The 144,179-nt window shown below is 44.0% G+C and overlaps 2 protein-coding genes across 2 annotated transcripts; one reads left to right on the top strand and one right to left on the bottom strand.

Moving 5' to 3' along the window:
• Window positions 1-7,901: 7,901 nt before the first annotated feature.
• LOC122940853 (zinc finger protein 850-like) lies at window positions 7,902-31,513 on the top strand. The gene is made up of 5 exons (XM_044297679.1): window positions 7,902-7,985; window positions 15,367-15,528; window positions 17,866-17,992; window positions 27,058-27,171; window positions 27,933-31,513. Exons 2-5 carry the CDS (start codon window positions 15,448-15,450, stop codon window positions 31,373-31,375), a joined length of 3,765 nt encoding a protein of 1,254 aa, XP_044153614.1. The 5' UTR covers window positions 7,902-7,985; window positions 15,367-15,447; the 3' UTR covers window positions 31,376-31,513.
• Window positions 31,514-94,399: 62,886 nt separating this feature from the next.
• LOC122942278 lies at window positions 94,400-140,914 on the bottom strand. The gene is made up of 8 exons (XM_044299797.1): window positions 140,824-140,914; window positions 132,538-132,740; window positions 100,686-100,859; window positions 100,486-100,609; window positions 100,208-100,344; window positions 99,045-99,212; window positions 98,848-98,968; window positions 94,400-96,045 (listed from the first exon to the last, which is right to left on the bottom strand). Exons 2-7 carry the CDS (start codon window positions 132,583-132,585, stop codon window positions 98,963-98,965), a joined length of 657 nt encoding a protein of 218 aa, XP_044155732.1. The 5' UTR covers window positions 132,586-132,740; window positions 140,824-140,914; the 3' UTR covers window positions 94,400-96,045; window positions 98,848-98,962.
• Between the last annotated feature and the right edge of the window lie 3,265 nt (window positions 140,915-144,179).

Here is a 144,179-nt window from a genome sequence, read left to right as displayed (position 1 = left end):
TCCTCATCTCATTAGCCTCTCTCAGCTGTCTTGTAGTTGGACTGATTGCATCCCTTTAAATTCCTCCCCATAATGCATTAGTGTGTGGTTTATACAACTTCCTGGAGTGTGTGTGCATGCTGATCCTATTTCCCAGTCTTCTACAAGATAAGTGTTGTACATTAATTTGTGATTTTCTGTTTGCTGGATCCCAGGTGACCCTGACTCCCTCCGTGTCTAGTGTAGGGATCCGGTGGTCGTGTCCCCTAACTATTGTAGGGTGTTAAAGTGTCATATAGTCGAGGTACGAGGATATGCGATCATCCACCATTGGGGTGTTCGCATAGGCTGAGCAGTCAGGGAGAGTGCCAGGTCTTATGCAGGGGTCTCCCTTCTGTTCCTTAGTTTTGGATCCAGTGAGTCATATATTCATTTTGCATTGTCTTGTTTCCTGTACACCTTCCGTGACAAGTCGTCCATCTGACTGTGGGGGGCTGGCCAAAACAGGGGAGCCAAACGCTCCACTGTCTCAGACAGCCCCTTACATTTAGACGGAGAGAAAAGTTGTCCATCTGACTGTGGGGGGCTGGCCAAAACAGGGGAGCCAAACGCTCCACTGTGTCAGACAGCCCCTTACACTCAGACGGAGAGAAAAGCTGTCCATCTGACTGTGGGGGGCTGGCCAAAACAGGGGAGCCAAACGCTCCACTGTCTCAGACAGCCCCTTTACAATTTATTTTTTAAACAGTTGTTAAAAATATTTACCTTCTTGGTGCCATTGCCTTTCGTAGGAACCCCAGGGCCGCCGTATGGATGTAGGTGGCCCCTGAGGTTCCTCCGGAGCAACTCGGGGCCTGAACCTCCTTGTTATAATCCCTCCTGAAGAGGTCCCGGATAGATCGCCAACGCGTTGTAACCAGTTTGACTATCGAAAAAAACTATAAAAACTAAAATCAGCATGATGAAAGGAAAAGAACATTAAAATACATATTGTTTTACTTACCATATTTCTCCTGAGCCGCCGCATTTAGATCCCCCCCAGGTCTCGAAAATTTCAGCACAGATGTCCCTCCAGAGCTGCTGGGTACGACGATGATCGGCGTGGTGGCGGTCGGAGTGGTCCCATAATGCTGGACGCGCTGGAGGAGCAGGTTATCGATGGTCGGAACCCCCGAACTCCTCATCTTCCCTGGTGGAGCCTACGGAACCCTGAAAAAAAGGAAATACAAAATTTTATGTAAATCCTAATACAAAATGCTAATTAAAACTACTTCATTCAATACTTACACGTCTACGACCGCCACGCTCATTCCCGCGGACTCTGGATCCTCGCTGGCGGCTCTAGGTGCAGATTGCTAAAACAAATAAACATTTTTTAGAAGACTGTACTTAAATAAAAAATTTACGATATATATATATATATATATATATATACTTACTTCTTGACAGCCCCGGTCCGGGCTTGGTCCACCTCCCCTGGACGCTGGCGATTGCAGCACTGGATCTCCGGCAGGTGAGCTGGCCATAGCTGGAGAGCCCTCAGCTGATGATGATGACGAAATCTATAATAAGAGCACATACTGATTAATGCAACGAATCAAACAGTAAAAACTCCAAGTGTTGATTTTATACTTACCGGCCACTGGATACGACAGCGCCTTCTGGGTCGGTTTCTCCAGTCTATTGTCTTCTTTGAGGACATCTGTACGCAACAGAATACCAGACAAAATGCAGATAATGTTAAAGGAACTTGTAGAGCACTATTTCCTCATATATCAACAATTATAATTTTTTTTCAATACTTACTTTTTAAAATATAGATCTGGGCTTGCCCACCGCAGATATTTTTTTTTGGGGAACGACCCTAATAATAAAATTATTAAAAAAATTAATCCGACAGGAGCCATAATCCCCCCCCCCCAAGTGCCATAAACACCCCCAGAGACAGCAGCCCCCCATAGTGCCAGCAGCCCCTCACAATGAAATCAGGCCCCCAGTTCGAAACAACCTTCCCACAGTGCCCTCAGCCCCCCCAATGCCAGCAGCCCCCACAGTTCCAGCCACAAACACCCCCGCAGTGCCAGCAGCAACCACAGTTCTAGCCACAAACACCCCTGCAGTGCCAGCAGACCCCACAGTTCTAGCCACAAACACCCCTGCAGTGCCAGCAGACCCCACAGCTCCAGCCACAAAAAACCCTTCAGTGCCAGAAGCCCTGCACAGTTCCAGCCACAAAAACCCCTGCAGTGCCAGAAGCACCGCACAGTTCCAGCCACAAAAAAACCCTGCAGTGCCAGAAGCACTGCACAGTTCCAGCCACAAAAAACCCTGCAGTTCCAGAAGCACCGCACAGTTCCAGCCACAAAAACCCCTGCAGTGCCAGAAGCACCGCACGGTTCCAGCCACAAACACCCCTGCAGTGCCAGCAGACCCCACAGTTCCAGCCACAAAAACCCCTGCAGTGCCAGAAGCACCGCACAGTTCCAGCCACAAACACCCCCGCAGTGCCAGCAGACCCCACAGTTCCAGCCACAAAAACCCCTGCAGTGCCAGAAACACCGCACAGTTCCAGCCACAAACCCCCCTGCAGTGCCAGCAGCAACCACAGTTTCAGCCACACACATCATCGCAGTGCCAGCAGACCCCCCCCCCCCCCAGTTCCAGCCACACACGCCCCCCCCAGTGCCAGAAGCCCCCCATAAAGGCAGCCCACACGACCAGTGCCAGCAGCTCCCACTGTTCCAGACACACACCCCTTCCCAAGTGCCAGCAGCCCCCCCACCCTAGAAATAGAGAGATAGATAGATAGATAGTAAAAAAAGAAAGATAGACAAACAGACAAAACTTCATACTTACCAGTCTCACCGAGTCGATAATCCAAAATGGCCGAAGATGAGGGGGAGGGACATGAAGTTACTGGGCATGCGCAGAGACGTGAACAGTTTCTAACGGATCCGTGTCAAAGCGGAGCCAGGACAGACGGATCCGTCCCCATTGACTTCCATTGTAAGTCTGGACGGATCCGTTTGGCTCCGCACGGCCAGGCGGACACCAAAACGCTGCAAGCTGCATTCGGGTGTCCGCCTGCTGAGCGGAACGGAGGCCAACCGGTGCCAGACTGATGCATTCTGAGCGGATCCTTATCCACTCAGAATGCATTGGGGCATTACAGATCTGTTCGGGCCGCTTGTGAGAGCCTTTAAACGGAACTCACAAATGGAGCCCCGAACGCAAGTGTGAAAGTAGCCTATGCTCTCCTCCATTCACGCAGACACGACAATACAAATAGAACGAGCAACCAGTGTCATTGAAAAGCACCTCTCGATCCACGACTATAATTTGCTCATGGGAGGGGTGGACTTCAATTACCAGATGTTGTCTCCGTATTTAGTTTCCCGCTGCACCAGACGCTGTATTTAATTCAATTGGCTCTGTATAATAGTTTTGTTCTCTACAGTAAGGCTGGGAGAACAGGATCCTTCCTCAAATTTCAGGAAGAGATCATCGAGTACCTCCTGTTTCCGTGGCCCCATTCACCAGTGTAGTGAGCCATCTACACGAGCGACATTTCCCCAATGTCGTTGCTGGTACCTCAACCCAAGCGTCACCCCGAAAAAGATGTTGTGTCTGTAGCAGAAGTGGAATAAGATGTGACACTGGCTATTTCTGTCCTGACTGCCCTGACGACCCTGCCCTATGCTTAGGGGAGTGTTTACGGAAGTACCACACACAGGTACACTTAGCATAGGGATTACGTTACACAGGACAGGCACACAGGGCTCTTAGGGCCCTTTCACTCACAGCTGCTGCAAACCTCTCCTTTCACCTGGGACAAAGTGCATAATGTACTTCGCCACATCTCTGGGCGATTTGCGCTTTGCACATTGTCCCATGGGGAAGGAGAGGTTTCTCCTATAAAAAAAGGTAAAAAAAGCAAAACAAAAAAAAATCACCGGTAAGCAAAAAAGTTAATGTTCTGTTCCAAAAGTTCAATAAAGTTAATGTTCTGTTCAAATGTTATTATAAAGTTCATGTTAATAAATGTATTGCGTTGCGGCCTGTTTTTTTTTTTTTTTTTTTTTTACCTTCTAGGTGGACCAACCGATGAACCAGCTGCAGCACTGATGTGCATTCTGACAGAAGCATTGCGCTGCTGTCAGATTACACAAAAGTCGGTGTATGCGGCGCTGCAAGACGAGATTTCATCTCTGCAGTAGAAAAGATACGTTTGCCGAGGCTTATGAGCTGAGGGGTGGTGTTCAAAAAAAAAAAAAACGGCAATGATTTTTTCATCCACATCGATTGATGTGAATGGAGAAATCGGGTTTGCCAGGGCATACGAGCTAAGTGGGTATGGATGTTGGGCAGAGCTCCTATGTCCTGGCAGACGCCTTTCCCCTCCTCTTTTTTTTTTTCTGGCAGAGATTTTTTCATCCACATTGATCGATGCGAATGAAGAAATCTGTGCCGTTCATTTTTTCTTTCAGGCCAGAGGCTGAACGGAAAAAAAAAGCTCATTACCCGTATGCTCAATATAAGGAGAATAGCAGAAACGCCTAATGCTGGCCATACATGTAATGATTGCGGAGACTCTCAAATGCCAGGGCAGTACAAACACCCCATAAATGACCCCATTTTGGAAAGATGACACCCCAAGGTATTCTCTGAGGGGCATATTGAGTCCATGAAAGATTGAAATTTTTGTCCCAAGTTAGCGGAAAGGGAGACTGTGAGAAAAAAAAAAAAAAAAATCAATTTCCGCTAACTTGTGCCAAAAAACAACAACAACCTTCTATGAACTCGTCATGCCCCTCATGGAATACCTTGGGGTGTCTTTTTTCCAAAATGGGGTCACATGTGGGGTATTTATACTGCCCTGGAATTTTAGGGGCCCTAAAGCGTGAGAAAAAGTCTGGAATCCAAATGCCTAAAAATGCCCTCCTAAAAGGAATTTGGGCCCCTTTGCGCATCTAGGCTGCAAAAAAGTGTCACACATGTGGTATCACCGTACTCAGGAGAAGTAGGGCAATGTGTTTTGGGGTGTCTTTTTACATATACCCATGCTGGGTGAGATAAATATCTGTGTCAAATGACAACTTTGTAAAAAAATGGGAAAAGTTGTCTTTTAGAGAGATATTTCTCTCACCCAGCATGGGTATATGTAAAAAGGGGCCCACATTCCAAAGAGCACCTTTAGGATTTCACAGGGCATTTTTTACACATTTTGATTTCAAACTACTTCTCACGCATTAGGGCCCTTAAAATGCCAGGGCAGTATAAGTTCCCCACAAGTGACCCCATTTTGGAAAGAAGACACCCCAAGGTATTTCGTGATGGGCATGGTGAGTTCATGGAAGTTTTTATTTTTTGCCACAAGTTAGTGGAATATGAGACTTTGTAAGAAAAAAAAAAAGAAGAAAAAGAAAAATCATCATAATCCGCTAACCTTTGACAAAAAATAAAAAGTTCTATGAACTCACAATGCCCATCAGCGAATACCTTAGGGTGTCTACTTTCCGAAATGGGGTCATTTGTGGGGTTTTTCTACTGTCTGGGCATTGTAGAACCTCAGGAAACATGACAGGTGCTCAGAAAGTCAGAGCTGCTTCAAAATGCGGAAATTCACATTTTTGTACCATAGTTTGTAAACGCTATAACTTTTACCCAAACCAATAAATATACACTTATTGCATTTTTTTAAAATCAAAAACATGTAGAGCAATACATTTAGAGAAAAATGTATATAGAAATGTAGTTTTAATTGAAAATTTTTACAACAGAAAGTGAAAATCAATTTTGATTAATATCAAAAAAAGTAAAAATGTCAGCAGCAATGAAATACCATCAAATGAAAGCTCTATTAGTGAGAAGGAGGTAAAATTCATTTGGGTGGTAAGTTGCCTGACCGAGCAATAAACCGTGAAAGTAGTGTAGTGCAGAATTGTAAAAAGTGGTCTGGTTATTAAGGGGGTTTAAGCTAGGGGGGCTGAGGTGGTTAAAGGGACGGGGGGGGGGGGGGGGGGCTGTTCAAATATTTGCTGTGGGGCCCAGTCAGTTCTAGTTACGTCACGGCTTCTGAGCCCTGAGGTATGCCCATATAGCAGTTTATGACCACATATAGCATTACCATATTCGGGAGAAAATGGGTACAAATTGTGGAGTGCATTTTCTCCATTTAGCTCCATTTTCTTGTAATTTTTACAGCCAAGTGTTTCTAAATCAAATGAAATGCTAGTTTGGTTGAAGAACTCAGGACATCCCTTCAAAAAATTCTTTGGAGGTGTAGTTTCCAAGATGGAAATGTGTCTTCAAATGTGACATAGCGCCCAAAAATGATTTCAGCAGCATCTGCCCTCCAAAAACCATATGGTGCCCATTACCATTCTGAGCCCTGTGATGCGCCCATGCAGACAACATATCGGTGTAAACTGCAGGATCAGGATAATCAATATCGAAGTTTGTTTTTCTGTGTTACATGAAAAAAATAATTAAAATTGAAAATCTGTAAAATAATTTCACCTCAACTTTTCTTTAATTCCTGTGGAAGGGTTGACAAAAGTTGTACAATAATTTTTAAATAACTTGAGGACTGTAATTTCTAAAATGGTCATTTATGGGTGGTTTCTATTATGTAAGTCACTTCAAACTGAATTGGTCTTAAAAAAGCGAGTAAAAAAAAATTTGATCCATTGTAACAATGCCAAAAACGGACAAGAATAGGATTTTTTTTTGTGTGTGCTACATGTGTGATGTGCTATTTTTTTTGCGGGGCTACGGAACGGACATACTGATGCGGACAGCACACAGTCTGCTGTCCGCATTTTCTCGGACCCATTGAGATGAATGGGTCCGCATCCTATCCATAAAAAACAGAACGGACATAGAAACAAACAATGTTCGTGTGCATGTAGCCTTAGGGTACTTTCACATTAGCGGCAGGGGACTCTGGCAGGCTGTTCCGGCCGGTGAACAGTCTGTCGGATCCGTCCTGCCGCTAGTTTACGTGTGCCCCCGGACTGCCACTCCGACCCCATTGACTATAATGGGGGCGGGGGTGGAGTTCCGACGACGGCACGGCAGTGCACGGCGAGAGGCAGCCTGACTAAAAGTACTGCAGCGGCAGGACGGATTCGACAGGCTGTTCACCTGCCGGAGTCCCCTGCTGCTAGTGTGAAACTAGCCTTAAAAGCAGAAAAATTTAAAACATAGCTATTATTCAGCAGAGGTCTGATTGGGGTCTTATTAACATTGGCAGGTCTAATTTTTTTCCTCTAAAATCTAGATGCATCTTATAGGGCGAAAAATTTGGTAAAAGCATTCCACAGTTATTACCACGTAAAGTGACACGTCAGATTTGCAAAAATAGGCTTTGTGAGGAAGGTGGAAAATGACTGTTAGGAAGGGGTTAAAAGGTCTATAAGACACCCTAATAAAGCGAGGCATAAGCGTGCCTTCACACGTGGCAGATTTTGTGGCACAACATTCCGTGACTGAAAATCAGTTCCCTTTAAGCACATGGATTTCTGCCAGCACTATTAAGGTGAATGGAACCGATTTTCAATTGCAGAATCCTCTGCCACAAAATCTGCTGCGGCAGCACACACATTGATGGTACATTGCTAGGAGGTGGGTCTGACACTGTGACAAGCACATGTCATATCGTCTCCTCCTGTAAAACTATACATCTTCTGATTGTTGTCTTCTCCCGGAACAGTCAGTATTGTGTGTTGCAGCAAGCTCCCTCCATCCTACACTATACAGTTACTTCTTCTCCCTGATCAATCATGGCCGCCCCATACTTTTATATGACGTCATATAAAGCATCCCGGTTACCCAGGTAACCACCCGACCGGTGAGCAGTGCGCAGTGCGCTCCTTGTGTGGTCCCTCACGCATGCGTATTGTTATCCTCTGCGTCTTTCGGGATGTTCTTTTCTCCCCGGTGGCGGGGAGAGCAGGGGAGGTGTTAGTGGAGACCGGGAGCAGATCCTGGCTGCAGACAAGCAGGTATGTGCGGGTGTGCAGGCCGCCCGAATCTGCATACCTCTGAGCAGAGGCCCGCGGACCCGCCGTACAATAGGAGCAGTGATGTGCGGGGCCTACACCTCTCCTATACCTGTGTGTAGAGCCCGCAGCTCAGTGTGCGGGGCGCGCAGTGCATGCTGGGAAAAGCTCACGTTCACTTCATGTCCAAGGTCTTGTTTTTGTTTGCTTTCTCATTTTTCTTCATTTTTTTAAACTTATTTTTTAATATGTTTTTAATTGCATTGGTATTGTATATTTTATTAATTTTGTACCTCTGATAAAATGTGTTGGCATCTCTACATTATTGGCAGGAGAAGGCTGCCGCCCGGCCACTCACCGTACTTACACCTAATAATTCTGTACCACGGAGGACGCTCATTATCTACCTGGAAAGGAGGCCGGCCATTACCCAGGTCTTCACGGAAATATTACAACCACCATTTTTTTTTTTGTCTTTATACTGAGCATTTTTTCTTATAATTTTTTTTTTTTATATAGAAATAATTTGTAGGTATATGTAATATAAGGCCTCATGCACACGACCGTATGTGTTTTGCGGTCTGCAAAATACGGATACTGGATGCGTGCATCCTGTACTGTTCTCAACCCCCCCATTGTAGAAATGCCTCTTCGTGGCTGCAAAACAGAGCAGAGAAGGCTAGGACGTATTCAGTCATTTTGCGGATGACCTCCACGTGCTATTTGCATTTTTTGCGGCCCCACAGAAATGAATGTGTATCGGACTTGGGCGTGTGCATGAGGCCTAAAGGGAAGCTGTGATCTCTGGGCAGTGACTGGTCTGAATGGTTATGAGTGGTGATGAGCGAACCTGTGTTTTCAGGTTATCTCAGAATTCCGTTATGGATTCCGCTACCACTGACCATAATTTGTGGAATCCATGACGGAAGTCTAAGATAACCCAAACATTGTACGCCGAACTTGAAAACACAAGTTTGCTCATCAGTACATATGAGTTAATATTCTGTGGTTTCTGAGAACCTCCTGAATATTTCTCACAGGACGTGAGTCACATTTCTAGTATATGCACGGTATCTTGTGGATTTTTTTGGGGATTCTGTAGCATGTGCCCCAGAACTCACCATTTGTGTTGCAGAAGGTGAAATCTGCGCTGAAAATCCGCACAGTTGTCACTCCAAATTTCCGCACCATGTACATGAAATTTTGAAAATATCATCTATTTAGCTGGTAGTGTAATACGCTGTGGATTTTCCACATAAAATTCATGCAGAAAAGCATCATAGGGCTTGCTCGGTCCAGGAAACATGGTCCATGGTGCTTCTTCTGGACCGACCACCTGACCCAAACTGACTGCCTCATAGTGTTTTATGATAGTCAGCTCCTATCTGATCGGTCTTCAGAGAACTTACTGTATGATAAAACTCTATGATGCAGTCAGTTCGGGTCAGGGGAGCTGCGGTCGGTTTCGGAGATGCAGTATTCACATGGATCGTGTTTCCTGGACCGAGAGCAGTTGTGTGAATCAGCCCTTATTTATGAGCTCTTCCTTTCCTTGTCCTACTTTTGTTAATTGGCAGTCTAGGTGCCCCTGTGCGCGCGCTGCTCCAGCCCTAGAGTGCTCCCTGCTCCAGCCCGAGATCGCGGCCCCCGTGCACGCGCTGGTCCAGCCCGAGATCGCGGCCCCCGTGCACGCGCTGGTCCAGCCCGAGATCGCGGCCCCCGTGCACGCGCTGGTCCAGCCCGAGATCGCGGCCCCCGTGCACGCGCTGGTCCAGCCCGAGATCGCGGCCCCCGTGCACGCGCTGGTCCAGCCCGAGATCGCGGCCCCCGTGCACGCGCTGGTCCAGCCCGAGATCGCGGCCCCCGTGCACGCACTGGTCCAGCCCGAGATCGCGGCCCCTGTGCGTGCGCCGGTCCAGCCCGAGAGTGCCCCACGCGCGCGCCGCTCCAGCCCGAGGGCGCCCTGTGTGCGCGCTGCTCCAGCTAATGGAAACAGGAAGAGCAGTGCTGGACTTAGGAAAGAGTCATAGTCAGGAAGGCAGGACTGGGACCTGTGAAACCTAGAAGCAACCTTAGGAAGGAATGCAGGGTCAGGACGGATGATAACCCTATTGTCCAAAATGCTAGTATAGGGAGGATTAATAGAAATGCACTGAAGCTCACTAATCCTACGTGCTGACGTTAGAGCTACTAGGAGGCATAGCTTAAATGATAAATGCCTAATAGAAATTTCTTCAGTGAGTTCAAAGGGCGGTTTCGTTAAGGCCTTCAGAACCAAATTTAGATCCCCAGGAGTTACCCTGGGAGAAATATTCAGAGAAGATCTGGAAATGTATCTAATAAAATCTAGAAAACCATGGATTGGAAGACCACATTTTTGTTAAACAGGGCAGAGAGAGCTGAAACCTGTACCTTCAAACTGCTAGGAAACAAAACTATCTGCAATCCTCTTTGAAGAAATTCTAAAATCTGGCAAACTGGAGCTTGGGAAGGGATGCATCTAAAATCTGTACCAGCAAAACTTAAGAACTTCTTTTATACTCTGGCATAGATAGACCGTAACCTTTTTCCTACACTTTAAAAGAGTGTTGACTAAATCTGAAGAAAATTCCCTATTGATCAGCGGGATCTTTTCAAATTCCATGCTGTCAGATGGAGGTTCCTTATCTGTGGATGAAACACCAGACCCTGAGATAGAAGGTCGTGGACTTCTGTAAGAACCCAAGGGTCCGTCACAGACATCCTCCTTAACCACGTGAACCACGTCATTCTGGGCCAAAACTGAGCTATTAGGATTTCTCTTGCTTGATCTTCCCTTATCTTCTGCAGAACCCTGGGGATTAAGGGAAAAGGAGGGAAGGCATAAGCTAGAGGGAAGTCTCATATGTGGAGACAAGCATCCAGACCACAGGGGGATCCCTCTGGAGACAGGGAAAAGAACGTCTCCACTTTTTGTTCTGGCTTAAAGCAAAAAGATCTATTGAGGGGAGCCTCCAGCTGTTTGTAATCATCCTGAAAATCTTCTGGCTCAAATTCCACTCCCCCTGAGAAATAAAATGAGTTAATCTGCCTGGATATTTTCTGTCCCTTTGATGTGAACCGCAGAAATAGATTCGCAATTTTGTTCCGCTAAACAGAGAATTTAACCCGCCATTAACATCAGACTCCTGCTTCTGGTACCCCCCTGTCTTTTTAGATAAGAGACTACAGTCTTGTTGTACGACATAACTCTGAGATGCCTGTCTGACACTAACGGGAGAACTTCCAACATTTGTGAATTTCACCGCCATTAGCCCTTTCATATTCGAGGAGGCTGACTTTAGGCTCCCCATCCATAAACCCTGGACGGATTGATTCAGAATATGAGCACCCCAACCCCAGGGACTTGCGTCTGTTGTTAAGTATAGGAGATCTTCCTCCCTCCAAGGAGCCCCCTGAATCAGATTGTCCCCTATCAGCCACCATCTCAGATTTTCTAAAGTTCGAACTGAAATGACTATGCTTATGTCTAAGAGTTCTTTTACCCCTTTCCAAGCTGTCAGTAAGTCCCACTGCAGATCCCTGGAGTGAAACTAGGCTCCATACAACAGCGGGAATACAAGACGTTAGACTTCCCAGAATTGACATACCTTTTCTCAGGGATTTCTTTGGGTTCTTGGTTAAGTCCCGAATCCTTTCTTTTAACTTCCCAATCTTCTCCTCCGTCAGAAAGCACTTCTGAGCTCTTGAATCCAGGAGTAATCCCAAGAACTGCTGACTCTGGGAGGGTTCTGGTCTTAATTTCTCCCTGGTCAGGATCCATCCCATCTTGTCTAGGATCTGTGACACCACTTCTACTGCTTTCTTGCAGGATTCTCTGGTTTCTGCTAGTATAAAAAAAAATTGTCTAGATAGGGTATAAAGAGAATGCCCCTCTCTCTGATGTGAGCCCCCATTTCGGATATAACCTTCATGAACACCCTCTGTGCCATTGAAAGTCCAATTTACCGCTACTCTGAGAAACTTTTGAAAATCCCCACGAATAGGGAGATAAAAATAGGCATCTTTCAAGTCCAGCACTGCAATGAAGCAATTGGGAAATAGTAGATTAATGGCTGATCTTATAGTCTCCATTCTGAACTTTTTTAAGAGCAAGAACCTGTTTAGCTTTTTTAAATTTATTATTGTTCTGAATGAACCGTCAGTTTTTTTCACCAGAAAGAGAGGGGAGTAAAAACCTTCTCCCTCCTGTCCCTCTGGAACTGGTATCAGAACATTTTTGTTTAATAATTCCAGAACCTCTCGTTCCATAGTCACTTCTTCCTCTCTCTGGAGGAGGATAACAAAACTCTAGTTTTAACCCCTCACCTATTGTATCTAGAATCCAAGAACTGTTGGAAATCTGTTTTCCATGCAGGTAGAAAATTTGCCAATCTTCCTCCTACATGGCATCTGGCATCATTGTTGATCTGGCTTTTTCTTCTCTCCCAAGGACTGACTGAAGAAAAAACCTCTTCCGCCCCTCTTTTGAGATCTAAACTTAAACTCTTTGTCTTTTGTATCCCCCTCTCTACCTCGAAAGGGGCGAAAGGCACGTTCAGATCTCTGGCAGCAAAGGATTCAGCAGGGAATTTTCTCTTCTTATCTGCAGCCTTCTCTAAAGCATGTCTAACGCAGGACTGAAAAGATATTCTCCCTTGCATGGAAGAGCACATAATTGCTTTTTAGAAAGCAAGTCTCCGCTCCAGCCTTTTAGCCATAAAGCCCCACGCGCAGAGTTAGCCAGTACAAAAGATCGAGCTGCCAGCCTAATAGAGTCTGCTGAAGCATCCGCTAAGAAGTCCGCTGCTTTTTTAATAGTGGAAAGCCCTGCCAAAATCTCCTCCCTAGGGCATTTGTTTTTAATCTGATCCTCTAACTCAGAAAGCCAGATGATTAAAGAACGGGCCATACAGGTAGATGCAATTGAGGGTCTAAAGGAAGAAGTAGAAGCTTCCCAGGCACCTTTTCAAAAACCCATCTGCTTTTTTATCTAACGGATCCCTAAGAAAACCCATGTCTTCAAAGGGAAGACACTATCTCTTAGTTACCTTAGAAATGGCTACATCAATTTTCGATTCTGAAAAGGGCTATTTTCTTTTAATATTTTTAGAAATATACACTCTTTTGTTGGGCCTATTCCATTCCCCTTTAATCAAAGATGCTACATTCTTATGGAACGGAAAACATCTTTGATGCTTAATTTCAAGACCCCCAAACATCATATCCTGAATTGACTTAGGTTCCCTGGAATCTTCTATACCCATGGTCGATTTTACTGCTTTCAGTAGACGCTCAACATCCTCTACCGGAAAAAGTGGTCTTCCTATGTCCTTTTCATCTTCCCCCGAAGAATAAGATGAAGCTTCAGAATAGGGGTTCTGACTCCTGTTCTGAGTCAGAAGAGCATATAATATCTAACGGTTGAGCCCGTTTAAACTTCTGTTACCTTTGCGACTTCTTTGCGGCCAGTGAAGAACCAACTTCAGACCTAACCAAGGACTGTAGATTTTTATAAAGCGATGGTGACTCCTCGGCTACAGTTCTGTCAATACAGCCCTGACATAGTTTCTTTGAATACTCAGAAGGCAAAGAGGATCTGCATATAGCACACTCCTTATTTCTCCTCTTGGCCAATGCCTTTTTAGGCTTTCCCTGTAATATAAATATATATATATATATATATATATATATACACACATATATACCATTAGCATATATACCCCCCCCCCCCCCCTTAGTAGGTACCAGTGCTGGAGCGGCAGGAGGATCGTCAGGAGTATATTTCCTTTCTTCCTCTATTGTGGATTGCCTGGAGGTTCAACGCTCCTAATGCTGGGTTTTGTCAGGGAACCCACCAGGAGATGCTTACATGCGGTCTGTATTCCAGCTAGACCTGATGGCAGCTCACTTCCGGGTTGCACACACTATATGTGCCTCCCCTGACGTCATCAGTGATCGCGTTGTTCTTCTGGCACGCCATGCGTTCCAAGCCTCTGACGTACTCCACTTCCTGTTACGCTGCTCCAGCTTCTGAAAGTGTCTGTCCCTAAGCACTCCAGAGCCCTCAAACCGGCTACCGCGCCTCTGCTGACCCCCAGCACATCAACGAATGCTGCCCATAGTGGAATCACAGGTAAGGAAGGCTCCCAAAGGAGAAGCCCCACGATACTCCAGGCTTCCCTCCAGAGACAGGAAACCATACTGAAGTGGGAGGGGGAGCCTCTGCCTTTTTTGTACTTCAGGTTTCCTGTCTATGGGGGCGGAGCCTCTCTCGTGGTGCTGTCATTCCAAAATCAGAAAGAACTGAGCAGACCAGCAGCAAATACATAGATGAGAAGATATTGAAGCTGCCACAATCAATGCAGAGTACCCCTTCCCCTCCACACACACACACACACACACCCATTGGGAAAGAGGTTGTGGAAGATTTACTAAAGAAGTTACATAAGCTGAAAAAAGACTCCGGTCTAAGTTCAACCTTTATTGGTGAATTTACTTACAGCATTAAGTATTAGCTTTATAGGAACCACCAATGCAGTTTGCTGTTAGATAACTATCTGGCCCTTTTTCTGTAGTATTTTGGGGTAGGGTATTTTTATAGTTTGACTGCTCTAACTGTAAAGAATCCTTTCCTGTATTTATGTCTAAACATTGAGCTCTAAAGTAGGAAAGGCAGAGCATCCCCATAAATAGATTGTCCATTTACAAAAGGAAAACCTGAGCAGTGGGATCGGATCTTTGCAGTACTGACACAAAGGAAAAGGCCTTCTTCAATGAGCTCTGATTTGGTAAAAGAAGACATGTATAAAGAATGTAATGAAATGTATAATAAAGCATATAAATACCTGAGCTTGAATTCAAATCTGTGTAATAAAGTGACCATTGAATGTAGATATGTGTGATATTAAAAGCTAGTTTGGTTTTGTAAGTTTTGTACTTTGGATCGAATTTTCCTGTAGACCCAATGTACATCACTTCTGCAAAATCCACTTTTCGGAGCATCTTTTGTTACCAAAGTGAGTATCAGGTCTTGGGAACACGCTTCCTAAGGAAATGTTAGCGCTCCCATCTGCTGAGAGCTAACCCTTCTTTTGATCCCAGAGACCTTGTTTTACGGTGGACCTAATAAGTGCCCTATTTTGGAGGACATGAAAATGTAAACATACAATAACAAAAAGGTCCTCCGAGGTGACATCTCATTCAATGGAAGTTAGTGAATGTGCAGCCAATTGCATGGGTGTTTCCAGTCTTCTGACATTCTGTGCCGGGAACAGTTCTTAAATGCCGGTTTAATAGGCTTTTTGTTGTCTGTTTAGATATATTGCACACACAAAGATATAAAATAAAGCTTTTCCTTTCACAGCAAAATGGCCGAAGGTGAAGAGCAACCACATGGGACTTTCTGTGACAGTGAGAATATATCTTGGTAATTTAATAATCACACATGGTGAAGTTGAAAACCATGGATGATGCAGTGGAGAAGTTGGTAAACTACACCTGCAATGCATATCATCTGAATGGAGAGGTACGTGAGAATCATACAACTAAGGGTTGCTATTTGAAAATACAAAGCACAGCATTAACGTTTTAGAAAAATGGTATATACAAGTCAAAATTTCTAGCAAACAAAAAAGCATCATACACTACTGACTGATGGGCTGATGGAGCTACGCTAACTATATCTTTAGGAGAAACTTTTAATGGTGATACTGCAGATATTGCTAAATCCAGTGGTAATACCTTGGTTACATTTGGTTAAATTGCCATTTTGTGACCCAGTGGTACATCCAGGCCTATCCCACTTTTCAAATAGTAGTTTTAGGCTTGTTATGGAGTATATAAAGTATGGCTTAGAAAGAAAGAGGCTTGATACCCAAGTGTTCTGGATGCAAGTTTGGCACATTAAGCAAAAATGAATAGTATAAGTCTTCCTAATATACTTAAAGGGGTTGTCTGATGGATAACAAAAAATACCATGCTTTAGTCAAGTACTGACTCCAGCTTCCTTCATATCTATTTCTAGCTCAATTTTTAGCTATTTTACCTCCTGCTCTTCTTTCTCCCTCCACTGCCAGAATGCCATAAACTTCCACTTTCATGCAATTCCACGCACTTTTCTAAACGAGCTTACCCATAATCCGCTAACTGCCTTTGTAGCTCCTCCTCTCTGTCGGTTGGCGTGTTTACGTTTTCTTACCGCCGATATGCCCTCTTCCTGCCCATATCCCGTCCTTTGTAATGTAGCGAAGCTGCTCTTATCCAATTAGGTCCTTGTCACATGACCTAATTGCAAGTGAACAGTTAGGGCCAATCAGCTTTTACTTCGGGAATTTGCAGAAGCACTCTTCTGCTGATCACGTCAACTGATTTGTGTTAGTCATGTGATCAAAGGTATGCAGGCCCATACTGCACTGTGAGAAAAAGGGTGCTTTTTTTTTTTTTATTGAGTAAGGAAAGGAAGCAACACCCCCTGATGCCACATGGTTGATGATGCGTCGTCTCGGCAGGGAGGGGGAGTAAAGCAGAGGAGCGGTATGGAGGAGACGGCATGGTGAAGAGCGGGATAGAACTGCAAGACTTCCTGGGCCTGGTAAGTAGGAGATAAAGTGCAGAAAGCATTGGGGGAACATTAGACTTTTCTAGGATGGAATGCTATACAATGCCATTGTTGGATGTAAGTAACAGTTTTCTTTTCCCCCTGGAATACCACTTTAAATGAGGAACAAAACACCCTGTTTGAGTTGAGTTGGTTTGTAGATTATTTTCGGTGAATGTAGTCTCTCTGAAGCACTCCTACAAGAATCCTACTGAGTTATATGATGTAAGTCGTAGGTCAGGTATTCTGGCAGAGATAGGAGCTCTGTTTACTCCTCCACTGAACCACATGACCCACACTCTGACTTGCTGAATCTCACAGCATTTTAAATGTGGACTGGAAGTCATTACTACTACTGAGACTCAGATTGAATGCCTCACGCGAATGAGTAGAGAAAGTAACTTCTGGTCCATACATAGGCAGCTTTAATTTTTGGCAAGTCTTGAGTGCCATTTATGTGGTTCAGCTGTGAACTGGAATAGACCTCCTATCTGCAGAGGTATCAGCCAGGTCCCAGTTCCTACAGAGTCCCAAAGGCTCCCCTGCCATGTAAGAAGACAGCAGTGTTCTAAATGTCATATGGACCCTGTTACTGGTTACTCGTACTGCATTGAGGCTTAGCTTCTGTAGTCATACAGTATAGTTTTGAATCATGTAATTATTCTACTTAATGATCTTCTTAATTTTATGAGTTTTAACTCCTTAAAGAGTACCAGAATCCAATTTCATTGATCCATGCAGCCTGTTCAAAATTTAATTTAAACTTCTTGTTTCATCATCATTTAAGACTTTCATGATGTTGTGCTTTACTTTATGTACATTAATTTCACCGTGCCCTTTGAACTTCCCCATTATATAGAAGAAAATAATACTTGGAGGGCTGCAGGCTGTAAATTATAACTGCATTTGTAGGAAAGAAATTTCAAAATTAACTGGCTCTTGACCATTTTTATGCTGCGGCTGTGTCAATCTTGGTACATCGGTGAAATTGTGATTTGGAGCAACATTTGAGAAATTAAACTGGAACTTAACCCAAGGTAAGTATAATTTTCTAGAACCATGGTAAAAAGTGGCTGCCCAAACTGTCCTCACTGTTTTACCGTGTCACTGAGTCAGTTTCCCACCTGTGTAGTTCGTAGAAGTATACCATGACAGCCACATAGCAATTGACATAGTAGATGGACAGTGGATGGTGGTGCTTCTCAATTAACTGGGAGAGTGTAACTGCGGTAAAAAAAAATCTACATTAAAGACTTTATTTTTCAGGTTCAGTCTACATTTGATGAAGTTGCAATTTACTTCTCCAAGGAGGAGTGGGACTGCTTAAATGATGAAGAAAAAGACCTCTATAGGGAGGTGATGATGGAGAACTATCAGACCCTTCTATCTCTAGGTAAGACAATACTTTTCAAATCATCCAGTCTTGGTATAACCAACCAAGCTGTCTTCTGATTTTCTTGTGTTTTGTGTTGTGTCAAATAGTTTGGTTTCACTCTTAATAAATTAAATAAACTGACATTCCCTCTTGTTGAGTGTTGTAGGACCTTTCATGAATGTTGTAGGACCTTCCATATTCATTTCTTTCCCTTATACTGTCCGATAAGTTGTGTTCATCTAACATATCAACCAGACTGTAAACAGATTTCTATTGTAATATTTTCAAGAACTTTTCCTTCTCAGCAAGCCAACTTGTAGAAAGGCAGTTTGCTGGCTTGCTATCTGGTTAATTAAACCTGACGGGAGTCTGCTTGGTGAGTGATTACTTCTTAATAGAAAATGAAGCCTTACACAGCAAGTATTGAAATTGGTGGACGTCTGCCAGTGGTCATCTGGAGTCATTGATGGACTAGCCGTTATTACATTCACATGCCATAATAGGGCTTATGGAAGTGGGTTGTTCAAAGAGACCAGTGGACAACATTACTCTGGGTTTCTTCTTCTATCAACTATGAAACAGGAATACTTTATTTTTTTCTTTACCTTTTTTAATAAAGTGATTTAACCTCAAATCAGAGTAGGAGATGCAGCTCTAGGAGCCCCCTGCTAATGATGAATTTGAAGCTGCTGCTTATAAGCGCTACAAATGCTTTGCTGTCCATCTGGATATATGTCTATATGTTCTTGCCTAGTAGAATTCAATGGCTTCACCCTTCCTCTATGACTAAGCCCTCAAATATATCTGACTGTTTAACTCATCCTTCTTCAACTTTTTTTCCCAGGTTAAGGTGAAATAAAGTTTACATAAAAAAAAATCTTACATTTTCATACAAGTTTAATTTTAAAAGAACACGCAGTGGCCATCTGGTGTGACTAAGACGGTGACATTTATGGTGAGGCTGGTGTGGTACATGTCATGACAGAATTTCAATAAACACATATTCCATCATATCTTGTTTTTTTTCTTAAGTGTGATGTTATGTTTAAGTAATTAGAAATGACCAAGTTACAAAATATACAATGCCCATAAGAGATCAAGACCTGGAAATTCATTCAAATTTTATTTATTTTTTAGATCCAAAGACCGTGTTCAAGTTTTTTATAATAATGATAATGTTATAAAGTCTTAAAATGCTATGGTAATATTGTATGCTGTGCCAGTTCTAAACCACCAACAATCCAAATATTACCTTTTTTTTAACCTATGAGAATGGAGAGAAACACAGCCACTACAGTACACTTCTAGGTACTTGTGGACAAAACCTCAACCTCTTTTGGTTTCGATTGGAAAGAATTTCTGAAACACTGCAGTGGTGTTGTGGCCATTGTGGGGTTGCAGTGACCTGATTATGAGGTAGTGGGACGTGGTCCTACTATAATGGGTCTGAGTAGAGGTCTTCTGTTGCCTTTTTTGTTCTGATTAATTAAAGTTTACACACATTATATACAGTTGTACCAGGGAGGAAGCTTTTGTGCGAAGTACATTGTTTTCCTTATAGTGGTCACTAGATGACAGCACTTTAAAGGCTTTGTTGTGTATTTATAAAAAACAACAACAACAAAACAGCAGGACAGTGAATAAAAAAAAAAACACAACAAAATATATTCACTTGGTCTATCATCCTGCCTCTTCAGTGGTCCCCAATCGTCTCTTTATACTTCTCCTTAATTTCATTAGACACATTCATGTGACTACTGCAGCCACTGGCCTCAGCAGTCAGGTGCCATCCATGCTAGCATCACCACTGAGGCCAGTGATTGGCTACAGCAGTTATGTGAATGTATGTGACGTCATTGCTAGTAAACAAAGTTGGAAGGGACCACCAAAGCCACAACAGACCGAGTGGGTGAGTATTGTTAAATTTTATTTATCAATATTTCTGGATCAAAACTGTCTTAGAGGCATTGCTGTTGAAGGAAATTTCCAGGCAAAAGAATTTAAATAATTCAGCTCTTGGCAAGTCATGATGGAGCTAATTCTTGGATAGTTGCCAACAGTGCTGAATTTGCTGGGACTGTCCCTAATTTTCAATCCTGGCAAATGTGGGGTGTCTTGGGCCAAAACTGGGTGGGATTTACAGTACCCCACCCATGAAATGGGTGATCCTGATGGGTTTGGAGACAATCCTGGGGTGGGGCTTATATGCCCCAAATCTAGCAAGTACAGTATTGGTAAGTATGCATCTTGGCTCCATTATTTTATTACTAGGCAGCAGCTGACCATGACTCCAGAGCAGCATTGGCATAAGCTATTTGGCAGACAGCACAAGAAATACTACAACTGTATTGCAACATACCACATGGTCCATGCCACTACTGCTTGGCTGTCATATTATCATGGTCAGTAATGATTTCAGCTGTAGCCTAGAAAAGGAGAGCTGCAGATCTATATAATGGCAGTATTCAGATATCTAACTGTTTGGAGGACATATACACTGGTTTTAAACCATTGTTCTGTTAGTCTCAGTTATTAAATGGTAAACACCTCTTAATAATTGTGTCACCAGAACTGATTTCTAGACCAGCTAAGAGCTGGTGTAAATTTCAGGTATAATTTCAGAGATCAGTTATTTTTGACAGTAGAAAAAGTCCTGCGTGCAGGACATTTTCCTCCCATCAAAAATGACTTTTATTCGACACAAACTGATGCCAGCTGATTATAAATTATGCTAAAAAAAAGACGGATCCGTATTTTTTTCTGTTCTGATCAGAAGAACAGAAAGCTAAACGCAGAAGTGAACCCGCCCTTAGGGGTTTTTAAAAAGCTATTTTTATTTTTATTTTCAAGTTTTATGCTTTCATAGAAACTTATAATTTTATGTAACAGGTCTGCAAATTTTATTGGTTGCTAAAACAGTACATGTTTAGGGAGAAACGTGAGGTAGAAAGAAGCAAGAATACCAAAACCAACAGGTTCTTTAAACGATGGACGCTATTTATTATTAGAGTCCTCACCCAGGAGGAAATAGCCACACTTATGTTGACTTTCATACACACAAATTGGTATTATACAGAGGATGTAAAGGGCACACTAGGACCTTTGAAACAGAATATGGGGTGAGAGAGATTAGGGAAGGAACAGGAATGAATTTGAGTTATTATTGTGCTTGATTGATGTTCTCACAGGTTTTAAATAGTTAATACAGTTGAAAAGACCATAAGTTCAACCAAGGGATAGGTGGAGACATGAATTCCAGAAGGAAATGAGACTCAGATTTCTACACATTTTTATAAGCACTAATGTCATTTACTTTTAAGAATTTAAAACTATCCATTGTCCCTGTTGTGACCACGTCCAGAGGTAGTCTATTCCACAGATTTGTAGTTCTTACAGTAAAAAAGCTTTAACGCTTCTGGAGACTGAACTTTTTCTTCTCCAGTCGGAGGCAGTGCAAGGGAGTCTTAAGGGAATTTTACATGGTACAGCTTTTCACCATATCTTTTGTACGGCCCATTTATATATTTGTGTAAGTTAATTATGTGCCACCCTTGATTTATTGAGTCTTCTCAAGACTCAATAAATGTAATTATTATAATCTTTCTTCATAACTAAGACCCTCTAAGCCCCTTATCAGTTTAGTTGCTCTTCTTTGTACTCTTTCCAGTTCCCAAGCATTCTTTCTATGGACTGGTGCCCAGAACTGAACTGCATATTCCACATGAGGCCGCAGCAACGCTTTATAAAGTGGTAATATTACATCCTCGTTTAATACATGACAATATCCTGTTAGTCTTGGAAGTAGCTGATTGACATTATATGCTGTTATTTAATCTACCATCTACAATGACACCCAAATCCTTCTCTATAAGTGAATCTCCCAGTGTTACATCCCCTAGAACATATAATGCACAGAGATTATTACTACCAAGATGCATAACTTTACATTTATCCACATTGAACCTCATTTGCCAATCACTCAGAGTGTTCAAGTCAGCTTGTAGTTTATGGACATCTTCCATAGACTGTACAGTACTACACAGCTTAGTGTCATCTACAAAAATAGAAATGGTGCTATTAATCTCACCCTCAATGTCATTAATGGATGCGCTAAAACTTGCGGTACACCACTTATTACAAAATATACTTTCCAAGCCTATATACCTTATTTTACCTATTAAACGTCAATGAGTGACAATATCAAATTCCTTTGCAAAATCCCAAATCTATTCTATCCTTGGTAAACCCATGCTGGTTATCACTGATGATATTATTTACAGACATATACTCCTGTTCATAGTCCCTTAAGAGTCCTTCAAACATTTTCCCCACAACAGAAGTTACGGTTACTAGTCTATAATTACCTGTGGAGGACCTCAATCCCTTTCTGAATATGGGCACCAAATTTGCCTTGTACCAGTCACTTGGCACTATACCAGTACCTAGAGAATCTTTAAAAGTTAAAGAGGGGGCACATCAATGACAACTGAGCTCTTTAAGAACTCTTGGGTGTTATTCATCTGGACCCGGAACCTTGTTCACATTTACCTTATTTAACAGCTTGAACCATATCTACAGTTAGCCAGTTGAGTATATTACTGAATACTGACAGCCCTAGTACCACCAATATTGGCTCCTTTCTCTTTTTTTGTATATACAGAGCTAAAAAAAATATTGTAACTCTGCCTTTTCCTTATCTTCATCTTCAGTGACTATCCCATTTTAAAGTTATTTAGGATCCCTAACTGCTCAGACCTTGGTTTTTTAGTATATATATATATATATATATATATATATATATATATATATAATTTTTGGCCACCTGCCTTTCTTTAGCATTTTTGCAGATTCTCTCTCCTTTTTACAGATATAATTAAGCCCTTTGTAAACCATTGACCCCTTAGATTTGCATTTTTAAATGCCCTTTTTTGTTATTTATTGCCCTTTTTACAGTAGCTGTTAGCCATAGGGGGTGGGCAGGGCCGGTGCAAGGATTTTTGCCAACACAAGCGGAGCTACATTTTGGCACCGCTCAAATGGTTTTGTACAAAATGCATTTGCCAAGCATCTCACTTTATAAATAAGCGTAGCATTAGCACGTGAATGTTTTTTGTGACTATGGCATTATTGTACTTTATCTGGTTTGCAGAGTGCTGTTGCATTTTCTTTTTCCCCTTTGTTTCTAGCCATGGCAGAATGCACCTGCGCATTGGGATGTGCTGACCAACCCCCCCTTTTTTTTTAAGATGCCCCCATGTCAGCCATCATGCCCCCATGTCAGCCATCAGCCCCCCATATCAGCCCCCATTGTCAGCCATCATGCCCCCATGTCAGCCATCAGCCCCCATTTTCAGCCATCATGCCCCATGTCAGCATCAGCCCCCCAATGTCAGCCATCATGCCCCCCCATGTCAGCCATCAGCGTAAAAAAAATATATATAACTTACCGCTCACCACCAGCGCGCTCTCTTCTTCCTGTTTCTCGGCTGTCAGCTGTGAAGGCTGCGCACAGTGAGGTCACATGGTGCGCAGCCCTGCACCGCAGACAGCCGAGCGGGGGACCAGGAAGCGGTGAGTAAAGATCCTTCAACACTTCCCAGTCCTCCGGAACTAATGAAGCGCTTCCAAAATAGACTATGGAAATGGATTGCTGTGGAAAAAGAAAACCTAAAAGTGGCCCCATGTTGTAGGTGGGGGCAAACACTTTTAAGTAAGTGGTGTCAGCAAGTCGTTACGCATTACCACATTGCTGTAAGTGGGGCCAATGTATACATGCAGTGGTAGGCAAAGCAATTAGTAAGATGTCTAAGACTACTTTCACACTAGCGTTTCTATTTTCCATAATTGAGATCACTCATAGGGTCTCAATACCAGAAAAAAAACGCTTCCGTTTGGTCCCCATTCATTGTCAATAGGGACAAAACGTAACTGAACAAAACGGAATGCTCCAAAATGCATTCCGTTCTCATACCGGAGAGCAAACCACAGCATGCTGACACAATAGAAAACAGATCCGTCCCCCATTGACTTTCAATGGAGTTCATGACAGATCAGTTTTGGCTATGTTACAGATAATACAACCGGATCCATTCATAACGGATGCAGACGGTTGTATATTCAGTAACGAAAGTATTTTTGCTGAACCCTGCCAGATCCAGCAAAAATGCTAGTGTGAAAGTAGCCTAATACACAAGTCATCAAGGTAACGTTCTGGTAGAAATCTGCAGCATAAATTGACATGCTGTGGATTAAAATTCACACTGCAGGTCAAATCTGGACCATCAATCGAAGTAGAAAGGTGAATCAGATAAAAATCATAAAATATCATCCACATACTGTAGAAAGATTGCTCAATCCAATCTACAGGTAAAAAGAGCGGATTTTACAGTATTAATAACAAGAAGTAACTGAGGAGGGTGCCAGCGGCCTGCTATGCATCAGCCAACCAGGAGTTTTCCCTGTTGGGCTTTATGGAAAGGGCATGGCCTAAAATACCACATTTTGCTCCAAAAATTAAACTACAATTCCAGTATAAATTTCTATTTCAAAGTAAACATATCAATAGTTGGTATAGAGTCAGAGAAAAGCATCTGTCCCTGCACCACATATATAATCCAGCCTGCACCCCTGTGATAAATCTGGTGCTGGTCTAGACACCCTGTCTTAATGGGGTTTCTGTGAATAAATTCTAGCTGGAAGTAAACAAGCCAGGGACCATGGACACGGCGTGCAGGACTGAAGTGGTGAGGAGCAGATAAGTATGACGCTTTCAATAGCAGAGGCAGTCTGCTGGCATCACTTAAAAGTTAGTTATTCCCAGAAAATCCCTTGAAGGCAGTAAATCTGCCTCAGTGTTCCTCATTCCCAGATAGAAGCAGTCTTGCTAAAAATGCTATTCATAGAATGATGGTCTTGGTTTGCAATCTGCCCACTTTGACACATTTGAATAATTGCATAGCAAATATCACAAGCATTCACTAGGATAGGTGATAAATATTTGATCTTGTGTACAGGGGAGATGTTATCATGGAGCAACCTCTAGCTTTCTGCATCTTTATCACCCAAAGCCCATGAAAAATATTGAATATACACAGAGATCTTGCCGCAACACCTGTTGCAAGTTCAGAGATTGCTGTGTAGCAGTAAAGCCATTGAACAGAATAGGGTTTAAGTGTGGCTTGCAAATTACTGCAACTCCTAAAAATCCAACACTGCTAATTTTTTGCGGTTTTGTGATCGAGGTAACTTGTAAGTAGAGTGGTTATGCACTGCTACATAGCATTTTTGGTCAGCCAAGATTGCTGTGTAGCCCCAGCCTAACCATGACTATTCTCCTCAACCAACTAATGTTAGTACAAACGTAACGGACTATTGAAATCTGTCTATCTACATTATGCAGCCATTTAGTATAGTCAGCATAAGGTTGATGGTAGGTTCTGTCAAGATGATACCTACCTTTGGCTTTGTATTCAGGTGATTGACAGTGACACTTCCACTATTACAGCAGGTATTAGCTTTTTAACCAAATAGATACTGCACTATTGGTCTAAAGAGTTCTACCAAACAAAGGGGGTCACACCCACCTCTTCTGTCTGACATTGTATTTGCTGGGGTGTTCTGTGATGATACCTATTAGGGCATACTTTAGGTAGATATACAGATGTCGAAGGCAATCATGTATTGTATGCAGATTATTCTACTACATTCCATTTAAAGGTAATCTGTCAGCACTATTGACTATACTAAACTGTTGACAGCACTGGGCAGCAGCTGGAAGAACAGTACAAGCATAGTGAAGCACTTAACAAGCAGAATCTGATTGAATAATAGTTCATATTCTCACTACTCCTTATGCTAAAACCCCACAAAAGGTAAGTTTGTAGTGCTTTCCACAGCCCTGCCTAGTGATGTCAGCAGTTTAGCATGGTCAAAACAGCTGACAGATGCTTACAGAAAATGTAAAGCTCTAATGACTGATCCAGAACACATCAGCTCCCAGACTTGCTTGTCTAAATGGAATGGTGACATCCTGCTGAAAACTAGGGAGTATGGTCTTGAACACTACATACCTTCCATCTAGCTATGTGTAAGAGACCCTCCACATCTACAACTAGGCCAATAACACTCTTGGGAAAGGAATAATCTGAAGAGACTGATTTTTTACTATTATCCAGGCTGAACTGTAGGTATCACTGCATATGTCTCTGCACTGCAATAAAGGAATTTTGGCATAGAATCAACAGGTTCACTTTTACACATCTCAAGTCCCCTTAATTGATTGTGAGTAGAATGAGCGAATCGACTTCGGATGAAACATCTAAAGTCGATTCACATAAAACTTTGTTTAATACTCTACGGAGCAGGAGCTCCATACAGTATTAGATTGTATTGGCTCCGATGAGCCGACGTTATTGCCGACTTGGCGTAATAACTTAATAAATTAATTTGTACTGTAAAAAAACATTTCCCGAACTCGGGTTCGGTTCCAAGGTACCACTGGTTCCAATTGGTTTTTACAGTGCAAACTAATTCATCTCAGCCAATACATTTGAATACTGTACGGAGCTCCTGCTCCATACAGTATTAGAACGAAGTTTCATGCGAATTGACTTCAGATGTTTCATCCGAAGTCAATTCTCTCATCAATTGTGAGCTCCTGAGAGTGCAGATGGTAAATAAGGGTAATTATCAGGAAGAAAAGCAGCAACAGTAAGTAGCCAATCTGAAGAGAGGTTCTAGAGCAGGGTTGCCCAACCTGTGGCCCTCCAGCTGTTGCAAAACTACAGCTCCCAGCATGCCCTGATAGCTGTAGGCTGACCAAGCATGATGGAAGTTGTAGTTTTTCAATAGCTGGAGGGCTGCAGGTTGGGCATCCCTGTTCTAGAGTATGGCGAAGTAAGTAATTTCTCCGTACAGTACTACATAACAGTATACTACACAAGGATTATTCACCGTCCTTTTGCCTTCTGTGAAGCTCCACATAGAAAGTCTGCCAATTATTAACAACTCCAGTGAAATGTATGTTAGTATAAATGCAGGAAAATGTAACCTGAGAATCATTGGAGAACTTATTTTTTTTGTAGGTTTAGATCACGCAAAGCCTCCTATTGTATCTGTTATTGAACAAGGAGAGGAACCATATTTGATGGGCACGCAGGACTCAGTTGAGAAGGAGCTTCCAGAATATTCATGTTCAAGTGAGTAATAATTTAAGAAGAAAAAAAAATTACTGTAAAAGAAAAAAAAATTCAATAAACCTAACTAAAAATCAAAAACTTTTGCAACAACAATAAAAAAAAGTCCTTAGGAGTTGTCCAGGATTAGAAAAACATGGCTACTTGCCTACAAAAACAGCACCACTCTTGCTCACGGCTTCTGTGCAGTATTGAAGCTCTGCCCCACTGACTCCATTGGAGCAGAGCTGCAATACAAGACACAACCCATGGACAGGCATGGTTCTATTTTTTTTGGGGAAAAAAATGACTTTTTTTATCCTTTAAAGTGGTATTCTGAAACCCATTATCACATTGGTAGGTTCCTGACCGACACCCCTCACTGGTCAGCTGTTTTGTTAGTAGCGGTGTCTCTGGTTTGGCTAATAACCTCAGTCATGTTATAAAGCCTTTTAAAAGGTTAGCCACCTTTTCTTAGCACTAATGAGAGAATTTTCTTAGATAACCATTTTGAATGCTTTTCTCCAGGGAACATTGTTTTAAAGACTCCGTAGCTACTGGATCTTTGCAAGGACAATCAGTATCTTCCAATTTAAATTTGTCATTTTTGTAGGTGCTCAGTAATCCTACTAGCATAAAATGTTGTTTTTAAAGTTTAGGCTTCTTATTCCAATGGTTTAAAGTTGTTGCAAGTCTTTTGAGATAGATGCAAATATAAGGATTTGACATGTGGCACAATATATGAATCTCACCATTTAGAGTTCAGTATCTCTCTTTCATTTCAGCTGGTGAGTCCATCAATGACACCATTCCTGAGAGAAATTCCCCACCCTTTCCTCCATTGGATTGGGAACCTTCCATAGTCACTCAAGAATATACTCCCAGAATTACAAGAAGCAAGTCGTCACTTGTTCCTGTTCAAATAAAGTCAGAAGAACAAAATGGATTCCATTCTTTACATCTTCCTTCACATCAGTACAGTTCATGGACTGAATATTCTACAACTCATTACACCCAAAGAAACCAAGACGATAAACCTCTTAACCTGTCCATAATGAATACAGACGTTGTTAAGCACGAGAAACTCTTTCGTAAAGCAAACTTCTTTGCGTGTTTTGATGCTGGTAAAATGTTGACTTATGAGTCTGAACTATTTGAACATGAGGGAATGCACAAAAAACAGAAACAATTTGTATGTCCTGTGTGTGGAAACCTCTTCACTTCTAAGTTAGGTTTCATAAAGCATCAGAGAATCCACCAAGGTGAGAGCAACTTTTCTTGTGCCGAATGTGGAAAATCCTTTGTAAGTGCCTCTGAATTCATCATGCATAGGAAAACTCACACAGACAAGAAACCATATGTATGTTCTGAATGTGGAAAGTGTTTCATTTCTAGCCTTCACCTTAATAGACACATGAGAATACATGAAATTGATAAGCCATTCCCATGCTCGGACTGTGGAAAGTGCTTTAGCAGTGCTGGAAACCGTTTAGTGCATCAGAGGATCCATACTGGGGAGAAACCATTTATGTGCTCTCATTGTGGCAAATGCTTTACCCAGAAAGCTAGTTACCTTTCACATCAACGAATTCACACAGGTGAGAAACCATTTGTGTGCTTTCATTGCAGCAAACGTTTTACTCAAAAAGCCAGCTGCATAGTTCATCAGAGAATCCACACAGGAGAGAAACCCTTTGTTTGTTTTGAGTGTGGAAAATGTTTCAGCTCAAAGGTATATTTGATGAGACACCGCATGATTCACACTGGGGAGAAGCCGTTTGCCTGTTCACAGTGTGGTAAATGTTTTACTCAAAAAGCAAGTTATTTGGCACATCTTAGGATCCACACTGGGGAAAAACCCTTCATCTGTTCTCACTGTGGTAAATGCTTTTCACAGAAGGCAAGTTGCATTGTGCACCAGCGAATTCACACAGGGGAAAAACCATTTGAATGTAGTGACTGTGGGAAGTGTTTCAGCTCTAAAATCTACTTAGTCCGACACAGAATGATCCACACTGGTGAAAAACCCTTTGCATGTTTTGACTGTGGGAAGTGTTTTACTCAAAAAGCAAGTTATAATGCCCATCAAAGAATCCATACTGAAGAGAAACCCTTTAAATGCATGGATTGTGGCAAATGCTTTACACAGAAGGCAAGTTATATCACCCATCAGCGGGTCCACAGTGGAGAAAAACCATTTGTGTGCGCCCTCTGTGGTAAGTGCTTCACACAGAAAGCCAGTTACCTCACACATCAGAGAATTCATACTGGGGAAAAGCCATTTATGTGCACACTTTGTGGAAAATGTTTTACGCAGAAAGCGAGCTATCTGGCACATGAGCGGATCCATACTGGTGAGAAACCATTTGTCTGCTCGCAGTGTGGAAAATGTTTTGCTCAAAAGGCAAGTTGCATTGTCCACCAGAGAATTCACACAGGTGAGAAACCGTTCGTCTGTTCCCAATGTGGCAAGTGTTTTGCCCAGAAAGCAAGCTGCATTGTACACCAGAGAATCCACACAGGCGAGAAACCCTATCAGTGCTTGGAGTGTGGAAAATGCTTTAGTTCTAAAATCTATCTTGTTCGGCATCAGCTAATCCACAGAGGAGAAAAGCCGTTTCAGTGCATGGAGTGTGGCAAGCGATTTACCCAAAAAGCAGGTTACATGTCACATGTGCGAATTCACACAGATGAGAAACCTTTCAAGTGTGATGTTTGTGGCAAATGTTTCGCCCAGAAAGCAAATTATCTTGCACATCAGAGAATCCACACTGGGGAAAAGCCCTTTGTGTGTAATGATTGTGGTAAATGTTTTTCACAAAAAGCTAGTTATATTACCCACCAGAGAATCCACACAGGGGAGAAACCATTTGTATGTGCTCAGTGCGGTAAGTGCTTTTCTCAAAAAGCTAGCTACCTCGCTCATGAAAGAATTCACACAGGGGAGAAACCATTTGTATGCACTCAGTGTGGGAAGTGTTTTACACAGAAGGCAAGTTGTGTGGTGCATCAAAGGATCCATACTGGTGAGAAGCCCTTTGAATGTTCTTCCTGTGGAAAGTGTTTCCGACTAAAAAAGAGTTTTGATGAGCACCAGAGAACACACACGGGTGAGAAACCCTTTCCTTGTTCAGACTGTGGCAAATGTTTTACCAATGCAGCAAACCGTATCATACATCAAAGAATCCACACAGGGGAGAAGCCCTACGCTTGCTCTGTGTGTGGAAAATGTTTTACGCAAAAAGCTAGCTATGTATCGCATCAGAGAACTCACACTGGTGAGAAACCATTTGTTTGTTCTCAGTGTGGGAAATGCTTCACCAGTGCCTCAAACCTAATTGTCCACCGCCGTATTCACACAGACCAGAAGCCCTTTCTCTGTATTGAATGTGGCAAATGTTTTACATCCAAGATTTATCTGGTCAGACATCAGATTATCCACACAGGACAGAAGCCTTTTGAGTGTCCAGATTGTGGGAAGCGGTTTACACAGAAAGCAGGCTACGTGGCACACCAGAGGATCCACACAGGAGAGAAACCCTTTGTGTGCACTCACTGTGGGAAATGTTTTACTCAAAAGGCCAGTTGCATTGTGCATCAGCGGATTCACACAGGAGAGAAACCATTTGAGTGCTGTCAGTGCAACAAGCGGTTTAGTTCTAAGGTATATCTGGTGCGGCACCAGCTGATTCACACCGACGTCAAACCCTTTAAGTGTTCAGAATGCGGAAAGTGTTTTACCCAGAAAGCTAGTTATAATGCACATCAAAGAATTCACATGGATGAGAAACCTTTCAAATGCCTCGACTGCGGAAAGTGCTTTACTCAGAAGGCCAGTTTTGTGGCACATCAGAGAGTTCATACAGGTGAAAAACCATTTGTGTGTACTCACTGTGGCAAATGTTTCACTCAAAAGGCAAGTTGTGTCGTACACCAGAGAATTCACACGGGTGAGAAACCGTTTGGCTGTTCCGAATGTGGAAAAAGTTTTAGCGCTAAAGTGTATTTGGTAAGACATCAGTTAATTCATGCAGAGGTAAAGCCCTTTAAGTGCTTGGAATGTGGCAAATGCTTCACACAGAAAGCAACATATCTTGCACATCAAAAACTTCACATAGATGAGAAGCCTTTTATATGTTCAGAGTGCGGGATGTGCTTCACCCAGAAAGACTGTTACACTGCACATCTGCAAGTCCATGTAGATGGGAAACCTTTTGCATGTACTTGATTACTGCATGTATAAGGCATATAACCTCAGTGTATGTTTCTTGTTATTTTTGGCAATAGTTTACCACATGTCACTTTTTGTAGTAGAACAGAGAAATAATATAGCAGAGAAGAGAACTCACTGTAGGCCTTGTTTCTCTTTGAGTGTTAAAGTATGTTGTGTTTATTTCTTTAAAATAAACTGAACTTCCAGCAATACAGCATGGCTCTGCATCGCTTTCATTCTTCAACTCTGTCTGTATGATATTACTCTGTGCTACTATGGCACTAGCTAACCAAGGCACAAAATGTTTCTCATTTTTAACCTGTTTGCAGAGGTATAAACTTTTTCAAATCCCCAGTTCATGGACTCTGAGTCGGCACTGTTTGACTACAGATCCTCTGGACACGGTCCTTCAGCCAGTTTTCAGTCCAATTACAAACTATACTTTCTAAGCCTAAAGACCTTATTTTACCTATTATATGTCGATGAGGGACAATATCATGCCTTTGCAAAATCCAAGAACACTACATTCACAGCCGTTCCTCTGTCCAGGCTTCTGCTTAACTCCTAATAAAAACAAATCAGGTTAGTTTGACAACTTCTGTCCTTGGTAAACACATGCTGGTTATCACTTATGATATTAACAGTCACATACTCCTGTATATAGTCCCTCAAAAGCCCTTTTAAATTTTTTCCCCACAACAGAAGTTAAGGTTGCTAGTCTATAATTACTTGGGGAAGACTTTTTTTTTTATATGGGAACCTCATTTGCCTTGCTCCAGTCACTTGACACTGGAACAGTGCCTAGAGAATAAAAAAAAATATGAACAGGGGCATAGCAATGACTGAACTGAGTTCATTAAGAACTCTTGGGTGTAATTCATCTGGACCTGGACCCTTGTTCACATTTACCTTATTTAACTTAGTTTGCACCATATATACAGTTAGTACATTCACTAATATACTAAATTGGCTAACAATCCAGGCACCACTGATATCAACTTATGTCTCTTATTTTTTATATACAGCGCTAAAAAAGACGAATTTAGTAACTCTGCCTTTTCCTGTTCTTCAGAGACCATCTCCCCAGTACAGTTATTTAGGGGACCTATCTGCTCAGACCTTGGTTTTTTGCATTTATACATTTAGAGAATTTTGGGGGATTTTAATTTTTTTGCTTTCTTTGGCCACCTGTTGTTCATTTTGTATTTTTGCAGATTTTCTCTCTTTTTTTTTTTCCGTATTTTTTACAGATCTTATAAACCCTGTGTAAATTTCAAAGGCCCTTAGATTTGTATTTTTTAAATGTACTTTTTTGTTTATTGTTTTACACTTGTTACCTACATTAATACATTTTGTAGTATATTTACTCAACGTAGATTTAAAGCTTTTTCATTTATCTTCTGCACTATTGTGTGACACCAGCCACTCTGTCCATGACCTGAAATGCTGCCATTAACCTGGGGAAATTGGCCTTTTTAAAATAGTTTTTTCCCTCCCAGCCAGGGTATGTTCTTTTTTGTGTTTGACTTCTGGCTTTAGCCTCCCTTTAAAGTACTAAAGGGAGTGTGTGCTTTTTATATTGAGGACCTAGGATAGGGCGTCAATATCAGATTAGCTTTTTGAAGAGAATCCAGTGCTCTTGAATGTTTATCTGCTCACTGTCGCAACTTCAGCGGCAAGCAGGTGTAATTACAGCTCATCTATTCCCTAGAACAGGAAGGAGCTGTCCCATTAAAGTGAATAGGACGCTAGAGTGGTAATTGCTCACTGCTGCAATTGTGATGGCGAGCAGGTAAACAGTGAAGAGAAAGCCCCCTTTTAAAACATTTTTTAAAAAATGTGGAAAATGAAGTTAACAAGTCAATTTTACTGCATAGAGAAAATATTCCCAAAACTATGGCAAAATTGCATTTTTTTTTTTTTCAAATTCCACCTCATTTGGATTTTTTTCCTGTTTCTTACTACATGGTATGCAATAGTAAATGGTACCAATAGTAAGTAAAGACATGCCCTCTGTCACAATCACCCTTGCTGGAGTTCACGTGATGTGTGGGTGTAGCTGGGCAGCCAATACACAAACAACTAATTATCTAAATTATTAATATTCTCCAAATATACCACAACACTGCCACCATTAAGGTTTGTTTCAACAGCTTACAGAAAGCCCTCAGTTACTCCCTAATATCTCTATATAATGCAAGTTTGTTACTTAACTACTACAGTTTCCTCCCAAAGTTTTATCTAAACAAGTAGCCTTATGTGCTCGGAGCTTAGCATGTGGATTTGTTCAAGAACACAAGAAAAAACTTATTAAAGGGAGTTTAATATGACAAAAAGTTACAATGCTTATATATATTGTAAGAAGTAACAAGGACTGGTGAGGTAAGAACCGGGTTTTTTCCTGAAGTGTCAGGGCTGTAGTGCAATCTGACACTTCAGCTGTTAGAATGGCTGTAAAGCCAATCCGGGGCGGTTCTTATTGGGAGCAGCCAAAGAGCAGGGTGGGTGGCTATTCCCCACGGTTCCAGGCCGGATTTTGGCGGGAATATAAAAAACCCAGCCAGCATGTTCAGGTGGTGGATTATCCTCCATGACAGAGGAGCTGAGGAGTCTGTGGTTTGAGACACTGAGGCATCTATTTGTGTGAGCCATAGGCTGGGGAAACAGGCCACTAAAGCCTGCTGCGGACTCTGGGTGAAAATCATCTGCTGACCAGGTGAAGTCTTTTTGCACTGTGAACTTTGTGTGGTGTGAACAGGCACCAAAACTGAACACTTTCTTTTGGCTTGTTTTCTTGCTATGTGTGAATAAACACTGAACTTTGATTTACAACCTTGTTTTTTGCCTCTGTAGTGCGTCCGCTTACCCTGCCTACCAAAGCGAATCCCCACATTTGGTGGAGGATGCGGGCAAACACAGTCAGGCAGGCCTGAAGGCCGAAAAGTTTTTGTTTATCCGGGCACAAGTGCATGTCCTACATTTAGCCGGCAAGGTTACGACCCGTATCCCCTGACAAAATGGAGGCGGTCGTGAAGGCCCTCGTGGAGGCTAACTTGCAGCAGCGGGAGGCTAACAAGCAGCAACAAGAAACGAACCAGCTGCTATTGCAACATGTGATGGCGTTGCAGGCATCAGGAGCGTCCCAGAATGTCCACGATGCCCGGAAAGCTGTCCGCGCGGCGATTCTGAAGATGACCCCCTCGGATGACGTTGAGACCTATATGGCGGTCTTCGAAAAAGTGGCCGTGAGGGAAAAGTTACCCCGAGACCAGTGGGCTGAGGTCGTTGCTCCGTTCCTGGTGTCCGGTCCCCAGCAAGTATTGTTTCTTTTGGGAAGGGGCCAGTCAAACCCCGGAAAACTCCACCCCAGACCCGGCGGCCGGTGCCACCTAGACCCACCCAGGATGTACCCCCTGCCGACCCAAACCCGGTGGTCTGCTGGCGTTGTCAGGAGCCTGGACACATAAGGGCTGACTGTCCCCATCGGGGGGAACCCATGGACACCAATTATGGCTTCCGCCAATCATTATATGCCAGAATGTTGTGTGCCACAGGAACTTCAGAGACTATGGACAATAGCCACCTGTGCCAGGTGGAAGTGGGGGGCCCTCTGGCGGTGGCTCTGCTGGATTCAGGGAGCCTGGTGTCCCTGGTAAGAGCTGCCCTGGTGCGGCCGGCTGAGTATACTGGCTGAAGAGTCGGTGTTGTTTGCATACATGGGGACTTAAAGGAGTATCCCACCGCCCTGGTCTCTCTGTCAATGGTGGCCGGCAGGTGGATGCATGAGGTGGCCGTCGCCACAAAGCTACCATATGAATTGATCATTGGGAGAGACTTCCCCGGGTTCCTGGCACTCTGGCCGGATACGAAAGTTACCTTGGAGACAGATGTACCCCTAGCAGAGTGGCCTGACTCAGGGGGGAGGCCAGAACCTTGGGAACCTGAGTCAGAAGGACCAGCAGTAGGGGTGGCCGCCACTTCGGTGGAAGAGGGGGAGACAACCCCGTTAAGTGTGATGGTGGGAGACGTAGAGGATTTGCCGCCGGGTCCTGAGCTGGCAGACCTCAATGTCTCTGGGGATAATTTCAGTACAGCACAACACCAGGATCCGACTCTATCTCGAGCCTGGGAAAATGTAGTAGTTGAGGGTGAGCCGCAACAACCGGGGGCCGAATCTATGTTCCCCCGTTTTGTGGTTCAACAGGAAATGCTGTACCGGGTAAATAAACTAGGGGGTGAACATATTGAACAGCTGGTGGTGCCCCAGGCATATCGCAAGCTTGTGTTGGAATTAGCCCACCAACATGTTCTTGGGGGACACCTGGGCAAGCAGAAAACGCAGGACCGGATTTTACAGCGGTTTTACTGGCCCAGTGTGTTCAGAGAGGTAGAAGAGTTTTGCAAGTCTTGCCCAACCTGCCAGATAACCAGCCCCCAGCCACATTTCCGTAGTCCTCTGGTCCCTCTCCCGATTATTGAGGTTCCCTTCGAGCGGATCGCTATGGATCTCGTAGGCCCAGTACGGAAGTCAGCTAGAGGGCACCAGCACATCCTGGTCGTCCTCGACTACGCCATGCGGTACCCGGAGGCGGTGCCACTGCGTCATACGTCAGCCAAACTAATAGCTAAGGCGTTAATGGAAATGTTTTCTAGAGTGGGTCTGCCTAAGGAGGTTCTAACTGACCAAAGGACCCCATTTATGTCCAAGGTCATGAGGGAACTCTGTAAGTTGCTCCAAATAAAACAGTTACGGACATCCGTGTATCATCCGCAAACGGATGGCCTGGTAGAGAGGTTTAACCAGACGTTAAAAAATATGCTGAAAAGAGTGGTGTCTAAGGATGGGAGGGACTGGGACCTTCTTCTGCCCTATCTCATGTTCGCAGTGCGAGAAGTGCCCCAGGCCTCTACCGGGGTCTCGCCCTTCGAACTACTATACGGCAGACACCCTCGTGGTTTATTAGACGTCGCCAAAGAGGCGTGGGAACAACAAACTACACCGCACAAAAGTGTAGTTGAGTATGTCACCCAGATGCAGGGATGGATGGAAACAGTGTTACCTCTGGTTAGGGAGCATATGGAGGCAGCGCAGCGAGCCCAGAGTAGGGACTATAATCGTCAGGCTCAGGTCCGAAACTTTAACCCGGGTGATCGGGTGTTGGTTCTGGTACCAACGGTAGATAGTAAGTTCCTAGCTGGGTGGCAGGGGCCCTACGAGGTACTAGAAAAAATTGGACCAGTAGATTACAAAGTACACCAGCCAGGGAGGCGAAAGCCAGAGCAGGTGTACCATGTGAATCTGCTCAAGCCGTGGGTATGGTGGGGTACTATATGAGGTTTGTCCCCAATTTTGCTACAGTCGCCGCACCATTGACAGGCCTTTTGAAGGGACGCAAGTCAGTGACGGTCCACTGGAATGAGCAGGCGGAAAAGGCTTTCTCCGCTTTGAAGTCGGCCCTAAGTGGGTCCCCGGTTTTGGTGACGCCCGACTTCAAAAGGGAGTTTATAGTGCAGGCCGATGCCTCCGAGGTAGGTCTCGGTGCTGTACTATCTCAAGATATTGACGGGGAGGAGCATCCCGTTGTCTTCCTCAGCCGAAAGCTCACCCCAGCCGAGACCAGGTACAGTATAGTGGAGAGAGAGTGCCTGGCCATCAAGTGGGCACTCGAGTCTCTCCGCTACTACCTTTTAGGGAGAAGGTTCCGTCTGATGACCGACCACTCCCCTTTGAAATGGATGAGCCAGGCCAAAGAGAGAAATGCTCGGGTCACCAGGTGGTTCTTATCTTTGCAAAATTTTAAGTTTTCCGTGGAACACAGGGCAGGCAGGTTACAGGGAAACGCGGATGCCCTATCCCGCGTACACTGTCTGGCAAGTATTCACCCCTCAGGGTTGAACAAAGGGGGGAGGTATGTAAGAAGGAACAAGGAGCAGTCATTGACGGAAGATACGTGTCACCGAGGTTCCTGGCCTCGGTGAGGTAAGAACCGTTTTTTTTCCTGAAGTGTCAGGGTTGTAGTGCAATCTGACACTTCAACTGTTAGAATGGCTGTAAAGCCAATCCGGGCCGGTTCTTATTGGGAGCAGCCAAAGAGCAGGGTGGGTGGCTGTTCCCCACGGTTCCAGGCCAGGTTTTGGCGGGAATATAAAAAACCCAGCCAGCATGTTCAGGTGGTGGATTATCCTCTATGACAGAGGAGCTGAGGAGTCTGTGGTTTGAGACACTGAGGCATCTATTTGTGTGAGCCATAGGCTGGGGAAACAGGCTACTAAAGCCTGCTGCGGACTCTGGGTGAAAATCATCTGCTGACCAGGTGAAGTCTTTTTGCACTGTGAACTTTATGTGGTGTGAACAGGCACCAAAACTGAACACTTTCTTTTGGCTTGTTTTCTTGCTATGTGTGAATAAACACTGAACTTTGATTTACAACATTGTTTTTTGCCTCTGTACTGCGTCCGCTTACCCTGCCTACCAAAGTGAATCCCCACAATATATACAAAAAAGGTGTAACAAAAGACATACAGAAATTATAAAATAAAAGGGAATAAACCAGAAACCTAACAGTCATGTAGATGGCATAGGTTTCGGTGCCGGAGCAGGCAGAAAACCAGGACAAATCTTCACTACTTTGGAAAGCCCCCAAGAAATGACACCAGCCCTGTTTTTTTTATACCTTATGAACCTTTCTCTCTTTCTATATCCATCCCCCCATCCTCTGATGACACTGTGGAAGATCTGAGCATAGCTAGATTCTTGACTTTTATGATGCCAGCCCTGTGTTATCTCGGGTTGCTAAGGTGTGACTAGCTAGAAGGCAACTGTTGGAAATTGGCCGCAGCAACACAAAACTTCTTGAGACGACTTCTTCTTGAGAAAAAGTCAGGCAGAATATGGCATGATATAGATGGAAGTGTGGAGCAGCAGTAGAAAAATGGCAGTGCTGTGTGTGTGTGATTATGTCCCCAAATATGCTTTTTTATACCCCAGAGAACAAAATAATTAGTATTATAATATAGGTTTGCCGCAGTGTACCGCAATCCATTGGAGTGAATGGTGACACACCTAAATTACCTTATTGCATCATTATTATAGATAACATGTGACCTCACTGATACTTTACTATTCATAATCATTGATGTACCTAAATTGCACCTCCAACATCAATATGCATAAGGAAGACTTACGCCTCCTTATATTTCATGATAGTTAATTGGCAAAAAAAATTCTAACACATATGAGAATGAATATCTAATGTATCTTTAACCTTTGATCCATAGTCCTCTGATTCCATTATTCTTGAAACTGTTTGCCATAAACTAAAGAAGCCAACAAGTGTCCACTAATCAAGTATCTTAAAGAAGCTAAATATGTCACTAAGACTCCATGATCTCATAACTAGCTCGTCCTAATCAGAGAACATATGCTTTAATTGATCACCTAAGGACATCTATTTTCTTAGCAACAGTACATCAGTATTCAAGGTGACTCTTTAGCAGGGCTAACCAGGAAGGGGAGGAAGAGCTGGACCTAAATTAATATCAATATCTGCAACACCGTCATACAGCTATGTGTATGGAAAAAAAAAAAAAAAAGTTAAGGCTTTGGTAATGCAGGGAGTAAAAAAATAAAAGTTAATTGTTGTGTCAAGAAGTGGTTAAAGAGGTTCTCCGGGAATTAATAAAATGACTGAAAATAGTTAAATATTACTTTATTGTAAACATATTCCAAAATACCTTTCATTAGTTATAATGGCTCATTTTGCCTAGGGAGTAATCATAAAGGGAAATAAAATTGCTGCCATCCTATTAGTACAGACAAAATCTGTCCTAATCACACAGCAGCACAAGTTAATTCAGTCTACTCATCTAAAGAGCTGCCTTAGCCTCCTCTCTGCTCTGCTGGTCAGGGGTTATGATCCTGAATAAAGCTAATACAATCTCCAGTTGAATCTCTGTAGAAATAGAGTTCATGAGGAGACAGCTGAAGTAAAGAGAAGATGGACAGGACAGACTGTGGTAATGTGGGCCTGTTGAAATGTAGCCCACTGCATACAAGTGCCACTGTTAATTAACCACACACCCAACCTACTCTCTGTACTTAAGCTGTCTCCTCATGAACTCCAGGATCATAATCCCTGACAAGTAGAGCAGAAAGGAGGATGAGGCAGTTCTTCACCACAGCATTCTGAAGTAACTTGTGCTGTGTGATTAGGACAGGTTTTGTGTGTACTAATAGGACAGTTATTTCCCCATATGATTGCTTGGAAATGTATTTCTAATAAACTAATATTTAAGTATTTTCAGTAATTTTATTTTAATTCCCAGAGAACCCCTTTGAGAAGAGAGGTACTCTACATGAACATAATAAATTCCTGATTCAACTTTTGCTGAACACCAAATAGACAAGCCTGATAACTGGGAAGGTATGAAAGAGGACTCCCACGAATTTGTCAGTGAATTAAACAACAATGATGTTGGCCTTGTCTTCACTCATAAAATAAACTAAAAGGAAATATGCTTCCTGGACATAAAAATTATTAAGCAGGAAACTGGTGAGATCTGTACATTTCTATTTCATAAACCAAAAGGTACAAATAACCTCCTCAAATGGGAAAGTGCAGACCTCTTTCCCTAAAACAGAACATTCCAACAGGTCAATACCTAATGGTGAGGCGAAATTGCTCACATTTGAAGAGGAAGCCAAATCCTTGAGGGACAGTTTCAGAGCCGAGGATATCTTTATGCAATTTTATGTAAGGCGTACAACAGAGCAAGGGACAGTGATTGAATGGAAGTTCTAGTTCCCCAACGGAGGAGGAAGAAAAAAATATGATGAGAGTTACTAGGCCTTTTGACATTTGTCACTTGGAAATAAGAGACATCCTGAATAGTTTTTGCCTCTCCTCCCTTCTGTAAATATGTCTCACATGATTGGGGAGGAGGTGTGACGTGCAGGGGGTGAGATGCTAATAGTGTGTAATCACACTGACAGCTGTCAGTGCATGATCACCCACTTTGACTGGTTGGCCTGCTTCTATCAGGCCTTCAATCTGAAACAGTGGGCAGAGTTTGTGTTCCTCTCACTGTTGACTGGATAAGGGTATGCCCGGCCCTCTCCAGCCCTGTCTGATGTGTACAGCGGTGATTGACCTATACTCCTGGGGAGGGATCATTCTGGATATATAAAGTGTTATAGCAGTACTGACAGCTGGCTGCACCATAGGTCAGAATGCTGCCAGACTGCACACCATGTAGCCTGTCCTTTTGCACAATAGAATATCCCCTGATGAGCCCATTTCAGAGAAAGTTTTATTAGTTGGGACAGGAAAAGCCTAAAGGGGTTGTGTCACTTCAGCAAGTGGCATTTTTTTTATGTAGCGACAGGTAATACAGGCCAATTGCTAATGTATTGTTATTATCCATTTTGCTTTATTCACTGGAAGGATTCATTTTTCCATCACATTATACACTGCTTCTTTTCATGGTTATGACCACCCTGCAATTCACCTGTGATGGCTGTGCTTGCACACTATAGGAAAAAGTGGCGGCCTATCTGGTGGCTGAGACCGCGGGAGTGCACATACAGGGAGTGCAGAATTATTAGGCAAGTTGTATTTTTGAGGATTAATTTTATTATTGAACAACAACCATGTTCTCAATGAACCCAAAAAATCTGTGTGTGCAGGTGACTATTACTGTACATAATTATTAGGCAACTTAACAAAAAACAAATATATACCCATTTCAATTATTTATTTTTACCAGTGAAACCAATATAACATCTCAACATTCACAAATATACATTTCTGACATTCAAAAACAAAACAAAAACAAATCAGTGGCCAATATAGCCACCTTTCTTTGCAAGGACACTCAAAAGCCTGCCATCCATGGATTCTGTCAGTGTTTTGATCTGTTCACCATCAACATTGCGTGCAGCAGCAACCACAGCCTCCCAGACACTGTTCAGAGAGGTGTACTGTTTTCCCTCCTTGTAAATCTCACATTTGATGATGGACCACAGGTTCTCAATGGGGTTCAGATCAGGTGAACAAGGAGGCCATGTCATTAGATTTTCTTCTTTTATACCCTTTCTTGCCAGCCACGTTGTGGAGTACTTGGACGCGTGTGATGGAGCATTGTCCTGCATGAAAATCATGTTTTTCTTACCTTGCAGACTTCTTCCTGTACCACTGCTTGAAGAAGGTGTCTTCCAGAAACTGGCAGTAGGACTGGGAGTTGAGCTTGACTCCATCCTCAACCCAAAAAGGCCCCACAAGCTCATCTTTGATGATACCAGCCCAACCAGTACTCCACCTCCACCTTGCTGGCGTCTGAGTCGGACTGGAGCTCTCTGCCCTTTACCAATCCAGCCATCTGGCCCATCAAGACTCACTCTCATTTCATCAGTCCATAAAACCTTAGAAAAATCAGTCTTGAGATATTTCTTGGCCCAGTCTTGACGTTTCAGCTTGTGTGTCTTGTTCAGTGGTGGTCGTCTTTCAGCCTTTCTTACCTTGGCCATGTCTCTGAGTATTGCACACCTTGTGCTTTTGGGCACTCCAGTGATGTTGCAGCTCTGAAATATGGCCAAACTGGTGGCAAGTGGCATCTTGGCAGCTGCACGCTTGACTTTTCTCAGTTCATGGGCAGTTATTTTGCACCTTGGTTTTTCCACATGCTTCTTGCGACCCTGTTGACTATTTTGAATGAAACGCTTGATTGTTCGATGATCACGCTTCAGAAGCTTTGCAATTTTAAGAGTGCTGCATCCCTCTGCAAGATATCTCACTATTTGTGACTTTTCTGAGCCTGTCAAGTCCTTCTTTTGACCCATTTTGCCAAAGGAAAGGAAGTTGCCTAATAATTATGCACACCTGATATAGGGTGTTGATGTCATTAGACCCCTTCTCATTACAGAGATGCACATCACCTAATATGCTTAATTGGTAGTAGGCTTTCGAGCCTATACAGCTTGGAGTAAGACAACATGCATAAAGAGGATGATGTGGTCAAAATACTCATTTGCCTAATAATTCTGCACGTAGTGTAGGTTGGTGCTTTTTCCTATAGTGTGCAAGCACGGTCACCACTGCTGGATTGCAGCCATGGAAATGAGCAATGTATAATGTGATGTAAAATGAATCCAGCTAGCGAAGGTGGCAATATGGATAATAACAATATATTAGTAAGTGGCTTGTATTAACTTTCTCTACATGATAAATGCTATTTGCTGAAGTGATACTACCCCCTTTAAGGATTCCAGCATGTTAGGCCATCATTTTTAGAACACTACTCAATATACAAGATAGGTCTTATTAGGGACAGCAACACTGGATGTAGATGATCATCACTGACAGGTGGAGGTTGTTTGTTAACCCCAGATACAACTTTTTACTACCTGTACCTAAACATGATTGGAAAAATAACGGTGAAGTCCAGCTTCCCATAAAACAGAGATGCTTTATTTTGTTGCGGTAAAATCCAAGTACAAGATTACATACAAAATCGTTTGTATGTACTCTTGTACTTGGATTTTACCTCAACAAAATAAAACATCTCTGTTTTATGGGAAGCTAGACTTCACCGTAATTTTTTCCAATAATGTTTAGGTGGTTGTCTGTTAACCCTAGATATATTGCCTCTATTAAGAGTATACTTGGGTGCTTCTAAATTAAAAAATTAAAAACTGCACTGGAAGATATTATTTAGATGGTACACTAATCACCATATGGACCCATTAAACATACACTATGTTAAGGTGTACTGTATGTTATGGTTGTCTTTGCTGCTTATTGGAAAATATACATTTAGTAGGACAGTTACCACCATATATTAGTGTTCCCAAAGTACACACAGACCATTTACTGGTTAAATATCTTTCACTAGCAATTTAAATAAATAGCAGAAAATAAGCATGTATTTTAGATGGGACAACATATTATAGTTGTTTTGTGGGATATCCCAAAAAAAGTTAAGTTTTAGAAATCCCGCTACGTTCTAGGAGATGAACTATACATGCTCAATTTGCATTGAAACTGCTCAATATTCCTAAATAATGTTCTCGATAGTTCTGTTGCTTATCAGGGTATGGTACAGCTAGAAGGCTTTCAGCAGTCAATTGAAAGTGAATAATCAGTGCAATAGGCAGTAGAGAGAAGGAGTGGCAACTTATTAGCGATTTTTTAAATAATGGGAGAAAAGAAGAAATGAATCGCACATCCACTGCTAATGCTATGATCTCATCCCTGCATTCCTGCAGGAGACAGCACTAAATAGCGCATGTTCACTACCTCCATGCTACATGCTAAATGAGGCATTTGTGTACACCACGCCAAAGTTGCCTCTATGAGTGGGTCCTAACATAAAATTGACGCGGCGCTGCACTGTGACCACCAACGCTGTGGCGCCATCCCGGTCGGCGGCGGGACCCAGTGGCCAAACAGCAACCCTGCTGCCTGACCATGCCATACCTAGCTCTGGGCCCCACCAACCAGCCAGAAAAACAGCCCAGTGGCCCCCGTGCAGCACCACACCATGTGAACAGTTGTCAAAGCTCACCTGCTCTCCAGCCTCTATTTAAGCTGGAGTCACGTAGCGCCGCACGTCACTCTGCTCTGATCAGTGTAGGGAGAGGTTGCAGCAGCGACTGTTAGGGCGAGATTAGGCAGTGATTAACTCCTCCAAAAGACTTCATTCAGTGATCGATCTGCAGCTGTGGATCATTGAACTGCTGCTATTCAATTGCTCACTGTTTTTAGGCTGCCCAGAGCGTTTTTCATTCACTTTTTTCTGGGGTGATCGGCGGCCATTTTGTGTCTTGTGGTGCGCCAGCACAAGCTGCTACCAAGTACATTTAACCATCAATAGTGTGGTTATTTTTTGGCTATATACTACATATGGGGCAAGCTGTCACCAAGTGCATTTAACCATCAATAGTGTGGTTATTTTTTGGCTATATACTACATATGGGGCAAGCTGTCACCAAGTGCATTTAACCCTCAGTAGTGTGGTTGTTTTTTGGCTATATCCTACATATGGGGCAAGCTGTCACCAAGCGCATTTAACCATCAATAGTGTGGTTATTTTTTGGCTATATCCTACATATGGGGCAAGCTGTCACCAAGTGCATTTAACCCCCAATAGTATGGTTATTTTTTGGCTATATCCTACATCAGGTTCAAGCTGTCACCAAGTGCATTTAACCATCAATAGTGTGGTTATTTTTTGGCTATGTCCTACATATGGGGCAAGCTGTCACCAAGTGCATTTAACCCTCAATAGTGTGGTTGTTTTTTGGCTATATCCTACATATGGGGCAAGCTGTCACCAAGCGCATTTAACCATCAATAGTGTGGTTATTTTTTGGCTATATCCTACATATGGGGCAAGCTGTCACCAAGTGCATTAAACCCCCAATAGTATGGTTATTTTTTGGCTATATCCTACATCAGGTTCAAGCTGTCACCAAGTGCATTTAACCATCAATAGTGTGGTTATTTTTTGGCTATGTCCTACATATGGGGCAAGCTGTCACCAAGTGCATTTAACCCTCAATAGTGTGGTTATTTTTGGGCTATATCCTACATCAGGGGTTTGGCTGTGCTTGCTATTTTATTGAGGGGTGAAATACAATTGCCAAAATAGCAGTACCCTAAATCTGGTGTTTCAGCTGTGGCCAGCCAATTGTAATACTGTCTGCTGTCTGGCAAAAGATATATTTTTTTTCAGGGTTGAAATACAATTCCCAACTTAGCAATTTCCTAAATTTGTGGTTTCTGCTGTATCAGGGCTACTTTAAATCTATTCATTAAAAGGGTATATAAGATTCAAGGTGCAGATAGGGTCATTCTCAATAACTTCACACACACGCTACTGTGCATTTCCAAGTCTAATTCTGTCTGTAAACGTATACCTTTCACCCAGCGCCTAAATAATAGGCCTCAAATTTATATTCATCTAAATCTGTGTTTATTGCTGTGGCTGGTCAAGTTATTTAGGGTCCGTCAAAGCACAGTTTTTGTTCTGGGTTGAAATACAATTCCCAATTTAGCAATTTCCTAAATTAGTTTTTTCTGCTGTATCAGACCTACTTTAAATCTATCCATAAAAGGGTATATTAGATTCAAGGTGCTGATAGGGTCATCCACAATAACTTCACACGCTACCGTGCATTTCCAAGTCTAATTCTGTCCGTAAACGTATACCTGTCATCCAGCGCCTAAATACTAGGCCTCAAATTTATATTCAGCTAAATCTGTCGTTACTGCTGTGCCTTTATTAGTGTAATACGGTACCTAAATAGATAGCCAGATAGTGTTAGGTGTCTGTAAAAAAAGGCCTGAATTTGAATTCAATACATTGGGCCAAATAATATTTTTCCCTTTTGTGGTGAACGGTAACAATGAGGAAAACATCTAGTAAGGGACGCGGACATGCTCGTGGTGGTGTTAGTGGTTCTCTGGTGCTGGGAGAGGACGTGGCCGTTCTGTCACAGCCACACGTCCTAGTGTACCAACTACCTCAGGTCCCAGTAGCCGCCATAATTTACAGCGATATTTGGTGGGGCCCAATGCCGTTCTAAGGATGGTAAGGCCTGAGCAGGTACAGGCATTAGTCAATTGGGTGGCCGACAGTGGATCCAGCACGTTCACATTATCTCCCACCCAGTCTTCTGCATAAAGCGCACAGATGGCGCCTGAAAACCAAGCCCATCAGTCTGTCACATCACCCCCATGCATACCAGGGAAACTGTCTGAGCCTCAAGTTATGCAGCAGTCTCTTATGCTGTTTGAAGACTCTGCTGGCAGGGTTTCCCAAGGGCATCCACCTAGCCCTTCCCCAGCGGTGGAAGACATAGAATGCACCGACGCACAACCACTTATGTTTCCTGATGATGAGGACATGGGAATACCACCTCAGCACGTCTCTGATGATGACGAAACACAAGTGCCAACTGCTGCGTCTTTCTGCAGTGTGCAGACTGAACAGGAGGTCAGGGATCAAGACTGGGTGGAAGACGATGCAGGGGACGATGAGGTCCTAGACCCCACATGGAATGAAGGTCGTGCCACTGACTTTCACAGTTCGGAGGAAGAGGCAGTGGTGAGACCGATCCAAGAGCGTAGCAAAAGAGGGAGCAGTGGGCAAAAGCAGAACACCCGCCGCCAAGAGACTCCGCCTGCTACTGACCGCCGCCATCTGGGACCGAGCACCCCAAAGGCAGCTTCAAGGAGTTCCCTGGCATGGCACTTCTTCAAACAATGTGCTGACGACAAGACCCGAGTGGTTTGCACGCTGTGCCATCAGAGCCTGAAGCGAGGCATTAACGTTCTGAACCTTAGCACAACCTGCATGACCAGGCACCTGCATGCAAAGCATGAACTGCAGTGGAGTAAACACCTTAAAAACAAGGAAGGCACTCAGGCTCCTCCTGCTACCTCTTCTGCTGCTGCCGCCTCGGCCTCTTCTGCTGCTGCCACCTCGGCCTCTTCTGCTGCTGCCGCCTTGGCCTCTTCTGCTGCTGCCGCCGCTTCGGCCTCTTCCTCTGCCTCTGGAGGAACGTTGGCACCTGCTGCCCAGCAAACATGGGATGTACCACCAACACCACCACCTGCATCACCAAGCATCTCAACCATGTCACACGGCAGCGTTCAGCTCTCCATCTCACAAACATTTGAGAGAAAGCGTAAATTCCCACCTAGCCACCCTCGATCCCTGGCCCTGAATGCCAGCATTTCTAAACTACTGGCCTATGAAATGCTGTCATTTAGGCTGGTGGACACAGACAGCTTCAAACAGCTCATGTCGCTTGCTGTCCCACAGTATGTTGTTCCCAGCCGGCACTACTTCTCCAAGAGAGCCGTGCCTTCCCTGCACAACCAAGTATCCGATAAAATCAAGTGTGCACTGCGCAACGCCATCTGTGGCAAGGTCCACCTAACCACAGATACGTTGACTAGTAAGCACGGCCAGGGACGCTATATCTCCCTAACTGCACACTGGGTAAATGTAGTGGCGGCTGGGCCCCAGGCGGAGAGCTGTTTGGCGCACGTCCTTCCGCCGCCAAGGATCGCACGGCAACATTCTTTGCCTCCTGTTGCCACCTCCTCCTACTCAGCTTCCTCCTCCTCTTCTTCCACCTGCTCATCCAGTCAGCCACACACCTTCACCACCAACTTCAGCACAGCCCGGGGTAAACGTCAGCAGGCCATTCTGAAACTCATATGTTTGGGGGACAGGCCCCACACCGCACAGGAGTTGTGGCGGGGTATAGAACAACAGACCGACGAGTGGTTGCTGCCGGTGAGCCTCAAGCCCGGCCTGGTGGTGTGCGATAATGGGCGAAATCTCGTTGCAGCTCTGGGAATAGCCGGTTTGACGCACATCCCTTGCCTGGCGCATGTGCTGAATTTGGTGGTGCAGAAGTTCATTCACAACTACCCCGACATGTCAGAGCTGCTGCATAAAGTGCGGGCCGTCTGTTCGCGCTTCTGGCGTTCACATCCTGCCGCTGCTCACCTGTCTGCGCTACAGCGTAACTTCGGCCTTCCCGCTCACCGCCTCATATGCGACGTGCCCACCAGGTGGAACTCCACCTTGTACATGCTGGACAGACTGTGCGAGCAGCAGCAGGCCATAGTGGAGTTTCACCTGCAGCATGCACGGTCAGTCGCACTGCGGAACAGCACCACTTCACCACCAATGACTGGGCCTCAATGCGAGACCTGTGTGCCCTGTTGCGCTGTTTCGAGTACTCCACCAGTGGCGATGACGCCGTTATCAGCGTTACAATACCACTTCTATGCCACTTAGGGCGATGATGGAAGAGGAGGTGGCCCAGGAGGAGGAGGAGGAAGAGGGGTCATTTTTAGCACTTTCAGGCCAGTCTCTTAGAAGTGACTCAGAGGGAGGTTTTTTGCAACAGCAGAGGCCAGGTACAAATGTGGCCAGCCAGGGCCCACTACTGGAGGACGAGGATGAGGAGGAGGTGGAGGAGGATGAGGATGAAGCATGGTCACAGCGGGGTGGCACCCAACGCAGCTCGGGCCCATCACTGGTGAGTGGCTGGGGGGAAATGCAGGACGATGACGATACGCCTCCCACAAAGGACAGCTTGTCCTTACCCCTGGGCAGCCTGGCACATATGAGCGACTACATGCTGCAGTGCCTGCGCAATGACAGCAGTGTTGCCCACATTTTAACGTGTGCGGACTACTGGGTTGCCACCCTGCTGGAGTTTCAGCTGCAGCACACACGGGTCAGTCGCACTACGGAACAGCACCACTTCACCACCAATGACTGGGCCTCCATGCGAGACCTGTGTGCCCTGTTGCGCTGTTTCGAGTACTCCACCAACATGGCCAGTGGCGATGACGCCGTTATCATCCTTACAATACCACTTCTATGTCTCGATGATGGAAGAGGAGGTGGCCCAGGAGGAGGAGGAGGAGGAAGAGGGGTCATTTTTAGCACTTTCAGGCCAGTCTCATAGAAGTGACTCAGAGGGAGGTTTTTTGCAACAGCAGAGTTGCCCACATTTTAACGTGTGCGGACTACTGGGTTGCCACCCTGCTGGATCCCCGGTACAAAGACAATGTGCCCACCTTACTTCCTGCACTGGAGCGTGATAGGAAGATGCGCGAGTACAAGCGCACGTTGGTAGACGCGCTACTGAGAGCATTCCCAAATGTCAAAGGGAAACAAGTGGAAGCCCAAGGCCAAGGCAGAGGAGGAGCAAGAGGTCGCCAAGGCAGCTGTGTCACGGCCAGCTCCTCTGAGGGCAGGGTTAGCATGGCAGAGATGTGGAAAACTTTTGTCAACACGCCACAGCTAACTGCACCACCACCTGATATGCAATGTGTTAGCAGGAGGCAACATTTCACTAACATGGTGGAACAGTACGTGTGCACACCCCTCCACGTACTGACTGATGGTTCGGCCCCATTCAACTTTTGGGTCTCTAAATTGTCCACGTGGCCAGAGCTAGCCTTTTATGCCTTGGAGGTGCTGGCCTGCCCGGCGGCCAGCGTTTTGTCTGAACGTGTATTCAGCACGGCAGGGGGTGTCATTACAGACAAACGCAGCCGCCTGTCTACAGCCAATGTGAACAAGCTGACGTTCATAAAAATGAACCAGGCATGGATCCCACAGGACCTGTCCATCCCTTGTGCAGATTAGACTAGCTCCCCTTAACCATATATTATTGTACTCCAGGGCACTTCCTCATTCAATCCTATTTTTATTTTCATTTTACCATTATATTGCGGGGCAACCTAAAGTTGAATGAACCTCTCCTCTGTCTGACAATGGACTGTTCCAGTGTTGGGTGACGTGAAGCACGATTCTCTGCTATGACATGAAGACTGATTCTCTGCTGACATGAAGCCAGATTATCTGTTACGGGACCTCTCTCCTCTGCCTGGGTGCCGGGGCCTAAATTTATGACAATGGACTGTTACAGTGGTGGGTGACGTGAAGCATGATTCTCTGCTATGATATGAAAACTGATTCTCCGCTGACATGAAGCCAGATTCTCTGTTACGGGACCTCTCTCCTCTGCCTGGGTGCCTGGGCCTAAATATCTGACAATGGACTGTTCCAGTGTTGGGTGACGTGAAGCATGATTCTCTGCTATGATATGAAGACTGATTCTCTGCTGACATGAAGCTAGATTCTCTGTTACGGGACCTCTCTCCTCTGCCTGGGTGCCGGGGCCTAAATATCTGACAATGGACTGTTCCAGTGTTGGGTGACGTGAAGCATGATTCTCTGCTATGACATGAAGACTGATTCTCTGCTGACATGAAGCCAGATTCTCTGTTACGGGACCTCTCTCCTCTGCCTGGGTGCCTGGGCCTATATATCTGACAATGGACTGTTCCAGTGTTGGGTGACGTGAAGCATGATTCTCTGCTATGACAAGAAGACTGATTCTCTGCTGACATGAAGCCAGATTCTCTGTTATGGGACCTCTCTCCTCTGCCTGGGTGCCGGGGCCTAAATATATGACAATGGACTGTTACAGTGGTGGGTGACGTGAAGCCTGATTCTCTGCAATGGGACCTCTCTCCAATTGATATTGGTTAATTTTTATTTATTTTATTTTTATTCATTTCCCTATCCACATTTGTTTGCAGGGGATTTACCTACATGTTGCTGCCTTTTGCATCCCTCTGGCCCTTTCCTGGGCTGTTTTACAGCCTTTTTAGTGCTGAAAAGTTCGGGTCCCCATTGACTTCAATGGGGTTCGGGACGAAGTTCGGGTCGGGTTCGTATCCCGAACCCGAACATTTCCGAGAACTTCGGCCGAACTTCTCGAACCCGAACATCCAGGTGTTCGCTCAACTCTATTGTTGACCTTAAGTAAAGCAACTGACTTATCATATATTTCCTTTACTTTTTCAGCAGTTCTCATATCTTTTAAAGTATAATACACTGTATGTTTACAATCAATTGCTGTTGAAAATTCCAGATCTTCTTTTTGCAACAATCGGTGGAAACCAGTAGAGATTGAAACATAAAAAGGCTGAAAATTGTAGACAACTTCTTGAAGGTAATTGGTAAACCAGTTCAAACTTTTGATCTAACTTCTGAAAGACACTGAATTATTGGAGAGAAAATCACTGCATTGACTGACCGGATTTGATAAGCCCACAGTGTGTCTGAAAGCTGCACAAGTTGACTTTCATTTTAAACTAAAGAGCTCTAAACATCCATTAATTTGTAAGATGTAGTAAAAAATGTATACAATGTCTCTAAGGGTACTTTCACACTTGCGTTAAAGTTTTCCGGTATTGAGTTCTGTCCTAGGGGCTTAATACCGGAAAAAAACTGACCAGTTTTATCCTAATGCATTCTGAATGGAGAGCAATCAGTTGTCATGGTCTTACCTTCTTGCTGTTCTCCTTCGTTTGACATGTGCTGGCGGCCATCTTGGTTTCTGGGTTTCTTGTAGCCTCCCACCCTGCGGCTTCTCCTTCCCACTGGGAGGAGCTGGATGCCTAGCTCATATATATAGGAGGTCTGTGGCTTCAGTTCCTTGCTTGGTCCTCCTGTGTTCACATGCTTCTAAGACTGCTGCTGCTTCTGGTTCCTGATCCTGGCTTCGTCTGACTACCCTGCTGGTTCCTGATCCAGGCTTCGTCTGACTACCCTGCTGGTTCCTGATCCAGGCTTCGTCTGACTACCCTTCTGGTTCCTGACCTCTGGCTTCGCAAGACCCTGCTTCGGTTTAGCCATCCGTTTGGACTTTTGCCTTACAGCTTGATTTTCAATAAAGCCTTCTTATTTCCACTTATCTCTTGTTGTACGTCTGGTTCATGGTTCCATGACATCAGTTCAGTATGCATCAGGATGTCTTCAGTTCAGTCATTCTTACGGTATTTGACCGGAGAAAATACCGCAGCATGCTATTTTCTCCTTCTAAAATTCCGGAACACTTGCCTTGCCTTATTTTCCATTGAAATGCATTCATGCAACATCCGGCACCTAGTGTTCTGGCAAAATGGGTCCGGTTTTCCGGTCTGTGCATGTGCAAACCTTTAAAAATGCAAAAAAATAAATACTGGATCAGTTTTTCCAGATGACACCGGAAAGACGGATCTGGTGTTTCAATGCATTTGTTAGAAGGATCCGCATCCGGATCCATCTACAAATGCTGTCCGTTTGCACACAGATTTCCAGATCCGGCAGGTAGGTCCGGCGACGGAACTGCCTGCCGGATCTTCACAATGCAAGTGTGAAAGTACCCTAAGAAGAAATCACTTGCTTCCTGTACTCCCTTACAAGTGTAACATAGAACACGTTTTAGCCCATGAGCATAACAATGGACATAGATGGCTTCTGAGTGATTGTCTTGGAATAGTGCTTGTACACCACCATTCGCCCACTTATAACAACAGCTCCATCATAAGTTTGAGCAACACAGAGAGTTCTGTCCAGTCCATGCTCTCTAAGGCTGTCCTCTATGGAATCTGTGATAGTCTTTGAATCAAATTTTCTTAGCTCTTGGAATCGCAGAAAATATTCAAAAACTGTACAACTTTCAGGGTTGACACACCGTACACAAACAGCTAATGGTTTCCTATAACCATCACTGGCCTCATAACAGAATACATCCCAGAATATTTTTTTTAATAAACTCAAGCATTCCAAAAAGTTTCCTCTATTAAAGCTGCTTTTGGTCTTATGTCCACGAATAGGTATTGCATTATGTGCAAAAATTCTTATTATGCTGACAAGTCTTTCCATATAGTCCCGTCTCGCTCTTATTTAAATTTCAGTGGCAATATACAGCTGATCCATAATAGTTCAGTGTTTTGGAAATCTTTGAAGGCAAGCCAGCCCTGTGGGCTTGATGTATGAACTTATATCTCATGTCCTTTAAAGGAATCCAATGTTTGTTTCCAGTTTTTGAAGCCACCAGAACTAATTAAGGCATCCTTATTACTCCACTTTTGTTGATGTCCAAAATGCCTACATGGAAAACAAAAAGGAAGCATTCTCTCGCACAGAGTACTCAAGCCAGTTATGCTTTTCAAACCAACTGTACTGGAAAGCTTGCTTTCTTAGGCCATAATCTTCATATGGAAAATGTGCCAGTTTGGGCTGTGCAGGACCATTTTCATGTTGCCCTAGATCAGAAGGTATGATTGAGCTTTGCACTGCTTTGAGGAAACCATTTCCTCTGTCTCTTCTGTCTCAGTCACAGAGGTGGAGCTGTCATGCTGTTGTGCATTTTGGCTGCTTTCTGTTTGATCAATGTTGCTTCTGGTAGTGTCTTTTCCAGGAAGAAGTCTTCTGATGTCTATTGCCACTTCAAGGTGTTTCCACTAACTTGTATGAATGGAAAGAGAAGAGCTAATTCCTCTTATTTAGGAAGGCCATCCTCTAATGAAATAATGAAATGATTTCTATCATATATAAATGAATGTGTATTTACACCTACATGAGCTCCCATCTTAAATCCATATGTATTATGGAGTTGGTGCCCCCTTCGCTCTTCTGGCAAGGCTTTCTACAAGATTTTGGAGTAAGCACCTGTGACATCATACCTTCAGATACTAATGTTGGATGAGAGGGGATGTTTCTCTGTTGTAGTTAATCTCAAAGGTGTTCAGTGGGTTGAGGTCAGGGCTTGGTGCTTCCAGTCAAATTCTTCCACAGAAACCCCCCCCCAACCATACCTCTATGAACCTTGCTTTGTGCACTGGAGCATAATCATGCTGGAACAGAAAATAGCCTTCCCAAAGCTGTTTCCATAAAGTTTAAAGCATATAATTGTCCAAAATGTCTTCATTCAGCTGATGTGAGTTTGGCATGCAGCTCCTTGGCAATGGAAGCTCAAGGTACACAGCTGTTGTGCTGATGTTTATGGCAAATAAGGTCGGGGACTCTGTAGTTATGGAGTCACCAGAACGTTGGTGTCTTTTATGCACTATACACCTCAGCACTCAGTGACCTCACTACGTAAGTTTACGTGGTCTCTACTTTGTGGCTGAGTTGCTGAGGTTTCTTCCATTTTACAATAATACTACTCACAGGTAATGGTGGAAGATATAGGAGGGAAGATATTGAAGGACATGACTTGCGGTGGCTGTGGCTCCAATTACAAGACCATGCTGGAATTTAGTAAGCTCTTTACAATGAGCATTTCATTCAGGATATTTGTAAAGGTGACTGAACTGGATTTTATGAACCTATGTCAACAGCCCTGAATGAAACACCTGAATTCAATGGGGGTTAGGACCCAATACCTACAGTCAGGTCCATAAATATTTGGACATTGACACAATTCTAATTTTTTTGGCTCTATACACCACCACAATGGATTTGAAATGAAACTGCAGACTGTCAGCTTTAATTTGATGGCATTTACATCCAAATCAGGTGAACGGTGTAGGAATTACAACAGTTTGCATATGTGCTTCCCACTTGTTAAGGGACCAAAGGTAATGGGACAATTGGCTTCTCAGCTGTTCCATGGCCAGGTGTGTGTTATTCCCTCATTATCCCAATTATAATGAGCAGATAAAAGGTCCAGAGTTAATTTCAATTATTTGCATTTGGAATCTGTTGCTGTCAACTCTCAAGAGATCCAAAGAGCTGTCACTATCAGTGAAGCAAGCCATCATTAGGCTGAAAAAAACAAAACAAATTCATCAGAGAGATAGCAAAAACATTAAGCATAACCAAAACAACTGTTTGGAACACTCTTAAAAAGAAGGAATGCACCGGTGAGCTCAGCAATACCAAAAGACCCGGAAGACCACGGAAAACAACTGTGGTGGATGACCGAAGAATTATTTCCCGGGTGAAGAAAACACCCTTCACAACAATTGGCCAGATCAAGAACACTCTCCAGGAGGTAGGTGTATGTGTGTCAAAGTCAACAATCAAGAGAAGACTTCACCAGAGTGAATGCAGAGGGTTCACCACAAGATGTAAACCATTGGTGAGCCTCAAAAACAGGAAGGCCAGATTAGAGTTTGCCAAACGACATCTAAAAAAGCCTTCACAGTTCTAGAACAACATCCTATGGATAGATGAGACCAAGATCAACTTGTACCAGAGTGATGGGAAGAGAAGAGTATGGAGAAGGAAAGGAACTGCTCATGATCCTGGTATGCATGAAAGCATACCACCTCATCAGTGAAGCATGGTGGTGGTAGTGTCATGACATGGCTGCCAAGGAACTGGTTCTCTTGTATTTATTGATGATGTGACTGCTGACAAAAGCAGCAGGATGAATTCTGAAGTGTTTCGGGCAATATTTTCTGCTCATATTCAGCCAAATGCTTCGGAACTCATTGGACGGCGCTTCACAGTGCAGATGAACAATGACCCAAAGCATACTGCAAAAGCAACCAAAAGAGTTTTTTAAGGGAAAGAAGTTGAATGTTATGTAATGGCTAAGTCAATCACCTGACCTGAATCCAATTGAGCATGCATTTCACTTGCTGAAGACAAAACTGAAGTGAAAATGCCCTAAGAACAAGCAGGAACTGAAGACAGTTGCAGTAGAGGCCTGGCAAAGCATCACCAGGGATGAAACCCAACGGCTGGTGATGTCTATACATTCCAGACTTTAGGCTGTAATTGACTGAAAAGGATTTGCAACCAAGTATTAAAAAGTTAAAGTTTGATATATGAATATTTTTCTGTCCCATTACTTTTGGTCCCTTAACAAGTGGGAGGCACATATTAAAGCTGATAGTCTGAAGTTAAAGCACATCTTGTTCATTTCATTTCAATCCATTGTGGCGGTCTATAGAGCCAAAAATGTTAGAATTGTGTTGATGTCCCAATATTTATGGACCTGACTGTATATACTATAATAGTAGTAATAAAGTCAGAGCAACTGGACTTGTTATATTTTCAATTAAACATGTTTTGCTAGTCATCCAACTGGCTTTCCCAATCTCTTTTTTTTTAACCCCTTCAGGACACAGCCTTATTTCACCTTAAAGGGAACCTGTCACCTGGATTTTGGGTATAGAGCTGAGGACATGGGTTGCTAGATTGCCGCTCACACATCTGCAATTCACAGTCCCCATAGCTCTGTGTGCTTTTATTGTGTAAAAAAAGATTTGATACATATGCAAATTAACCTGAGATGAGTCAGAGCTTGAAAATATGACTCTTCTCTGGTCACACAAGTAAGATATGACTCTTATATGTTAATTTGCATAAAAGGCAGGAAGTACAAAAATGCATAATACTTACTGAATTAGTCTGCAAATGAAATTAAAGGGGAATTTATATGTTTAAGGTAACACAATGAACATTTAGAAATGCTCAGTGACGGTAGCATAGTAGAGGTAACAGGTTCCCTTTAAGGACCAGGCCATTTTTTGCAAATCTGACCAGTGTCACTTTAAGTGGTGATAACTTTAAAACGCTTTTACTTATCCAGGCCATTCTGAGATAGTTTTTTCGTCATATATTGTACTTCATGACACTGGTAAAATGGAGTAAAAAATAATAATTTTTATTTATAAAAAAAGACCAAATTTGCACAAAATTTTTTAAAAATAGCAAATTTCCAAGTTTCAATTTCTCTACTTCTATAATACATAGTAATACCTACAAAAATTATTACTTTACATTCCCCATATGTGTACTTCATATCAGGATCATTTTGGGAATGACATTTTATTTTTGGGGGACGTTACAAGGCTTAGAAGTTTCGAAGTAAATCTTGAAATTTCTCAGACATTTTCAAAAACCAACTTTTTAAGGCCCAGTTCAGGTCTGAAGTCACTTTGTGAGGCTTACATAATAGAAACTACACCCCTCAAGGTATTAAAAACTGATTTTAAAAATGTTGTTAACCCTTTAGGTGTTCCACCAGGATTAATGGAAAATAGAGATACAATTTTTACGATTTTTTTTCCAGTTACAAAGCAAGGGTTAAACAGCCAAACAAAACTCAATATTTATGGCCCTGATTCTGTAGTTTACATAAACACCCCATATGTGGTCGTAAACTGCTGTACGGGCACACGCGCAGAAGGAAAGGAATGCCATACGGTTTTTGGAAAGCAGATTTTGCTGGACTGTTTTTTTTTACACCATGTCCCATTTGAAGCCCCCCTGATGGACCCCTAGAGTAGAAACTCCATAAAAGTGACCCCATCTAAGAAACTGCACCCCTCAAGGTATTCAAAACTGATTTTACAAATGTCATTAACCCTTTAGGTGTTCCACAATAATTAATGGAAAATAGAGATACAATTTCAAAATTTCACCTTTTTGGCAGATTTTCCATTTTCATATTTTTTTCCAGTTACAAAGAAAGGGTTTACAGCCAAACAAAACTCAATATTTATGGCCCTGATTCTGCAGTTTACAGAAACACCCCATATGTGGTCGTAAACTACTGTACGGGCACACGGCAGGGCGCAGAAGGAAAGGAATGCCATATGGTTTTTGGAAGGCAGATTTTGCTGGACTGGTTTTTGACACCAAGTCCCATTTGAAGCCCCCCTGATGCACCCCTAGAGTAGTGACCCCATTTTAGAAACTACGGGATAGGGTGGAAGTTTTATTGGTACTAGTTTAGAGTACATATGATTTTTGGTTGCTCTATATTACACTTTTTGTGAGGCAAGATAACAAGAAATAGCTGTTTTGGCACAGTTTTTATTTTGTTATTTACAACATTCATCTGACAGGTTAGATCATGTGGTATTTTTATAGAACAGGTTGTCACGGACGCAGCAATTCCTATTATGTATACAATTTTTTTTATTTATGTAAATTTTACACAATGATTTCATTTTTGAAACCCAAAAAATCATGTTTTAGTGTCTCCATAGTCTGAGAGCCATAGTTTTTTCAATTTTTGGGCAATTTTTTGCGGGATGAGATGACGGTTTGATTGGCACTATTTTGAGGTGCATATTACTTTTTGATCACTTGCTATTACACTTTTTGTGATGTAAGGTGACAAAAAATGATTTAGCACAGTTTTTATTTTTTATTTTTCACGGTGTTCATCTGAGGGGTTAGGTCATGTGATATTTTTATAGAGCCGGTCGATACGGACGCGGCGTTACCTAATATTTATACATTTTTTTTTTATTCATGTAAGTTTTACATAATAATATCATTTTTGAAACAAAAAAAAAATCATGTTTTAGTGTCTCCATATTCTGAGAGCCATAGTTTTTTCAGTTTTTGGGTGATTATCTGTGGTAGGGTCAAATTTTTTGCGGGATGAGATTATGGTTTTATTGGCACTATTTTGGGGTGCATATGACTTTTTGATCGCTTGCTATTACACTTTTTGTGATGTAAGGTGACAAAAAATGGTTTATTTAGTCCAGTTTTAATTTTTTACAGTGTTCATCTGAGGGGTTAGGTCATTTGATATTTTTCATTTGATATTAGAGTCGATACGGATGTGGCGATACCTAATATGTATACTGTTTCTTTATTTATGTAAGTTTTACACAATAACAGCTTTTTTAAAACAAAAAAATGATGTTTTAGTGTCTCCATATTCTGAGCCATAGTTTTTTTATTTTTTGGGCGATTGTCTCAGGTAGGGGCTAATTTTTTGCGGGATGAGATGACGGTTAGATTGGTACTATTTTGGTGGGCGTACGCCTTTTTGATCGCTTGCTGTTGTACTTTTTGTGATGTAAGGTGACAAAAAATGATTTAGCACAGTTTATATTTTTCATTTTTTACAGTGTTTATCTGAGGGGTTAGGTCATGTAATATGTTTATAGAGCCGGTCGATACGCATGCGGCGATACCTAATATGTCTATTCCCCCCCCCCCCCCCCATGTTTTACCAATATTTTTAAACTTTATTTGGGGAAAATTACGTTTTTGTTTATTTTTACTTGAAACTTTTAATTTTGGGGGGAAAACTTTATTTTTTTAACTTATTTTTTTACTTTATTTTTTGTCCAGGGGGCTGGATCTCACAGGCACATCACAGGAAGGCAGCTGCGATGCCTCAGGAAGGCATTGCGCTGCCTTCCATGCCATCGGGTCCCCCCTACAGCCACTGTCCCATCTCCCTCCCTATCAACAGATTTTTATAACAGAATGAAATGTTGTGTGAGTTGGAGTTATAGTATAGTGATAAAGAAGGGCACTTCACCTCTCCTTGAGACACATCAGAAAATAAGATATCCGTCCTTACCATAGCTCTCCTTCCATTCCATATCAACTTTATAATTAAGGCCTGCAATGTTCTGATGTAAGAAGATGGGACATAAATTGGTACGTTCCTAAAGCTGTACAGAATTTTGGGTAAAATCATCAACTTGGATACAGCAATTCTACCTATCCATGAAATACCAAACATTTTATAAGAAGTACGTTTTATTTTAATCTCTTCCAGTAAAACAAGATAATTCAGTTGGAATAATGTGGAGGGGGATAAGATAATATTATACCTAGTCATGGAAGACTATGTTTGACCCACTGGAAATGAAACTTGGATTTCAAAGTTCTGAGTTCAGCTCTTCCTAAGTTTATAGAGAGTATTTGGAATTTATTTACATTAATCTTACAGTAGGAAACTTCGCTAAAAAGGTTGAGTATATCTATAACCGCTGGTAGCGAAACAGGCCAATTTTAGTGGTTCCCCTATAGGTTTTAATGCCGTGATGACCTGGGAGGTTCTGATGCTCTCTGCTAAGGGTTCCATAATTAAAGAAAAAATGAGTGGGAACATGGGACATCCCTGTTGAGTACCATTGGTGATGTCAAACTATCACGACCGGCGTGCCTATCACATACGTGACACAGAGGGAGGGAAAGAGGAAGGCCCTGTCCAAGGGAGAGGGAAAGGTGGTGACCCCTATCTCACCTTGAAGCTGGCACCTGACTGCCCTGACGTCCCTAGACGGGTTCCTCACCCGTGCGCCGATCACGTGCCTAAAACCCTGGCTTTCCCTAAGATGAGCCCTAAATAGTGAATAGGGTGGTGGGAACACTAGTCCGCACCACTAGCTCTAAAGGAAAACACCAAGGGGAGGACAGACAATACAGACTAAACATATAATCCCAGGTGGGGGACAACAGAAGACAACAAAAAGCCCAACAGGGATCCGGAGGATAACACTCTGGAACAACAACCAGGATTCACAGCTCCAGTGGGTCAGTATAGAAGTCCAGACAGGAAGCTCTATATCTGGCAACCAGAGAAGTGAGAGAGGAGAATATAAGGAGGTTGGGAGTGACAGACAAGAAACAGCTGAGGAGGAGAAGCTACGGATCCCTGAGTGATACAAAAAGGATTGCAAGGCAAACACAGAAAACTATCATTAAGAAACAAGGTGATCTTTAGACATAGAGCGCGCAGCCACCCGCTGCGACTTCCTGACCCCGGGTATAACGGAAACTGGAAGGATAGTGGGGACCCATCATATTCGAGGAAGAAATGTGGCAGGAAAAAAAATCCTGAATGATCGTGATCGGCGATCACTTAAACATTTGGTGAAATCAAATTGAAGAAAAACAACAGTAGAACTCAGGGCTATGTTTAATAATGAAAGTAAGAGCATTCCCACATGCGCAATGCCAAGGGAACTCAAGGGATTGGGACTGAACAGCTGTGTAGCTGTAAGAAAACCACTAATCAGTGAGGCAAACCAGAAACAAATGCTTCAATTTGCTAGGGAGCATAAAGATTGGACTCAGGAGCAATGGAAGAAGGTTATGTGGTCTGATGAGTCAAGATTTACGCTGTTCCAGAGTGATGGGCGCATCAGGGTAAGAAGAGAGGCAGATGAAGTGATGCACCTATCATGCCTAGTGCATACTGTACAAGCCTATGGGGGCAGTGCTATGATCTGGGGTTGCTGCAGTTGGTTAGGTCTAGGTTCAGCAACAGTATGTGCTCCAAGAATGAGGTCAGCTGACTACCTGAACATACTGAATGACCAGGATATTCCATCAATGGACTTTTTCTTCCCTGATGGCACGGGCATATTCCAAGATGACAATGCCAGGATTTATCGGGCTCAAATTGTGAAAGAGTGATTCAGGGAGCATGAGATATCATTTTCACACATTGATTGGCCACCACAGACCTTAACCCCATTGAGAATCTTTGGGATGTGCTGGAGAAGGCTTTGCGCAGCAGTCATACTCTACCATCATCAATGCAAGGTCTTGGTAAAAAGTTAATGCAACACTGGATGGAAATAAATCTTGTGACATTGTAGAAGCTTATCGAAACAATGCCACAGCTAAAGCGTGCCATAATCAAAGCTAAAGGCAAGTGTGTGACCTTTTTTTTGGGTGGCGGCTTTTTTTTTGGGACAGGCAGTGTATATCAACCTTTGGAATCAGCAGAAGATAAGATAAGGTTAAAAGAAACCGTATCTTTAATTTCTGAAATCACACCCGCTTTCTTTTTATCATGGTGTCATATTTACCCATATTTAAATACCTTCATAAATGAATAAAGGAAGACCAGACCTTAATCATTAAAATCTTTCATTATGTATTGGTAATATTTGGCCACTGTGTTTTTATTTTACCATAAACTAATGTCAATCCAACAATTTATTAATGTATACCATCAACTTCACAAACTATCCATCACTTTACTAACAACAAATTAATAATTCAATACTTAGTCCGCTCGTAGAGCGACCATTACCCTATCCTCCATATAGCCAATTTTGGCTATATGGCTAACCTACACTCCACACTCCACTAAATTCTGCAATCCAATGTTAAAAATGTCCAGGCCTATATCAGAAAGAGTTTGCTTCTCTATGACATATAAGCGTGACACAAACCCTTCTAATTCAGTGTGTCTACACGATAATTCATTGTGTTTTAATATGAATGTTTTTATTCACTCTAATTCAAATTTTCTCCATAAATCTCAAATTTGAAGAATTCCATTCCCATTTAGAAACAATTTTTGAATACGCCAATCTAGTTAAAGGAAGTAGTTTTTGAATATTTAATACTGTAGTTTTGAACTCATTAATAAGTAAATGTGTCCCAACTTCACCTAAATCATTGGAACCCACCTGAAGGATTAACAATGGCCAGATCCTCTTGAAGTGTACACATAAATAAAAAAAATATTTTACACGCATGTTCGGGATGCCTCTCCAAAATATAATTACCTTGCTTACCTAAACCTAGGTTATCCGATTTGAACCTGATTGTTGAACGATTACAAGCAGCAGAATTAAATTCGGACCCCAAAATCCAAATGATCTTCAGTTCTGAAAGAAATTAACACAATAGATCAAGTCTAATGTACAATTTATATCTATCAGAACTCCATCTGCCAATCTTTTTAATGTTTTTTTTCTGAAGCCCAATCCTATGGGCATGCGTAGCCGCACATATACGAAATAAATGTGAAGATATTATTTTCATTCTCTAAATTAAAATGTTTTTTTACATTTTGTCAGCATAAAATTCAATTCGTATTTGGTTAGTGGGGATCCATCTTAGTGCATAAATAATGGGCCCTGTGAGGTGTGTCTAATTTTTAACCACTCTTTCAATGCCATAACGGCCATAAGTGGAAATGTTGTTAAGACTAATCCAAGTTCCTTTTCCTAATTGATCAGTTTTAGATTTTTTTATCCAAATGCAAATTTTATTTGAAAATATGCTAACGTCCTTGATAAGTAATGGCTCCTCTGATATTCTGTTTGCAGCTGTGGCTTCGCTAATGCGAAGTGCGCCAAAGAAAGTCAATAAAAAGGCTGCCTTAAATAGAGAAGCCTCGTAACTAGAAGAACAAATGAAAGGTAAGTAGTCGGTGAATTTCCTTAATGAATCTAAACATAAAGGTTTTGTTCTAGGGATTTTGGGGATGTCTCTGTTAGCTCCTAACGATTTGTTTTAATAAAAAACTAGCTGAAAAGGGGGGCACATCCAACAACTTTTGAAAAAAACGAGATTCCAGTTAAAATTTTTGGGATGTATACTCCTCTCTTACCCGTTCCTATAAGATTATCAATAAATTGAATGACTAGGATTAGGTTCTTGTCACAGCATTTGTAATCAACAGTTGAACAAAAAGTATTCAACATGTTCCATGCGGCTGTGTAAGGAGCCCATGTATTTGGAGCTAATGCTTTACTAACTAATTTGCTGCTCAAAGACCAATCGATTTCCATAGCGTAGGACATGGTATTCCTCTTCTTTCCGCATCTGGAACTAGCTGTCTGAACAGTGAAAAATTATGTCAGGAAAAAGAATCGGCAATTATGTTTGATCTACCTTCTATATATTTTGCTTTAATCAACATGTTATTAATTAGGCATAATACAACAATTCGTCTCAATATGTTAATAGCTGCTTTTGATTTTGCAGATAAACAATTTAATGCGAAAACCACACCTTTATTGTCGGAAAGGAATAAGATGCGTTTCTGAACTGATCCTGCCAGATCGATAATAAAACCAATACTGGAAAGATTTCTAGGAAATTAATGTTTTTCATAAATGGTTCGTCTAATCCAGTGGTCGGCAAAGTGCGGCTCGCAAGCCACAACCGTCTCTTTAGGCTCTTTAGACACTTCTATGCGGCTCTTTGGTGCGCAATAATCGAATCGCGAATAATCGATAAATGCGATTTTGCAGACCCGAAAATTATATATGAAGGGGCACATAACTGGCTTTGTGTGTGAAGTTTTTTTACTACTGTCTGAACTCTGAAACCATCTCTCCTATTGATAATATGGCCAGCCTCTGTACTCACTGTCACTAGGAATGCACTGCAGCAAGCGGCTTCCGGTGCAGCTACATCGCTTCCGGGTATAGACTTTTGTCCGGGTATAGAAAAGTGTCAGAACACCGGCCCGCTCACTGCAGTGCATTCATAGTGAAAGTGAGTACAGAGGCTGGCCATTTTATCAATAGGAGAGAGCTTGTTTCAGAGTTCAGACAGTAGTAAAAAACTTTACACACAAAGCCAGTTGTGTGCGCAGTTTAGAACACATGAGGGGACACATAGGGCCATGAGGGGGACCAGCATAAGATGCTATATGTGTGTCTTATGCTGGCCCCCCCTCATGGCCCTATGTGTCATAGCACACATCCCCTGCCTATAACAGTGCCATCAACAGATCCACCCCATAACAGTGTCATCCACAGATCCACCTCATAACAGTGCCATCCACAGATCCACCCGTAACACTGTCCTCCACAGATTCCCCCATAACACTGTCCTCCACAGATTCCCCCATAACACTGTCCTCCACAGATTCCCCCATAACACTGTCCTCCACAGATCCCCCATAACAGTGTCCGTCACAGATCCCCCATAACAGTGTGCTCCACAGATCCCCCATAACAGTGTCCTCCACAGATCCCCCATAACAGCGTCCTCCACAGATCCACCACATAACAGCGTCCTCCACAGATCCCCCACATAACAGCGTCATCCACAGATCCTTCACATAACAGTGTCACCCACAGATGCTTCACATAACAGCGTCATCCACAGATCCCCCACATAACAGCGTCCTCCACAGATCTTTCACATAACAGCGCCATCCACATATCCCCCACATAACAGCGCCATCCACAGATCCCCCATAACAGTGCATCATCCACAGAAGCTTTACAGTGGGTCATCCACAGAAGCTGAACAGTGCGTCATCCACAGATACATAACAGTGCGTCATCCACAGAAGCTGAACAGTGCGTTATCCACAAATACATAACAGTGCGTCATCCACAGATACAAAACAGTGCGTCATCCACAGATACATAACAGTGCGTCATCCACAGAAGCTGAACAGTGCATCATCCACAGATACAAAACAGTGCGTCATCCACAGATACATAACAGTGCGTCATCCACAGAAGCTGAACAGTGCGTCATCCACAGATACATAACAGTGCGTCATCCACAGATACATAACAGTGCGTCATCCACAGAAGCTGAACAGTGCGTCATCCACAGATACATAACAGTGCGTCATCCACAGATACATAACAGTGGGTCATCCACAGAAGCTGAACAGTGCGTCATCCACAGATGCTTAACAGTGCGTCATCCACAGAAGCTGAAAAGCGCATGCACTACTTTTTTGCGTTGCGGAGGCACAGCCAGAAGCACCACGGAAGCACTCTGTAGCACTCATATCCCGGATCCTGGACCCATTGAAGTGAATGGGTCCATGATGCGAGCTGCACAAATCTGTGTGCAGCCTGCATCATGGACCCATTCACTTCAGCATGCGCTACTTTTTTGCAGTGCGGAGGCACAGCCAGGAGCACCACGGAAGCACTCTGTAGCACACATATCCCGGATCCTGGACCCATTGAAGTGAATAGGTCCATGAAGCGTGCTGCACACGGCCGTGTGCAGCCCACATCATGGACCAATTCACTTCAGTATGCACTTCCTTCCTATATATTTTAGGTTTTAAAAATGTGGCTCTCAAAAGAAATTTCAATCGTGGTTTTGGCGATATTTGGCTCAGTTGACAAAATAGTTTGCCCACCACTGGTCTAACCATTCAGTGTGCCACTTCCTGTCCCGGCCTGCTGGTCATGTGACAGCCAGGGGAGTGCAGAAGCGGCTGGGTCTTCCATAGACCTCGATCAGCCCTGCACTGAGGCTGTGCAGCACAGAATTATGCTGTACAGCCTTTCTGGGGGGTTTATTTCCACTGTAACTTGGGCTGACATAGCAGCCCCAGTTAACCACTTAAGGACCACAGGTTTATACCCCCCTAGTGACCAGGCCCTTTTTTACAAATCGGCACTCCACAACTTTAGCGGTTTATTGCTCGGTCATGCAACTTACCACCCAAATGAATTTTACCTCCTTTTCTTCTCACTAATAGAGCTTTCATTTGGTGGTATTTCATTGCCGCTGACATTTTTACTTTTTTTGTTATTAATCGAAATTTAACTATTTTTTTGCAAAAAAATGACATTTTTCACTTTCAGCTGTAAAATTTTGCAAAAAAAACGACATCCATATATACATTTTTCGCCAAATTTATTGTTCTACATGTCTTTGATAAAAAAAAAATGTTTGGGCAAAAAAAAAATGGTTTGGGTAAAAGTTATAGCATTTACAAACTATGGTACAAAAATGTGAATTTCCGCTTTTTGAAACAGCTCTGACTTTCTGAGCACCTGTCATGATTCCTGAGGTTCTACAATGCCCAAACAGTAGAAAACCCCCACAAATGACCCCATTTCGGAAAGTAGACACCCTAAGGTATTCGCTGATGGGCATAGTGAGTTCATAGAACTTTTTATTTTTTGTCACAAGTTAGCGGAAAATGATGATGATTTTATTTTTTTTATTTTTTCTTACAAAGTCTCATATTCCACTAACTTGCGACAAAAAATAAAAAATTCTAAAAACTTGCCATGCCCCTCACGGAATACCTTGGGGTGTCTTCTTTCCAAAATGGGGTCACTTGTGGGGTAGTTATTCTGCCCTGGCAATTTAGGGGCCCAAATGTGTGAGAAGAACTTTGCAATCAAAATGTGTAAAAAATGACCGGTGAAATCCAAAAGGTGCACTTTGGAATATGTGCCCCTTTGCCCACCTTGGCAGCAAAAAAGTGTGACACATCTGGTATCGCCGTACTCAGGAGAAGTTGGGGAATGTGTTTTGGGGTGTCATTTTACATATACCCATGCTGGGTGAGAGAAATATCTTGGTCAAATGCCAACTTTGTATAAAAAAATGGGAAAAGTTGTCTTTTGCCAAGATATTTCTCTCACCCAGCATGGGTATATGTAAAATGACACCCCAAAACACATTCCCCAACTTCTCCTGAGTACGGCGATACCAGATGTGTCACACTTTTTTGCTGCCAAGGTGGGCAAAGGGGCACATATTCCAAAGTGCACCTTTCGGATTTTGCAGGGCATTTTTTACACATTTTGATTGCAAAGTTCTTCTCACACATTTGGGCCCCTAAATTGCCAGGGCAGTATAACTACGCCACAAGTGACCCCATTTTGGAAAGAAGACACCCCAAGGTATTCCGTGAGGGGCATGGCGAGTTCCTAGAATTTTTTATTTTTTGTCGCAAGTTAGTGGAATATGAGACTTTGTAAGGAAAAAAGAAAAAAAAAGAAAAATCATCATTTTCCGCTAACTTGTGACAAAAAATAAAAAATTCTAGGAACTCGCCATGCCCCTCACGGAATACCTTGCGGTGTCTTCTTTCCAAAATGGGGTCACTTGTGGCGTAGTTATACTGCCCTGGCAATTTAGGGGCCCAAATGTGTAAGAAGTACCTTGCAATCAAAATGTGTAAAAAATGGCCGGTGAAATCTGAAAGGTGCACTTTGGAATATGTGCCCCTTTGCCCATCTTGGCTGCAAAAAAGTGTCACACATCTGGTATCGTCGTACTCAGGAGAAGTTGGGCAATGTGTTTTGGGGTGTCATTTTACATATACCCATGCTGGGTGAGAGAAATATCTTGGCAAAAGACAACTTTTCCCATTTTTTTATACAAAGTTGGCATTTGACCAAGATATTTTTCTCACCCAGCATGGGTATATGTAAAATGACACCCCAAAACACATTCCCCAACTTCTCCTGAGTACGGCGATACCAGATGTGTGACACTTTTTTGCAGCCTAGATGCGCAAAGGGGCCCAAATTCCTTTTAGGAGGGCATTTTTAGACATTTGGATCCCAGACTTCTTCTCACACTTTCGGGCCCCTAAAAAGCCAGGGCAGTATAAATACCCCACATGTGACCCTGCTTTGGAAAGAAGACACCCCAAGGTATTCAATGAGGGGCATGGCGAGTTCCTAGAATTTTTTTTTGTTTTGCATAAGTTAGCGGATATTGATTTTTTTTTGTTTTTTTCTCACAAAGTCTCACTTTCCGCTAACTTAGGACAAAAATTTCAATCTTTCATGGACTCAATATGCCCCTCACGGAATACCTTGGGGTGTCTTCTTTCCGAAATGGGGTCACATGTGGGGTATTTATACTGCCCTGGCTTTTTAGGGGCCCTAAAGCGTGAGAAGAAGTCTGGAATATAAATGTCTAAAAATGTTTACGCATTTGGATTCCGTGAGGGGTATGGTGCGTCCATGTGAGATTTTATTTTTTGACACAAGTTAGTGGAATATGAGACTTTGTAAGAAAAAACAAAAACAAAAACAAACAAAAAATTTCCGCTAACTTGTGCCAAAAAAAATGTCTGAATGGAGCCTTACCAGGGGGGGGTGGGTGATCAATGACAGGGGGGTGATCAATGACAGGGGGGTGATCACCCATATAGACTCCCTGATCACCCCCCTGTCATTGATCACCCCCCCTGTAAGGCTCCATTCAGACATCCGCATGATTTTTTACGGATCCATGGATACATGGATCGGATCCACAGAACGCATGCGGACGTCTGAATGGAGCCTTACAGGGGGGTTATCAATGACAGGGGGTGATCAGGGTAATCAGGGTGATCACCCCCCTGTCACTGATCACCCCCCCAGTAAGGCTCCATTCAGACATCCGCATGATTTTTTACGGATCCATGGATACATGTATCGGATCCACAGAACGCATGCGGACGTCTGAATGGAGCCTTACAGGGGGGTTATCAGTGACAGGGGGTGATCAGGGTAATCAGGGTGATCACCCCCCTGTCACTGATCACCCCCCCTGTAAGGCTCCATTCAGACATCCGCATGATTTTTTACGGATCCATGGATACATGTATCGGATCCACAAAACGCATGCAGACGTCTGAATGGAGCCTTACAGGGGGGTTATCAATGACAGAGGGTGATCAGGGTAATCAGGGTGATCACCCCCCTGTCACTGATCACCCCCCCTGTAAGGCTCCATTCAGACATCCGCATGATTTTTTACGGATCCATGGATACATGTATCGGATCCACAAAACGCATGCGGACGTCTGAATGGAGCCTTACAGGGGGGTTATCAATGACAGGGGGTGATCAGGGTAATCAGGGTGATCACCCCCCTGTCACTGATCACCCCCCCTGTAAGGCTCCATTCAGACATCCGCATGATTTTTTACGGATCCATGGATACATGGATCGGATCCACAAAACGCATGCGGACGTCTGAATGGAGCCTTACAGGGGGGTTATCAATGACAGGGGGTGATCAGGGTAATCAGGGTGATCACCCCCCTGTCACTGATCACCCCCCCTGTAAGGCTCCATTCAGACATCCGCATGATTTTTTACGGATCCATGGATACATGTATCGGATCCACAGAACGCATGCGGACGTCTGAATGGAGCCTTACAGGGGGGTTATCAGTGACAGGGGGTGATCAGGGTAATCAGGGTGATCACCCCCCTGTCACTGATCACCCCCCCTGTAAGGCTCCATTCAGACATCCGCATGATTTTTTACGGATCCATGGATACATGTATCGGATCCACAAAACGCATGCGGACGTCTGAATGGAGCCTTACAGGGGGGTTATCAATGACAGGGGGTGATCAGGGTAATCAGGGTGATCACCCCCCTGTCACTGATCACCCCCCCTGTAAGGCTCCATTCAGACATCCGCATGATTTTTTACGGATCCATGGATACATGTATCGGATCCACAAAACGCATGCGGACGTCTGAATGGAGCCTTACAGGGGGGTTATCAATGACAGGGGGTGATCAGGGTAATCAGGGTGATCACCCCCCTGTCACTGATCACCCCCCCCTGTAAGGCTCCATTCAGACATCCGCATGATTTTTTACGGATCCATGGATACATGGATCGGATCCACAAAACGCATGCGGACGTCTGAATGGAGCCTTACAGGGGGGTTATCAATGACAGGGGGTGATCAGGGTAATCAGGGTGATCACCCCCCTGTCACTGATCACCCCCCCTGTAAGGCTCCATTCAGACATCCGCATGATTTTTTACGGATCCATGGATACATGTATCGGATCCACAAAACGCATGCGGACGTCTGAATGGAGCCTTACAGGGGGGTTATCAATGACAGGGGGTGATCAGGGTAATCAGGGTGATCACCCCCCTGTCACTGATCACCCCCCCTGTAAGGCTCCATTCAGACATCTGCATGATTTTTTACGGATCCATGGATACATGTATCGGATCCACAAAACGTATGCGGACGTCTGAATGGAGCCTTACAGGGGGGTTATCAATGACAGGGGGTGATCAGGGTAATCACCCCCCTGTCACTGATCACCCCCCCCTGTAAGGCTCCATTCAGACATCCGCATGATTTTTTACGGATCCATGGATACATGGATCGGATCCACAAAACGCATGCGGACGTCTGAATGGAGCCTTACAGGGGGGTTATCAATGACAGGGGGTGATCAGGGTAATCACCCCCCTGTCACTGATCACCCCCCCTGTAAGGCTCCATTCAGACATCCGCATGATTTTTTACGGATCCATGGATACATGGATCGGATCCACAGAACGCATGCGGACGTCTGAATGGAGCCTTACAGGGGGGTTATCAATGACAGGGGGGTGATCAGGGAGTGTATATGGGTGATCACCCGCCTGTCATTGATCACCCCCTGTAAGGCTCCATTCAGACGTCCGCATGTGTTTTGCGGATCCGATCCATGTATCCATGGATCCGTAAAAATCATGCGGACGTCTGAATGGAGCCTTACAGGGGGGTGATCAATGACAGGGGGGTGATCAATGACAGGGGGTGATCAGGGAGTGTATATGGGTGATCACCCGCCTGTCATTGATCACCCCCCTGTAAGGCTCCATTCAGACGTCCGTATGCTTTTTGCGGATCCGATCCATGTATCCGTGGATCCGTAAAAATCATACGGACGTCTGAACGGAGCCTGACAGGGGGGTGATCAATGACAGGGCGGTGATCAATGACAGGGGGGTGATCAGGGAGTTTATATGGGGTGATCATGGGTGATCAGGGGTTTATAAGGGGTTAATAAGTGACGGGGGGGGGGGTGTAGTGTAGTGTGGTATTTGGTGCGACTGTACTGACCTACCTGAGTCCTCTGGTGGTCGATCCTAACAAAAGGGACCACCAGAGGACCAGGTAGGAGGTATATTAGACGCTGTTATGAAAACAGCGTCTAATATACCTGTTAGGGGTTAAAAAATTCGGATCTCCAGCCTGCCAGCGAACGATCGCCGCTGGCATGCTGGAGATCCACTCGCTTACCTTCCGTTCCTGTGAGCGCGCGCGCCTGTGTGCGCGCGTTCACAGGAAATCTCGCGTCTCGCGAGATGACGCCTATTGGCGTTAGTGTGACCTGGGAGAGCCGCCGCGATGACGCCTTTCGGCGTTAGCGTGGCGGCAAGCGGTTAAAGGGGTTCTGCACTTTCAATTAACTGATGATCTATCCTCTGGATAGATAATCAGCTTCTGATCGGCGGGGGTCCGACACCCGGGACCAACGCCGATCAGCTGTTTGAGAAGGCAGGGGCGCTCCAGCAGCGCCGCGGCCTTCTCACTGTTTACCGCCAGGCCGCCCGCCCACTGACATCACGACTTGTATCAACTAGAGTGGGTGCGGCTAAGCTCTGTTCACTTGAATGGAGCTTAGCCGCGCCCACTCTAGTTGATACAAGTCGTGACGTCAGTGGGCGGGCGGCCCGGCGTTAAACAGTGAGAAGGCCGCGGCGCTGCTGGAGCGCCGCTGCCTTCTCATACAGCTGATCGGCGGGGGTCCCGGGTGTCGGACCCCCGCCGATAAGAAGCTGATGATTTATCCAGAGGATAGATCATCAGTTAATTTAAAGTGCAGAACCCTTTTAAGGAAGAAATCAATGGGGGGGGGGGGAGAAGTGATGTTAAATGTCTCTTGTATGACCTTATGCGGGACACAAAGTGTAAAATAAAAAATATAAATAGTGGTGTTTTCTAAAAAAAAATAAAAGATAAAGTCTCGCATGTAAAATAATTTTTCCCACAATTAAGCCATTTAAAAAATGTTAAAAATAGAAAAAAAATAATTAAAATACATATTTAGTATCAACGCCTCCGTAACGACCGGCTCTATAAAAATATCACAATCTGAACGCCGTAAAAAAATAAAAATAAAAAATAAAACCTTACATCAAAATGTTCTTATTTTGTAAAACGTAAAAAAAATGGGTAGCAAATTGTGGGGAATATTCGCCTGTTATCTTTTGTGGAAATTTTTTTTGGGGCTAAAGCACCATTTACTTGTAAAAAAAAATTTTAAAAAAAATTTAAAAAGTTTATTTTTCATTTTCACAGCCATTATAAATTCTATGAAACACCTGTTGGGTCAAGTTCTCACTACACCCCTTAAAAATTCCTTGGGTGGTGTATTTTACAAAATGTGGTAACTTTATCGGGGTTTTCACTGTGGGGGTACCTCAGCGTCTCTTCAAATGCAATATAGCGCCCTAAGACCATTCCAGCAAAATCTGCCCTCTGTGCCCTGCCATGTGCCCATACAGCGGTACACGACTACATATGGGGTGTTTCTGTAAACTGCAGAATGAGAGTAATATTGAGGTTTGTTTTGTTGTTAACCCTTGATGCGTTGCAGGAAAAAATGTATTAAAATTTTTAAATTTCACATCTATTTTGCTTTAAATCTTGTGGAATACTTAAAGGGTTAACAACATTTCTACAACCAGTTTTGAATAGTCTGAGGGGTGTAGTTTCTATAATAGGGTCATTTATGGGTGGTTTCTTTTATGTGAGCTTCTCAAAGTGACTTCAGAACTGAAATGGTCCTTAAAAAGTTGATTTTGGAAATGTTCTTAAAAATTTATAGACTTCCGGTTCCGGCGCTCGTATGTAAGGAAGCAGGGGACGAGAGCTCCGCACTGGAGAACCGATCACAGAGCCACTACAGCCTTCAGAGGGGTGCAAACCCCACTCACCTGCTTCATACCTTCTCCGGAGTGGATGGAGAAGTTTCTGACCAGAAGTGGCGCAAGTGTGGGAAGCCCGGCATACCGCAGACACGCAAAGTGCAACGTCGGGGAAGACAAGATGGCGGGCGCGGCGGATCGCATCATGCGCTTAGCATGATCCTCCTCTCAGCCTCCCCCCGTAACCTCAAAGGCCATCGAACCGGTGGTGGATACGGACATTACTGACCAGGAGCCTGAGGAACCTGAGGTATTGCAAGGGCTGGGGGTTAGCTGCAAGGTGTTGGCGGTGGAAGTAGCAAAGTTTTTAGCACCGGATATTAAATCGACGCTTGCAGCCACAGTAGAGACCACATTGGCGCAACTACAGGCGGACGTTTCCCTACACTCGACCCAAATTTCTGAGCTGCAGCTACAGGCAGTACTTAAATCCGGCATGGGGCTTCGAGATAAAGTAGAGGACCTTGAAAACCGATCCCCGCGCAGCAATATACGCATAATAGGCCTACCAGAGTCGATCCCATCCAGCCAACTTGCGTCCATATGCGCTGTGGATATACCAAAAGCGCTAGGTATCTGCAGCCCTTGCACAGTGGAGAGGGCACACCGAGTGGGACCACTGCGGACTGACCTAAGTGACGCGCAAAATAGAGATCAAGCCGTGAGGCCTCGTCCCACAATAGTTATGTACCTGAATTATGCAGAGAAGGCTGATATTTTGGGACACTTTAAGAGGAGAGGAAAACCAGTGGACTTCAGAGGCTATAAGGTGCTTTTATTTGGTGACTATAGTGCTGAAGTTTCGAGACGGGGGAGAGCATTCTCAGAAATATGCTCAGCTCTCGTGAGGAAGAAACGAAAGTTTGCATTATTATACCCGGCGATTTTGAAAGTTTTCAGGGAAGATGGCTCATCCGAGGTTTTTGAAACACCAGAAGATGCCGTGAATAATATGGACTTATCGACAATGGATAGGGATGCTGAGCGATCGCCTGACACACTCTCAACGTGCTGGAGGCCGCCGTCAACGCAGCTTGATATACCAGCTTCCCAAAGGCCTCGTTCGCCGCGTCGACGTAGGAATCAAAACTCTGAGGATCGACGTCACAAGAGAGACTGAAGTGTGGGACTCTTGTTCCGAGATCAGTCAAATCCATGTGTAAACAATGGTTACGACTGTGAGTTCCCTCATAAGTTATATCTGTTATAACTGATGTTCATTTATGTTGCAGTTGACTTCCATGGCTCTCATGGGCCGGTTTTCAGTGGACTGCTACGCTGAACCGCAACCCGATGATTGCCTTGGAATCTTATTTGAATTACCTGTCTGTGCATTAAGCTGGGTAATGATAAGGTTTAAAGGGGCCCCCCCCCCCTTTTTTGTACTGGGTAAGGGTATCTCCCGGATAGCGGGTAGAGAATGTGTCACTACTGCGGAGCTTGAGTGCAGGAGGATAAGAGATAGCAAAGTCTCTTGATATACGAGAAAAAGGTGAAGTCAGGAATTTATAAGTTGGTAGTTACCCCTGGTGATTAGGGGGGATTTTTCTTATTTCAGTTTGGGGAGGGAGGGAGTTGGTTTCATAGTGCTACAGATAATCTAAACAAAATTTGAAGGAAGGATTAATATATTACCAAGATGGTCAAAATCGTAACTTGGAATGTTAAGGGTCTGCGCTCTCCGCATAAGAGGCTGATGGTTTTGTGTCATTTGAAAAAATTGAAGGCAGACGTTGCTTTACTACAAGAAACGCATCTTGGGGCAGCAGATTTTGCAAGAATGGCAGGTGTGCTCATACTACTGCATAAAAAGCTACATTATAAAGTGTTGGCGACGGATACGGATGACAAGGGGAGGCTGGTAACCCTGACCATAGAGACCCCTGCAGGGAAATTGTCAATTTACAATGTATATGCCCCAAATGCACAGGCAGGTCCTTTCATTGGGGATCTAGAAAGGCTCATCCTACAGGATTCCAACAGCTTAGTGCTAGTGGGAGGAGATTTTAATATGGTGCAGTCGGTCTCTGAAGATAGGAAACAAACAAGGTCTGATGGGGCGACTAGACGGGAAGCTTTGCCCATGCTCCCTACCATGCTAGAAGCCACTAAGTTGACAGATATCTGGCGGCACTACAATCCCATGGAACGGGAATATACGTACTTCTCTCACTCGCAATGTGCTTGGTCTCGGATTGACTACTTCTTGGGAACTGGTCTACTGACTGCCAAGGTGCGAGAGGTGGAGGTAGGGGAGATGGTAATCTCCGATCATTCTCCGGTAATATTGAGACTGAGAGAAGAGAGCCCGAGAGGCCAGGACATCTTATGGCGTCTATCAGGGTATTTAGGTACGGACGAAACTTTCCACTCAAAACTACTGGGATGGTGGTGGGAATATAAGGACACAAATGGACAGCACCAAGATAACCCGTCTTTGTTCTGGGACACAGCAAAAGCCGTACTACGGGGACATATTATTTCCTATACCACGGCTCAAAAAAAAGAAACGCGCTCCTAGTTCTTAGAAGCTACAAATAACCTGAGGACACTCTATACAGCGTTCCAACAGAATCCCACGGAGGCCCAAAAAAACGAAATGGGTGACGGCCAAACATAATTATGACCATTATGCAGAAAAACTGGAGAGGATCCATGCAGATCACTCTTCAGCTTATTTCTTTAAATTTGGAAACAAGTCCGGTAGATTACTAGCCAGGCTCGCGCAAGGTAAGAGGGCCTAATTACCACCCCCCAGACTTCAGACAGTGAATGGGGAGCTAAGCAGTGACCCAAAAGTCGCACTAGATATCTTTAGGAGTTACTATGAACAACTATATGCTCAGGACCGTTGTGACATTCAGGAAGGGAATACCTTCTTAGATTCAGTCTCTCTGCCGTCTGTTGAGGAGCCTGACCTGTTAATGCTTAACGTTCCTATTACGGAGCAGGAAATCTTATCGGTTATAAAATCCTTGCACAATGGGAAGGCCCCAGGACCTGATGGTTTCCCCGCGGAATTTTATAAAACGCTGGGTCCAGAGGTGGTGCCTAGCCTACTATTGTTATTTAACTCTATCATTCAAACCCAGACCGTGATGCCTTCAGGCAATTTGGCACATATTAAATTGATACTCAAGTAAGACAAAGACCCCACGCTTCCCAGATCCTATAGACCAATTTCTTTGATAAATCAGGACCTGAAGATTCTTGCGAAGATAATGGCAAATAGGCTAGCAAACATTATGCCCAAATTGGTTGGTCCACACCAAGTTGGTTTTGTGAAGGGTCGGTCAGCAACAATCAATATCCGAACAGTCTTGGCAGTTCAGGATTGGCTCCTCAGGGGACGGCAGATGGATAGGATTGGAGGGGAGGCTCTTTTGGCTTTGGATGCCGAAAAAGCTTTCGACAACGTTAACTGGCAATGGCTAGGTTTGGTTCTAGACAGGATGGGGATCCAGGGCCCCTTTAGGGCTTTTGTCCGGGCAATTTATACCGCCCCACAGGCGAAGATCTGCCTTGCGGGTTTTTTGTCTACCTCGTTCCAACTCCAGAAGGGAACTAGGCAGGGATGCCAGCTTTCCCCACTTTTGTTCAACATAGCACTGGAACCATTGGCACGGCACTTACTCGGTTCAGAGGTTTATGGAGGAATAAAGGTGGGGAATAAGGAAATTAAATTGAGATGCTTTGCGGACGATATGCTGTTGTTCCTAAAAGACCCTGCCAAGGACCTGTCAGGAGTGCTGGATTTCCTGAATAAAGTAGGATCATTTATGGGTTACAGGATCAATGTGACTAAATGTCATCTGTTACACATAGTAGGGGGGGTGGGAGTGAGACACGGTGGCAGCTTGATTACGGTAGCGCGTGACTAAAGTACCTGGGAATTAAAATCGGCAAGTGTCCGGCCATGATGTACAAGTTAAATTATGATCCCTTGATAACTAAAATTGTTAGGGAATTGCAGAGGTGGCAAGATCTTCCACTGACACTATTAGGGAGGGCAAGCCTCATTAATATGACCAGTTTTGCTAGGCTCTTATATCCATTACAGACGATGCGCTCCTATTGAAGCATGTGGATATTCAGAAGTTACAGTCCGCTTTTGTGACATTTCTCTGGAAGAAAAAGAGGCCCCGTATTGCATACAAAAACTCTGCATTCTGAAGTGGGAGGGGGGCTTGCAATTGCCTGACATTTGGGTCTACAACTTGGCAGCGCTTTTAAGGTATATTCGAGATTGGGTGTGGGGGACCTCAAATTATGCTGATAGGGCACTGGAGCAGGAACTAGTAGCACCATTTGATCTCCACGCTTTATTGCACACAAAAGTTTCATTGCTCCCAGATATAGCCAAACATTCCTCCATACTCAGGGACACGATAGCTGTGTGGAAACATGTCAGGAAGTTATATTGGCTCCCAATTTACATCTCAGCCTATATGCCGCAGTGGTCCCTCCCGTCTTTCCCCCAGGGGAGATCTAATAAACTGTTCCAGGAATGGCGTCAAAAAGGTGTGGGGACTCTAGGAAACTTATTGGACACTAACGGACTAAAGTTAATGTCCTGGGAAGAAGTCCAGACTAAATACTCTATACCCCCGCGTCAATACCTGCAATATTTGCAGATAGGATCATTCTGCGCAACCCAATCTAAAACACTGGGCACTGAAGCAGCCATAACCAGGTTTGCAAGTCTGATGAACCAGACGAATAACATGGGTTCTATTTCCACTATATATAGAAAGCTAATGAATATCAAGTTAGAGGGGGTTGCACAGATGGTCTTTAGAGAATGGGAAAAGCAGCTAGCTGACGACAAACTTACTTTTAAAATACGAGAAGGGTTGGATAAAATAAGGTGTGCCATCAGTAGTGAACATTGGAGAGAAACCCAATTTAGAATAATTCATAGGGCAACCTATGCCTACAATTTATCTTATGACAACGCGCCGGCGCATTATCTGAGACATTGCCCCAAGTGTGACATGTACAAAGCCGACCTCCTGCATGGGATTTGGGGATGTGCTAAGTCGAGACTGTACTGGAAACAAATATGTACATGTGTCAAAGATATCTGGGGGATTGAAGTTAAAGATGTACCCCAGCAATGCGTATTTAAGTTCATCCCCAGGGATCAGGAAGATGCTGACTCACCCATAGTGGGCACCAAAGGGCCGCACGTCCTGCTGCTTGCGGCAAAGAAATGCATATTGAGAAAATGGCTGCAGCCCCAAGTACCTACACTGGATGAGGCAATTGGTACTATGAAGGTACTTATGCATATGGATAGACTGGATGCGGAACGCAGTAAAGAAAAAGCCACACACTCTTTTATTCACAAATGGAGACCATTTATTGAGCATTCACTAACTACATATGAGATACAGGAGGTTATGAAACCATTTGTAGATACTACTTAGTATATGAAAGCACGTGTGGCAGGTAGACTGGGCAACCTGTTAGTATGAGCTGACATGTCTAGATTATCTGTGGTGCCATTTGTTAAGTTTGCTGATTAAAGAGGGGAAAGTGTGTGTGGGGGGGGGGGGGGGGACATCTAGGTGTTGCACCAATACAGTACAAAATAGAACAGCTTAATTATCTCTGCTACTATACATGACTTTCTATTGTTACCATAGTAAACACCCAATGCTAACGAGGGGTTCTGGATCTTAATTCGCTTTTCTTGTGGGGAAGGGAGAGGGGGGTTTGGGGGCATTAAAAAAAAAGGGATCTAGGCAGCATCTTATCTCACATGCAATGTCTGTTTTTGTCTTGCATCACTAGATTGTCAAATCAAGATACATGGCATGTACAATCATTGTATGTAACTTTTCACATCTTGTAAATGATTTTCACTGATGCCTGCCTGATCTGAATAAAAACTTTAAATAAATAAAAAATTCTAAATTTGCTTTTAAAATTCTAAACCTTCTAACGTCCTAAAAAAATTAAATAACAACCAAAATGATACCAACATATGAGTAGACATATGGTGAATGTTAATTAATGAGTCTTAAAAGCAGAGATTCAAATTTGAAAAAAGGTGATTTTTTTCACATTTTCGTTAACTTTTGGATTTTTTTTTTATAAAGGTAAAACATATTGACTCAAATTTACCATTAACATGATGTACAAAGTGTCACAAGAAAGCAGTCTCAGAATGGCTTAGATAAGTAAAAGCGTTCCAAAGTTATTACGACATAAAGTGACATGTCAGATTTGCAAAATCTGGTCAGGAAGGGTGCAAATGGCCCGGTCTGGAAGTGGTTAGAATAATTAATTAAGAATCATTAATTCCCTTAAAGGGGTTGTCCAGCTAGACTTTTATTTTGGAATCCCAGCCTGTTGAAAAACACATACCTGTGCTCTGTTCCAGCTCCCTTCAGTGGTCTTACTTTCACCATCCTGAAATCTCCAGACAGATAGGGCTATGTGCTCTGTTGCAACCAATGTTTGGCCTTAGCGGTGACATGTTGCCAAGTGGCACAGCTCTATTGGGTCATGTACAGCGTGAGGAAAAATTACCTCTGAGGTCAGTCATTAGCTACAGTGGTGCACATGACCCCATCCTTCCAAAAGTTTACAGGCTAAAGATAAGATAACTGCTGAATGGAAATGAAACGTAATGGACATAGCAGGTGATTAGGATTTTTTTCAACAGTTATCACAGGCTGAGATTCAAAGTTAGAAATTCTAGCACTTCATGCTAAATTGCACCTATTTTCCTACAAAAGAGGTGGTCCATGGCACATATGCCATTTTATGTGCAAACAGACAGAATTCTGGCACATTTATTTTAGGAAATCTGACAATCTTGATCCACCTGGATGGTTGTAAAAATTGCAAAAGACTTCTTAAAGAAGTTGTCCACTCTTGATATTAATTGCTTATCCTTGGCTTGCTCATAGCCAAGGAAAACATGCTAAGCATATGGATATCCAGCTGAGATTATTTGCAACTAGAAAAAGTACCTGGCCTGCCCGAGTATGAATTGCTGGTCCGGGCGTCTATTGGACTTGTCCCAAGGGTGCCCAGGAAGCCGATCCATGCCCTCTTTTTTCATGAGGGCTACTAGACCTAAAAACCCTTGCTGTTACACAGTTTCATTTATTTTATGTGTCTCAAAACAATGACCTCCATGGTACCCTACCCCTCATCAGTGACCTCCACAGGGCCCCACCTCCTTAACAGTGACCTCCACAGCACCCCACCCCTTAACAGTAACCTCCACAGCGCTGTGCCCCCTTAACAGTGACTTATAACCGTGTTATATGGCTACGTTGTTATGAAAACCTGGTATAAAACTGTGGGTATGTCAGCGGGGCGAAGACTGAAGGACTTGCGACCTATTGGCTAATAGGGTTCATATGACTGTGTATGTCAGTTAGGATATGAGAGGAGCTGCGAGTTTCTATTGGCTAATATGGATCATGTGACAGTGCCATATTTGCATTATTTGGAAACATCTCAAAAACGGTAGGTCCCAGGGAGCTGAGACCTTTATGAAAACCTTCCCAGACACCTGATGTACCTTTGTGCCAAATTTGGTGTCCAATGGTTCAGGTGTTTGGATGCGTATAGAGGACAGACAGGCAAACATATATTGATTTTTATAATATAGATAGTATAATTTATTCAAATTTATTAATAAAAAATCCAGTGTATTCATAGAAGAAATTACTTTGGTATTCAGAGGGATAAAAAGAGTTAAGCAAACTGATACATACATTTTTATTACTCTCTTGCATGACAAGATACAATACTAATAATGTGATAACACATTCTAAAAGAAAGAACAGCCACTAAGGGCCTGTTCACATTTTGTTTTTTTCCCCCATGGAATTTCGCCATGGCACCAGAATGAACAAAAAACAAACAAAAAAAAACAAAAACGGCGGAGCACAAGGTTTAGACACCACCACTTTTAAAGAAGTTTGAACAGTCAAAGGATATCTTTAGAACTTTGTAGGTGTCAAGTACTTGTAGAACTCAGGAGGGAAGAACAGAGGTTACTAGTGACTTTCTTTCCCTTACTGACTAACCTGTGGCTCTAATAAGGTTCAAACAGAACCAAATTTTACTTTAAAGTCACTGCTAAATTAAACTAAAACTACTTGGCACCTCCATGTCCAATCTGAAGAGCAGGGTCAGCTATAGCAGAAACAGAGGATGTTTAGGGGAAAAAAAAACAAAAACTTTAAAAGTGTTTTCCGGTTATAATTTTTATACTGTTGATGGGCATGGTCACATGCACTGCTCTAGCCAATGACTGGCTTCAGTGATGATGTGGCTACAAGTAGTACGTCACCACTGGAGCCAGGGATTGGCTGGAGAAGTGCATGTGACTATGCCCAGGCAACACCAGATGTAAACACTGGCACTGCGCAGGTAAGTATTAATCTTCTGTTTCAGCAGGAAGGCTGGAGACACTTAAAAATCATAACTGGTAAGCTCCTTTAAAAAGGACGCTGACATGGACGTCTCACAGACACCTACAGTACAGGGGAATCTCTTTCTGGCTATGCTTCATTGTAAAATCATAACTGTGAAGGAATAGGTATTTTTGGGTTCCCTAATGTCTTCCATGGACAAGTTATTCCCCTTTTCAGCTGTGCTGCTAAATACATTTCTCTCAGAAGCAGTGGGCATCCTCCTTTCTATGGAAGTCTTCCAATATTATACAGGCAGTGACTTTCCTTACTTTCCACTGTTTTCATCTAGGGAGTGTATACAGCAGAGGAGGAGTGTGAAAACACACTTACAGAAAGACAGGATGCTTTTCTGCTTTTGAACAGCTGTGAAGAGACAGTGCTTCTATTAGGGCTTATGAATAGAGTTGAGCGAACACCTGGATGTTCGGGTTCGAGAAGTTCGGCCGAACATCCCGGAAATGTTCGGGTTCGGGATCCGAACCCGATCCGAACTTCGTCCCGAACCCGAACCCCATTGAAGTCAATGGGGACCCGAACTTTTCGGCACTAAAAAGGCTGTAAAACAGCCCAGGAAAGAGCTAGAGGGCTGCAAAAGGCAGCAACATGTAGGTAAATCCCCTGCAAACAAATGTGGATAGGGAAATGAATTAAAATAAAAATTAAATAAATAAAAATTAACCAAAATCAATTGGAGAGAGGTTCCATAGCAGAGAATCTGGCTTCCCGTCACCCACCACTGGAACAGTCCATTCTCAGATATTTAGGCCCCGGCACCCAGGCAGAGGAGAGAGGTCCCGTAACAGAGAATCTGTCTTCATGTCAGCAGAGAATTAGTCTGCATGTCATAGCAGAGAATGAGGCTTCACGTCAGCCACCACTGCAACAGTCCATTGGCATATATTTAGGCCCAGCACCCAGGCAGAGGAGGGAGGTCCCGTAACAGAGAATCTGTCTTCATGTCAGCAGAGAATTAGTCTGCATGTCATAGCAGAGAATGAGGCTTCACGTCAGCCACCACTGCAACAGTCCATTGGCATATATTTAGGCCCAGCACACACACAGGCAGAGGAGAGAGGTCCCGTAACAGAGAATCTGGCTTCATGTCAGCAGAGAATCAGTCTGCATGTCATAGCAGAGAATGAGGCTTCACGTCAGCCACCACTGCAACAGTCCATTGGCATATATTTAGGCCCAGCACACACACAGGCAGAGGAGAGAGGTCCCGTAACAGAGAATCTGGCTTCATGTCAGCAGAGAATCAGTCTGCATGTCATAGCAGAGAATGAGGCTTCACGTCAGCCACCACTGCAACAGTCCATTGGCATATATTTAGGCCCAGCACACACACAGGCAGAGGAGAGAGGTCCCGTAACAGAGAATCTGTCTTCATGTCAGCAGAGAATTAGTCTGCATGTCATAGCAGAGAATGAGGCTTCACGTCAGCCACCACTGCAACAGTCCATTGGCATATATTTAGGCCCAGCACACACACAGGCAGAGGAGAGAGGTCCCGTAACAGAGAATCTGGCTTCATGTCAGCAGAGAATCAGTCTGCATGTCATAGCAGAGAATGAGGCTTCACGTCACCCACCACTGCAACAGTCCATTGGCATATATTTAGGCCTAGCACACAGGCAGAGCAGAGAGGTCCCGTAACAGACAATCTGGCTTCATGTCAGCAGAGAATCAGTCTGCATGTCATAGCAGAGAATGAGGCTTCACGTCACCCACCACTGCAACAGTCCATTGGCATATATTTAGGCCTAGCACACAGGCAGAGCAGAGAGGTCCCGTAACAGACAATCTGGCTTCATGACAGCAGAGAATTAGTCTGCATGTCATAGCAGAGAATGAGGCTTCACGTCAGCCACCACTGCAACAGTCCATTGGCATATATTTAGGCCCAGCACACACACAGGCAGAGGAGAGAGGTCCCGTAACAGAGAATCTGGCTTCATGTCAGCAGAGAATCAGTCTGCATGTCATAGCAGAGAATGAGGCTTCACGTCAGCCACCACTGCAACAGTCCATTGGCATATATTTAGGCCCAGCACACACACAGGCAGAGGAGAGAGGTCCCGTAACAGAGAATCTGGCTTCATGTCAGCAGAGAATCAGTCTGCATGTCATAGCAGAGAATGAGGCTTCACGTCAGCCACCACTGCAACAGTCCATTGGCATATATTTAGGCCCAGCACCCAGGCAGAGGAGGGAGGTCCCGTAACAGAGAATCTGTCTTCATGTCAGCAGAGAATTAGTCTGCATGTCATAGCAGAGAATGAGGCTTCACGTCAGCCACCACTGCAACAGTCCATTGGCATATATTTAGGCCCAGCACACACACAGGCAGAGGAGAGAGGTCCCGTAACAGAGAATCTGGCTTCATGTCAGCAGAGAATCAGTCTGCATGTCATAGCAGAGAATGAGGCTTCACGTCACCCACCACTGCAACAGTCCATTGGCATATATTTAGGCCTAGCACACAGGCAGAGCAGAGAGGTCCCGTAACAGACAATCTGGCTTCATGTCAGCAGAGAATCAGTCTGCATGTCATAGCAGAGAATGAGGCTTCACGTCACCCACCACTGCAACAGTCCATTGGCATATATTTAGGCCTAGCACACAGGCAGAGCAGAGAGGTCCCGTAACAGACAATCTGGCTTCATGACAGCAGAGAATTAGTCTGCATGTCATAGCAGAGAATGAGGCTTCACGTCAGCCACCACTGCAACAGTCCATTGGCATATATTTAGGCCCAGCACCCAGGCAGAGGAGAGAGGTCCCGTAACAGACAATCTGGCTTCATGTCAGCAGAGAATTAGTCTGCATGTCATAGCAGAGAATCAGGCTTCACGTCAGCCACCACTGCAACAGTCCATTGTCATAAATTTAGGCCCAGCACCCAGGCAGAGGAGAGAGGTCCCGTAACAGACAATCTGGCTTCATGTCAGCAGAGAATTAGTCTGCATGTCATAGCAGAGAATGAGGCTTCACGTCAGCCACCACTGCAACAGTCCATTGGCATATATTTAGGCCTAGCACACAGGCAGAGCAGAGAGGTCCCGTAACAGACAATCTGGCTTCATGACAGCAGAGAATCAGTCTGCATGTCATAGCAGAGAATCAGGCTTCACGTCAGCCACCACTGCAACAGTCCATTGTCATAAATTTAGGCCCAGCACCCAGGCAGAGGAGAGAGGTCCCGTAACAGAGAATCTGGCTTCATGTCAGCAGAGAATCAGTCTTCATATCATAGCAGAGAATCAGGCTTCACGTCACCCACCACTGTAAGAGTCAATTTTCATAAATTTAGGCCCAGAACCCAGGCAGAGGAGAAAGGTCCCGTAACAGACAATCTGGCTTCATGTCAGCAGAGAATCAGTCTTCATATCATAGCCTAGAATCAGGCTTCACGTCACCCACCACTGTAAGAGTCAATTTTCATAAATTTAGGCCCAGAACCCAGGCAGAGGAGAAAGGTCCCGTAACAGACAATCTGGCTTCATGTCAGCAGAGAATCAGTCTTCATATCATAGCAGAGAATCAGGCTTCACGTCACCCACCACTGCAACAGTCAATTGTCATAAATTTAGGCCCAGCACCCAGGCAGAGGAGAGAGCTCCCGTAACAGAGGATCTGGCTTCATGTCAGCAGAGAATCAGTCTGCATGTCATAGCAGAGAATGAGGCTTCACGTCACCCACCACTGCAACAGTCCATTGGCATATATTTAGGCCTAGCACACAGGCAGAGCAGAGAGGTCCCGTAACAGACAATCTGGCTTCATGTCAGCAGAGAATCAGTCTGCATGTCATAGCAGAGAATGAGGCTTCACGTCACCCACCACTGCAACAGTCCATTGGCATATATTTAGGCCTAGCACACAGGCAGAGCAGAGAGGTCCCGTAACAGACAATCTGGCTTCATGACAGCAGAGAATCAGTCTGCATGTCATAGCAGAGAATGAGGCTTCACGTCACCCACCACTGCAACAGTCCATTGGCATATATTTAGGCCTAGCACACAGGCAGAGCAGAGAGGTCCCGTAACAGACAATCTGGCTTCATGTCAGCAGAGAATCAGTCTGCATGTCATAGCAGAGAATGAGGCTTCACGTCACCCACCACTGCAACAGTCCATTGGCATATATTTAGGCCTAGCACACAGGCAGAGCAGAGAGGTCCCGTAACAGACAATCTGGCTTCATGACAGCAGAGAATCAGTCTGCATGTCATAGCAGAGAATGAGGCTTCACGTCACCCACCACTGCAACAGTCCATTGGCATATATTTAGGCCTAGCACACAGGCAGAGCAGAGAGGTCCCGTAACAGACAATCTGGCTTCATGTCAGCAGAGAATCAGTCTGCATGTCATAGCAGAGAATGAGGCTTCACGTCACCCACCACTGCAACAGTCCATTGGCATATATTTAGGCCTAGCACACAGGCAGAGCAGAGAGGTCCCGTAACAGACGATCTGGCTTCATGTCAGCAGAGAATCAGTCTGCATGTCATAGCAGAGAATCAGGCTTCACGTCAGCCACCACTGCAACAGTCCATGGTCATAAATTTAGGCCCAGCACCCAGGCAGAGGAGAGAGGTCCCGTAACAGACAATCTGGCTTCATGTCAGCAGAGAATTAGTCTGCATGTCATAGCAGAGAATCAGGCTTCATGTCAGCCACCACTGCAACAGTCCATTGGCATATATTTAGGCCTAGCACACAGGCAGAGGAGAGGTTCATTCAACTTTGGGTAGCATCGCAATATAATGGTAAAATGAAAATAAAAATAGGATTGAATGAGGAAGTGCCCTGGAGTCCAATAATATATGGTTATGGGGAGGTAGTTAATGTCTAATCTGGACAAGGGACGGACAGGTCCTGTGGGATCCATGCCTGGTTCATTTTTATGAACGTCAGCTTGTCCACATTGGCTGTAGACAGGCGGCTGCGTTTGTCTGTAATGACGCCCCCTGCCGTGCTGAATACACGTTCAGACAAAACGCTGGCTGCCGGGCAGGCCAGCACCTCCAAGGCATAAAAGGCTAGCTCTGGCCACGTGGACAATTTAGAGACCCAGAAGTTGAATGGGGCCGAACCATCAGTCAGTACGTGGAGGGGTGTGCACACGTACTGTTCCACCATGTTAGTGAAATGTTGCCTCCTGCTAACACGTTGCGTATCAGGTGGTGGTGCAGTTAGCTGTGGCGTGTTGACAAAAGTTTTCCACATCTCTGCCATGCTAACCCTGCCCTCAGAGGAGCTGGCCGTGACACAGCTGCCTTGGCGACCTCTTGCTCCTCCTCTGCCTTGGCCTTGGGCTTCCACTTGTTCCCCTGTGACATTTGGGAATGCTCTCAGTAGCGCGTCTACCAACGTGCGCTTGTACTCGCGCATCTTCCTATCACGCTCCAGTGCAGGAAGTAAGGTGGGCACATTGTCTTTGTAGCGTGGATCCAGCAGGGTGGCAACCCAGTAGTCCGCACAGGTTAAAATGTGGGCAACTCTGCTGTCGTTGCGCAGGCACTGCAGCATGTAGTCGCTCATGTGTGCCAGGCTGCCCAGGGGTAAGGACAAGCTGTCCTCTGTGGGCCACCTCCTGTTCCATCATCGCCCTAAGTGTTTTCTCAAGGAGACATAGAAGTGGTATTGTAACGCTGATAACGGTGTCATCGCCACTGGCCATGTTGGTGGAGTACTCGAAACAGCGCAACAGGGCACACAGGTCTCGCATGGAGGCCCAGTCATTGGTGGTGAAGTGGTGCTGTTCTGTAGTGCGACTGACCCGTGCGTGCTGCAGCTGAAACTCCACTATGGCCTGCTGCTGCTCGCACAGTCTGTCCAGCATGTGCAAGGTGGAGTTCCACCTGGTGGGCACGTCGCATATGAGGCGGTGAGCGGGAAGGCCGAAGTTACGCTGTAGCGCAGACAGGCGAGCAGCGGCAGGATGTGAACGCCGGAAGCGCGAACAGACGGCCCGCACTTTATGCAGCAGCTCTGACATGTCGGGGTAGTTGTGAATGAACTTCTGCACCACCAAATTCAGCACATGCGCCAAGCAAGGGATGTGCGTCAAATTGGCTAGTCCCAGAGCTGCAACGAGATTTCGCCCATTATCACACACCACCAGGCCGGGCTTGAGGCTCACCGGCAGCAACCACTCGTCGGTCTGTTGTTCAATACCCCGCCACAACTCCTGTGCGGTGTGGGGCCTGTCCCCCAAACATATGAGTTTCAGAATGGCCTGCTGACGTTTACCCCGGGCTGTGCTGAAGTTGGTGGTGAAGGTGTGTGGCTGACTGGATGAGCAGGTGGAAGAAGAGGAGGAGGAAGCCGAGAAGGAGGAGGTGGCAACAGGAGGCAAAGAATGTTGCCCTGCGATCCTTGGCGGCGGCAGGACGTGCGCCAAACAGCTCTCCGCCTGGGGCCCAGCTGCCACTACATTTACCCAGTGTGCAGTTAGGGAGATATAGCGTCCCTGGCCGTGCTTACTGGTCCACGTATCTGTGGTTAGGTGGACCTTGCTACAGATGGCGTTGCGCAGTGCACACTTGATTTTATCGGATACTTGGTTGTGCAGGGAAGGCACGGCTCTCTTGGAGAAGTAGTGCCGGCTGGGAACAACATACTGTGGGACAGCAAGCGACATGAGCTGTTTGAAGCTGTCTGTGTCCACCAGCCTAAATGACAGCATTTCATAGGCCAGTAGTTTAGAAATGCTGGCATTCAGGGCCAGGGATCGAGGGTGGCTAGGTGGGAATTTACGCTTTCTATCAAATGTTTGTGAGATGGAGAGCTGAACGCTGGCGTGTGACATGGTTGAGACGCTTGGTGACGGAGGTGGTGGTGGTGGTGTTGGTGGTACATCCCCTGTTTGCTGGGCGGCAGGTGCCAACGTTCCTCCAGAGGCGGAGGAAGAGGCCGAGGCGGCAGCAGCAGAATAGGCCGAGGCGGCAGCAGCAGAAGAGGTAGCAGGGGGAGCCTGAGTGACTTCCTTGGTTTTAAGGTGTTTACTCCACTGCAGTTCATGCTTTGCATGCAGGTGCCTGGTCATGCAGGTTGTGCTCAGGTTCAGAACGTTAATGCCTCGCTTCAGGCTCTGATGGCACAGCGTGCAAACCACTCGGGTCTTGTCGTCAGCACATTGTTTGAAGAAGTGCCATGCCAGGGAACTCCTTGAAGCTGCCTTTGGGGTGCTCGGTCCCAGATGGCGGCGGTCAGTAGCAGGCGGAGTCTCTTGGCGGCGGGTGTTCTGCTTTTGCCCACTGCTCCCTCTTTTGCTACGCTGTTGGCTCGGTCTCACCACTGCCTCTTCCTCCGAACTGTGAAAGTCAGTGGCACGACCTTCATTCCATGTGGGGTCTAGGACCTCATCGTCCCCTGCATCGTCTTCCACCCAGTCTTGATCCCTGACCTCCTGTTCAGTCTGCACACTGCAGAAAGACGCAGCAGTTGGCACCTGTGTTTCGTCATCATCAGAGACATGCTGAGGTGGTATTCCCATGTCCTCATCATCAGGAAACATAAGTGGTTGTGCGTCAGTGCATTCTATGTCTTTCACCGCTGGGGAAGGGCTAGGTGGATGCCCTTGGGAAACCCTGCCAGCGGAGTCTTCAAACAGCATAAGAGACTGCTGCATAACTTGAGGCTGAGACAGTTTCCCTGGTATGCATGGGGGTGATGTGACAGACTGATGGGGTTGGTTTTCAGGCGCCATCTGTGCGCTTTCTGCAGAAGACTGGGTGGGAGATAATGTGAACGTGCTGGATCCACTGTCGGCCACCCAATTGACTAATGCCTGTACCTGCTCAGGCCTTACCATCCTTAGAACGGCATTGGGCCCCACCATATATCGCTGTAAATTCTGGCGGCTACTGGGACCTGAGGTAGTTGGTACACTAGGACGTGTGGATGTGGCAGAACGGCCACGTCCTCTCCCAGCACCAGAGGGTCCACTAACACCACCACGACCATGTCCACGTCCGCGTCCCTTACTAGATGTTTTTCTCATTGTTATGGTTCACCACAACAACAAATATATTATTTGGCCCAATGTATTGTATTCAAATTCAGCGGGATATAAATTTGAGGCCTAGTATTTAGGCGCTGGGTGACCGGTATGGATTTAGTGACAGAATTAGACTTGGAAATGCACAGAAGCGTGTGTGTGAAGTTATTCTGAATGACCCTATGTGCACCTTCAATATTATATACCCTTTTAGGGATAGATTTCAAATAGCTCTGATATAGCAGAAACCACTAAATTATGAAATTGCTAAATTGGGAATTGTACTTCAACCCAGAACAAAAAATGTGCTTTGACGGACACTAAATATCTTGCCCAGCAACAACAGTACAGCGGTGGGTAACGAGAGATTTAGAGGGATTTAAATTTGAGGCCTAGTATTTAGGCGCTGGGTCACCGGTATGGATTTAGTGACAGAATTAGACTTGGAAATGCACAGAAGCGTGTGTGTGAAGTTATTCTGAATGACCCTATGTGCACCTTCAATATTATATACCCTTTTAGGGATAGATTTCAAATAGCTCTGATATAGCAGAAACCACTAAATTATGAAATTGCTAAATTGGGAATTGTACTTCAACCCAGAACAAAAAATGTGCTTTGACGGACACTAAATATCTTGCCCAGCAACAACAGTACAGCGGTGGGTAACGAGAGATTTAGAGGGATTTAAATTTGAGGCCTAGTATTTAGGCGCTGGGTGACAGGTATGGGTTTAGTGACAGAATTAGACTTGAAAATACACAGTAGCGGGTGTGTGTGAAGTTATTCTGAATGACCCAATGTGCACCTTCAATATTATATACCCTTTTTGGGATAGATTTCAAATAGCTCTGATATAGCAGGAACCACTAAATTATGAAATTGCTAAATTGGGAATTGTACTTCAACCCAGAACAAAAAATGTGCTTTGACGGACACTAAATATCTTGCCCAGCAACAACAGTACAGCGGTGGGTAACGAGAGATTTAGAGGGATTTAAATTTGAGGCCTAGTATTTAGGCGCTGGGTCACCGGTATGGATTTAGTGACAGAATTAGACTTGGAAATGCACAGAAGCGTGTGTGTGAAGTTATTCTGAATGACCCTATGTGCACCTTCAATATTATATACCCTTTTAGGGATAGATTTCAAATAGCTCTGATATAGCAGAAACCACTAAATTATGAAATTGCTAAATTGGGAATTGTACTTCAACCCAGAACAAAAAATGTGCTTTGACGGACACTAAATATCTTGCCCAGCAACAACAGTACAGCGGTGGGTAACGAGAGATTTAGAGGGATTTAAATTTGAGGCCTAGTATTTAGGCGCTGGGTCACCGGTATGGATTTAGTGACAGAATTAGACTTGGAAATGCACAGAAGCGTGTGTGTGAAGTTATTCTGAATGACCCTATGTGCACCTTCAATATTATATACCCTTTTAGGGATAGATTTCAAATAGCTCTGATATAGCAGAAACCACTAAATTATGAAATTGCTAAATTGGGAATTGTACTTCAACCCAGAACAAAAAATGTGCTTTGACGGACACTAAATATCTTGCCCAGCAACAACAGTACAGTGGTGGGTAACGAGAGATTTAGAGGGATTTAAATTTGAGGCCTAGTATTTAGGCGCTGGGTCACCGGTATGGATTTAGTGACAGAATTAGACTTGGAAATGCACAGAAGCGGGTGTGTGTGAAGTTATTCTGAATGACCCTATGTGCACCTTCAATATTATATACCCTTTTAGGGATAGATTTCAAATAGCTCTGATATAGCAGAAACCACTAAATTATGAAATTGCTAAATTGGGAATTGTACTTCAACCCAGAACAAAAAATGTGCTTTGACGGACACTAAATATCTTGCCCAGCAACAACAGTACAGCGGTGGGTAACGAGAGATTTAGAGGGAATTAAATTTGAGGCCTAGTATTTAGGCGCTGGGTCACCGGTATGGATTTAGTGACAGAATTAGACTTGGAAATGCACAGAAGCGTGTGTGTGAAGTTATTCTGAATGACCCTATGTGCACCTTCAATATTATATACCCTTTTTGGGATAGATTTCAAATAGCTCTGATATAGCAGGAACCACTAAATTATGAAATTGCTAAATTGGGAATTGTACTTCAACCCAGAACAAAAAATGTGCTTTGACGGGCACTAAATAACTTTCCCAGCTACAACAGGACAACGGTAACGAGAGATTTAGAGGGATTTAAATTTGAGGCCTAGTATTTAGGCGCTGGGTGACAGGTATGGGTTTAGTGACAGAATTAGACTTGGAAATACACAGTAGCGGGTGTGTGTGAAGTTATTCTGAATGACCCTATGTGCACCTTCAATATTATATACCCTTTTTGGGATAGATTTCAAATAGCTCTGATATAGCAGAAACCACTAAATTATGAAATTGCTAAATTGGGAATTGTACTTCAACCCAGAACAAAAAATGTGCTTTGACGGACACTAAATATCTTGCCCAGCAACAACAGTACAGCGGTGGGTAACGAGAGATTTAGAGGGAATTAAATTTGAGGCCTAGTATTTAGGCGCTGGGTCACCGGTATGGATTTAGTGACAGAATTAGACTTGGAAATACACAGTAGCGGGTGTGTGTGAAGTTACTCTGAATGACCCTATGTGCACCTTCAATATTATATACCCTTTTTGGGATAGATTTCAAAGAGCTCTGATATAGCAGGAACCACTAAATTATGAAATTGCTAAATTGAGAATTGTATTTCAACCCAGAACAAGAAATGTGCTTGAACGGACACTAAATAACTCGCCCAGCTACAGCACTAGGGACAGATTTAGCTGGATATAAATTTGAGGCCTAGTATTTAGGCGCTGGGTGACAGGTATGGGTTTAGTGACAGAATTAGACTTGGAAATACACAGTAGCGGGTGTGTGTGAAGTTATTCTGAATGACCCTATGTGCACCTTCAATATTATATACCCTTTTAGGGATAGATTTCAAATAGCTCTGATATAGCAGAAACCACTAAATTATGAAATTGCTAAATTGGGAATTGTACTTCAACCCAGAACAAAAAATGTGCTTTGACGGACACTAAATATCTTGCCCAGCAACAACAGTACAGCGGTGGGTAACGAGAGATTTAGAGGGAATTAAATTTGAGGCCTAGTATTTAGGCGCTGGGTCACCGGTATGGATTTAGTGACAGAATTAGACTTGGAAATACACAGTAGCGGGTGTGTGTGAAGTTATTCTGAATGACCCTATGTGCACCTTCAATATTATATACCCTTTTTGGGATAGATTTCAAATAGCTCTGATATAGCAGGAACCACTAAATTATGAAATTGCTAAATTGGGAATTGTACTTCAACCCAGAACAAAAAATGTGCTTTGACGGGCACTAAATAACTTTCCCAGCTACAACAGGACAACGGTAACGAGAGATTTAGAGGGATTTAAATTTGAGGCCTAGTATTTAGGCGCTGGGTGACAGGTATGGGTTTAGTGACAGAATTAGACTTGGAAATACACAGTAGCGGGTGTGTGTGAAGTTATTCTGAATGACCCTATGTGCACCTTCAATATTATATACCCTTTTTGGGATAGATTTCAAATAGCTCTGATATAGCAGAAACCACTAAATTATGAAATTGCTAAATTGGGAATTGTACTTCAACCCAGAACAAAAATGTGCTTTGACGGACACTAAATATCTTGCCCAGCAACAACAGTACAGCGGTGGGTAACGAGAGATTTAGAGGGAATTAAATTTGAGGCCTAGTATTTAGGCGCTGGGTCACCGGTATGGATTTAGTGACAGAATTAGACTTGGAAATACACAGTAGCGGGTGTGTGTGAAGTTACTCTGAATGACCCTATGTGCACCTTCAATATTATATACCCTTTTTGGGATAGATTTCAAAGAGCTCTGATATAGCAGGAACCACTAAATTATGAAATTGCTAAATTGGGAATTGTATTTCAACCCAGAACAAGAAATGTGCTTGAACGGACACTAAATAACTCGCCCAGCTACAGCACTAGGGACAGATTTAGCTGGATATAAATTTGAGGCCTAGTATTTAGGCGCTGGGTGACCGGTATGGATTTAGTGACAGAATTAGACTGGGATATGGCCAAAAAATGAACAGACTATTGCTGGTTAAATGCACTTGGTGTGACAGCTTCACCCTGATGTAGGCTTTAGCCAAAAAACAACCACACCATTGAGGGTTAAATGCACTTGGTGACAGGCGCAGCTTGCCCCTGATTTTGTATATGGCCAAAAAATGAACAGACTATTGCTGGTTAAATGCACTTGGTGTGACAGCTTCACCCTGATGTAGGCTTTAGCCAAAAAACAACCACACCATTGAGGGTTAAATGCACTTGGTGACAGGCGCAGCTTGCCCCTGATTTTGTATATGGCCAAAAAATGAACAGACTATTGCTGGTTAAATGCACTTGGTGTGACAGCTTCACCCTGATGTAGGCTTTAGCCAAAAAACAACCACACCATTGAGGGTTAAATGCACTTGGTGACAGGCGCAGCTTGCCCCTGATTTTGTATATGGCCAAAAAATGAACAGACTATTGCTGGTTAAATGCACTTGGTGTGACAGCTTCACCCTGATGTAGGCTTTAGCCAAAAAACAACCACACCATTGAGGGTTAAATGCACTTGGTCGCAGCTTGTGCTGGCGCACCACAAGACACAAAATGGCCGCCGATCACCCCAGAAAAATGAGACTGACAAACGGTCTGTGCAGCCTAAAAACAGTGAGCAATTGAGGATCAGCAGCTCAATGATCCACAGCTGCAGATCGATCAGTTAATCAAGTCCTTTGGAGGAGTTAATCTGCCTAATCTCGCCCTACTGTCGCAGCCGCAACCTCTCCCTACGCTAATCAGAGCAGAGTGACGGGCGGCGCTATGTGACTCCAGCTTAAATAGAGGCTGGGTCACATGGTGCTCTGGCCAATCACAGCCATGCCAATAGTAGGCATGGCTGTGATGGCCTCTTGGGGCAAGTAGTATGACGCTTGTTGATTGGCTGCTTTGCAGCCTTTCAAAAAGCGCCAAGAAAGCGTCACAAAAGCGCGAAGAAAGCGACGAACACCGAACCCGAACCCGGACTTTTACGAAAATGTCCGGGTTCGGGTCCGTGTCACGGACACCCCAAAATTCGGTACGAACCCGAACTATACAGTTCGAGTTCGCTCATCCCTACTTATGAACCATCATCAACCAACTTCGATAGCAGTTTCCTACCTCTCTTTTGCTGGTGAAGGACTTTGCAACAGGCGGTGAACTGTAAATTACACCCCTAGTGGCCAGGTCTTTACAGCTTGTTTTCAGGGGGAGTCATACAGGTTTTAAATTATGTAAATTAGACATTTTTTAATAACACAATTCTCTATTGAATTAAATTATGTGAAAGTACAGTGACTAATATATTTCTCTCCTTGATCCTATATTGTATCATACTGGGGGGAAATGTGAGAAATAATTATACTGTATATGTCCCATGAGATCATCTGCTTTCATCACAAACTTCAGATCAATCGATAATAGGTTAGCAAACACGTTCACCTCAATTTTTCTAAAAGAGATTCCAAACCATATCATAAATAATACAGTATAGTTGATAGTTTTGATGATTAAAAAGAAACCCAATAAAAAGCTTGATGACTTTCTGAGTTTGCACAGTAACTCAAAGATTATGGGTTATAAAAATGTAGTGCAGATAAACAGTGGTCATGGCTAAAGAACCAATCTCAGCACTATGTTTATCCAGGAGTACAAATAGCTTTAATCTGATTGATTGCTGTTCTTAGCATTTAGATTATGCCTTTTTTCTTTTTTTAAATTATGTGTGTTTAGATGCCTGAGCATGTAGTTATACGTTAGAAAACGTTTCCCACATTTTGGACACGAGTATGGCTTCTCCCCTGTATGCAGCATTGTATGTTCACTTAGGCTTGTGCTGCGTGTAAAACTTTTTCCACATTCAGAACAACAGTATGGCTTCTCACCAGTATGCGTTTTCTGATGTCTAAACAGGTCAGAGGGGAACCGAAAACACTTGTCACATTCTTCACACTTAAAACGTGATTCTCCTGTGTGGATCATCTCATGGTGAGTGAGCTGGGAACTTCGATGAAAACATTTTCCACATTCTGGACACTTATAGGGTTTCTCCCCTGTGTGGATTCGAAGATGTTTCACAAGATGTGACTGGTAGATAAAGTGTTTTCCACACTCGGTACATGGCAGTGTTTGTCCTGTATGAAATCTTTGATGGGCAACAAGGTGTGACTTATACCTGAAGGTCTTGTCACACTCTGAGCAAGGGAAGGGTTTCTCACCAGTGTGAACTCTGTAATGGGCCTGAAGGTTCCCAGTACTGAGAAAATATTTCCCACATTCTGAACATTTGTAAGGCTTCTCTCCTGTGTGGACTTTCATATGACTCTCAAGGCAGGTGTTGTTAGTGAAAATCTTATCACATTCTGAACATGTGAAGATTTTTGACAAAGTATGTATCATCCTCAGGTGAATATCAAGGGCACTCTTGTTTGAAAAACAACTACTACACTCTAAACAAGAAAATCGCCTTTTTTGTGTGTTCTTACATCTCTTATCTAATAGACATTTTCTGCAGTATATTTTGCTTCCACTAGAGTCAGAAGTCTCCATGTGTCCAATGTCAGTTCTTTTAAGGGGTTTTTCACATTTACAGCAAATAACTGGTGTTGGTTCTCTGTAGTTACTTTTACGTTTATGTTTTCCAATATTTGGTTGATTATGACAAGATTTTGTTGACTTCCCCACTTGGTATGGTGAGTTGTGTGTCCATACACAAGAGCTCTCTGAATGTTGAAGACATTTGAGTGGCATTTCTTCTATAAAATCTAGGGAACATGATGTATCTGTAGGTAAGAAAAAAAATAAGTATGAGTAGGGTAAGCAAGACAGACACCTATTGACCTCATTACAGGATATAAGAATTAGTACCACGTTCTTAACTTTGTAAATTATGGAGTGATGCCCACTCATTATGCTGTAAAATGCCTTTTAAAGGGTTATTCCAATCTCAGACATTGGGGGCATATTTCTAGAATATGCCCCCAAAGTGTTTTGTGTGGAAAATTTGTTGAGGAAGATGCATCTGCCATTGTCAGAGTAGTATGTTTAGCCAGGTTGTACACAAACCGGGGGATCTAGGAAGAGGGGGGGGGGGGGGGGGGAGAGGTATAGGTCCAGACATTTTGGCATAGCAAAGTGTCGGTTGGGGAATTCTACTCCTTGGACAGAGAGAAATCAAAATCTGTGGGGTTCAGTAAAACTTTGGGGAGCACTGGATAGAACGCTCTTCTTGGGTGAAAGAGGATTTAGTTTCCTTGAGTTGCAGGGTCTCAACTGTGGAAATCTGGCTATCAAGCATAGAGAAGAACGTGTTGTGTAACAGAAACCTTGCCCTCTGAATGGTCCATTTCTCTAGAGGATGCATCACACAGATATTTCCTCAAGGGGGTGGAGATGTGGAGGAGCCTAGAGACACAAAGTGGGTGGATGAACTATAAGGTCTGGGTGTTTTCCTAGGACAACCATGCTGGGACCCTTTGGGAAGGTCCTCAGAATCTGATGAGGACCCTGAAGGACAGAGTGGCATGTGGCCCAGCATCTCGACAGTGGCCTTGTTAGTAAGGAAAACGTCCTGTACTATTTTAGTGAGGCAACAAGCTCAATAGGTGTCAAGTGATAACAAAGCTGCAGGGGCCATGTGGGCAGCATGTCCAAGAGGCGTGGGGGAGGTAAGACAAGCTATATAGAGGGGTTCTGATTGGCTGCACTGAAATGTAGTGCGACTAGAAGAACAAGCTAAATGTATGACCAAAGGGACCCCTCTTTAGAGGCTTATTTCTGTGTTCTGACATGGCGAGTAACCTGATATCCCTTAAGGAAGGTTAGAAGACCAAAAAAAAAAACAACTTCTACTTTTTCTTTTCATCTCCATATTCAGATTCCCTTAACTTTTTATATATTAAATCTAGGGAGCTGTTTGAGGGCTCATATTTTGCGGGGTTATCTACACTTTTTGTTGATACCATTTTAGAGTGTGTTACATTTTTTCATATATATATATATATATCTCTCTATCTATCATACACACACACCGTATTTTTTGCCCCATGAGACACACTGTGGGGATGGAATGTCATTGCGTCTTATGGGGCAAATACTAATGAGCACTTCCATTTAGGAAGTGCTTATTAGTACCGGAGGTCTGGGAAGCGGTGAATGCAGCCTCCCCCGGCTCTTTACTCACCGCTTCCTGGTCCTGTGCTCTTCGACCTCACGCTGTGCGCGTCGGGACACAGTACTGCCGATGGCAGGAAGAAGAAGAAGAGAGTTGGAGTTGAGCAGTGGCCGCGCCCTGAGCAGGAGGCAAGTGGATTTTTTATTTAATTTGCTCTGAGGTTGGTGGCTGATCTGAGGTTTTGGGGCCTGATCTGTGGCATGGGGGACTGATCTGAGGTCTGATTAGAGGTAATTCACATTGGGGTCTGAGCTGAGGTCAAATTGTGGGTCTGAGCTGAGGTCTTATTAACATTGGCTGTGTGATCTCAGGTCTGATTGAGGGATTCATTGTTTTATTTTTTTGAGTCACCCTAGGTTCATTAGATAAGATTGCTTCTCCAATACATTGCATGGATTACCACTCCAATGCATTGCAGATTCGCTATGTTCCAACGAAGCCCTGCCACTTCCAGGGCTCTACAGAAACTACAGCTATAAAAGCCTTTGTTTCTTCAGAGTGTCTTTCCCCACATGGGGAAGCTATTGAATCCCCGGGAGAGCATAATTTCCAAGGATCGCCGCTTCAGATGCTGTATTCACAAATAACCATGGCATCTGAGGAGATAAATGTCTGCGATTGGCATTATTGCACATGGAAGACATTAGCCCCAAGTGTCTGCTGTTTAAAACAGCACTAACCACCATGTTATCATATTTCCATAATTAATCAGTGCGTGCATATACATTCTTAGTAAAAAGGGGGCATATCAGTGGCATGCATTGGGAATGTTCCTGACACACACCAGATCAATGACTGGCTAATACCGTCTGGCATTGCCGGACGGTACCAGAATTCCAGACGGCCCCATTAACGATAGTGGAGTCTGGTGGAGATCTGGCCACTATCTGGCAAATATGCCGGGATTCGGCAAGAAGAAAAAAAAACACTGCATGCACCGTTTTTTTGTCTGGCAGAATCCTGGCATTCAATGCCGGAACAGCCTGCTGGTAGGCTGTACTGCATATGTGAAAGAAGCCTAAGATGTGAGGAGGACAGAGAGGATGTAGAACTGCACAAACTGCTTGATTACTGGGACAGCACAGCTCACAGTATATTTTTATCAGGAATTCTACGGCAGTTACTTTCCCCTATAATTACCTTATGGTTATAACCCCTGTTCTAGTATTGAGGACTAGATCCTAAATTCTGAAATGTTGTTTACTTATCATAGGACGCAACCATTTCATTCTACATCAGGATGCCCTTATAGAGATACTTGTGTTGTTCTACATAATCCCACTCCTCCATGGTGAAGCATACCTTGATGTCTTCATATCTAATCCAAGTCTGACACACAAAGATACATGGTTATAACCCCTGTTCTAGTATTGAGGACTAGATCCTAAATTCTGAAATGTTGTTTACTTACCATAGGACGCAACCATTTTATTCTCCATCAGGATGCCCTTATAGAGATACTTGTGTTGTTCTACATAATCCCACTCCTCCATGGTGAAGCATACCTTGATGTCTTCATATCTAATCTAAGTCTGACACACAAAGATACAGTCATTACACAGACATATTATACCTTGTGCTACTGTATAATTTCCCAGCAGTGCTCACCTCTCCATTCATCAGCTCAATGATCCTGTTGGTAAGATCCAGGATTTTTCCATCATTCTTTTTCTCTTGCATCAGTGATGGGGGTGATGATTCTGTGATCAATCCTGACACACGATCCATGCCACTGAGTGTGGTGTGATTACCATGATTCCAAATTAGTATATATTTCTATATAATATAACAACACATACTATAAGAAAGTATAAATGAGGGTTTTGCCATATTTAAATGTTATCCCCTATTCACAGGATAAGAATCTGTTCACTGGGTAAGGCTGACCGCTGAGACCATTAATTCTGAGAATGGGGGTCCTGATCCTAATGGAGTGTCAGGTCAAGCATGAGCCCTGATGCTTCATTTATTCTCTATGGGACTGCCAGAGATCCCCACCTATCAGATAGTTATCCTGATCCTGGAGATAGGCAATGAGTTTTTAAGAACAACCCAACCCATTTAATCAATTAAATATCCCAGATTGGCTTGCAAATCATCTACTAATGGTCCAAAATAATCCACTACACAAAACCATTTATAGAGATGTTCCAAAGGGATAAAAAAAATTTAAATAAAGTGGCAGAATGACTTTAAAAAGGGAGGTATAATTAGCATTCACTAGTCCCTTGTTGTTGCAGTTCTGATGCATTAGTGTAGGGATCCATTTAAAGAGCCCACCGTGACATGGTGAGTCGACCTAGGCATTTTGTTCAAGATGTATACAAAGCACCTTGTGTTCATAATTATACATTATGCTGAGAGGCAATAGATCAATGTGTCGCATAAGAATCTGGGGTCCATGTATCTTTCTATATAGTTGTTGCAGAAATTAATAAGGATTATTAGGGTCCATTCAGACGAACGTAAGTGCTCCATGCCCGTGCTGTTATGCACCGGCACCACGTGTGTGAACTCCGTTTGCAGATGGAAACGCTTCCAATACGGGTCTCCGTTCTGCAAATGATGGGACATGTCCTATCTGTTTCCGTATCTTGCGGATCACGGACCCATTCAAGTCACGGAGTGCACACGGCCGAGGCCCGTATATTGTGGACCTGCCATTTGCGGGCCGCAATATGGGCATGGAGCCCTCACGGTTGACTGAATGGACCCTTCTTTAAAGCCTCTTTATTTATCCGATCTGGAGAACATATTGGAAGGTTCCTCACTTCTTTAGTCAGAAGTTGAATGATTTCTTTAGTGAGATGCAGAATCTTCTCAGTCACACCATTCCTGTCTTGTACAATCTTTGAGTCACTTATCTTCTCTGATGATGTATTATGTAAGATTTTATTATCATGGTCACCTTACCACAGAAAAAAGATAATATCAATATCTATTGTTGTATACAGATCTCCACATAAATTAGTGATGTAGCTAAGAGTACATCAGACCCCGAAACAGTTTACATCCGTTTACAATGTACCCAAAAGAATTAGGTGCTTACTTATATATTTAAGGTGAATTGTATTCTCCACCAGGACATCCTCATACAGATCCTTGTGTTCTTCTACATACTCCCACTCCTCCATGGTAAAAAAGACTGTGAAGTCCTCATATCTTATAGGAATCTGACACACACAAGGATACAGTCATCATCCAGACATCTGCAAAGGTGTAGTTATCTAATAAGCCAGCAGTGCTTACCTCTCTAGTCAGAAGCTGAATGATCTTTCTAGTGAGGCCTAGGATCTTCTCATCATTCTTCCTCTCCTGTATACAAGATGAAGTGGGGTTATCAGACCCTTTCACTCCTGCAGACATTGTGAGACAGCCATGGTGTCTTAATGAGTCCCCAAAAATCTTCAAGAGGACATAACCCTAAAATAAGTTGTAGACTTATATTTAATATATTACATAATTTCCCAATCCAAGCAAAGCAGAAATAAAGATAATAGGGATCACTAATTAAGTGATATAAACCAGTTTACTGGCGTATATCTGTTGCAGATTGCGGCGCAAAGGTTATATGCGACTTTTCCTTGCTCACGTCAGGTCTAAAAATGGAGCGTGGCATGGGCAGGGAAGGGGGCTGTCAGACCCATCACATTCGCCTGTTTTAGGCATAGGAAATGTTCTAAATCTATGCCAGCAAGGGAGCTGGAGTAGATTTAGACTGGTGGTGGATGCGCCCTATACATAATTTTGGTGGATCCACCGCCAGGGCAGGGGTTATTAAGACTGTCGTCTAAAACGACGGTCTTAATAAATTACCCTCATTGTCTGTTTGTGTATAACAGTTGCACCCGTACAAGAAGTTGTTCCTCCCCTGTCCCTCTGAATGTAAAAAATAAAAACCCACTCAACTGTTTGCAGACCTGCCATTGCTCCGTTCCCAGTGCCCGCAGGACCAGGAATCGGCTAGGTCACGAGACCGCTGTGGCCAATCACAAGACTCAGCAATGACAGCAGCTTGAATTCCACCTAACATAGTAAGATTGTAATGCTGAAAAAAAGACATCTGTCCATCCATAGAAATCAAAGAAGAAAGTGATCCAGCACCAGACAATTCTGTCGTTGCAACGTCTTTATTTTTCACATGCACACGGAACAATACATACAGTGAACATCTCCTCCCTCCTACTCCAATTCGGTTGATATGTTTCGAACACTACCGTTCTTAATCATAGCCTCATGAACCATAGTGTTCGAAACATGTCAACCGAACTGCAGTAGGAGGGAGGAGATGTCCACCCTATGTATTTTTCCATGTGCATGTGAAAAATAAAGACGTTGCAACGACAGAATTGTCCAGTGCTGGATCACTTTCTTCTTTGATTTCTATGCATGCCGGAGTTTGCCTTGGCTCGCATTACGCACAGAGGACATGAGGTGAGCTGGACTTACTAGTTGCTCATCTGTCCATCCAGTTCAAACTCTTATCCTCCGAGTTGATCCAGAGGAAGGCAAAAAAACTTGTGAGGTAGAAGCCAGTTTCCCTCATTTTAGGGGAAAAAAATCCATCCAGACTCCAATCAGAATAACTCTCTGGATCAACGACCCCTCTCTAGTAGCTATAGCCTGTAATATGATTACACTCCAGAAATACATCCAGGCCCCTCTTGAACTCTTTAAAGGGAACCTGTCACCGGGATTTTTTGTATAGAGCTGAGGACATGGGTTGCTAGATGGCCGCTAGAACATCTGTAATACCCAGTCCCCATAGCTCTGTGTGCTTTTACTATTGATGACCTAGCTTTTACTATTGATGACCTATCCTCAGGATAGGTAATCAATATCAGATCGCTGGAGGTCCGACACCTGGCACCCCCGCCAATCAGCTGTATGAAGAGAAGGCGCGCACGTGCTGTCTCTTTATATAGCTGATTGGCGGGGGTGCCACATGTCGGACCTCCACCGATCGGTTATTGATGACTTGGGCTACTTTCACACTTGCGTTTTTACTGGATCCGGCAGGGTTCAGCAAAAACTCTTCCGTTACTGATAATACAACCATCTGCATCCGTTATGAATGGACCTGGTTGTATTATATTTAATATGGCCAAGACGGACCAGTTATGAACTCCATTGAAAGACAACGGGGGACGGATCAGTTTTCTATTGCGTCAAAGAAAACTGATTCGTCCCCATTGACTTGCATTGTGGGTCAAGACGGATCCGTTTTGCTCCGCATTCCAGGACGGAAAGCAAACCACAGCAGGCTGCAGTTTGCTCTCCGTTATAAGAACGGAACGCATTTTGGAGCATTCTGTTCTGTACAGTTACGTTTTGTCCCCATTGACATTGAACAGGGACAAAACGGAAGCGTTTTTTTCCGGTATTAAAACCCTATGACGGATCTCAATACCAGAAAATATTAACGCTAGTGTGAAAATAGCCTTACCCTGGGGATAGGCCATCAATATTAAAATCCCAGACAACCCCTTTAAAAAATATATTGAAGAGAATATGGCCCAATACTGACCCCTGAGGTAACCCCACTAGTGACAGTGACCCAATCTGAGTGTGTACCACTAATAACCACCCTCTGTTTTCTTTCATTGAGCCAGTTACTTACCCACTTACAGGCGTTTTCTCCCAGTCCAAGCATTCTCATTCTATATAGTAACTTTGTATGCGGTACAGTATAAAATGCTTTGGAGAAGTCCAGATATACAACATCCATTGAATTGCTGTGGTCAAGTCTAGAACTTACCTCCTCATATAAAATTATTAAATTAGTTTGACATGACTGATTCCTCATGAAGCCGTGATTGAGGTACTGCAGGAGAGCATCTTTTAGAAAATCTTCAAACAGTTTACCCAGAACAGTGATTTATCATTCAAGCCAATGTGACCACTGAAACCTTTGATTGGTTACAACAGTCACGGGCCACTTCCTGGTCCTGCGGGACCCAAAAGCAACTGGGAACAAAGCAGCAGGCCAGCAACAGGTAAGTGAACCTTTTTATATTTAGGGGGACCAGAGAGGACCCCAGGGGTTGTCAAGTCCAACGGTTGGACAACCCCTTTAAGTAAGGACAAATCCTTTCTATATGCCATACTAAATTATAATGGCAGCAAAAGAAGCTCCCTGACTAAGTCACCATTCTATTAACCAGAGCAGAAAGGAACTACAAAGTGCAGTTCTCACTCTGAAAAACCATTGGTGTTCTTATGCCATATGGATACTTACTGATGTCAACAGGAGGATAAACAGATGGCCATGGACTTCGAAGTAAGATGCTGCCACATGGTTACCTTGCCAATAAAAAGGCTCACCCCAGCAGAAGATATTCCCCAGGCATCTGTGCTAAGGAAGGGGTTTCTCCTGCATAGCAACCCCCTTTGTGCACAGTGTGCTATTATGTCACGTGTATGTAGTAAAGTGCATGTAGTCAAGTGTATGTAGTAAACACTCATTGTTCTCATGCCATCACTTGCAGGTGCCAGTTGTGTTATGCAGATGGCACCCAGCTCTTAATGCAATCATGGGGTGCCAAGTAGCAGTTATGGCAGTCAGGCCCCCCCTCCCAAGGCCTCCCAGTCTCTATTGTAAGGGAGGATGTAAAATAGGCTTATACACTGTAAGATAGAAGCATTGCAATGTATAGTACAAGTACAAGTTATCAGGTTCCCGTCGTCTAACGGGACTAACCCCCCCCCCAAAAAAAAAAAGAAAACACACAAGCAGCTGAATAACATTTTTCTAAATATTTAACTAAAATCTAAAAATAACGACCTTTCCCATTTCACCATACACAGCCAGGTCCATAAATATTGGGACATGGACACAATTCTAACATTTTTGGCTCTATACACCACCACAATGGATTTGAAATGAAACGAACAAGATGTGCTTTAACTGCAGACGGTCGGCTTTAATTTGAGGGTATTTACATCATCCAAATCAGGTGAACGGTGTAGGAATTACAACAGTTTGCATATGTGCCTCCCACTTGTTAAGGGACCAAAAGTAATGGGTCGATTGGCTTCTCAGCTGTTCCATGGCCAGGTGTGTGTTATTCCCTCATTATCCCAATTACAATAAGCATATAAAAAGGTCCAGAGTTCATTTCAAGCGTGCCAATTACATTTGGAATCAGTTGTTGTCAACTCTCAAGATGAGATCCAAACAGCCGTTACTATCAGTGAAGCAAGCCATTATTAGGCTGAAAAAAGCAAAACAAATCCATCAGAGAAAGAGCAAAAACATCAGGCGTGGCCAAAACAACTGTTTGGAAAATTCTCAAAAAGAAGCAACGCAGCGGTGAGCTCAGCAACACCAAAAGACCTGGAAGACTACGGAAAACAACTGTGGTGGATGATCGAATAATTATTTCCCTGGTGAAGAAAACACCCTTCACAACAGTTGGCCAGATCAAGGACACTCTCCAGAAGGTAGGTGTATGTGTGTCAAAGTCAACAATCAAGAGAAGACTTCACCATAGTGAATGCAGAGGGTTCACCACAAGATGGTAAACCATTGGTGAGCCTCAAAAACAGGAAGGCCAGATTAGAGTTTGCCAAACGACATCTAAAAAAGCCTTCAGAGTTCTGGAACAACCTCGTATGGACAGATGAGACCAAGATCAACTAGTACCAGAGTGATGGGAAGAGAAGAGTATGGAGAAGAAAAGGAACTGCTCATGATCCTAAGCATACCACCTCATCAGTGAGGCATGGTGGTGGTAGTGTCATGGTGTAGGCATGTATGGCTGCCAATGGAACTGGTTCTCCTGTATTTATTGATGATGTGACTGCTGACAAAAGCAGCAGGATGAATTCTGAAGTGTTTCGGGCAATATTATATGCTCATATCCAGCCAAATGCTTCAGAACTCATTGGACGGTGCTTCACAGTGCAGATTGACAATGACCCAAAGCATACTGCAAAAGCAACCAAAGAGTTTTTTAAGGGAAAGAAGTGGAATGTTATGCAATGGCCAAATCAATCACCTGACCTGAATCCGATTGAGCAGGCATTTCACTTGCTGAAGGCAAAACTGAAGGGAAAATGCCCCAAGAACAAGCAGGAACTGAAGACAGTAGCAGTAGAGGCCTGGCAGAGCATCACCAGGGATGAAACCCAGTGTCTGGTGATGTCTATGCGTTCCAGACTTCAGGCTGCAATTGACTGCAAAGGATTTGCAACCAAGTATTAAAAAGTGAAAGTTTGATTTATGATTATTCTGTCCCATTACTTTTGGTTCCTTAACAAGCGGGAGGCACATATACAAACTGTTGTCATTCCTACATCGTTCACCTGATTTGGATGTAAATATCCTGAAATTAAAGCTGATAGTCTGCAGTTAAAGCACATCTTGTTTGTTTTATTTCAAATCCATTGTGGTGGTGTATAGAGCCAAAAATGTTAGAATTGTGTCGATGTCCCAATATTTATGGACCTGGCTGTACATACCGGTATTGACCGGTATCAAATATCAAAAACCTCATAAGTTTGATATCTCCATCCAACCTTACTGAACTGCAGAATAAAAGTTAATCTGTTAAATTGAGTTTTCACAATATCACCCCCCCCCCCCCCCCAACAACAATTTAAGAAATTATACATTAAAGGGACTCTGACATCAGATTTGTGCCCTATAAGCTAAACATATGGCCATGTCGGTGCTAATCACATGAATCCTAAACTGCCCTTATTAAACCTTCTTGTGGCTCTATTAGCCCAAAAAACTGGTTTTTATAAGCTGTCACTCACCTACCTAAGGTGCCCAAGGGGTTTTACATTAATCCATGGTGCCCGCCTGCACCCCTCGCCGTCTGGTGCCCAGCGCCGCCTTCCTCACCTCAGCGCCGCCTCCTCAATCCACCCGTCCCTCTGCCAGATCCGGCACCTGCGCACTAGGCTCAGCCTGATGCGCCGCAGACTCCTGGCATTGGCTTCGTTGAGCAAAGTGCGCATGTGCCAGCCTGATGCGCATGCGCACTTCGCTCAACAAAGCCGCTGCCAGGAGTTTGCGGCGCATCAGGCTGAGCCTAGTGCGCAGGCGCCGGATCTGGCAGAGGGACGGGTGGATTGAGGAGGCGGCGCTGAAGTGAGGAAGGCGGCGCTGGGCACCAGACGGCGAGGGGTCCAGGCGGGCACCATGGATTAACGTAAAACCCCTTGGGCACCTTAGGTAGGTGAGTGACAGCTTATAAAAACCTGCTTTTTGGGCTAATAGAGCCACAAGCAGGTTTAATAAGGGCAGTTTAGGATTCATGTTATTAGCACCGACATGGCCATATGTTTAGCTTATAGGGCACAAATCTGATGACAGAATCTCTTTAAGCAAAAGTTAGCCAAAATGGTGGCATTAAAAACATACAAGTCCCATATAAAACAACCCCAATACAGCTATGTTGATCAAAAAATAAAAACATTATGGATGTTAAAATGCAGAGATGAAAAAAACTGCTGCAGCCAAAGTAGACTCTGTCCTTCAGGAGTTAAAGTGATTGTCCAGGGTGGGAATAACATGGCTGCTTATTTCCAAACACAGCACCACAATTGTCTATGGGTTGCGCCTGGTATTGCAGCTTAGCTCTACTGAAGTGAATAGGGCCAAGCTGTAATAACATATACAATCTGTAAACAGAGGCGGTAGTATTTTCTGAAGGAAGCAGCCAGGTTTTTATAATCCTGGACAGCCCCTTTATAGGGGTATTTTTGTTATGTAAAGTTTTTACCCATTCACATGCTAGGATAGGGGATCACTAATAGATCAGTGGCGGTCCTAGTGCAAATACCCCCACGATCACAACAACGGGGACCATGTACCCTGTGGAGCCCTCACAAATGAACAGTAGGCCAGTGGAGCATGTGCACAGCTTCTCCAATTATTTCTATGAAAGTTCCTGAGACAACTGAGCGCTGTACTCGGCTATCTCTGGAACTCCCATATACAGACGTGGACAAAATTGTTGGTACCCTTTGGTCAATGAAAGAAAAAGTCACAATGGTCACAGAAATAACTTTAATCTGACAAAAGTAATAATAAATTAAAATTCTATAAATGTTAACCAATGAAAGTCAGACATTGTTTTTCAACCATGCTTCAACAGAATTATGTAAAAAAATAAACTCATGAAACAGGCATGGACAAAAATGATGGTACCCCTAGAAAACACAGAACATAATGTGACCAAAGGGACATGTTAATTCAAGGTGTGTCCACTAATTAGCATCACAGGTGTCTACAACCTTGTAATCAGCCACTGGGCCTATATATATGGCTCCAGGTAATCACTGTGTTGTTTGGTGATATGGTGTGTACCACACTCGACATGGACCAGAGGAAGCAAAGGAAAGAGCTGTCTCAAGAGATCAGAAAGAAAATTATAGACAAGCATGTTAAAGGTAAAGGCTATAAGACCATCTCCAAGCAACTAGATGTTCCTGTGAGTACAGTTGCACATATTATTCATAAGTTTAAGATCCATGGGACTGTAGCCAACCTCCCTGGACGTGGCCGCAGGAGGAAAATTGATGACAAATCTAAGAGACGGATAATCCGAATGGTAACAAAAGAGCCTAGAAAGACTTCTAAAGAGATTCAAGGTGAACTTCATGCTCAAGGAACATCAGTGTCAGATCGCACCATCCGTCGTTGTTTGAGCCAAAGTGGACTACATGGGAGACGACCAAGGAGGACACCATTGTTGAAAACGAATCATAAAAAAGCAAGACTGGAATATGCCAAACTACATGTTGACAAGCCACAAAGCTTCTGGGAGAATGTCCTGTGGACAGATGAGACAAAAATCGAAGTTTTTGCCAAGGCACATCAGCTGTATGTTCACAGACGAAAAAATGAAGCATATCAAGAAAAGAACACTGTCCCTACTGTGAAACATGGAGGAGGCTCTGTTATGTTCTGGGGCTGCTTTGCTGCATCTGGCACAGGGTGTCTTGAATCTGTGCAGGGTACAATGAAATCTCAAGACTATCAAGGAATTCTAGAGAGAAATGTACTAGCCAGTGTCAGAAAGCTTGGTCTCAGTCGCAGGTCATGGGTCTTGCAACAGGACAATGACCCAAAACACACCGCTAAAAACACCCAAGAATGGCTAAGAGGAAAAAATTGGACTATTCTAAAGTGGCCTTCTATGAGCCCTGACCTCAATCCTATTGAGCATCTTTGGAAGGAGCTGAAACATGCAGTCTGGAAAAGGCACCCTTCAAACCGGACACAACTGGAGCAGTTTGCTCATGAGGAGTGGGCCAAAATACCTGCTGAGAGGTGCAGATGTCTCATTGACAGTTACAGGAAGCGTTTGATTGCAGTGATTGCCTCAAAAGGTTGCGCAACAAAATATTAAGTTAGGGGTACCATCATTTTTGTCCATGCCTGTTTCATGAGTTTATTTTTTTACATAATTCTGTTGAAGCATGGTTGAAAAACAATGTCTGACTTTCATTGGTTAACATTTATAGAATTTTAATTTATTATTACTTTTGTCAGATTAAAGTTATTTCTGTGACCATTGTGACTTTTTCTTTCATTGACCAAAGGGTACCAACAATTTTGTCCACGTCTGTAAATGACTGGAGTAGCTGACTGTATGCGCAATCGACAGCTCTGATCATTTCTGGGGGCTATACAGGGTCACCAATTTCGTGATTGGTGGGGGACCCAGCGATAGGAATCCCACCAATCTGATAATTATAGGATAACTTTATATAACAGGAATACCCCTTTAACCACTTCAGCCCCGCTAGCTGAAACCCCCTTCATGACCAGAGCACTTTTTACACTTCGGCACTACACTCCTTTCACCGTTTATCGCTCGGTCATGAAACTTACCACCCAAATGAATTTTACCTCATTTTCTTCTCACTAATAGAGCTTTCATTTGGTGGTATTTTATTGCTGCTGACATTTTTTGTTATTAATCAAAATGTAACGATTTTTTTGCAAAAAAATGACATTTTTCACTTTCAGCTGTAAAATTTTGCAAAAAAAACGACATCCATATATAAATTTTTCGCCAAATTTATTGTTCTACATGTCTTTGATAAAAAAAAAAATGTTTGGGCAAAAAAAAAAATGGTTTGGGTAAAAGTGATAGCGTTTACACACTATGGTACAAAAATGTGAATTTCCGCTTTTTGAAGCAGCTCTGACTTTCTGAGCACCTGTCATGATTCCTGAGGTTCTACAATGCCCAAACAGTAGAAAAACCCCACAAATGACCCCATTTCGGAAAGTAGACACCCTAAGGTATTCGCTGATGGGCATAGTGAGTTCATAGAACTTTTTATTTTTTGTCACAAGTTAGCGGAAAATGATGATGATTTTTTTTTTTTCTTAAAAAGTCTCATATTCCACTAACTTGCGACAAAAAATAAAAAATTCTAGGAACTCACCATGCCCCTCACAGAATACCTTGGGGTGTCTTCTTCCCAAAATGGGGTCACTTGTGGGGTAGTTATACTGCCCTGGCAATTTAGGGGCCCAAATGTGTGAGAAGAACTTTGCAATCAAAATGTGTAAAAAATGGCCTGCGAAATCAGAAAGGTGCACTTTGGAATATGTGCCCCTTTGCCCACCTTGGCTGCAAAAAAGTGTCACACATCTGGTATCGCCGTACTCAGGAGAAGTTGGGGAATGTGTTTTGGGGTGTCATTTTACATATACCCATGCTGGGTGAGAGAAATATCCTGGCAAAAGACAACTTTTCCAAATTTTTTATACAAAGTTGGCATTTGATCAAGATATTTATCTCACCCAGCATGGGTATATGTAAAATGACACCCCAAAACACATTCCCCAGCTTCTCCTGAGTACGGCGATACCAGATGTGTGACACTTTTGCGCATCTAGGCTGCAAAAGTGCCCAAATTCCTTTTAGGAGGGCATTTTTAGACATTTGGATCCCAGACTTCTTTAGGGCCCCTAAAAAGCCAGGGCAGTATAAATACCCCACATGTGACCCCACTTTGGAAAGAAGACACCCCAAGGTATCCAATGAGGGGCCTGGCAAGTTCATAGAAATTTTTTTTTTTTCGCACAAGTTAGCGGAAATTTATTTTTATTTTATTTTTTCTCACAAAGTCTCACTTTCCGCTAACTTAGGACAAAAATTTAAATCTTTCATGGACTCAATATGCCCCTCAGCAAATACCTTGGGGTGTCTTCTTTCCAAAATGGGGTCAGTTGTGGGGTGTTTGTACTGCCCTGGCATTTGAGGGTCTCCGCAATCATTACATGTATGGCCAGCATTAGGAGTTTCTGCTATTCTCCTTATATTGAGCATACAGGTAATGAGATTCTTTTTTCCGTTCAGCCTCTGGGCTGAAAGAAAAAAATGAACGGCACAGATTTCTTCATTCGCATCGATCAATGTGGATGAAAAAATCTCTGCCAAAAAAAAAAAATGGAGGGAAAGGCGTCTGCCAGGACATAGGAGCTCCGCCCTACATCCATACCCACTTAGCTCGTATGCCCTGGCAAACCAGATTTCTCCATTCACATCAATCGATGTGGATGAATAAATCATTGCCGGGATTTATTTTATTTTTTTATATATATACAAAGTGTTTGCCAAAGCATAGGAACGCCGCCTCCTCCTCAGCTCGTATGCATCGGCAAACGTATCTGTAACTGCAGAGTAGAAATCTCGTCTTGCAGCGCCGCATACACTGACTTGCGTGTAATCTGACAGCAGCGCAATGCTTCTGTCAGAATGCACATCAGTGCTGCAGCTAATCGATCGGTTGGCCACCTGGAAGGTAAAAAAACAAAAAAAAAAAAAAAAACAGGCCGCAACGCAATAATTTTATTAACTTTGCAACAGAACATATAAACTTTAACTTTTTTAACTGAACATTAACTTTTTTGCTTACTGGTGTTTTTTTTTTTTTTTTTTTTACCTTTATATAACAAACCTCTCCTTCCCCATGGGTCAATGTGCAAAGCGCAAATCGCCCAAAGATGTGGCGAAGTGCGTTATGCACTTTGTCCCAGGTGAAAGGAGACGTTTGCAGCAGCTGTGTGAGTGAATGGGCCCTAATAGCCCTGTGTGCCTATCCTGGTGAGATGATCCCTATGCTAATAGTGTACCTGTGAGTGGTACTTCCGGAAACACTCTCCAAAGCATAGGGCAGGGTGGTCAGGACAGTCAGGACAGAAATAGCGGGTGTCACGCCTTATTCCACTCCTGCTACAGACACGACATCTTTTTCGGGGTGACGGTTGGGTTGAGGTACCAGGAACGACATTGGGGAAATGTCGCTCGTGTAGACGGCTAACTACAATGGTGGATGGGGCCACGGAACCTCCTGGGTACAGGAGGTTCTCGATGATCTCTTCCTGAAATTTGAGGAAGGATCCAGTTCTCCCAGCCTTACTGTAGAGAACAAAACTATTGTACAGAGCCAATTGAATTAAATATACAGACACCTTCTTATACCAGCGTCTGGTTCTGCGGGAAACTAAATACGGAGACAACATCTGGTCATTGAAGTCCACCCCTCCCATGTGAAGGTTATAGTCGTGGACTGAGAGGGGCTTTTCAATGACACGGGTTGCTCGCTCAATTTGTATTGTCGTGTCTGCGTGAATGGAGGAGAGCATGTAAACGTCACGCTTGTCTCTCCATTTCACCGCGAGCAGTTCTTCGTTACACAGTGCGGCCCTCTGCCCCCTTGCAAGACGGGTGGTAACGAGCTGTTGGGGGAAGCCCGCGCGACTAGTTTGCGCGGTACCACAGGCGCCAATCCGTTCTAGAAACAAATGCCTAAAGAGGGCCACACTTGTGTAAAAATTGTCCACATAAAGATGGTACCCCTTGCCGAATAAGGGTGACACCAAGTCCCAAACTGTCTTCCCACTGCTCCCCAGGTAGTCAGGGCAACCGACCGGCTCCAGGGTCTGATCTTTTCCCTCATAGACACGAAATTTGTGGGTTTAGCCTGTGGCCCTTTCACAGAGCTTATACAATTTGACCCCATACCGGGCGCGCTTGCTTGGGATGTATTGTTTGAAGCCAAGGCGCCCGGTAAAATGTATCAGGGACTCGTCTATGCAGATGTTTTGCTCTGGGGTATACAAATCTGCAAATTTCAGGTTGAAATGGTCTATGAGGGGCCGAATTTTGTGGAGCCGGTCAAAAGCAGGGTGGCCTCTGGGACGGGAGGTGCTGTTATCACTAAAGTGCAGGAAACGCAGGATGACCTCAAATCGTGTCCTGGACATAGCAGCAGAGAACATGGGCATGTGATGAATCGGGTTCGTGGACCAATATGACCGCAATTCATGCTTTTTTGTCAGGCCCATGTTGAGGAGGAGGCCCAGAAAAGTTTTAATTTCTGAAACTTGGACTGGTTTCCACCGGAAAGGCTGGGCATAATAGCTTCCCGGGTTAGCGGTTATAAATTGTGTGGCATACAGATTTGTTTCTGCCACAACTAAGTCTAAGAGCTCCGCAGTCAAGAACAGCTCAAAAAATCCCAGGGCCGAACCGATCTGAGCTGTCTCAACCCGAACTCCAGACTGGGCGGTGAAAGGGAAAACTACAGGTGCGGCTGAAGTTGGGGACTGCCAATCAGGGTTTGCCAGCACCTCTGGGATTCTAGGGGCTCTACGGGCACGTCTTTGCGGTGGCTGCGACGGGGTCACTACTGCACGTGCCACCGTACCAGCTTCAACTGCCCTTCTGGTGCTCGCTACTTCACCAGGTTGTACGGCAGTGCTGGTACTAGGTCCAGGAAGGGCTGGGCTGCTGGTGTATGCCTCACCACGTAATCCGACAGCACCAGCCCCACTCTGCTGCTCTTGAAGCGGATCCTGCGCAACCTGCGGTCTAGCGACACGGGGCCGGGTACGCCTGGTGCTATCAGGGACCTCAGCCTCCTCGTCCGAACTTTGGGTCAGAGAGCCACTGCTTTCTACAGGTTCGTATTCTGACCCGCTGGATTCATCAGATGAGGATTCCCACTCCTCATCCGACTGGGTCAGAAGCCTGTAGGCCTCTTCAGAGGAATACCCCCTGTTAGACATGTGGGCAACTAAATTTAGGGGTATTCCCTGAGACTACCCAAGAAAAAAAAGCAAGCCTGTCTTACAAAGGGGAGGCTAGCGAAGTACCGGAGGCCGCTGCGGTTGATAAAAAATATCAAAACTGATTTTTTTATCGCCGCAGTGCGTGTAAAGTGAATGTGCAGCGATCAAAAAAAAATTTTTTTGGGTCACTGTGGTGGGGCGGGTGTGGGCGAACGCACTTGTGGGCGAGCGATCAGGCCTGATCGGGCAAACACTGCGTTTTGGGTGGAGGGAGAACTAAAGTGACACTAATACTATTATAGATCTGACCGTGATCAGTTTTGATCACTTCCAGATACTATAAAAGTACAAATGCTGATTAGCGATACGCTAATCAGCGAATAACGGACTGCGGTGCGGTGGGCTAGCCTCTCAGGCTGTGAGCTGAGTGCTGCGATTGGCCAGCGCTACACAATGGGAGAATGAGACGCCGGCAGGTTCCACTGGGTGGAGCCTAACATATGAAGATACCGGAGGCTATACCGGGAGAACGTCTGTATAGTTAGTTTAGATTTTTTATTCTAGTGAAAGGTCCTCTTTAAGCTTTACAAGAAGTTTGAAGTAGAAATCAGCCATATCCACCGACTTAATTTTAATGAACACCTCTTAATGCCTGCTCAGTGAAAAAACTAAAATGGCAACCAGAAATTAGAAAGATTTTTCAGGTAAAGTTTCCTTGTAACACTTCTGTAGCCATTAACTACAAAAGAGCATTTGACAGGAACAATATCAGCTTAAAACAACTCATGTCAGTAGTAGTTTAACTACTTAAAAACCAAGCCAATTTTGGTGGCACCATTTGTTTTTTCATCTTCACCTTTCGCCAGGGAATGAGTATTTTTGATTGCCACCAATTTAAAAAGTTGTTCCACAAAAAAACAGTCTACATTTTTCAACACAGCACCTGGATCTGAATACTTTTATATTTGCATGTAATAAAAATTTAGTTTAGCCACTGCGCTATTCAATAAAATATGTGTCTACATAGCGCCACCTGCTGTTATTTTTCCTTATTTCTCTGTCCACCTCACTGAGGTAGTTGTCTGCAGTACACCAGTTAAAATCTTAAACTGCCACCAACCATATCTTCTGTGGAACTGTGGAATTAGCCCTTTTAGGACCGACCAAGGGATGAATTTGTCCCATGTTTTTAATTGCCTGCCTTATTCCTCTCTTCCCCACCTCCGATCTCCCCGTCCCACCAACTCCCCCTCCCCTGATCCCCACTTTCCTTCCCCAGGAACTACCTATTTTTATTTAACCACTCCTGCCACATGCTAGCGAATCTATATTTTTTCTTATCACCTACCAAATGAGATTCCTCACTGGCGAGCGAGACTCTAGTGGAACTCTCCCATTCTTTAACTGTGCCCCCCCCCAAGTGTCTAATAATACATTTCCTGGCCTGGAATACAAGTTTAGATACTATCTCTCGATGTTGAAGGGTATCCACACCATCCATCACCCCCAATATACATTTTTCAAATTGCCTTGACACTTTAATCCGGTGATATTCCTCTATTTTTTCAATAACCTTTTCCCAGTACTCTTGGATTTTTACACATGACCTTAATACATGTATATCGTCCACCCAACCTCCTGACATTTTTGACAAGTGGAGACTTTAGGCTTATAGCACTTCATTAACATCTTGGGGGAGTAGTATAGACCAGGGATCAGCAACCTTCGGCACTCCAGCTGTGGTGAAACTACAATTCCCAGCATGCTCCATTCATTTCTATGTGAGTTCTTAGAAGAGGAGAGTAAGTATGCATGCTGGGAGTTGTAGTTTCACAACATCTGGAGTGCCGGAGGTTGCCTACCCCTGGTATAGACGATACACTATATTAAATTGAATGATTCTATGTGAAAAATTCCTTGAGACCTTATTTTTTGCCTGTATGGCCAGTTCCCAAAAATCTTCCCGTTGAGGGTTTAGGTCCCTCTGCCATTTGTTCATTAAACTATCGACTGCTCTTCTCTTAGGCCTCTTCCACACGGGTGTTGCGGGAAAAGATGCGGGTACGTTTGCGATTTTTCCACGCGAGTGCAAAACATTGTAATGCGTTTTGCACGCACGTGAGAAAAATCTGCATGTTTGGTACCCAAACTTCTTCACAGAAGTTTAGGCTTGGTATCGGTGTTCTGTAGATTGTATTATTTTCCCTTATAACATGGTTATAAGGGAAAATGATAGCATTCTGAATACAGAATGCATAGTACAATAGCGCTGGAGGGGTTAAAAAATAAAAATTTAACTCCCCTTAATCCACTTGATCTCACAGCCAGGCTTCTCGTCTGTCTTCTTATTTGCTGTGTGCTCCCCATCCTCTGGCCAAGACTACACGTGCCAGCATCAGACCTTTTTCCCATTTTCTTTCACTTTATCCCAATTCTTCTAGTGTCTCCCAGGACTGCTATACTAATCTCAAAAGGAGCAGATTTCCTTGTCTCTCTCTCTCTCTAGGTTCTGGAAAACTTGAGACCAGTACCCCTGTACAGTCGGGCAGAACCAGATCAGATGGACAAAATCGGCCCTCTCCTCTCCACACTTCCAGCATTTTGCATCACCTGTTTTATACATCTTACTCATGACCCTTGGGGTGACATAGGTCCGGTGAAGGATAAAGAACTGCGTCAATCGGAAGCCACTGGAGATTGTACTCCTTTTAACATTTTTATATGCCTCTTGTGCCCATTTCTTTTCACTATTAAATCTAATCACCCCTCCCAGGCCCTTCTTTATCCTTTTATAAATCTGTGAGATTGAGACTTTACTCCCTATTCCCAAAAATCAGCAAATTCTGAGTGCTTTGTAGTAAAATATTCTTTATTCTTCGTTTTGTCAAAAGCGTGTTTCAGTCTACTATATCTAAACCATGTGAGATAGTCTATCTATACTTAAACCCATTTCCTCTGGTGTCTTCAACTTTCCTTCCACTACTATCTGGGGCACAAATCTAATGCCCTTTTTATCCCAAAACAAATAATTCTCAAACTTCAAAAATTCTTTTAAGTTAATATTTCCCCAAATGGGTGAAAACTTTAGTGAGTGATATATTCCTAATAATTTTTTGATATTAACCCAGACTAAGTGTACCATCTTGCTAATTGGGCACTGCCTCCCCTTTATTTTTAACATTCCTGCTTCCAATGTACTAATAATGTTATATTGGAGAGCTCCCAACTCCCCTTCCAGGAATCGACGCAGTCTGTCATCCTCCATCATTAACCACTGAAGCTGGGATGCAAAATAGTAGCCCCTAAAGCATGGGATGGACAGACCGCCATCTTCCTCGCCTAACCATAGGTATTTTTGTTTCAGCCTGACCCTTTTTCTCCCCCAGATAAGATCGTTTATCGCTCCTTCTAATGCATTGAAAAAGTGGTCCCCTATCCAAATTGGGCACGAGGAAATAACATACAAAATCTGTGGTAGTAGAACCATCTTTATTATTGCTATTCGGTCCACTTGTCGGATCAACAGCTTTTGCCAAACACTTGTTTTTTCCCTAACCCTTTTTAATAGAGGGTCAATATTGAGTTCTAAATACTCCTGTATCCTAATAGAGGGTCAATATTGAGTTCTAAATACTCCTGTATCCTCGAACTAACTTTTATTCCCAGATATTCAAACGATTCCGTAGGTTTCAAGATTTTAATGTTAATTTCCTCCGGCCCAATTTCCTGACCAATTGGGAGCAGTACAGACTTTGTCCAGTTCACCTTAAAGCCGGAGACAAGGCCAAACTGGTTAACTACCTCCATCAGATGCTGTACCATTGGTACTCCTCCATCCACAAAAAACAGAATATCATCAGCGTACAGGCATATCTTATCCAGTGCACCGTTTCCCCCAAATCCCCTTATTTTTCCGTCTGCTCGGACCTTACAAGCTAGTGGCTCAACAAATATAGCGAACAGTAGTGGGGAGAGTGGGCACCCCTGACAGGTTCCCCTCTGTATTGACTCTGATATTACTCCATTAATCCTAACCCTAACTTTCGAGTTATTGTATAAAAGCTGTACCCATTTAATAAATTTCTCCCCCAAATTAAACTCGTGCATAGTCCTCCAGAGGTATGCCCACTCCACCGTCAAACGCTTTCTCAGCGTCCAAAGACAGGATGGAATGGGCACCCTCACCAACTATCTGCATATTCAACAATGTCCGTCTAATATTCGTCTGCGCCTGACGTTTGGGTACAAACCCGGTTTGGTCCGGATGTATTAATTTATCAATAACTTTTCTTAGGCAGTTTGCAAGCAACTTAGCACATATTTTAAAGTCGGTGTTGAGGAGAGAGATGGGGCGATACGAATCCACCTTACTCTCATCCTTCCCCTTTTTGCCTATCAAACTTATTACAGCCTCGGAGAGAGAGGACGGGAGTTCGCCACTATCCATTGATTCATTTAAGACCTGTACTAACACTGGAAGAATGACATCTCCATACCTTCTATATATCTCAAAGGGTAGGCCATCCAGCCCAGGACTGGTGTTCCTCTGAATAGTTTTCAGTGTCTCTCGTAGTTCTTCAACTTCAATAGGGCCATTCAACCAGTCCCTCTCCTCATCCGAGAGTCTGGGAATCGAAACTCCCTCCATGAAGATTCTAATTTCTTCAGGCCCCCAGCTCTCCCTTCAACACCGTCAATCCTATTACCCCCCCTTTGATTCTGTATAAGTGTGGACAGCAGTTTTCCCGACTTCCCAGATTCTCTAAAGTATCGTTCCCCCTCAAAAAACACTTTTTGTTGTGCCTTATCGCTCAGATAATTCCTCAGTGTACTTTTAGCCTGATCCAGCTGGCTTATCAATGCAGGGATTTTCTTAGTCATGAGTTCTGCTTCTATTTTTTTTATCCTATCTGTCAGCTTTCTCTCCTGTTCTGCAAATCCCCTTTTCAGACCCTTAATTTTACTTATCAAGATGCCGCGTAGAAATGCCTTAAAGGCATCCCAGACATACCCTGGGCCTGCTGAACCTAAATTATATTTCCAGAACTCCTCTATATTCACCCTGATATCATCTTCCTCCTTGATTAAATTCAGCCAGTGAGGGTTCAGGCGAAACTCACGAGTTGTTCGTCTTAGGTTTGTTTTAAACCGCAGACAAACAGGGGAGTGATCCGAGATACTATTCACTTCATACTTCATGCTGGAAATTTTGTGTACTAATTCTGAGCTAACCAGTGCCAAATCTATCCTGGACATTATTTTATTTCCCCGACTGAAACAGGAAAACCCTGGCTTGTCATCGTAGAGGTATCTCCACACGTCTATTAAGGATAGTTCCTGCGATATTTTCCACAGCACTGATTGTCGCCCTGTCATCTGTTTATCCTTTGGGATCACAGAGTATCTGTCTAACTCGTCATTCATAACGTTATTTAGATCTCCCATAATTACTATGGGGCATTTACCTCTTGAATCTGCATACTCCACTAATCTATGGATAACCGTTAGGGAAAATGGGGGAGGTATATACACAAAGGCCAAAATACATACAATACCGTTCCATTGACAATGAAGGAATACATATCTACCCCTATCATCTATTTTCTCGTCAATTGGATGGAAATCTACTTTATAGTGAACATATACACTAACTCCAGATGAATATGTAGAGAAACATGAATGGTATTGATACCGGGCCCATTTCTTCTTTAACAGGTTTATTTTATCCTTTGTACTATGTGTCTCCATTAATCCTACAATAGCCGGGAGATGTTTAGAAACAATATCAAAAACCATTACCCTTTTGACCCTGTCTCCTAGGCCCCGTACATTCCATGTCATAATACTACTCATACTACTCATTCAAATCGGTCACTTCCTTTTTCTTCACCTTAGACCCTATTAGAAACATAGAAACATAGAATGTGTCGGCAGATAAGAACCATTTGGCCCATCTAGTCTGCCCAATATATCTGAATCCTATGAATAGCCCCGGCCCTATCTTATATGAAGGATGGCCTTATGCCTATCCCATGCATGCTTAAACTCCTTCACTGTATTTGCAGCTACCACTTCTGCAGGAAGGCTATTCCATGCATCCACTACCCTCTCAGTAAAGTAATACTTCCTTATATTACTTTTAAACCTTTGCCCCTCTAATTTAAAACTGTGTCCTCTTGTGGTAGTTTTTCTTCTTTTAAATATGCTCTCCTCCTTTACCGAGTTGATTCCCTTTATGTATTTAAAAGTTTCTATCATATCCCCTCGGTCTCTTCTTTCTTCCAAGCTATACATATTAAGGTCTTTTAACCTTTCCTGGTAAGTTTTATCCTGCAATCCATGTACTAGTTTAGTAGCTCTTCTCTGAACTCTCTCTAGAGTATCTATATCCTTCTGGAGATATGGCCTCCAGTACTGCGCACAATACTCCAAGTGAGGTCTCACCAGTGTTCTGTACAGCGGCATAAGCACTTCACTCTTTCTACTGCTTATACCTCTCCCTATACATCCAAGCATTCTGCTTGCATTTCGTGCTGCTTTATTACATTGTCTTCCCACCTTTAAGTCTTCTGAAATAATTACTCCTAAATCCCTTTCCTCAGATACTGAGGTCAGGACTGTGTCGAATATTCTATATTCTGCCCTTGGGTTTTTACGCCCCAGGTGCATTATCTTGCACTTATCCACATTAAATTTCAGTTGCCAGAGTTCTGACCATTCTTCTAGTTTTCCTAAGTCCTTTTCCATTTGGCGTTTCCCTCCAGGAACATCAACCCTGTTACATATCTTTGTGTCATCAGCAAAAAGACAAACCTTACCATCGAGGCCTTTTGCAATGTCACTTATGAAGATATTAAACAAAATTGGTCCCAGTACAGATCCCTGTGGAATCCCACTGGTAACATGACCTTGTTTTGAATGTTCTCCATTGACTACAACCCTCTGTTGTCTGTCACTCAGCCACTGCCTAATCCACTCAACAATATGGGAGTCCATGCTCAATGACTGCAGTTTATTGATAAGTCTTCTATGTGGGACAGTGTCAAAAGCCTTACTAAAATCTAGATATGCGATGTCTACTGCACCTCCACCGTCTATTATTTTAGTCACCCAGTCAAAAAAATCTATAAGATTTGTTTGACATGATCTCCCTGAAGTAAACCCATGCTGTTTTTCATCTTGCAATCCATGGGATTTTAGATGTTCCACAATCCTATCCTTTAATAGGGTTTCCATTAATTTGCCTACTATTGATGTCAGACTCACTGGTCTATAGTTGCTCGATTCCTCCCTACTACCTTTCTTGTGAATGGGCACGACATTTGCCAATTTCCAATCTTCCGGGACGACTCCTGTTACTAATGATTGGTTAAATAAATCTGTTAACGGTTTTGCCAGCTCACCACTAAGCTCTTTTAATAATTTTGGGTGTATCTCATCAGGCCCCTGTGACTTATTTGTCTTCACTTTAGACCTCCCAAGACAACCATTCCCACCCTACTCCCTCCCCACCCCTCATCCCTCCCTCTCCCCCCCCCCCCCCCCACTATCTGGTCGGCAGAAATCGAGAATTTCCCCCACCTCTTACACACGACCCCTTCCCACCCCCAACCCCTCCCCCATGAGCCAGTCTGGCGCCTCATGTTCCTATTCCTTTAACGTCCAGCCACTCCACTACCTCCTCCGGAGAGCCAAAAAACCTAACCTGTTCACGATATATTATACGTAACTTGGTAGGGTACAACAGGGAATACTGTATCTGAGCCTCCGCTAATCTCTTTTTCACTTCTTTGAACTCACGCCTCTTAATCTGGGTAGCTCTAGAGAAGTCAGGGTAAATCACTATATTATTTCCGTTGAACTCAATTGTTTGCAACATTCTTTTCGTTCGCATTATTGTATCCCTATCTTTAGCACTTTGTATTTTGGCGAGGATTGCCCTCGGGGGAGCCCCTCTTATAGGGGGTCTCCCTGGTATTCTGTGGGCTCTTTCCACTGAAAACAGGTTAGTTAGGCCCTTGTCTTTAAAGCTATCTTGCAGCCACTGTTGAATAAACCCTGTTGTATCCTCACCTTCCGTTCCCTCAGGGAATCCGACTATTCTGATATTTGATCTCCTGGATACATCTTCCATTATTGTAACTCTCTCTAAAAGAATCTTCTTTTACTCTTCCATTCCTTCCACTCTTTTCTTTAAACCCTCTATATCGTTTTTCATACTTCCTGATGTTATTTGCAGCTCCTTCACCTTCTCCCTAACTTTATTCATATCCTCCTTTATGAAGGAAAGGTCAACCTGTACCGAGGCAATCTTAGTTGTCAAATCCTCCAGGCTATGGTTAGTTTTTTGCACTGCGCCCAAAATTTCCAGTAACTTATTATCTACCAGGTTGATTCTTTCCTCCATCCCTTCTCCGCTACCCACCCTCATTTCCATTCTCCCATGCTCCTCGGGGGCGGCCGCTTCACAACTATCCTTTTGTATTTCCTTATTACCTCGTAGAGAGCTCTTAATTTTGGGGGGGGGATCTAAGATATTTCTCCAGGCTAGTTGTTGTAGTGCTGCCCTTCCCACCCCCTGGCGAGGAAGAGCCAGCCATGCCAGCGGATCTTCGGTTTACGCCCTTTGGAGGCATGAGTTCAATCCCCCCGACCACCAAAGAGAAGAAAAAAAAGCAAATAAACAATTACAGGGAGGGGAGAGGGATACGAAGATAACAGATATATAGGTATATCAGTACGTAACAATTAGCTAGTAATTATATATCCATTACTAAGGAGAGGGAGCGTGTACATAGTCTCGTCCAGGTTTGATCTATTAATGTATATACCCAGCAAGCAGTCCGTTAATCCCTTTTGAAAGGGTATAATCCGCCACCTGGCTAGAGCAATATTTCCAATAATAATATAGAATACGTCGATACGTGGCGCTTGGATATTACTCCATTATTATTCCTTAAGTATGAAAACTGTACGGAGTATAGTCCAAAATTCGCTCACAAAGGAGACTAGATAACTTATGTCCAGCAAGCCAACACCTTCAAAAAAAAAGGAGATTATATTCGACTGTTCCTTCAGTTACATTTGTATCCGGCAAGAGGTGCCTCCTCTACACAAATAGATGTATTCAGCGGATCCTCTTCTTAGTTACATATCCTATAGGCAGTACGTTCCACCGTTCTAAGCGAGTTTATTCAATACTTGTTCAATACTTCATCCGCTTACATGTGTATCTCTAATACATATAGGGAAGTGTGTTCAACAATTCAACAGATTATCTAATCACATAAAATCGTTCAACAGTTTTTTGTGTTCAACAGTTCATCTAGACACATAAGACCGGAGAGAGTGACTTGGAAGGGTGAACAGATCCTCTAGGTATGAACATATATGTCCAGTGATAGAGGAAAAAAAGGAGTAAATGCTGCACTTCGGCTGGTTAACTAAGACGAGGGGACGGTACATTCGTCACGGGGAAAAAATGTAAGCAGATTTTTCCCTCCTCTTTCCTTCTCTTCCTCCTCTCTCCCCCCTTCACTCTTTCCCCACGGTGCTCATCTCCCTGGGTCATACGAGTGGGATCCCGGGGTTGCCAGACCTCTAATGACCTTTAAAGAGACGGTACATACCCCGAAGTCCTCTTCTCTCCTCTTTAGCCAGTCCTACATGTAATCAGCGCTGCCAGCGCACCAGTTCCCACAGAAAGATAGGAAAAAAAAAAAAACGGTACCTTCTTTCTCTTCCCCGCCAGGAAAGTCACATCCGGGGCAATGGAGACCTTACCAAGCCGCTCGTGGGGGGGGGAAGGTCAAGAGGGAGCCTGCATCCCCCTGTGTCCTCTACACCCACTCCTACTCCACTTTTTTAACGGCTGTTACAGTCGGGGACCCCCGCTGCAACGAATCCCAGGCACTCCAGGCGATCTCACTGCTACACGGGAGCCGTGGGGGGGAGGAGGTGGTCGCGGTCCACTACAGCTGCAACAGCCGCAGCATCACCAAAGCACTCGGCCCAACCATCTGCGCGCCGCTGGCCTCCGGTAGCGGGTAGCAGGAGCTCGGACACCCAGCGTTCAGGCGCCGCGATCCATGAGGCAGGGGAGGGAGCGGGAGCACGGCACGTCCTACGTCATGCCGTTACATCTTGTTCAATAAACCTTAATTCTGCAAGATGAAAATTGTCCCACATTATGGTGTCAGCATGGAAACCACTCTGGGACCACAATTCTCTTGCCTCCTTCCAATTTTTAGCCATCAACTCAAATAAAGGTATCTTATTACATTCCTGTTGCATCAAAATACCTGCTTCCAATTATTTTTATATTGATGACGGTAATCTAATGGTCCTAAAAGGGTTAACAGGGAAAAAGTTACAGCAAAATGGACACACCCACTGAGAAAGGACACGCCCATTGAGCGGCCAGCCCGAAATAAATCTAGCAGAACAATTGGAGCAATAATTGGGGAGATCTCTGGACCCATGTGAGGTACAGGGCTGGTTCTAGCGTTCTTAGAAAAGGATCGTCATGTACTATATGATGCCTGGTTTAAATTTTTTACATCAGTCATGACATAACCTTTTTAACCACTTCAACCCCCCTAGCTGAAACACCCTTAATGACCAGGACACTTTTTACACTTCTGGACTACACTACTTTCGCCGTTTATTGCTCGGTCATGCAACTTACCACCCAAATGAATTTTACCTCCTTTTCTTCTCAGTAATAGAGCTTTCATTTGGTGGTATTTCATTACTGCTTACTTTTTTGTTATTAATCGAAATTTAACGATTTTCTTGCAAAAAAAAAGAAATTTTTCACTTTCAGTTGTAAAATTTAGCAAAAAAAATGACATCCATATTAAAAATTTTCGCTAAATTTATTGTTCTACATGTCTTTGATAATTAAAATGTTTGGGTAAAAAAAAATGGTTTGGGTAAAAGTTATAGCGTTTACAAACTATAGTACAAAAATGTGAATTTCCGCTTTTTGAAGCAGCTCTGACTTTCTGAGCACCTTCTACAATGCCCAGACAGTACAAACACCCCACAAATGACCCCATTTCGGAAAGTAGACAGCCTAAGGTATTCACTGATGGGCATAGTGAGATCATAGAACTTTTTATTTTTTGTCATAAGTTAGCGGAAAATGATGATTATTTTTATTTTTTTCTTACAAAGTCTCATATTCCACTAACTTGTGACAAAAAATAAAAACTTCCATGAACTCGCTATGCCGATCACAAAATACCTTGGGGTGTCTTCTTTCCAAATGGGGTCACTTGTGGGGTAGTTATACTGCCCTGGCATTTTAGGGGCCCAGATGCGTGAGAAGTAGTTTGAAATAAAAATCTTTGCCCACCTAGGCTGCAAAAAAGTGTCACACATCTGGTATCGCCATACTCAGGAGAAGTTAGGGAATGTGTTTTGGGGTGTCATTTTACATATACCCATGCTGGGTGAGAGAAATATCTTGGCAAAAGACAACTTTTCCAATTTTTTTATACAAAGTTGCCATTTGACCAAGATATTTATCTCACCTAGCATGGGTATATGTAAAATGACACCCAAAAACACATTGCCCAACTTCTCCTGAGTACGGCGATACCACATGTGTGACACTTTTTTTGCAGCCTAGATGCGCAAAGCGGCCCAAATTCCTTTTAGGAGGGCATTTTTAGACATTTGGATCCCAGACTTCTTCTCACGCTTTCGGGCCCCTAAAATGCCAGGGCAGTAAAAATACCCCACATGTGACCCCATTTTGGAAAGAAGACACCCCAAGGTATTCAACGAGGGGCATGGCGAGTTCATAGAAATTTTATTTTTTTGGCACAAGTTAGCAGAAATGGATTTTTTTTTGTATTTTCTCACAAAGTCTCTCTTTCCGCTAACTTGGGACAAAAATTTCAATCTTTCATGGACTCAATATGCCCCTCACGGAATACCTTGGGGTGTCTTCTTTCCGAAATGGGATCACATGTGGAGTATTTATACTGCCCTGGCATTTTAGGGGCCCTAAAGCGTGAGAAGAAGTCTGGAATATAAATGTCAAAAAAAGTTATGCATTTGGATTCCGTGAGGGGTATGGTGCGTCCATGTGAGATTTTATTTTTTGATACAAGTTAGTGGAATATGAGACTTTGTAAGAAAAATAAAATAAAAATAAAATATCTATTTCTGCTAACTTGTGGCAATTTTTTTTTTTCTAAATGGAGCCTTACTGGTGATCAATGACAGGGGGGTGATCAGGGAGTCTGTATGGGGTGATCACCCCCTGTCATTGATCACCCCCCTGTAAGGCTCCATTCAGACGTCCGTATGTGTTTTGCGGATCCGATCCATGTATCCGTGGATCCGTAAAAATCATACGGACGTCTGAATGGAGCCTTACAGGGGGGTGATCAATGACAGGGGGGGGTGATCAGGGAATCTATATGGGTGATCACCCGCCTGTCATTGATCACCCCCCTGTAAGGCTCCATGTATCCGTAAAAATCATACGGACGTCTGAACGGAGCCCGACAGGGGGGTGATCAATGACAGGGGGGTGATCAGGGAGTCTATATGGGGTGATCAGGGGTTCATAAGGGGTTAATAAGTGACAGGGGGGGGTGTAGTGTAGTGGTGTTTTGTGGTACTCTTCACAGCTACCTGTGTCCTCTGGTGGTCGATCCAAACAAAATGGACCACCAGAGGACCAGGTAGCAGGTATATTAGACGCTGTTATCAAAACAGCGTCTAATATACCTGTTAGGGGTTAAAAAATAAAAAAAATAATCGCATCTCCAGCCTGCCAGCAAACGATCGCCGCTGGCAGGCTGGAGATCCTGTCTCTTACCTTCCGTTCCTGTGAACGCGCGCGTTGTGTGCGCGCGTTCACAGGAAGTCACGGCTCTCGCGAGATAACGCGTATATGCGTCACTCTGCGTAGAGCTGCCGCCTCCGGACCGCGGATCTGCATTAGGCGGTCCGGAGGCGGTTAAAGGGAACCGGTCATTAACTTTACGCTGCCCATACTAACGGCAGAATAAAGTAGATGCAGTTGAGTTGATTTCAGCGGTCTGTCATTTAAAAGTTAAAAGTAAGTGGTTGCCGAGAACCAACATCACAATCATTGCAGACTGGGCCTGGAAAAGAGTCACGTCCACCTGAGAAGAGTCACGGTTACTCATGAATTCTTGCTCTCCTGCCACCTGCTGATGATTGAAAAGCTTCTACCTAATTCTCTCCCTTTCTCTCTAGTAGAGAACTGCCAATCATCAGCAGATGGGCGGGAGTGCAGGAGATTAGGAATAACCATGACTCTTCTCAGGTAGATTTGACTCTTTTCAAGGCCTGGGCTGCAATGATTATGATGCTGGTTCTCAGCAACCACTTACTATTAGCTCATGAGTGACACACCGCAGAAATCTGCATGTCTGTCACTATTTTCTGCTGCCCTCAGTGAGGTCGGCACAAAGGTGATGACAGGTTCCCTTTAATGTTCCATATAATAGATTAGTTTCTCAATCAGATTTGTGGGGTAGAATACAAAAAAAAAACTTAATTCCACCAATAATTTTTCATGGTGCAATAAAAATTACAATTTATTCTGTGGGAAATTAGAATTAGGCTACGTTCACACCTGCGTTAGGTGCGGATCTGTCTGGTATCTGCACAGACGGATCCGCACCTATAAATGCAAACGATGGTATCCATTCAGAACGGATCCGTCTGCATTCTATTTAAGTCTAATTGTTAGACGGATCCGTCCAGACTTTACATTGAAAGTCAATGGGGGACGGATCCGTTTGCAATTGCACCATATTGTGTCAACGTCAAACGGATCCGTCCCCATTGACTTACATTGTAAGTCAGGACGGATCCATTTGGCTCCACACGGCTGCAAGCAGCGTTTTGGTGTCCGTCTCCAGAACGGAATGGAGGCGGAACGGAGCCAAACTGATGCATTCTGAACGGATCCTTACCCATTCAGAATGCATTGGGGCTGAACTGAACTGTTTGGGGCCGCTTGTGAGAGCCTTCAAACTGATCTCACAGGCGGACACTGAAACGACAGTGTGAAAGTAGCCTAACAGTGATACCAATTTTATTTATCGTTCATTTTATGACCTAAAAAATTTAAAAGTGAAAAAAATACTTTGCGTCGCCATTTTCTGACACTCATAACTTTTTAATTTTTATGTCGACACAGCTCGTGTGATAACTTGCTTTTTTGTGGGATGAACTGTACTCTTTATTGGTAGCGATTCTGGTAATATTTTTTATTTATTTTTTTATGGCATTTATATGGTATTTTATTATAACTGACGTTTCTGGGTGGACCATTATCAATTGTTTATTTTATTTTTTAATATAAATGGGAATTTATTTTTAATTTGCAATTTTAAATTATTGATAAAGCTATTTTTTTTTACATGTCTTTTTAGTCCTCCTAGGGGACTTGCAGCGTCTGTATTACAGGGTGCAATACGAACAGTAAGTTGGCAGGCCCCAGGGCTGGCATCACAATAGCTCACAGAAATGGCACTCTAGGAACAGTGCTCTATCCTACCTAACTGCTCAAATGTCCTGGTCACTATTTGACTTTAACCTTGGGGTTAGCCACTGCAGGTAGGTGTCAGGTGTGTAACCTGCCTTCTGTTCTCAGGAGCGGAGCCTACTCCAATAATGACCAATGATATGGTATGGCATTGGTTGTTGAAGGGTTAAAGAATTACTACACTTAGAAATAACTAACAATAAGCAGGAAATAACCCTGCCCAAGTCGCATAAGGACTGACGGATGCAGACAGCACATGGATGTACTGTCTGCATCTTTTGCGGCCCCGTTGAGATGAATGGGTCTGAATCCTACTTGCAAAAACTGCAGATCAGATGCGGACCAAAACCATGGTCGTGTGCATGAGCCCTTGGAGAAATCCTGCAGAGAATGGGTAAGGATCAGTTCAGAATGCATCAGTTTGCCTCCGTTTAGCCTCCATTCCGCTCCGGAGGCGGACACCAAAACGCTGCTTGCAGCGTTTTGATGTCCGTCTGACGAAACTGAGCCAAACGGATCCGTACTGACTTACAATGTAAGTCAATGGGGACGGATCAGTTTTTACTGACAATATGGTGCAATTGAAAACGGATCCGCCTCTCAATGTAAGTCAAAACGGATCTGATTGTTCATGGTAATGCAAACGGATCCGTTCTGAACAGATACAAGCGTTTGCATTATAGGATCCGCACCTAAACGCAGGTGTGAAAGCAGCCTTATACTGGTCTCTCCTGGTTTGACACAGCTAGTTTGTTCCACTTGTATCTTAGTGTGGGGCTTGGGCATCTATCGGTTTCTAGGTTCTTTCTTCCTTACAGGACCCCTCACTTATCTAGGAAGGGACTGACTGTCGACCAGTTGTGGGACACTGCCTAATGCGGATCATGCAAGTACGTAGGTAGGCACAGTGGGACGGGTAGCTCAGGGTCCACTGCTCCCTACCATGAATGCTAAGCATTTCCCCACAAAACTATATATCCATCTGCTCAGCTCCTCCTGCTCTGTAAAATGCTGCCTTGCACTGCATTCTATGGTGACAGGTCCTCTTTTACCCCATAAAGGAGTTTTCTCAGGGAGAGATTTTTTTTTAATGGCTTGAAAGGGTTAAAAATTACTTAAAAGGGGTTCTCCGGTCCCATAATGAATTTTATTATCTGCCCAGAATACCCCAAACACTGTGTATTGTACCCCATATTGCTTTTCTTCAGGCCTGCACTTTCCAAATGAACCAAGCTTGCGCTGTAATGTTTCTTCCTCCACCTGCAGTAGTCACACCCCCTACACCTTCTCTTTCCATGTTATCTAGGTGGAGCAAGCCCTGTAAAACATTACAGAGCAAAGCATGCTGGGTTTGGTTAGCAAATCCAAGAGAAAGCTGATAAAACAGGAAGTAAGCCATGTCAACAGCCTGCCAGCATGCAGTGATGCCGAGAACAGGGGAAGGAAAGTGCTGAAATGAAAACAGGTATATGGGGCAAAAATATGTAGTGTTTGGGATACTTTGGACAGATAATTTGCTAACTTTTTTGCCAAAAATGTTACTTTTTTTGCTCCTATAATGGAACAGAAAACTGAAAATAACGCAGATATCAACACAATGCTGTACCTATCTGACCTTTTTCCATGTGCTCCTTATATGCCTAGCCACACACTTCACTCTGCTAACCAACTATTGTTTTCATCCATGGTTCCAACCATCTACCCTCTGTCTGGGTCCCCACTGATCACAAAAGCCTAGCATAATACCTAGATAATACTTGCTCCATCCCCCTTTTACAGCTGCATCTCAATAAATTAGAATATCATCGAAAAGTTATTTCAGTAATTCAATTCAAAAAGGGAAACTCAAACACTTACACACAGAGTGATCTACTTCAATTGTTTATTTCTTTTCATGATGATTATGGCTTACAGCTAATGAAAACCCAAAAGTCAGGATCTCAGAAAACTAGTATACTGTGAAAAAGTTCAATATTGTAGTAGTAGCGTAGTAAGTTGTGACAAACAAAGATGCATATTTCAGTGCATGTCTCCTCAAAGTGGGAAATTCATCATTACTTATGCAATTATAGAACTGAAGCAGTGGAAGGATTCTGTACCTGGCTTCCAGCTCATCGTTGCTTTGCAGCTCAATTATTTCATGTTGTAGGTTATCACATCTAATGGTTCTACATTGAAAGGTGTAGCAAAGATGTTCAGTTCCATTTGTTTACTTTTGACATCCTTGAATCTTTCACAAATGCCTCATTCACCAGCATACTTAAGCGTCGTAGAAGGTTTTTGTTCCTCCAGAGTAGGGAAATGCACCAGGTTATTATTTTCAAGGTGCACTTTCCACAGCCTTAATTTAGCTTCAAATGATTTCACGTTTGAAAGCAATGAGCTGGGAAGCTGGCTGAGACCCTGCAGCTTGACGTTCAGCTCTGAGAGGTACTTGGTAATGTCCACCATGATCGCTAAATCACACAGCCACTTGCTATCACTGAGCTCTCTGACATGTCCATGAACTGCTTCCTCATGAGCTTGTTCCAGCGACTCAACCATCTCACTTCACAGTAATAAACAAGATCACCGTACTCGGAGTCAAGATCCTTCAGTAACTCCTTAAACTGGCGATTGTTAAACCCTCTGCTTTTGATAAATGTCATGCACGACACTACCGTTGACATCACATTGTTGAGGTGCAAAGACTGTGCACAGAGACTTTCTTGGTGTATGATGCAGTGGCATATAATTAAATCACTTGGATCAAGACCGAGACTAATCAGTTCTTTCTTGACAAATGCAAGTAATCCTTTTTTGGAGCCAACCATGGCTGGAGCTCCATCTGTAGTAAGGCCACTGTAAAAGGGGGGATATTAATCACTAATATTTATGCAAATATCGATAATTAATATTCATAAATAGGAGGAACTGTCTATTGATGACTCCGCCTATTTATGCCTTTATATAATAATTACACAATACCTTCGCTATACTTTACACTAATCACTATGCTAGCTGCATGCGCCTTACTGAACTAACTATCGCCAATAACTACACGTTACACAGATAGTTACAAGTAACACAGTATTTATTACTTACAATACACTACGCACGCAATACACTAACAATACAGCACTAAATATACAATCCTAAACTACTCTACACGTTCCCAAATTTCACCCATAAACTAACTATACAGTTCACACATACAAGTAATATTAACAACCCACCCATCCAGTTCTATACTATCCCTATGGGGTACGCCGAGGGTTAACGGTGGTCTTACAGGGGTGTAAGCAGACCACAAACACAAAGGGTTAACAATGGGGATGATTTACAATGGATCAGGGCTGTACAGCAATGCAAGGGTTAATACCCTGCAAGTGTACAGTGAGGGGGGGGGGGGGGGGGGGTGGCAGGGATTAAACAGGGGTTGCCACCAGGGGTAATCAGGGACCAGTCCACAATGTAATCAGAGGCAAGGGTTTACCAGGGCACAGCAGAGGTTCACCAGAGGGGATATATATAGTCTCAGGGGTATGAAAGGGGTAAGGGGTTAAGGAATGTAATCAGGGGCAAGGGTTTACCAGGGCACAGCAGGGGTTCACCAGAGGGGATATATATATTCTCAGGAGTATGAAAGGGGTTAAGGCAATAGGTACGGGGGCGGCACGGCTCTCTTCTTGAGCGCTGGATCGCGCTCTTCTTCAGGAGGGGTCCGCTCTGCCTGAGTGCAGGATGCGCTCTCTTCTCCAGGTCAGCGCAGGAAGGGGCCCCAAGCCTCCTTCCAGAGCGCAGGACGTGCTCTCCTGGGTCTGGTCGGGGGGTCCTTCAGGAGGGGGCGGCAAGGCACTTCTGTTGAGCTCCGATCACGCTCTCCTCTTATGGTGGGGGGCCCTGACCCTGACTGCCCGAGTGCCGGGGCCGCCGGATATTTAACCCCGGCGGCCCGCACTCCCACGCCGCGCATCATCCACGTGGGCCGGCGCAGTGATATGACGTCACTGCGCCGGCCCGCACATCGAGGACGCGCGGCAGCCAACAGGCGGGAGATGCCTTTGATCTCCCGTCTGTAGCCTATAGCATTCCGGACAGCGAGATGTTCATTTCGCTGCCGGAATGCGCATAATAGAAGGAGAGGAGGCTTCTCCCCTTCTTCTATCATGCATAATTGTCTCCAACGGCGCTGGAGATAATTAGAACAAAGGACTCAGATTCTGTTGAACCTGAGTCCTTTGTAGTCATCAGGATGACCGGACATTCACACTGATGCACCTGGTTGCAGATATTGGGGCATGTATCTTATTATTATTGTAAAGGTGATCTACAAGGGCACATATATATTATAAGGGGGCACAGCCCTTACATTATAAGGGGGGACGGCTGACAACCACAGCAGCAAGGAAAAAAATTAAACCAAATTAACATATTGCCATAGCAACCCGTCCCCTCCCACCTTAGTCCCCTATATAATGTCCACTAGTCCATAGTACTTCCTCTTTCTTGGCGAATGCCACTCCTACCTGACCGGACATCAGACACTCCAAACTGAACCGCAAAACAGGAACCATCCGAACTTGAAACACCAGGAACTGATAACAGGAGAGCCCTCTTCCGGAACTCCTGGCAATGAGAGGGAACTCCCTTGAACTCGCAACCGCCGAACTGGAACAGGAAGAAGATACTCCTCAGGAATCAACGAGAACCACTCATCAGAAAAGTCAGCCTGTGAAGAGAACAAAATGCATGAAAGAAAATGTTCCATCCGTATGACACGTGCAAACACGAAAAAACCATCAATAATCCACAATAATACAGATCATCACAAATAAACTTCACATCCCAACAAGCAATAACCCAAGGGAGGGAAAATACCTAGGGCGGGCAATACTCGCCTCCGTGTCTTTCATAAAATCATGACTTTACGTCATAAATTAGTAAAAAATCCCCCAATTTTATTTCAAGACACGGAGGCTCCTATTGCAAGTTTAAAGCTGTAAAATAACCGAAGAAAAGGCATGTAGAGAAGGGCGAAAATAGAATTCCTTAAAGGTCGAAGCCCGCGACCAGTCAGCAATCTTCATGATGTCCTCCAAACGAGCTCCAGACACCAACATAGAGGTGGAGGCAGCACTCCTAGTAGAGTGGGCCATGAACACAGAGGTGTCCACACCCGCCAAAGACATACTCCATTTAACCCAACGCGCCAGAGTAGGAGTGGAAACCGGGGCAAACGGTCGTCGATAAGAGAGAAATAGCTGAGGATTCCCGGCAGATCTATGCATGGAGGTCCTAGCCTCATATTCCTCGAGACAAGCGACCGGGCAAAGGTTCGGAACAGCCGGAAAACTGGGATAAGAAACCGAACGAATATGAGTCTTGGTCCGGCGGGAGATATTGAAAGTGACTCCGTCCGGAGAAAATGACCTGGCATCAAAATCCAAAGCCCTGACATCAGAAACTCTTTTGCAAGATATAAGGTAAAAGAGGGTAACCAGCTTGGCCGAAAGCTGGCGTAGGGAAAGTTGAGAGTTAGATGAACACGTTGTGAAAAGATCCAAGACCAAAGAGACGTCCCAGGTGGAAAAAAAACGCGGCCGAGGAGGCCGCGACATACGAGACCCCTTGAGGAGACGGCACACCAGGGGATGTTGACCCGCAGGACGTCCCTCGAAACCCTGGTGAAAGGAAGAAATCGCCGAACGGAAGAGATTGATCGTACGATACGCCTTACCTTCCTCAAATAATGTCGTCAAGAACTCTAAGACGTCCGATACAGGGGCTGAAAGGGGATCCACATGTCGTGCCACGCACCAACCAGACCATGATCCCCAGGCCGCTCTATAGGCCCTCCTAGTGCCCAGAGCCCACGACTGTTCCAAGAGTCTTCGAGCTGCGTCCGAAAGATCCTCGCCTTGGCCGAGACGCCCGATACCCTGCAGGCCAGCAGACGGAGAGATCCCTCCAACAGTAGTGGTTGTCGCGCGCCTCCTGAGTCTAGAAGAAGTTCTGGGAAGTCCGGAAGAAGAAGCGGCGGCAGGATAAGCAGGTCCAGCAGATGGGGAAACCATGACTGGGGAGTCCATAACGGCACAATCAACACCAACTCCGCTTGCTGACAACGCACCTTATTCAGAACCCGGGGGAGCATCGCAAACTGTGGGAATGCGTAGAGGAGAGGTACATGCCAATCTTGCAGGAATGCGTCCACCGCCTTCGCGTCCGGATCCGGTCGCCAACTGAAAAAAACGCGGTAAATGAGCGTTTAACCGGGAGGCAAACAGGTCGATAGAGAATGGACCCCAGAGGGATGAGATGTCTGAGAACACCAGTCCGTCTAATTTCCAATCGCTGCCATCCTTGAGGTACCGAGGAGTTCCAGTCCGCCTGGACATTCTGCAGACCAGGCAGATACTCCGCCACCACCGTAACCTCCTAGTTGAGACAGAAAGACCAGAACTCCTTGGCCAAATGGGACAATATGCACAAATGGGTACCTCCCATGGAATTGACATATCGGACAGCAGACACGTTGTCCATACGAAGACGAATGCAGGCACTGGCGACGTTCTTGGCAAAACTGCGGATGGCAAAGGGTCCGGCTAACAACTCCAGGGCGTTGATATGGAGTGAGGCTTCTTCCTGCGACCAACGTCCCCCGGTGGAGACCCAGTCGCAGTGGGCCCCCCACCCGAGCAGACTGGCGTCCGAGTCGATCGTGAAGTCCAGGCGTGGACCGCAAATCACCTTCCCATTCCAAGCTTGAAGATTCGAGATCCACCAATGTAACTCATCCCGAGTCTCCGCATCCAGCGACATCATGTCCACGTATGAGGCACCGGTCTGAAGGTGTGCATGCTTTAGGCGCTGAAGGGCTCGGTAATGGAGAGGGGCCGGAAAAACAGCTTGAATCGAGGAGAGGAGTCCTATGATCCGTGCCAGATGGCGCAGCGTGATCCGAGGGGTAACCAACGTCTTGCGGATGGACCAAAGTTTCGATTGGGGAAGACTGAGGGTCTCAGACTGAATCCACGAGAAGCTGAGGAACTCCATCACTCTGGAGGGGGTTAACGAAGACTTCTCGTAGTTGATGAGGAAGCCCAATCGGGACAGGAGATCCATTGTTACCTGTAACTGAGAGAGAAGGATAGAAGGATCCTGAGCCAGCAAGAGAATGTCGTCTAGGTAGATGATTAACCTGATCCCGCGGCTGCGGAGCCAAGCATGAGCTTGGTGAAGCACCAAGGGGCCGACGACAGGCCAAAGGGAAGGCAAGAGAGACGCCACATTTGGTCCCTCCAAAGGAAACGGAGAAGGTCCCTGGAATAAACAGCGACCGGTACGGTGAGATAGGCATCTTTCAGATCCAACTTCACCATCCAATCTCCCTGGAGGAGAAGGTCCCTGAGGATGTGAATACCCTCCATCTTGAAGTGCCTGTAGCGTACAAATCTGTTTAGGGGTTTGAGATTTATGACCGGGGCGCATCTGCCCTCCTTTCTTCCGCACAAAGAAGATACTGCTGAGAAGGCCCTCCTAGGGACACGAGACCAGCTCGATGGAGTCTGCCCCCTACACAAACTGGAGAAAAAGGAAAACGAGGAACACTTACCAAGGGGACGACTGGAATCCGGAACCTCCTCTGAAAGGTCCGCGGCTAGGCGCGCCTCGGGACGGGAAGAAACCCTGCGGTTGCCTGGAGTCCTGGAATGAGGATCGTTGAGCGAAAAGTCTCTGACTGTAGGAGCCTCTGCCCGAACCACAGGCGTGAAATGCAGAGCGACCGGCTGTAACCGCCACCCCTCGAGGAAAAACGGCCCTGGAACACTCTCTTCATGGACGACTGTGCCTTGTCCAGGGCAGTAAAGGCACCCACGAACTTGCCCATGTCCTTAATAAAGGATTCTCCAAACAGGAGACCCTGTGCCTCTCTCCCGGCCTCAGTGAGGGCTAGATTCATCAACTTGGGCTCTATTGGGCCAGGAGGCGCTGGGATGGGCGTCAGAATAGGATCCGCATGTGCAGAATCGGACAGATCTCCCTCGGAGAAATCAACATCCTCAAATCCAGCCTCCTCCTCAGAGTCGATCTCTAATTCAGTATGTGCTCTAGCGCACTTCCAATTCCTCGCCCGTTCTGCCTGGCGGGATGAGGCTCTTTTGTGCGAGATCACACTCTCTGGGGTGGCATTGGACTCACCAATCAAAGGTGTTCTGGGGGCGTGAGGTACAGGTAACTCAGGCTGCGCCGTGTCAGTTAGGACAGGAGGGCGAGCTGAGAGGGCATCTGAGATGGATTTGGTGAGGGAGGAGGTTACGGAGCCCATAGTGGCCATAATGGCCTCAGAAACGGAGCGTTGGAATGCATCCGCGGAAAAAACAGGGCCACCATGTGCAGGCGTCGGAGAAGAGACAGAATCTCTGCCTGCTTCCAAGCTCTGTGATGGGGTATGGCCAGATGGGTGAGACATCACTGCAGTAAGTATAAGCCGATCACAATCAGGCTCCTATTAAACAATAGATGGGTGGCTAATAAGGGTACAAGTTGGTAAATCCCAGGGGAGTAGACCTAAAAGCAGAGCTAACCTGAGGGAGGAAAATAAAAACCCACAGTGGGTAGTCACCCAGCAGTGAGCCGGCGCAGGGAGAGAGAGGAAGCCGAACGGAGACGCAGGGCAGGAGGTGTGGCCACAAACCGGAAGGAAGGCCAGAGGGAAAGACGCAGGTAAGGGGGGGGGGGGGAAATGCACAACAAAATGGCTGCCGAAATCGCGTGGCCGGCCGTAATCCTGCGAGACTACGGGCGCAGCAGCAAGCTGCGGGAGATGGGGAGAGGAGAGCGGAGCCGCTCCGAGGATCGAGCGTTCAGAATCTCCCTCCCCCGATGAAGGAAGTAAGTAGAGTGAAGGGAGGAAGGAGAGAGTCCTCAGGGAATGGGAGATAAATCAAATCCAATGGACTCCAGAAGCCGAAGCAGGGCAACAAAATACCTCCCTCCCCCTCCCCAGCAGGGAGAGGGGAACAAAAAAAGACACCTGAAACAGGGAAAAAAATAAAATAAACCTAAATACCCTAGAAATAAAAGGGAAGAAACCCTAGACCAAGCAATAAGGTCAACAAAAGATAGATATAGATATATAGATATATATATATATATATATATATATATACATATATATACACATACACACACACACACACACACACACACACCCACACCCACAGAAGATACAATAAGATATATGATGCTTAAAACAACAGGTACTTATCTTTGTGGCAGCAGCAAAGAAAGAGGAAGTACTATGGACTAGTGGACATTATATAGGGGACTAAGGTGGGAATAAACGGGTTGCTATGGCAATATGTTAATTTGGTTTTATTTTTTCTTTGCTGCTGTGGTTGTCAGTAAAGAGAGATTATGCAATATGAGCCTCCGTGTCTTGAAATAAAATCAATTTTTTCCAGGAATAAAACAAGGGTTAACTGCCAAACAAACTTAATATGGGTTGCCCTGATTCTGTACTTTGCAGAAACACCCCATATGTGGTCGTAAACTACTGTTTGGCCAAACGGGAGGACATAGAAGGAGGGGAACACCATATCGGTTTTGCAAGGCAGATTTTGCAGGACTGGTTTTGTTTATACAGTGTCCCATTTGAAGCCCCCCGTTGCACCCCTAGAATAGAAATTTCAAAAAAGTGACTCCATCTAAGAAAGTACACCTCTCAAGGTAATCAAAACTGGGTTTACAAACTTTGTTAACCCTTTAGGTGTTCAACAAGAGTTAATGGCAGAAGGAGAAACAATTTAGAAATTTCTATTTTTGGGAAAATTGTCCACTTTAACCCTTACTTTATTACTGGAAAAAATGGGTTAACAGCCAAACAAAACTCAAAATGGGTTGCCCTGATTCTGTAGTTTGCAGAAACACCCCATATGTGGTTGTAAACTACTATTTGGCTAAACGGCAGGACATAGAAGAAGGGGAACGTCATATGGTTTTTGGAAAGCAGATTTTGCTGGACTGGTTTATTTACACCATGTACCCTTTCAAGCCCCCTGATGCACCCCTAGAGTAGAAACTCCATAAAAGTGACCTCATCTAGGAAACTACGGGATAAGGTGGTTGTTGTTTTGGGACCATTTTAGGGGTAAATATGATTTTTGGTTGCTCTATATTACACTTTGAGGCAAGGTAACAAAAAATGTAAATTCTAAAATTGTTTCTACATTTGCCATTTAGTTTTGTGGAACACCTAAAGGGTTAACATAGTTTGTAAAGTAACTTTTGAATACCTTGAGGGGTGTAGTTTCTTAGATGGGGTCACTTTTTTGGAGTTTCTAGTCTAGGCTACATCAGGGGGGGCTTCTAATGAAACATGGTGTCAAAAATAAATAAAAAAACAGTCCATCAAAATCTGCCTTCCAGAAACCATATAGAGTTTCCTTCGTTCTATGCCCTGCCATGTGGCTATATAGCCATTTACGACCACATATGGGGTGTTTCTGCAAACTATAGAATCAGGGCAATAAATATTTAGTTTTGTTTGGCTGTTAACCCTTGCTTTATTACCGTTTTTATTTTATATTTTTAACACCGTTCATCCGAGGCGTTTGGTCAAATGTTATTTTTATAGCGATGACTTTTACGAACGCGACAATGCCCAATATGTATGGCTCTCAGACTTTGGAGATACTAAGCAGGCATCCTAAAACTGCCCCAAAAAAATATTAGTTTTAGTGCAGGCATCCTCAAACTGCGGCCCTCCAGATGTTATAAAACTACAATTCCCACCATGCCCTGCTTATGGCTGTAGGTTGTCTGGGCATGCTGGGAGTTATAGTTTTACAACATCTGGAGGGCCGCAGTTTGAGGATGCCTGCACTAAAAATAATATATTTTTTTGGGGAAAAAAATTGTTTCCGTGTCTCCAAAGTCTGAGAGCCATAGTTTTTTGTTCTCTAGTGGACTGTTGGGGATTATAAAAATGTAGTACTCCATGGAAGTGTGATACTCCCTGAAGCAATCGATAACGCAGAGGCCCGGATGATCGGGGCAAGTGTCACACTGAGTGGTGGTGTCCTTCCGTATCCCCCTCTTATGACACACTGCTTTTTTGGGGGGTTCGTCCCTTCTTTCCAGTATGGGGGACCACACCTGGTAAAGTGTTGGCCAGGGACGATCCGGGCGCCTCCAATTCCCGAGGTACTCCGGCCTGCTCTTTCCTGGTCCGAAAAGATCAGGGCCTTGAGGACTGCCTCATAGAACTGGAGGAATGTCCCTGCGCTGCCAACGCTTCGGGATAGTACAGAAGAGTTGTACATGGCAACCTGCACCAAGTAGACCGCAACTTTTTTTGTACCATGCCCGGGTTTTGTGCATGGCATTATATGGCTTGAGGACTTGATCAGAGAGATCAACTCCTCCCACATACAGATTGTAGTCGATGGCACAATCGGGCTTGAGGACCGTTGCCACGGTACCTCGCAGAGAGACGGGGGTGGTGCTGTTACCGTGGATTGAACCCCCCCCCCCCCCCACATTGTTACAGGATGCCGGCTGAATTAATTGAATCACGATTTAAAGCCATGACGTACCGGTATGTCATGGGTCCTTAAGGACTCTGGAAACATGCAGTACCGGTACGCCATGCGTCCCTAAGGGGTTAAATGAGAATATTGGTCAAATCTCATCTTATTTGCGATTGAAGGTAAAAAACGTTGGAACTTGCTTTTGTTGTTAATTTTTAAAGAATTATTTTCAGTAAATTCAGTTAGATTTTTGTTCAAGGAGAGATTTCCTTGATAAATTTGGCCTATATTGGTATTTGAGATAAAATTTATGGTTGAAAATTAAACAGGCTGAAGTTCGTATTGTGTTTCATCACTGAGTACCAGACCCTTAAAGGAAACCTGTGCGAGCTAGCGCATGCGCAGTGTCAGCATCATGTTCATTCCCTGTACTGGCATCAGCACAGGGAACGAACTACGCATGCGCTAGCTCGCGCATCGCGAGATTTCGGCGCTCCAGCTCTGTGACATCAGCTAGCAAGGAGGAGATTCGGAGGACGCGGGGCGGTGCTGGGCTCCTTTCCGCTTGACTCATCTCCGGCTACAGGACTCATATCAGGTAATTTGCATATCAATCAAAACTGTTTTTTAACACAATAAAAGCGCAGAGAGAGCTATGGGACCTGGGTACTGCAGATGTGCTAGCAGCCATCTAGCAGCCCATGTCCCCAGCTCTATGCGCAAAATCCTGGTGACAGGTTTCCTTTAAGATATAAAAGAAGTAATCTTTCAGTCATATCCTCTACTGTGCAGAAAGTTAGCATTACAGCAGTGCCATTGCTATCATCAGTCACTAATTCTAACGGTGTTCTACAATGAGAATCAAAGAAGCCAAATCTTCCTGCTAAATCTCTGAATAAAGCTATGCATGTGCTACCAATTAAAAGCAATGCATCAGTTATTTCATGCTTTAGCCAACATAATGCAGTCGGTAGATCGGTATATTCCTGCATTTCAGGATGGGTAGATTTTAGTAACCCAAATTTTTGCTTATATTTTATAACACTGTAGCAGTGTTTGTCTGTGCTAACTGTGGATGGTATCTCATCAAAATTTAGCAAGTTTGATATAAATTTGCCTTCTGCTTGCAATGCAAGTTTGACACTAGTATACAGGGAATCGCCTTTTTGTTAAATTTGATCTAGGTCCAGGTCCTGTAGGTCGTTTTTTTCATGGTGTTCAGCAAGGAAAGTCAAAGCATTACAGGTACACTGGAACCCTCGTGAAAAACTGCTATACCTGACATCACCTTGCCAATGTGATGCCAGTGTTGACTCACTCATTACAGTGTATATTCAATCTGTAGAGAACTTTTATCTTCCTTTAAAGCTTTTTTCATTTTCTCACGTTCCTTTGCCATCTGAGACTTTGGTAACCTCTGCAATAATAAAAAAACAAAAAAAAAGTTATAGATGTATGTTTCAAGAATGAAGAGAAAGTGGGCATACAAAAGAATTATGTGTTTTGTAGGTATTGACATTATTTGTGTGCTATATACCTTTTTTTTTTTCATTCTATGAAAATGATTTACTTGTTTTAATGTGAACAGTGTGAGTTTATGCATAACAGAATGTATGAACTATACAATTAGCCACTGTGTTGCTCTAGGAAGAGCAGTGTTTATGCTCATATGTGCAATGTGAAGGTGATTATATATAGATAGTGATACCAATGCTGAATTGGTAGTGGAAGGGAGGTATATTTCCCCTAGATTCCCCTCCTATGTAAGTAGCAGGTGAAAGAATCTCACCTGTGAGGTAATTAATGAAGCAGCACTGAGGGTGGGGATATAACAGAGCAGGAGGTCAGTCTCTCTCTGCCTGGGGACACAGAAAGCATGTCTGTATGAGTGAGCAAACTGTGAGTACTAGGTTGCTGATGACTAGTTTTATGAGCTGGCTGGGAGAAGCCCACCAGCGGATAGATAGGAACCTCTAATGTTTAGTAAGTGCCGGACAGGCAAGACTTTTCTTTTGTTGTTTTATTTTATTTGTGCAACCTGCTCAATAAACCTGGCTCCAGGCCAGCTTAAAACTGCTACCTTGGTGGCTGGTTGGAATTGTGTGAAACAGACAAGTGTCCTTTGACCCCAGCAAAGGCGATCCCGAGCTTATCCCCCCACAATATATATAGAAAAAATGGCAGCACCGACTAAGATAGTATGTGCTGGGTGCTAAGTCCTAGGTAACTGCTTCTTACCCATAGCAATATGTGGGGAAAAAAACGGACAGCACTACAGTCTTGCATCAACATCAGGTGGGTTTATTGCATGTAAGATAGCAACGTTTCAGCTCTAATCATGAGCCTTTTTCAAACATGATTAGAGCTGAAACGTTGCTGTCTTACATGCAATAAACCCACCTGATGTTGATGCAAGACTGTAGTGCTGTCAGTTTTTTTCCTATAATATATATATATATATATATATATATATATATATATATATATCTTTGCAAAAAAACAGGCAGCACTCCCATATAACATGAAATAAATACCTTTATTCAACCATTTGGCAAGGGTAATGTTTTGGTTCAATACTAGAACCTTTCTCAAGCTTGAGACCATTAACACTAATCCTTTTTATTAACTAAACATCGCTCAAAACCATGTTGCCACATCCTCGGATCATATAAGACCCTTGTATGACATATCAGTGAGAAACATATTAAACCTGAGAAACTATACAATCATGTACTGTAAAGGGTCCGGAAAGTATAGGCCTAGAGCCTCTGTGGGCACAATGGATCGTATCAACTCGCTGTGACAGCAGTCCGCGACCAGAGGGCCAATTCGGTGAATCAGAGGCTGATCTTCGGGCGATTCGCGATTTTCCTGCTGAACGGCTCTCTGAGCGGCCCCTGTGCTGCCGACTAAATGGTCTGCCTTGAGAGCCAGTGACGGAGTCCTGAGGTGAAAAAGCAGGCTTGAAGGTCTTTCCAGAAAGGATGCGATCAATGGCTGCTTCAGCTTCTGCAGAGGAATCAAAGGTAAGTGTTCCTTCCTCGGTGTGAAATACCTTTAGAGTGGCCGGATACAAAAGATGGAACCGGACATTGCTTTTAAATAGCCTGGTGCATATGGGACTAAAAGGCCTTACGTCGTTTTATCACTTCCACCGAAAAGTCCTTGAACAGCATGATAGTAATCGGGCGACGTCTCTGTGTGAAACTGCGCATCATTTCAACGTTATCATTAAAGTCCAGGAGACGTAAAATGACCTGGCGCAGTCTCCCTTGTGAAGCATGAGATGCTGCGAGTATGCTCTGATCTTGTGGTGCCATAGGATTTGGCCCAACCCTGTGCGCATGTTCCACTTTACAATAGTGGGATAGGCCCAGTGCCTCTGGCAGCTCTTTTTCGCAAATATCCAGGAGCTCAGAGGGTCTGATGGATTCCGGTAGGCCCACAAGCCTTAGATTATTTTGACGGGACCTATTTACAAGGTCTTCCAGCTTGTTATGTATGTGATCCATGTCCCGCTGTTGAGCCTGCAGGGTGTTTGTCAGCTCCCGCGTATTTGTGTGGAGATTGTGTACCTCCTGCTCAAGCGCTTTTACTTCCTGGGTAGTGTGGCCTACCTCTTCCTGAAGCGTGTGTAAGGTCGACATGATGGTAGTCTCCAGAGTCCTCTGTATGTCAGGGGAAATACGAAGGGCCACTTCAATTGCGAGGCGTTTATAGTCCAGCATCTCTTGGCTGTCCGTTGCTGTATGTAAGCCTTGGGAGCCATCATCCATCGGCAATGGTGAGGATGCCACCATCTATTTTCTGTGTATAAAGGGAATCTGTTACCTGGATAATGAATCAGTGACTTAGGTGGGGGGGGGGGGGGGCGTGCCAGCAATGACAATGCTGGGATAGAGAAGAGACACAGCTGACTGATTAATTGGATTTAAAAAAGTGGGCAGAGTAACAGAAAACCAGTCTGATGTGTCTCTATCCTGGTAACAGCCATCTGATTGGGTAAATGCCTTTACCTCACAGGCCACAGTATTTCACCTTCAATGTAAAACTTTCATATACTGTACTGCCATTCTCATAGTTTTAAGGCCTAAACCTGGCCCAGACCATTACTTAGTGATTTGGCTTAAAGTTTGGAAAAGTGGGCGGGGCTTAAAACAGCCAAATATTAGCTATTGCTAATCAAAGGGAATATTCAAATTGCTGCCATTCTTACACTGTTAATGGCTGGGTCTTCAAGCTTGACACAGTTGGTCACTGGGTGAATGTAAGGGCATTAGGTGCACCCACCCTGGCACTTAGGTGCACCCACCCTGGCCCTTAGGTGCACCTGCCCGGACCCATAGGTGAACCCGCCCAGACCCTTGGGTGCACCCGCACGGACACATGGGTGCACCGGCCCAGACCCAAGGGTGCACCCGCCCGGGCCCTGGTTGTCAGACTTATGTAAAAAATAAAAATATAGCACTGTAAATCTGATGTCAGCAATATAAACATAAGCTAAGCAAGTTTTAGGTGGAAAAAAAATGTATGCTGTATGTGTAAGCCTGAGTCTGTGCTTCTAATGGTAGAAGGGGTTGATCTTTCCTGAAGAATCTGACTTTGAAGATGATACAAGACCAAAAAAGTTTTCT

Source organism: Bufo gargarizans, chromosome 6 (assembly GCF_014858855.1).
Source record: "Bufo gargarizans isolate SCDJY-AF-19 chromosome 6, ASM1485885v1, whole genome shotgun sequence".
NCBI lineage: Eukaryota > Metazoa > Chordata > Amphibia > Anura > Bufonidae > Bufo > Bufo gargarizans.
Note: the sequence above shows the minus strand (reverse complement) of the source record. Positions and strands in the feature narration are given on the sequence as shown.

What these genes read in the sequence shown, in the direction of transcription:
- LOC122940853 (XM_044297679.1), top strand. Translation starts at nt 15,448, where the DNA reads ATGGTGAAGTTGAAAACCATGGATGATGCAGTGGAGAAGTTGGTAAAC. An exon ending in CATATCATCTGAATGGAGAG is followed by an intron (nt 15,529 to 17,865) that starts GTACGTGAGAAT and finishes TTTATTTTTCAG; the next exon opens with GTTCAGTCTACATTTGATGA. An exon ending in TCAGACCCTTCTATCTCTAG is followed by an intron (nt 17,993 to 27,057) that starts GTAAGACAATAC and finishes TTTTTTTTGTAG; the next exon opens with GTTTAGATCACGCAAAGCCT.
- LOC122942278 (XM_044299797.1), bottom strand. Translation starts at nt 132,585, where the DNA reads ATGGTTCCTGTTTTGCGGTTCAGTTTGGAGTGTCTGATGTCCGGTCAG. An exon ending in AGTGTCTGATGTCCGGTCAG is followed by an intron (nt 100,860 to 132,537) that starts GTAGGAGTGGCA and finishes AACTTATTTTAG; the next exon opens with GGTTATGTCCTCTTGAAGAT. An exon ending in TTCAGCTTCTGACTAGAGAG is followed by an intron (nt 100,610 to 100,685) that starts GTAAGCACTGCT and finishes TGTGTGTGTCAG; the next exon opens with ATTCCTATAAGATATGAGGA.